This window comes from Camellia sinensis, chromosome 10 (assembly GCF_055761805.1).
Source record: "Camellia sinensis isolate YWXY chromosome 10, ASM5576180v1, whole genome shotgun sequence".
NCBI lineage: Eukaryota > Viridiplantae > Streptophyta > Magnoliopsida > Ericales > Theaceae > Camellia > Camellia sinensis.
In genome coordinates this window covers 71698974-71809414 of record NC_138970.1, presented here as the reverse complement: position 1 = coordinate 71809414, position 110441 = coordinate 71698974, and the positions used below count along the sequence as shown (strand labels likewise).

Here is a 110441-nt window from a genome sequence, read left to right as displayed (position 1 = left end):
CAAGATTTTGAAATCATTTGAGAATGTTTCCTTAATTCATGCATTAATAATAATTTAGATAATGTTGATCCTTTCCTTTTCGTCAATGAAATTCCCTAAATATGTTCCTTAGGTAGATTTTTCTTAGTTGATAACCTAGGACTTGGAACCTTGAACTATAGGGAATGAATGTTGGATAGTCTACTATAAGCACGATATGTAGTTTGCTTACTATGGATAGAAGAGGTCATGGAAGTCATGGTGGATGATTCTAGTGCTCAAGCAGAGAGGAAGATATGGAAGTCAAGGGGGATGGAAATAGGAATCGAAAGCAGAGATCGTCACAGTATTTGTGGATGATTTACCAGATCCAATGAATCCAAAGAAGCTATTCGATATGTTCAAGAAATTTGGTGTTGTTAAAGATATCATTATACCACAGAAGAGGAGAAAAGTAAGGAATACTAGATTTGTTTTTGTCAGGTATGATTGTATAGTGGCAGCTGAAGTAGCAGTGCTGAAGGCAAATGGATTATGGGTGGACGATAAGAAAATATAAATGAAGTATACAGATTATGGTAAGGAGAAGAGTGAAGGAAAATATTACCGTAAACCCATGACAAAAAGCCCACTTACTAATGGAAGATGAGTCAACAATGTTTGAAAACCAGTAACAGGTCAGAGATCTTATGCAGAGGCAGCCAAGACCATTACTGCCATGGGAGGAGGAACTATTTGCAGTTAAGGCAAAGAAAATAGGAAATGGGTGGGTGTATGAGAGTGTAGTGGTTCGTCTCAAGCCATCATATGCCAATATTAGCTTAAAATTAGAACTACAGGGGAGGGGTCTGAATGATGTATTTCTGAGGAGTGGAGGGGGAAGAGATGTAGTGTTATCATTTAATTCCAAGGAGGAAAGAAGTGCAAAGCTAGGGATTATAAAGGAGTGGATAAATGATTGGTGTGAAGAAATAATTGAGTGGGAACTTGGTTTATGGGTTCAGCAAGAACGTAGGGTATGGTTAAGCTGCTATGTGATACCATTGAATTTATGGAACATGAATACTCTAAATAGCATTGGTAATATCTGGGGGGAAGTTATTTGACTTGAGGGAGATATGTGCAATCCAGAGTCATTTGTCAGTGGAAAATTTCAAATAGTAACCATGTATATGGAGCCAATCAACAAGGTTATTAATCTGGAATGCAAAGGAATATCCTATCCATTCCGAGTCTATGAACACCAAATTGTCATAGCAAAAACCACTGTGAGCAAATGCAGCTGTAAGAAGAAGCATGAAGGGATTGAGGAAGGTAGTTCAAATACAGATGAATAGCAGGGAGGATGAGAGAATGTCAGAGAGGAGGAAAATGATGATGACAAGGATAAAGAATCAACTGATGAGCTGGAATAAATAGTGGAAGTGTCAAGGGAGGATTTTCTAGGTAGCAAAAGAATTAGAAATGAGAAGGATATGGAGATGCCTTGGAGAAGTGAAACGCTTATTGCAGAGTCTGCTAAGTCTGTGGGGAATGAGCCTGATGGTGGGGCAGAAGGATTAATGGTGGTAGTTGGGAGGCCAATTAACGGATATACTAGGGAGTGTCAGAAGAGTGATGATCATGCTACCTCGCCTAGGTTTGTAAGAAGTATAAGTGGTTCAAGTATACAAAAACCTGGGGTGGGCTTGGAGGTGGTTTTAGGCCCTAGCCCAAAATGGGAGCAAAGAGTTGCGCTTGAAAGTAAAAAGAGTGGATTGGAGGTAGTAAGCGCTGAATTACTTTGTGGGCATGAAAGGTTAGTTAGGCATGTTCTGATTAATTCAAATTTATCACAGACCCAGGAGGTTGAAGTGTGTTCAAAGTCAAAATTACAAAGAAAAAAAGGAAATGTGAAAGTGAAAGTGAGAAAACAAGTAAAAAAGATGAAGCAGAAATTTCCAAGCAAGGGGTATTTGGATCTGGCAATGAGGTATGGCCAAAAAGGAGCTTCATCAAGCAAACAAGGTTCGAAGGGGCAATTTGGAGAGCAGTAGCTGCAGCAATCTCTCTCTCAACATCTGTTGAGAATGGAAATGATAGAAGAAGGTATGTGCTTAATGAAGCTCAAGCAACTTACAAATGGGGAAAATCTTGGGGATAAATTGTAAGGGCAAAGAAGAGGAAGATGTGTTCAAAATTCTGGAGCTTGAAGCAAAGGATAAAGGAAGGTTAGGTGGGGAAAACAATGTTGCAGTCTAAGGTGCAGCATTTGGGGGTAGAGTACAGTGTATTATGGTCTTCAATGAAGCTATTATCATGGAATGTTAGAGGGTTGGGTAAAAAGGAGAAAAGAAACAAAATCATAAGTATTTTGAAAGATAGAGGCGTAGATATTGCATTGATTCAGGAAACAAAGAAAGCATCTATTTCAGAAGATGAGGTGAGGGCATTATGAAGTAGAGAAAGGATGGAGTTTATAACAGTAGATTCTGAAGGAGCAGCTGGTGGTCTGCTATGCATATGGGATCCAGGAGTTTTTCAGATTTCAGGTTGTTATAGCAGCAGAAGATATATTCTTTTGTCAGGTTCTTTTTTTTACTCTTTTGAATGAAAGCTTTGGGATAGTTTGGTAAAGCATAAGAAAGAGTTCCCTAACCCTTGGTTCCTAGGGGGGATTTTAATGAAGTTAGGACAATTGAAGAGAGAAGGGAATGCTCTAGAAGGGATAAGGCTATAAAGGAGCTAAATGACTTCATTGATAAAAGTGAGGTTAATGATTTACCTTTACAAGGCAAAAGATATACCTAGTGTAATTCCAAGGAAGTGGAAAAATGGAGCAGAATTGACAGGTTGTTAGTTGATCCAAAATGGTTGGAAATGTTCAATCTCAAGTTGTGGGGGTTACCTAGATCAATTTTTGACCATTTCCCTTTACTCATGATGGAAGATAGTAGAGATTGGGGCCCTAGGCCTTTTAGGTTCTTAAATGCATGGTCATTACATCCTAATTTTCTACCTTTTGTGGAGAAGTGGAAGGAGCATGAAGTAGAAGGTTGGGCAGGTTTTAAACTTTTTAGAAAAATGAAGGAGTTGAAGCTTGCACTAAAACAATGGAACAGTGAAGTGTTTGGGAATGTAAATACTAAAATGAAGAAAGTTGAGGAAGAGTTAAATGAGATTGATCTTGTTGCTGAGGTAAGGGATCTTGAAGATGACGAAAAAGTAAGAAGAAAAAAGGTTCAAGTTGAGGTGTGGAGGCTCAGTAGAATGGTGGAGTGGATGTGGCTTCAAAAATCAAGACTTAATTGGGATTTGAAGGGGGGACAGGAATACTAGATATTTCCATGTCATGGTGAAATGTAGACAAGGGAGGAATGAGATCAATTCAATAACTATTGGTGATGGGATTGTTGAAGAACCAGTCAGAGTTAAGCAAGAGGTACAAGCCTATTCTCAAAGACATTACTCAGACGATTGGAAGTCAAGACCTGCACTAGGAGGGGTTTTCAAGTCAATAAGTAGTTGTCCATTCTTTGATGGGCTTGAAGCTAAGTTTTTAGAGGCAGAGATAAAAGCTGCTGTATATGACTATGACTGGAACAAGGCACCAGGCCCAGATAGATTTAATGTGGAAAGTAATGGAGAGGGAGGTGATTAATTTCATGAGGGAGTTTCATAGAAATTGAAGGCTTGTTAAAAGGATTAATAGTTCTTTTATCACTTTGGTGCCTAAAAAGAAAAATCCAGTAGGCTTATCTGATTATAGCCCTATTAGCTTGGTGGGATCCTTGTATAAGATCTTATCTAAAGTGCTCTCCTCTAGGCTGAAGGCAGTGCTACCCCCACATTATCAGTGAAAACCAATCAGCATTCTTAGAAGGTAGGAATATTTTCGATGGTGTGTTGAGCAAATGAGGTGGTGGTTGGATGGAAGAAAGCTAGAAAAAAGGAATTGATCATAAAGTTGGACTTTGAGAAGGCATATGACTCAGTGAATTGGGAATTCTTGCTTTCCATGTTGTCAAATTTTGGTTTTGGTGATAAGTGGGTTGAATGGATCAAGGAATGTATTACTTCAGCTAGAATTTTTGTGCTTATCAATGGTTCTCTAAGTGGAGAATTTAGTCCACAAAGAGGTCTTAGACAAGGGGACTTGTAGCTCGAATTTTTCGCGCACCTTTTCGGGAGACGAATAAGCCTTACAGTATTGGACTCCCGCGGTTCTGAATCTGATTTCACAAGTGCAATGTGAAATAGATATTCACCAAAGAGTCCCAATCCGGCAATCTTTTTGGAAATTTGATTTTGAATCAGAAAATACCAAAAATGGACTGCTTTGCCAAATACAGAGTCACTACCTGAATATTTTTGGAAAATTTAGGAAACCCATGACTCGTGCCAAAGGCCACGTGTCCGTCATCACGAAGATTGTCTCAGCTCAGGAACTTAGATACGAGAGGGGAAGGTCATGAATTGAGCACCCACACTCGCCCGATCAAAGATTGACCTCTACTAATCATGATATGAATCTTATGTACATTATATACTCTTGTTCCGATTTATTAGGCTAGCATTACTATGTGATGCGCACACACACAAGTATAGACTAAATTTGCAAGAATTGGAACACTTGATTCATGTTTGCTTGCAAAGTTGTTTCGAATATGTACCACTTGAAAAAGTGATCGCATATGAGCATTACTTAATTATTCCAATTCAAGCAATTAGCCTTCATCCACAGGCATTCAAACAATTTATCAATTAAGCACTTAACCTCATGGCAAGCATACTAGACATAGCAACAATCACATACATGCGATATGATAAAACGAGTAAAGGCTCACCTAGTATTCTAAGCCAAAAAAGATGATAAAGTTAGAAAGATGCATGATCTTAACTAGGCAATATGACTAATTCAACACATGCGATATGCAATTACTAGGCTTGACTACTTAACATGATATGTGAATTGAGTTCATAGCATGCGATCTAAGCATGTATTCAAAGAGGCGTTAAACTAATAATGCGAGTTAGAATCATGAACCGAGTCTCGGTGCATGCAATACAAATAGATGCAAACATGAAGTATGCTAAACAAAACATGATGTCCCTAAACTAACCATCATAAGCAATAAATAAAAGGGAGAAAGACGTGAGATTGGAATACATACACGTTATTACTACAATGCGCTCTCACGAAGGAGAGTTCGAATAAACTAATTAGCTAACTAGCTAAGCTAAGCTAATTAATTACAACACAAATGAAATTAGCTAAACTACTTAATTAATTATTACAACAACAAATGAACTAATAAATTAACTAATCTAGCTAATTAAAATAATTATATCACTTTACAAAATTAACTAGCTACAACTAATTAATTACAACAAAATAGCTAAGCTAAGTATTTAAACTAAACAAGCTCGATACGCGAGGAATGCTCATGCACGTGCTCAGTTTCCACCCGAAAAGGCCACTGTTTTGCTTCCAGAAGGTCTCTGTTGCACAATAGATGTAACAACCCTCATACTGTTTACCGACTAATGACTGATTGATTACCGATAAACATTGATTACCGTTAAAACTGAATTGATTATGACTGATAATTGAACTGATTATAAGTACTGAACTGACTGACTGAAATTGAAAACCGAATTGACTGAGTACATGTTAGTTAATTGCATTTTATCTGTTGACAGTATGGTTACCTGTTCATGTTCATATGTTTAAACTGCTAATTAAAGGTCTTATCGGCGGCCGAATCCGAAACCGATTAGTGTTCTATGATCCTTAGAATTAATGTGATTTTATAGTATAATTATCTGAAAATTGATTAGGTATGATTAAATTAGATTAAATATCGATTAATCGCATAGTTTGAGTTAATTACCGTTCCGCCACTTAGTGGACCACTATCTCTTGAACCTTGTATACACTCCACGTATTGATCAAACAAACATTTTCTTCTCCTCTTCTTGCCTCAACCGACCCAAGTTAGAGAGTGAGAGAGAGTTGAGTTGTTCTTGAGAGATTTGCTTGATCTTGCTTGGAATTGAAGTGTTGATTGCTACTTTGAGCTCCTAGACCTTGAACACAAGACTAAGGTAGGACATTCATCTTCTTGTTGTTGTCTTAGAATCCATTCTTGCACAATTCATGCTTTAATTGTAGAGTTAAGCCATGTTTTGGTGCATACATGTTGAATTGAAGCTCATTTCATGTATGCATGTTTGAATTGATGAGTTTTGAGTTGAATTCATGGCAAAATGTTACATGCATGTTCACATTTATGTTTAAGTCCATGATTTCATCATGTTTTGGAAACAATTGGCTCCTTGGAGCATCAAATTGAAGCTTTGATTTGGTTTAAATCCATGCATGTTTGCATGTTCTTCATATTCTTGAAAATGGGTTTGAATATGGTTTTAATTGACTCACCTTTGGGGTTTGAGTTCATAAATTGAGCTTTGAAACTTGTTATACATTGAATTTAGTTATGTTTTCCAGAATTTGGGCCCAAGAGGTCGAGTTTGGAGTGGTAGAATGCTTGGTTTGAGCTTGGGAGGCAGATCTGGAAATTCCAGATTTGGCTTCCTCGCTCGAGCGAAGGATTACCCGCTCGAGCGAGCACCTTTGTCCAGGGCTCCGCTCGAGCGACCATCGAGCGACCATCGCGCGCAAAATCTCAGCATCCAATATTTTTACTGTTTTGTAGACCGCTCGAGCGAAGGATTCCTCGCTCGAGCGAAGCCTTTGATTTTGGACTTACGCTCGAGCGGAGAAAGTCCCGCTCGAGCGAGGCTCCTAGTTTCAGCAAACTTTGCGAAATGTTTTCTAAGTGTATTTTTGCATTCTCATCCCATCCTAGGCATTCTTAGGCCTAGTTTAAGACATTTAGATGAGGATATCGTTGTAGAACACACCAAGGAAAATTAGGGATTAAGTTATGATATTTCCCAACTGTGTAGCTTAGTGTGTGTTCAACCTGTGAACTGTGTAGGGTTGGCAACTGGGGAGGCACGCTCTAGCATACTGTAGCCTAAACTCTGTGAGTAACAATTGTGTAAAGATATGTTCAACTGATTATCTTTTGAATACTGAACTGAACTGTTTACTGAACTGGTATTATTTACTGAATGAATGTATGTCCTTTATTTCTGAACTGTACTGTGGCATCCTTAGTACCTACTGTTTACTGTTACTGTTACTGTTACAGAGATCTCTGTCGGTTCCTTCGTGGAGCCACTACTGTTTACTGACTGATGGCCATCATTACTGTTCGGTCTTTTAAGACCTACTGTTACTGTTATGCTAATGGATGTACCACATATGACTGTTTACTGTACTGAATAACTGAAATACTGATTGAATTGAACTGTTTTCATTACCGTAAGGACATTCATTCTAAACCTCTTTACGCATTATGTTATTCACTGGGCTTTAGCTCACTGTTTATATATATATGTAGGTGCTCAGCCACCAGATCGGAGCTAGGAGCGTGGGTTAGACTCCAGTTTTGTCAAGCCAGCCTTTGTGCCTCACTGCGAGGTTCCGAGTTGCCATGCTATGGCTTTGGGGTGTTTTGCTTGTTTCCCCCGTTTGTCTCCATACCGTTTGGAGTACTGTATAGACTGTCAGTTACTAACTGTACTGTTATACAGGGATTAGGTCCCTGTACTGTGTGACTGTAAATTTTGTATAGACCGTACTGTTTGTATACGTATGAATGCATGAAAAATCTTTTTGGGCATACAGACTGTCACAGCTCAATGGACACTATTTACTTACTGTTTTGGCTTCCGCCAGGCCCTGTACTCTGTTTTACTGTATTACTGTTCTGCAGGCCTTCGGTAATCCCGGATTACTGGCCGGTTACGGTGCTAAACCCATAGGGCCGGGTTTGGGTCGTGACAATAGAACACTTACACCTTTGTCTACCTCCAGAATAGCTCTGCTTGCTCAACAAACACACTGCTGGATTTTGCATTGGTGGCTGGCTGGCTGGCCAGGAGTGAGGGTCTGTCGGCCACCAGTGATGGCCTGCTGGACATGGAAAGTGGCTTGCCGACCACTGCTGCAGGGTTCATCTTGCTGCAACAGAACAAACAGAGCACACACAGGGTATTCTCAAAGGTTGTCTACACAATTCACCCCTCCTTATCATGAACAGATCAAAGGAGAAACAAAACTTGGTCCACAAACCATCAACTCAAGCAATTTCATTGCATGATGGCTTATGAACGAAAGTGTGCAAGTTCAATAAATGCAACAAAATAAGACTATAAATGCCTCAAGCTTCCATGTGTTCAATTAACGTCCGATTAAACACAAAACCAAATTCTTATCTTACACCATTTTAGTCTCATTTTAATTACCTCAGTTTAATTACCAACCATCCTTTAATTCATTGAGTCCAAAGATGAGTTTAAGGTCCTCTAATGGAAAGAGGGCTCAAACTAAGAGTTGTTTTAGGAATAAAAGAGACATCATACCGTTGGTAATGAACCCCCCAAGGGATTAAACCATTAAGCATAACATCTCAATCTCATGCTTAAACAAACAAGTAGTTTGAAACCATTCAAAGCAAAACAAAAGTCAAGAAATGAGGGAGGTTGCAATAATAATTTAGAGTGATCACAAGTATGAAAAGCCATAAATAAATGCAATCAACTCAAATAAGATGGTGTCTAAGGCCTAGAACACCAAACTCATGAGGACAATTACACTATAAGCATGCAAAACAAAGCTCAAATGCAACTATCAACCAAAAATAGTGCTAAATAATCTAAAAACAGTCCTAAAATATGCTGGAATTAAGATAACAATAGCTATATTAATATGCTAAAACATGGCACAAGCTAGGCTAGTAAGCGAGACACAAGGAATGGAGGCTAACCTCTCTAAATTTGGATTTCAAAACATGATTTTGGCCACTAAAATAGCTCTGAAAATCAGTGTTAAAAAGCACAAAAAAAGATAGTAAAATGATGGAAAACACAAGGGTAAAGGCCTTCAAAATAAGGTGCAAAGAATGGTGGATCACCTCTCAACCTTTATTGACCTTAAAACCCAAGTTTCAGCCCAAAAATACAAAGTTTTTACAGCCTAAAAACAGTTGAAAAATTGCAAGAAAAAGAGTAGTTAAAGCAAGTAAAGAGGCAAAGCCTTATACCTCTTGAAGAGAAGATTCAATTCCAAGAAATAAAACCAAGCAAACACACCCTCAAGAGCTCAAACAAGGCTCAAAGACACCTCAGCTCAAATATGGAGAGGTTTGGTTGAGAGTGTATAGCCAAAGGTTAAGAATATATAGGTAAAAGTGTAGAAATTTGGAAGAGAGAGAGAGAAAGAGAATTTTAACGAGAGAGGAAAAATTTTGGAAACCTTAAAACATGAGAGGGAGGCCCTCTATATATAGAAAACATGAATTTCCCTCAAGAACATCCACCCATACACGTGGGAGCAGATGCAAGCATCTATGCAAACAGCTGGCACAGTTGTCACAAAATATCTGCCAAAAACAATGGTGGCCAGTTGGCCATCATTGGTAGCCAACAGGCCACATTAGTGGCCAGCAACCAAGAGTGATGGCCGGTAGCCCAAAAAGGTGGCCGGCAGGCCACCAAGGGTTGCAGGCTTGAAGATCTTTGGGTTTGGTCCAAAAAAGAAGGCAACAGGTATGCAAGGTTTGAAAGGCTCAAAGTTGTAGCATTTCGCTGAGGATTTCGAGCACTTGACAAGCATATACACTCATCATTGGTTATGTAAGCGATGACGTCCAAGTCATAAGGGCCGTAAAAATAGGGTGTCTACAGGACCCGTTGTCTCATTTTCTGTTTAATATAGCAGCAGAGGGACTAAGTCTATTGTTGTCTAGAGCTCTTGAATTGGAAATAATAAAAAGAGTGACGATTGGTTCAGGTAGTGTAGGTCTTACTCACCTACAATTTGCAGATGATTCAATATTATTTTGTGAAGCTGATTTAGTTGAAGTAAGAAACCTGAAAGGATGTTGAGGTGTTTTGAAGTTATTTCAGGATTGAAGATTAATTATCATAAAAGTGTAGTATGTAGAGTGGGGGTGCAAGATGATTTAATGAATGAATATGCCTCAATGCTCAATTGCAAGATGAAAACCTTGCCATTTCAGTACCTTGGGTTATCTCTGGGGGCTAATCCGAGTAGGAAATCAACATGGAAACCCGTTTTGGATAAAGCTCGAAGTAAATTAGTAGGATGGAAAAGGAGATTGCTCTCATTTGCTGGAAGGCTTACCTTAATAAAATCTATAATGTCTTCTTTACCTTTGTATTATTTGTCTTTGTATAAGATGCCAAAAGGGGTAGCAAGAGAGTTTGAGAAAATTCAGGCAGCATTCCTTTGGGGTGGGTCTGAGTTGAGAAAGAAATTACATCTAGTTAATTGGAAAGATATATCAAAACCAGTGGAGAAAAGGGGTCTGGAGATTAGGAGAGTTTTGGAGGTTAATAATTGCCTTATTAAAATGGTGGTGGAGGTTTGGTACTGAGGTTAATGCATTGTGGAGAAGAGTTATCTGTAGTAAGTACAAGGTTGAAGAGGGTAATTGGATCTATAATTAACTTCAGTAGTTGCAGCTCAAAAATTTAGAAGGACATAGTAGATGGCAGTCATCAGAACAGTAGTTTGGTGAGGTTTTTTTTTGAAAAATTCCAAGATAAAAGTTGGTAATGGTCATAGAGTGAAGTTCTAGTGTGACAAATGGTGTGCAAACGTTAGTCTAAAGGAAGAATTTCCACTCCTTCATAGATTGGCTATTAATAAGGGAGAATCTTTAAATTCAATGATGATTAGGAAAGTGAATACAAGAGAATGGGTGATCCAGTTCAAAAAGGAGCTTTATGACTGGGAAAGGGAAGAGGTTACTAGATTGCTAACTTTGTTAGAGGTAGCCCATGTAACAAGGTCAGATGCAGAGGATGTCCTAGTATGGGCAGCCTCTAAAACAGGTAGCTTTTCAGTCTCATCTATGTAAAAAAATCTAGCAGTTGGTTTTGGTAATAAATGTCTAACCAGTAAGTTGGTGTGGGTGAAGTACATTCCCCCTAGAGTTCAATTCTTTGGATGGCTTGCTTGGAAGGGTAGATTGATGACTATAGATTTCCTTCTACGTATTGGTGTTCTTGCTATCAATGCTTCAATCCTATGCATTTTCTCCAAAGTAGAGGTAAAGTCACTTAACCATGTGTTATTGCATTGGCCAGTGGCATGGAGAGTTTGGACAAAAATTTTAAAATGGTGGGATGTGCAAGGTGTACTACCAGGCTCGGTGAGTCACTTCTAAACTAGCGGGATAAGGTACGACTCAACAAGAATGAGAGGTTGATATGTAAATCTTTACCTATTACTGTGTTGTGGTCATTGTGGAAACATAGAAATATTGCATTTTTAAGGATGTTGCTCCAAGTGAGGAAGGAGTTTGTAAGCTAATAAAAGTCAAGACTGCTCTTTGGTTTAAAGATGTGTTCAGGGATCATCAGTTCTATGTCAATGATTTCATTATCAACTTGAGGCAGATTAGATTTTGTTTGTATAATGGCAGTAGACAAGTGTATTAAGGCTGAATATGCAAAGTTGCCCCTGATCTCTCCAATCTTCGAACCATCTGCTAAATATGTCAAAGGCATTAACTTTGGATCTAGAGGTGCTGGCATCCTTTTTAAGACTAATTAGGGCTAGGTGATTGATCTGAAGGCACATTTGAAGAGTTTTGAAGAGGTGGGAAAAACATTAACAGAAAACTTAGGAGAAGAGGGAGTAAAGAAACTACTATTAGAAGTGGTATTTCATTAGCATTAAAAGCATTGATTATATGGGTGGTTATTTTGAAACTTAACACAAGTAATCCAAATAAAGGGTATGTTGCTTGGAAATATGTGTTGGGTGGAGTTAATTGCAGCAGGGGCTCTGGTGTGTTTATTGAATGATGGTGGAGAAGCTCAAAGTTATATTTGCTGCTATATTGGGCAAAGGTGCAGTTGCTGCTAGGGGTAGATCACTGGTTTGGTTTGGTGTTGGAGAAGAGGTGTTGGTTGCTGCTGTATTGTTCCTGCTGATGGGTTGGTTTGGTAGATCTTTGTTTGTTGTTTGCTGCTGTTTGGCTGCACTGGTGCCTGTTCTGCTGTTCTGTTTTTTGTTTTTTCTTTCTTTGTTTGCTTTGGTTTGGTTGATTGGTTTCTCACTAATCTTAGGTAAGTGTTCGTAGATGATTGTGCTTCCTTTGCAGTGCTAACCTAGTTAGGATTGTTGAGGTTTACTATGATGCTTTGTGCATTTCCCTGCTTTGTTGATATGAATTTTGCATGTATTGTGCTTTTTTCATCAGTAAAGTTTTGTTTTTGCTAATAAAAAAAAAAAAATTTTGATAAATCCTAGCTTTTTAAAATCACTTTATCTACCAAAATAGCACATAATAAAATTAAGACACAAGCACAACTCTAAGAAAATCCCCTACCTCAAGATTAGAAGAGAGAAGCCAAACTTCAAATTTCAACGTTGCCACATTTCGATCTCCACTGGCCAAAATGTTTCCTTCAGAATGCCCGTCGATTTGGCTTTAAGCACCACTATCAAAAACTCAAAGGATTTTTTCTGAATTAAGGAAAGTGTGATAGTTTTGGTATGTTTTTTAGAGAAAAATAGATAAAAGAGGGTTTAAAGAGAGAGATGGAAGAGAAATAATCAAGAAAGGAGGTGGGTAGGTGAGCAGATAAGGAGAAAGATCCCAAATTCAAGGCTAAGCTATCTTTGGCCGCTCATGCAACCTCCCCGACCACTCATGTGGCCTTCCCGATCGCTCGTGCAGAGCTTATATAGTAGACGACTCAAGGTTGGCCGCTCGTATAGAGCTCACCACTACTCAAGCGATGACTGCTCAAGCACCTGGCCAGTCCACTCGGACGGTGTCTCTTAGGCAGCTCACTATTAAACAATTGCTTGCGCGGCAAATTTCTGGGATTTTCAGTTTTTGAGCTAATTCTAAGTCCTATTTTCCATTCTCACGTCCGAAAGAATAACTGGTGCATGTTATACAATGTCCGACTAAACTAAACCAATGCAAACAATAGTCATTTACCAAAACAAGTGGCTACCAACCGGGTTTAACAACTAGGACATCACATTAGTAGCCCTACTAAAGGTTAAAGTTTTCGGTTGGTTGGCCCTCTTGGGAAACATTGCCAATCCAGACCTGTTGTTCCTCAAGATGCAGATAATTTTTGTGTTTTCTGCCATCACCATAATAAAACAACAAACCATTTGCTCCTCCTATGTCACTTCTCTTGATCCATATGGTCTAGTGGGGTATGGAATGGATCAGTCCAAACTCTATTGCGTCCATTTTCTTATGGTGGATCAGCTTTAAATTCAAGAATCTCAAAAAAATCATCTGTATTTTAGCAAACTTATGTGGTATTTTGTTAGTTATGGTTGTTTAAGAGATTAACATTTATTATTTTTATTATTAATGCACAAATTTGGGGTTTACTCAAGTTTTTAGAAAGTTTCTCAAATTGTTCATCAACAAACAACCCATGGCGCATGAATTTAAAGGTTTTGCTCTTAAAATGAGAAAATTCCAATTTTTTCAAAAATTTAGAAAATGTGGGAAGATCGAATGTGAATTGTGAATGGGAAATCATGGAAATTCTTGGAGATTATTGATCTATCTTGATACATTACAAGTTGTGGAATTATGCTCTAGATATTGCCACATTGGAATATTTTGTTAGATATAATTGTTTTGACAATCGGTAAAGGATTGCATTGATTGTTGTAGAATTGATATGAAAATAGGAGAATTGAAACTACTTGTAAAAACATGCATAGCATTAACATACTCATAATTTCATGATTTTACTTCTTACCGCATTTGAGAAATATGTTGACAACTTTTTGGAAAATGTTGAGAATTTGGGTAAATACCTTGGTAAATGCAGTTAGGGTGTGTAAATATGATTATAAGAATTAAGTTGACTTGAGATCCTCGGTAAAAGTTCGGAAAACAAGGCAGGATGGGTTCCAATTTCCTTCCGGTTTAAAGCCGGTAAAGTGGGGTTATTTGGTAGTACTTGATAGCCTACTAGTAGACACGTATCTAGGGATTTTCAATGTTGTATTTACTACCCAATTTTTTTTTATATATGATGAAAGTTATTGAATCAGTTATATTTTGGAAAATGGATGGTATGTTCTCTTGGAAAATAAAACATACAGTTTGAGCATGGCACAGCATCGTATCTCATGATAATGGTTATGTTAAAACTCATGCACTTTGTTAAGCTTATCTATGTTGGGCTATACGCTCATCCCTATGTAGAAAACCATTTTCAGGTATTGATGGCATGCCTCTGCCAAAATGACGACATGCCTTTGTCGAGGATTTTGGGAGCTAACGCTCATGTTTTGTTTATTTTGTAAAGCCTAATGCTTAACCTGTATTTGGGTTGAAACCCTTTTCTAATTGTAATAGGGCAAGGCCCCTTGGAAATGTGTAAGCCCTTAGGGCATTCACTTTGGATGTTGTTTAGCTTTATATTTTTGTATATTACATGCTATAAATTCAAATTCTAGGGTTATTAATTTATTAATGCATGTAATCACCTTTTGTAATCTCAAAGATCATTTGGAATAGAGTAAGCTTAATAAAAGAGATTTGTTTTACTTATGAATGTCAGTCCGTTTTGAGGATCATTATTAGCTTTTGCATGTATAATACTATTGGCTAATGGGAATTGTACGAGCACAGAAATAATCTTCTCATATAATCCTGTTGATCAAGTTTGCACTCCTCCAAACGTCGTCGCTTTGCCACCTGAAAACACAAACATGAGCTAGCCAGCGGGTGTGTGCCGGAAACCTCTCTGATGCCTAAGTCAACAAATAGACAATAGACACAAAAGCTCTGTGTATTCCAGAGTAAGAATTGGGAAACCTGTCCATAGGTCCTGCTATGAGCTTTTATAGATTCTGTCTGGCACAATCCTAGTAGGATTTCAACTCTCCTATAAGAGTCCTCCTAGAAATCACACACCCTATGAAGAGTGTCTATCCTGATAACACTCTACTCACTACCAACCAAGTGAGATGGTTTGCACAATATTAGTAGGACTCTACTCTCCTTAGCAGAGTCCTCATAAGAATTACATTCTCAAGGATAATGCATAATCTGATAACACCCTACTCACTGCCAATTAAGTGAGATGATTATCACCTTGCTTGGCTCGCTACGCCTAGCTGAGCTACCTGGCGCAAATACCCTGACCAGGCTACACGATCACCAATTGCTTTGAATCCTCTCGCCAGGCTACCTCTAGCTCGGCTTCCTATATGTGGCCGACATAGCACTTCGGCTCGCCCACTGACCGCAACTGGAGCTCATTGACCGGCCTATCAACCATTGTTCCCACACTGAGCTATCCTAAGCTCGTAACTTGGCCCACAACGCGACCCAATATTCAGAAACAATGCTTCCTAGCTCGGCCCAATTTGGCTATACAAATTACCCTCTTAAGAATGAACAATGAATATGGTTTAAATTTGATAAATTGGATTTTATGAAATTGAAGGCGTTACATATCGGTTGTTATGTATCGTATCAATCATTACATAACCAAGTTTTGGCCTTCCAACATCATTATTCATTGATATATCGACCAATACTGTCCAATTCTATTTGGAAATCAATTGATATATAATACTAATAATACATATCCCAATATCGTAATGCTCTCAATTTCATAATACTATCCATCAGAAATAAACCATATTCACTATCCATTTCCATTAATCAATTAAATTATACAGCGGAAGCGATTAATTTACTCAACATGGATCGATAGTCACTATAAATAAACCTCAATTACTTTGTATTTCATTCAAATGCTCCTTTTTTAGATTTTAAAAATATAATTACCTGTGGTTATATATTCACAACCTTAAACTTGAATCTATAGCATGTAATATATAAATACAAAAATGAACAATATCCAAATACATGCTCTAAAGGCTTAAAAATTTTCAAGGGTCTTACTCCATTACAACAAAAGACGGTTTCAACCCCAAATACATTTAAGCCATTAGCTTTACAAAAAGAAACTAAAAGGAGTTTCACGCTCCAAAATCATCCACGCCTTCATCTCGACAGAAACATACTGTCAATACCTAAAAATAGTTTTTCACATAGAGATGAGTATACAGCACAATAGTGATAATCTTAACAAAGTGTGTAGTTTTAACATTAACATTGTCATAATTATGAAATGCAATGATGTGTCATAGCACTAAGTAAAAAACTAGTAAAACTGTATCTTTTAATTCAATGCTTTGGATATACACATACATATAGTTGTTTTTGAGCTATCTTTGGCATCATAAAATCATCCAACCACTTAATTGTGCACCATCAAAATAATAATAATAATAATCATTAATTGTGTTCTGGTCAATTCAATAAGTCAAATTCCAACTCACATGTGCATGTTGAAGAAGCTTAGCTACCACACAGTATATTTTATGTCCTATCTACTTCTAAATCCCATAGCATTTAACTATTTCTCTTTGTGATCTTTCATCTCATTTTCATTGTAGAACAATTGAGCTCTGCAACTACAAGACGAACCTTAGATGCCTACAGGAGTAGCAAATGAGATTGCTAAAATCCAATCAACTTTTCTTTGGGGAGGCTCGAACCTTAGAAGGAAAATCCATTTGGTTAAATGGGGAGAGGTTACCCTTAGTAAAAGTCAAGGAGGGCTGGGAGTGAAAAGAACTGATCTGATGAATGTATGTCTACTATTAAAATGGTAGTGGAGGTTTGGGGCAGAAGAGAAATCCCTGTGGAAGGATGTGATTTGCAAAAAGTACTATGGATCTAAAATATGGGAAGACATTGTGGGAATTGTAGTTTCTAAACCTGAAGTGCTGGGCTTTTTTAATTTGAATACTACAATTGAACTTGGGGATGGCTTGAGGGCAAAGTTTTGGCTAGATAATTGGGCTGGTTCCGTTTGCTTGAAGGTTTTGTTCCCTAGACTCTTTTTATTGGCTCTGAACAAATCTGAATCTGTGTCTACAGTGCGAGCTAGAGTTGGTCAACATGATTGGTATTCATTGTTTCGAAGGAGTTTATTTGTATGGGAAATGGAGGAATTAGATAGATTGAAGGGGATGTTGCTTAATGCAGCTGAGTTAAGGGTGAATGTCACTGATAAACTGAAATGGATGGCGGACCCTTCAGGAGTGTTTTCTGTCTCATCAGCATACCATTGGTGCGAATCCTCCTTCGGTTCTACTTTCAGGATAACAGAGTTCATCTGGAAGAATGTGGCGCCCCCAAAAGTCCAATTCTTTGGCTGGCTTGCTTGGAAGAGAAGGATTAAGACTTCAAACTACCTTCAAAGGATGGGGATTCTGGAAAATTATACTAGGTTACAGTGTGTGTTCTGTAATGAGGAGGAGGAAACAGACAACCATGTACTCCTACATTGTCCTTTTGTTTGGATCAAAGTTCAAAAAATTAGAGAAGAAGATTTGGAGAATCATTCCGTTTGCGGTGCTCTGGTCAGTATGGAAGTTAAGGAATGATCGTATTTTCAACAATGCCCAACCCAACTTCGAAGAACTCTGTGAATTGATCAAAGTGAGAATTGCAATATGGCTCAAAGCTTCATGCTCAGGTTTGCCCCTTTCAGTAAATGATATTATGTTTAATCTACATCAGATCAGATTTTGCAATAGGTGATATCTGTTAATTTATAATTCTGGGTTGGTCTGGAGTGGACTGCTACTGGGGTCTGTTGATATCTGTTAAGTTGGGTCTCGGGTTATGCAGTCTATTATGTTTTCTGCTCTGTTTGCTGCTGATATCTGCTAAATTGGGTCTTGGGTGGTCTGCCTGCAGTGTGGTTTTGACACTGTTATGCTGTCTGTTATGTTGTTTCTTAAGGAATCTCAACCCAATTTTAATGATCTGTGTGGATTGGTTATTGGTTGGGGGAAGATCATTGCTGGCTACTGCTGTGCTTGCTACCCAGCTGCTTTTGTTGCTTCAAAAGGGTGTCTTCTGATGGGTGTTTTGTGTTGGTTTTTTCTTTGTATTGCTCTATATGTTGGTTACTCACCAACTTCAAGCTTGAGGTAGTGCTAGCAGATGATTTCGTGGGCTTCTTGGTGCCAACCTCGTTGGGATCATGAGGTTCCACTGTGATGCTTTTTGCACCTTCCTCTTTATTGATGTATCCTTCATACTTCGTATGTTTTCCATCAATAAAATTTTTTTGCTGATCAAAAAAAAAAAAAAAAAAACTACAAGACGAACCATGTCAACAAACGATGGCAAGCCAGTCGTACTTTTCAATTTGACCCAGTTCGCTCCTCAGACCTGTGAATATTTTGGTTTATCAGTGAGCTCTAAAGGTTTGTTTCACAATGATGATCCTTTCGATCATCCTCTTCCAATTCTTCTCTTGGAGCTCGGGAGTGCTATTCTCATGATGGCAATCCTCCGCCGCATTCTCAAGCCTCTCCATCAACCTAGATTCGTTGCAGAGATGTTGGTAATTAACCTCTCTCTCCCTCCATCTTTCCTTATTTAATTATTGCATGTCATGTGACAAAAAATTATTAATACTCCCACAATATTCATATGTCATTATGTCCGTGGTGTATTCCTAACAAAAGAGAAATCTTAATCTCAAAAAAAAAAAAAAAAGAAATCACAATAAGTAGGTCATCATTTTTCTCTCAACTAACTAATAAATGTGAGTCTATATTTCCTACCTATAAAATTTTTTACTACCTTATTAGTTTGGAACAACAATGATTCATCCCACTAAAAACATCACCACTAATAGCACTAATACATTAAAAAAGTAAAAAAAAAAAAAAAAAACACACAACTCCAAGACCAAAATATCACATCATTAATGACGGGACCCACTGCCACCTAATTAGTGGGAGCACTAATTAGTGCTCCCAAGCATTTTTCTAGTTTGGAATATCATATGAACAATGTCACATGATACTCTGAGACTGCTAAATAAAGTTTAAATATCGACATTTACGTAACGAAATTTTAATCTTCTACTATCGTTATTCATTAATTTATTAGCCGATACTATTCAATATCAACCAACATATGACAATAGCACCCGACATTGATACATATCTAGATAGTACAATTTAAAATCATTCTACTAAAAAACCAATACATACAAAAATAAAAAATAAACCAACTTTTTCCTGAAAATGTCAAAAAAAATCCATAAAATACCAAAACATACAAACCACAACAAAAAAAATAATAATAATAAATAAATAAATAAAACACTAATGCGTTACTTACTTATAATGGCAAATTTAACATTAAGTTATTTGTGCTAATTTTTTGTTCTGTTTCTTTCTGAAAAGCATGTTATTGCTATGATTAATTGGGACTTAGATATCATTATTCACTAATAAATCGGATGATACTATAAAATGTATACAGATAGTAATGTAACTATAACAGTTGATTTTAGTTTGCAATTTGGTATTGTGGGAAGATCGTTAAAAATTGATTTTTAGCTTGTAACCAAGTTTTTTGTTTTTTTCAGAAAGTGATTTGAGAAATTGGTAAAAAATTATTTTTGACTTTTTTAATTAATATGGCCAAAACATCAAATCATTCATGGTGAGCCTCACTGCCACGTCATTAGTAATAGCACTAATTAGTGCTCTCACTCATTTTCCTTATTTATGATGTTACATCACAATAAAATGATCAAAGCACTCCCACCCAATTTAGAAAATTTATATTTTCACCGATATATAACCCTAAAGAACATGAAAGGTATAATTATAATTTCATATGTAACTTTTTTAGATTATGTTAAAAAAAACTAATCTAGCTTTATTGGACAAGCTACAAAGCGCAGCTTTTAACCAGTTTTTAACCAAAGTTCCCAAATGGGCACAATGATGTTATTATGTTGTTTTCCCATATCATCAGACTGGAATACTCTTAGGCCCTTCAATTCTTCAACATTTCAATGGAGGACACTTCTACAAAAAGGTATTCACCTTCAGGCAATCACAACTGATGCACTTTATGGAATACCTAAGCTATGGAATATACGGATAGATAGTCGGAGTCCGTACAGATATGGGCATAATGAAGGCTTCCGGCAAGGTCCCATGGATGATCGGCTTCACTGTCGCCGCCCTTCCCACCGCATTAACTTACTCCGTCAACATCCTCCTCGAAAAATTTTATTCAATCAAATCACATTCAGTCAAATCACAGCACCTCACCGGGATCTGCCCACTCGTCTCCTCGCCTTCCTTCCACGTCACCTCCATTCTCCTCGACGACCTCAACCTCCTGAACTCCGAGATGGGTCGCCTCGCTCTCTCTTCCTCCCTCGTCTCCTCCCTCTGCAGTTTCATCTTCAGAATTATCTCCAATTACAAGTACTACGCTGAATGGCCCGGTCTCAACCTCTCGGTGATGGAATACGCCGGGAGGCAGTCAGGCAGAATCATCCTCACACTTTTCATAGTCTTCGCAGTCCGGCCAGTGATGTTCTGGATGATGAGTAAAGTCCCCGAAGGGAAGAACATAAAGGAATCGCACTTCTTCACCATGGTTGTGATGTTATTCGGATGGTGCAGAAACTTAGCCTGTTCACGTCGATGGTGTTGTCGCCGGCGTACATAGTGAATGCAGGTCATTTTGTGAATGTGTTTGATATAAATGTAGATAATTATACCATTGCAGCAGTGCCACTGATGATCACTATGAGTGCGTACTTGGGAAGCTTATGGCTGCTGTGTTAGATAATGTCTCAATGAGACCACATAATTAAATATGGTGTTATCATTTATAAGAAGCTTACAATTTAAGTGATTCAATTTAGTTAATAGGCTTAAGGGTATATGTGTTATGGACCTAATATGTAGATACTAGTTGTATAATTTCTATTTCTATGAGGGGCAGAAATAGAAATTAAAACATATTGGTTAAAGTTGATTTTCATTCTTTTTGAACTTCCACAACCTTTCAGTTTTGAAAACCAATAAATAGAAATTAAAATCAATAATGGTTAAAGTTGGCTTTCATTCCTTTTGAACTTCCACAACCTTTTAGTTTTGAAAACCAATTACAACCTTTAAAAGGTTATGGTCCCTATTCCTTCCCAGGTGGAAAATAAGAACACTGCCATTTTTTTCTAAATCCTCTCAAGGAGAAACATAAGGCACCAAAGGGGAAAGGATTAGAAGGCAATAACATAATCAATAACAAAGAGTTCATTGATAATCACGCTTCCGTTTAACCATTCATCAATGGATTCAGGTATGTCATTTTGTCTTGATTTCTTGATAATACACATGGTAAACGATCTAAAGTGTAAGGTTTATGTTCTGAAATTTATGTTTACAATTGGTATCAGAGCAAGGTTATCATGTGTCTTATCAGAATTGATATGCTTTATTCATTCTATTTAGTTTCCTAGAATCAGATTCTGAATTTTCTTATGGATGTAAATTCTGTTTTTTCCTGTTTTGTTCTGTGAAAATGACAATCTGTTTTCTGGAATTGTAAAATGATTCGGTGGGTAGTTTTTTTTTTTTTCTCAAATGGATGAACATCATGTATTTATATATATATATATATATATATATATATAGATATATCTTGCGATTTGATCGGTTTAATTTTGAACATTATAAAAAATAAAAAAAATAATAAAAACTATTTGTTTTTGGACCCGTCAATTCTATTTATATATGTATATATATAATTGAAATTGCTGCAGATTATATAACATATACGGGGTCACAAATTTAGAAATTTTTAAATTTAATGTAATTTCATACAACGTCTACAGAAATTTAATTTTCTAACATTCTCAATATAAGTCAATTCAAACAAGATATCACAAAAGTGATCTCTCTTGTCTAGATTGTTTTATATGGAATGTTTTGAAGTTCATGTCTGTGTATCTCATGCGGGTATTTATCGGTCCAAAGACATGATTAAGACTTGGCAGAATTACACACACATTTTGTGGTGATAAACATGTGCCAATTGTCAAGAAAACCTAATGTAAATAATAAATCCATCAAAAGATAGATTTGTTATTTGACATAACTTATTGTCAATGTTTGATCATTACAACAAGAATACCACTTACAGTTAATATCACTACCCAAAGGCTTGGTATTAATGTTGTGCTAGGTATCTTGAGATGTTGTCATTAAATTAATTTATTTAGAGATTATCTGTTTGGTATACTTTATTGGCTATGCCGAACGATCACGGGGTTACAAGTTTTATGATCCCACAAATAGGTCAATATTTGAGACGGGAATTGCAACATTTTTTGAGGATGTTGAGTTTGGGGGGAGAAATCCAGTTAGAGACATTGTCTTTGAGGAGGAAGCAGGAGTAACCCCACTTCCTACTACTACTTTTGACCAATCACAGGTTCCTATACCTGTCATTGCTTGAGAAGTAATTTCGGATCCTCAACCAGACAATGTTGTTCAAGATAATATAGTAATTGTTCCTGAGGAACAAACTCTACAACCTCAACCTCAAGAATCTGTGCCATTAAGGCGATCCACCAGAGAAAGGAGATTTGCATTTTCAGATGATTATATTGTATATCTCCAAGAACATGAGGTAGAAAATGGAATGTCGAAAGATGATCCAATCAACTTTCGTCAAGCCATGGAAAGTTCCAACTCTCATAAGTGGATAGAAGCCATAAATGAAGAATATAAGGCACTGCAAGACTACTTAAGTTATATTGTGACAATAAGTCTGCAGTTTTATATTCCAATAACAACAGGAACTCGACAAAATCAAAGCATATTGATATCAAGTTCCTAGTTGTAAAAGAAAGAGTGCAAAGTGAACAGATTTCCATAGAGCACATTGGGACAAACTCCATGATAGCGGATCCACTTACGAAGGGACTACCACCCAAGGTCTTTCATGAGCACACTGCTCAGATGGGTGTTGTTCTATTTGAGAACATTCTGGTTTAGTGGGAGTTTGTATTTATATTACTGCTTTATGTCAGCCTTGAGTTTTATCTATGTAATTAGATTAATTTCTGCAGAAATGAAATATTCAGTTTATTACACTCTGTTACGTATTGTGAAGTATTGATCTCAATAAAGTTAAGTAGGACCAGTTGGAAATAGGCATGTATGGATCACATCACATGTAATTTCCATGCTACGCATCCATGATTGATCTATGTCATTTAGCTGTATTAGTATACGTGACCATTGGTGGGTCGAGTTACGATTGATGTAACGAAGACCGCTTTGATCCTATATTAATATAGTTAATGGACAAGATTGTTTAGATACCCTCAAGTTATGATAACAAATTTCTGAGCTCACTAAAGTTAAGCACATTTTTTAGGATACATATGTGGTCCAGTGGGAGATTGTTAGATAATGTCTCAATGGGACCACATAATTAAATGTGGTGTTATCATTTATAAGAAGCCTACAATTTAAGTGATTCAATTTAGTTAATAGGCTTAAGGGTATATGTGTTATGGACCTAATGTGTAGATACTAGTTGTATAATTTCTATTTCTATGAGGGGCAGAAATAGAAATTAAAGCATATTGGTTAAAGTTGGTTTTCATTCCTTTTGAACTTCCACAACCTTTCAGTTTTGAAAACCAATAAATAGAAATTAAAACCAATAATGGTTAAAGTTGGTTTTCATTCCTTTTGAACTTTCACAACCTTTCAGTTTTGAAAACCAATTACAACCTTTAAAAGGTTATGGTCCCTATTCCTTCCCAGGTGGAAAATAAGAACACTGCCATTTTTTTCTAAATCCTCTCAAGGAGAAACATAAGGCACCAAAGGGGAAAGGATTAGAAGGCAATAACATAATCAATAATTCAGGTATGTTATTTTGTCTTTATTTCTTAATAATACACATGATAAACGATCTAAAGTGTAAGGTTTATGTTCTTAAATTTATGTTTAGATGCTGTAGTTCCAGTGAGGTTTTGGGGTGTGCCTTATAGGGATGCTTTCACGTTTGGACTCATCGTCAGCACCCAAGGCTTTTTTTGATCTTTTCTTTTTCAAACTTGCTCTGGGCTTCTAGGTATGCCAACTTCAACCCTTATCTTTATTTTTTATTAATTAAAATATTTATAATAAAAATAATAATTAATATGTTTTGTTTAAACTTTTTAAAAATTGAGTATTTTATTTTTCGTATTTTTTTGTTTTTAGGAAATATTTTTAGAATTTTATGCATTTTTTACTTTTTTAGATGCATCTTACTTAGATGTGTCCAAAAAGTAAAATATTTTAAAAAATTAATAAATACACAAAGTATTAAAATATACTAAATTTTCGTATTTTTTTTATATTTTTGGTATTTTATGAATTTTAAAAAAAAATTACAAAAATTATACTTTTTAAGTGTTTTTGTGTTAGGTATGTTTAAAAATTAAAAAAATTGCTTAAAATATTAAAAAAATTCAGTAAAAAAAAATCAGAAAACAAGAAAGTAGAATTTTCTGAAAAATATTTTTAAAAAACTCAAACCAAGCAAAGTGAATAATTTTATATTTTGACTAATTATTTTTTTCTCTACCTACTAACACTTTTTTTATTTTAATTTATAGATAAATTATAAATATATCCCCTGATATTTAATTAAAATACAAATTGTCTCCTGTGATTTTAAAAATTACATCCTGCCAATTGAAATTTTAAATTTTATAACAAATAGTTTCTTTTATTAATAAATTATCAAGTCAATTAACAATTTTTAATGATATCATGAGTTTATTTTAATTATTAATAATTCAGGTAATTTTATTATTATATAAGAAAACAGTTAAAAATTTTATTTTTTCAATTAATTCTGTTAAATAAAAAATTTTAATAAGAGGCTATTTGTAATTCTAATCTCATAGAACAATTCGTATTTTAAACAAATCTCATATAATATATTTATAATTTACCCTTTATCTATTTATATACACAAACTGTTTAAAGAGCCTCCCCAGACCCTTCAAATGCAACTAAAGTTGAAGAATTTTGTTAAGATGTAACTCATTTGAGTAACTAAAATATGATAATATTAGTTATAATAGCTAACAAATCTCATTTAAATAGTCTCTTGAAGATACTCTAACACCTCAAACCTAATTATCCAATGCAAAAGTTATATATAAATCAGACAAATTTATATTTATATACATATATATATATATATAAGGTTAATTACACATATAACTCATGTACTTTAATTTAAATTTTACTTTACTCTCTATACTTTAAAATTTATATACTTAATTCCTTCACTTTAAATCTAGTTTCAATTTGACATTTCCGTCCAAATTTTGATTAATTTTTCCTCCGTACACACTTTAAGAGACTAACAAGTGTTCCAAAATCATTAAACTTTAATCTCTAACTTGAATGGAAGGAAAAACCAAAACTAGATTTCACATGAACGGATTAAACTGTTCAATAAAAAATTAATTATAAGGATTAAAATAAAATTTGAATCAAATTATAAGGGTGAAAAGTATAATTAACTCTCACATATATATATATATATATATATTAGTGGTTGTAAACACAATGTGTGTGCTATGAAATCTACTGCAGTTTAGAGTTTTTTATTTATTTATTTTATTTGAAAAAATAACTTGGCATAACTGCTCTTATTTATCTACTAATATGTGAACATTTTCAGGAGTCAAATAGTGTTACAATGCTTTACAAACTTATTGAAAGCATTATATAATAGTACATATATATGAAAAATTATCTATGAATAGAAATTTTTTATAAAATCTATGAATGAAAGAAACAATGTCATTCTTGAATATAAGAATAGAATTCATTTTCATGAGCTTTTTTTTATTATTTTCAAATTAAAAAAAAACACACACACACACACACTAAAGCTGCCACACAATTATGATTTAAAATTCATTGAAAATTTTGTGTTTCATCTGAGCAAATGAGATATATAGTAATATAATTCACTCAAGCTGCATCCATAATAAAATTCTCCACCATGAAGTAGAACTCTGTCTCACCTTTATACTACATTATGTTTCTACTTCCAAATCTTGAATTCTGATCTTTCTTTCAACAATATATGCAGATAATCAATGAAAAATTCTACTCCCTTATCATCATAATGCAAGTGTTGATAGTAGCTATTTCCACTCCTATAATCAGACACATTTATGATCCTTCAAAAAAATACATCAACTACAAAAGGAGGACACTCTTACCACTCTAGGCATGAACATGAGCTTCGAATGCTTGTATGTCTTCACGAAGAAGACGATGTTTTCAGCATCATGAACATCCTGAAAGCCTCTTATCCCCACAAAAAGAGACCTGTCGAAGCTTTTGTTCTCGACCTGATGGAGCTCATTGGCCGAGAAAATCCACTCCTCATCAACCACCAGTTGCGTAAAGTTCGCTCGTCCATGCTCAACCGAACGAACCGCATCATCACTGCCTTCCATCAATTTGAACACCACAAGGGGATCAAACACCAACACTTCACTGTCATCGCACCTTACGCTTCGATGCACAATGACATATGTATGCTGGCACTTCAAAAAAGCGTGTCCCTATTGATCATCCCATTTCACAAATCAGAGAGCATCTCGATAAGGGGGATGAAGAAAAATGTCCTCTAAGGCTCCATGGTCAGTTGGGATAGTTGTCGACAAGAAGATAGTTATGTACTGGAGATCTGATTGTCACAACGAGATCAAATTCAATGTTTGTGTGATTTTCCTAGGAGGACCAGACTCTCGTGAGGCACTAGCCCTTGGTATGCGCATGGTTGAGAACCCTCCCATTAGGCTTACCGTCATTCGACTGATTGCAGAAGATGATTTCATCACCGATTTGTTGGAGACTAAGCTTGATGTAAGAGCAATCTTCAAGCTTGAGAATTTTTATAAAAATGACAACGGTATTCAGTATAGGGAAGTGATTGTGAAGGACGGAACTAACACAATGGAAGTGCTCCACTCTCTTGATGATCAATATGACCTCATATTAGTGGGAAGAAGACTTGACAGCGAATCCCCACTGGTGGCCGGACTCGCCGATTGGAGTTTTGTCCCAGAACTAGGAATCATCGGAGACATACTTGCATCCTCAGATATGGAGTGCAATGCATCAATGCTTGTACTACAGCAACAATCCACAGTCGAAGATTTGCTGCAAATTCAGAAAGAGTAAACACTACGTATAAGAGAAGTGTGTACAGTAATGTCTTAGATGAATTTCATTCATGCAATGTATCCACATTGAATGAGCTTTAACACTTCTAGTACAAATAAATTTTTCTATTCACAAACTTCAAAGGACTTCACACTACTAAACAGAAATCCAATTTCTTTCTTCCACGAATTTTTTCTTTATGAGGAATCTACACTTGTTGGGAAGTAGCAGAAAATAAAGACTCAAAAGATTTGTATCATCATTTCCATATGTATATCACCAAGATATATCAGTGAGTTTCACATATGAAATTTAAAACCCAGGGTTGCTGATTCAACAATTGCAACAAATGTCCCAACTACGGACCAATCTAGTGAGTTTCACATATGAAATTCAAAACCCAGGGTTGCTGATTCAACAATTGCAACAAATGTCCCAACTACGGACCAATCTAGGAAACGAACTTTTCTTTTAGATATGTAGGAATTGAACTTTGAAAGGGCGAAATCACATGTAACTCCTAATCCCCAATATATATATATATATATATTGAAAATATTCCAGTTTGGTAACGTTTATATTTATAAATTTCTATTTATAATTGTAAAAATTTTGAAAACTCTAAACAAAAACTCGTTTGGTGTTTTTTTTTTTTTTTTCATTTTCAAAAACTTGTGACCAATTTACAAAATTAGCTAAATCCCTGTAACCACAAAAAATTAGTTTTACTTGTTTAGGGGGGAAAAAAAATTCATTCTTTCCTCCTTCCAACCCCTCCGACCACCACCTACTGCTCACCACCACCCACTGCTCATCACCACATCCAACCACCCCACCTCAGTCACCATTGCTAGAGAGCTCCGGCAACCTTCGGTAACCAACTCCAACGACCATCTCCAACTGCCAACCACCTCCGGCCGCCAACAATCATCTATCGCCAGCCACCAACTCCGGTGACCAACAACCACCGACAACCACTATTTCCGACTGTTGGCAACCAATTCCAACCACCATCTCTAGCCATCGATAACCACCTTTAGCCACGCCCTCTCATTTATTTTAAAAACAAGTTTTTAAAATGTGTACTAAACATGTTTTTGTTTTTGTTTTTGTTTGTACTAAAACCAAAAATAAACATGTTTAATGTTTTTCTCCAACAAAAAATAATAAACAGTAAAAATTACCAAACGACACCTTAAATTACAATGTCAATTTCTACCTACCAACACAAGTAAAGAAAATTTACCATTAACTAGATGCTATTTGTCAATATAGTTCAGTACAAGTATATAACTTTTGCTACATTGGAGGTCTAGCCTGGGGAAGGGGAGCATTGCCTGTGGTCTATGAAGCATAGAAATGGACATGTTGACACGGAAAAGTCCAAAAAAGTAGGGATTGGATGTTAATAATGAAAGATAGAACATCTATTAGAAGGCCTTCTAGGGTGATCGGAAATGCTTTAGTTGCTTTTAACTTACCTTCTTTTATATTAGTTGTGGAGGGAAAAAATATGAGCTCAATCCCAAACCCAATCACACTAGCCCAAAATAAAGAGAAGTCAGTCTAATCACGTCCCTAACAGCCCGCAGAGGACAACTGTCAACAACTTGGCATCCAATCAAGGCACATGGAGAGACAAACAAATATAAAAGATAACCTTTTAGAAGGCAGATCTGTAAAATAAAGGAGAGACGTCAGATTAGAAATCATCCAACAATAACAAGTGTAGAACAGACAAGATAGAGGCATAACTTGGGCCTAGTATGAGGCACAGTCATCCGATCAAATTGATCCTACGAACGTAATGCTCGGCGAGTTGGCCACTAACATCTGACATCATCCAGGACGTTCATGCGGCAAAGATCCAACAATCAAAGATAGGGGCAACTTGGCAAGTTGCCCGACCAAAGCCAGGTATAGGCAGAACCCTTCGATCAAGACGAGATCCGACGGATGAAATTTGAACTACAATAGCTATAAATAGGTAAGCACGCAAAGCATAAAGGACAAGTGAGTGAATCCAATTCAATGCAATTATATTCAATCTTAATTAGCTTCCACTTCATAATTATTTCCCTTTTTAATAATCAGGGTACTAACTTAATCGTCGGAGTGTCCTCCCGATCTACCCTGGTAGGGAGTGATCGCTAACGTTTGGTTTCTCTTTACAGAGTACAAAGGATTGGGCGCATCATCTCGCTTTCCCCATTGAGTTAATTTCACCTTCCCCATGAGTAAAGGGCAACATGGATACGGCTCGGACACACCACAAATAATTATATGCTGATATAATAGTATCTAAGAATATACTATATTATATAGTTATATATGAGCATAATTTATACAAAATTAATTACTTTATACGAAGTAAATCTTGCATCGAATTCCCTTACTGGATTTAATAGCATTGAGTGAAAAACATTAAACGCATTTGACATTCCAATGTCCTGTTTGTGCTTACATTTGTTAATGCAATTTATTTTTTTCAAATCTATTCAGGATATCTATACGTATATAACTCTTTTCTTTTTAATTTCTTTTTCTACATGGACTACGCTTAGTGTATTGATAAAATTGCTGCTATCGGATACAGTTATGCTACTGACACAAATTTCATAGAAAATCACTTACAAAGCATGCAAACTAAGCACCTATGCAAGTTTCTGTGATTTCTTTTTTTTCCATGACCAAAAGAAGAGTTGATCAAAAGGCTTTGAGTATGTACTCTGATTCTATTTGCAGATTGATCTCCACAAGAAGGTATAAGTTCATCATCCATCAAACCTCCCTTATTGCCAGATTTTCATACTCCTCATCGGACATAGCTGATTCCTCATCAACTGAACCTTCCATCTGAAAGTATAATCAAAGTTAGTACAGAAAGTGTTCATCTGTTTTGGGGATAGGAGTACCTATATAGAACTTTATCACATTCACAACATGGACAAAAAGTCATATTCTATTGGCCTAGCAATTTTGATATGCTTTTGTATTTCCTTTCAATTTCCGCTTTTCTGGATAACAGTTTTTGAAAACGTTTGCCAAATAAGTTTTCATACCAGTTTTCAATTTCAAATAAGAAATCCTACTAGCAAGGCTCAAGCTCACTTTTGATTGCCATGGTAATTTTGCCACCAATTAAGTACCTCAAAGTACACAACTATGAAACACAAATACAGACAAGGGAGGCACACACAACACAGATACGACACGACATGACACAACACAACACAACACAACACAACGCAACACAGACACATCAACACAGCAAATTCCAAAAAGTAGGGCACGGACATGCTTTGGACACGCCACAAATAATTATATCTTGATATTATATTATCTAATAATATATTATATTATATAGTTACATGTGTATAATATATACAGAACTAAATAATTACTTCATACTAAGTGAATCTTGTATCTGATTCTCTTATATGAATTTCAAGACTACTGGACCATAATAGTTAAAAATCAGACAAACAATATTCAACATATATAATCACAACATCTCCCTTATCCTCCGTGTTAGTGTATGAATGTATATGTTTTCAACCATTAGACTTTCAACCATTACAGCTCCATTATGGCTCCTTTCAGTGATTGACATTTTGGGATGACTTTAGGTCCTAATCTAATAAATGCGGTCTGTAGACTGTCTATAATCTCTCCTATATATAGGAGGGGTTTGCACATTGATTCATATAACATATCACACATAATACATACATACATATATCTTTCATATTTCTCTCTCTCAACCATTATTATTGGTTTCAACATGGTATCAACCACTAGAAAACACAGGCCTTGTTTGGTTTGTGTTTCTCAAAAAATTTTGGGAAAAATTCTCCACAAATAAGTTTTCAAAAGTAATCAAACCAAACAAATTTTTCCAAAAAAAATTTCCAAAACTTGTTTAGTTTACAAGTTTTCCAAACAAATCTCTCTCATACACATCAAATCAATCACTTTTTCCAAAACTCTCTCTCAAAATAATTTTTCAAAACATCTTTTGAAAAAAAATCAAACCAAACAAATTTTCGTACTTTTTATCTCAAAACATGTTTCTCAAATACAAACCAAACAAGCCCACAATTGTTGTTCCACCAATTCCTATTTATCAGAAAACACCAAAACAGAGAGTTTTTCTGAAATTACTGTTAAAACCTATCACCTACTTCACCCACTTAAACCTACTCCACTAAACCTAACCCACTACACCACTACCACCTCACCTACTCCACTAAACCTAACCCACTACACCACTACCACCTCCACTTCACCTACTCCTCACCTACTACACTCACCCTCTCCTATATAATGAGCCACTCACCATTTGTAATATCAATAAACATACATCTATCAATAAACATCAATCAATAATACATAAATTTTTACATGGTATCAGAGCAAGGTTAAGACCTTAGTATTTCTCGCTTCACCGGCGGGCGGCAACCTCGCCTTGGCCGCCCGCCGGACCTCAACCTATTCCGCTTATTTTCTACACATACCTTGACTTCTTCAACATTTTCTTACACCCCTCCTCCGCTATGTCGGCGGCGGCACCCGCATCATCGTCTAGCCTCTATCGCCGTTCACCTCGCCTCTCACATATCCGTGGTTGTACTCTTACTCGTCGTCGTCGTTGGCGTTTCTGGCGCTGCTTTTCTGCTCGTCACTGCTGTTTTTTTCCCGATTTGCTCTCTCTCTCTTAGCCATGGATTTGGGTGTGGGGTGTAGAGCTGTGGCTCTGTTGTTGGTAGCCATGTTTGCTGGCTTGAAGGTTTCAATGGCAGCAGTGTATAAGGTTGGGGACTCCGCTGGTTGAACCATCATTGGGAATATTGATTACAAGGCCTGGGCTGCTTCCAAGACGTTTCATGTTGGAGATGTCATCATTTTCGAATACAATTTTCAATGTCACGTGTTGCAAGTGCCCCACAAAGAATACCAAGCCTGCAGAAGTGTAAGACAGTAACATGCATCTTCACATACAGCTTGGGTAATGTGTAACTGTCAAAAGCACAAGCTTCTTGGACATCCCTCTCTCTCTCTCTCCATGGACCCAACATCATCATCATGCACCCACTCTATCTCCCTCTCTCTCATCTTTTCCCACTTTCAAACCCACTTTAATCATATCTCTCCTTTCTCTTAATTTATTTCATCCACGTTCTTTCACCCTTTTCTTTTATTTTAATATATATATATATATATATATATATTTTATTATAATATATTTTCCCTATCCCTTGTTAGTAAGCATCACCCGTTTTCCATTCTCTTATTATTATTTATTTTATATTCCACCCAAAAAAAAAAAAAAAAAAAAAAAAAAAATCACACTGCTATTTTTCTTATCACCCATCCACAAATATTTTTCTCTATTTTCTTTATCCATTATTTTCTTTTATTTTATTTTTCTTATTAAACAAAACAACACCACAAAATAACACCAACAACATTCCACAACCTTGTCATTTTATTCATATCAGGGGATCAACCCCGATCACACTTTTACATAAAAAAAAAAAAAAAAAAAACCCACACAAACAAAAACAAAACTACCACACCCACAGTGGGATTTTTCTTCTCTACTCAGCCGCCGGTCTTTTCTTCTTGCCTCCGTCCTGGGTGGTCCTTGCCGGTGTTGCCTCCGTGCTTCCTAGACCACCAAGCAAGTTGCCTCCTCCCTGCTCCTCCACTACAGCATACGGTGGACCTCCAAATCGGAACATCACGGTGGCCTTCCGCTTCAGCTCCTTATTTTCCGCCTTTAGCACACTTAACTCTGCTCGCGCATCCTTATACATGCGTTGGAGCAGAGCCAGTTGGGCGTTTAACTGCTGCACCTCATTTGTCCTACTCTGCAGCCGGTTCGACAAATTTGTAACCGCAGTCATGGTTTCCACACATGACTTCAATGTATACTGATTGGCCTCCACATCCGACTGCACTGCCATTCTTTGCTCCACCGACCGCATCGGAAAGTTCAACGGAGCAAAACCAGAGGTGTTTGGTTGAGGTTCACGGGCCTCCGCACCAGTTATCTCTCTTGTTGACTCGTTGAGGTCGGGAAAGAGAGTGAGTAGACCACGGGATGAAGAGGCCATATTCTGGGTAGCTGAACGGGAAGAAGAGGCCATGTTTTTTGGGTTGCTGAGTGTTTCAGCGAAATAGCAATTTCAGACTGATAATGTTCGGAAGGGGAGTGTTTCAAGATTTGCAGCTCTTAGAGGCAATCTCTCAGAAAAACGAATACCTCTCTCAGAAAATGAAGAGTTTTTCAGAAGTTTTTTCCCAGGTTTTTTTGTCTTCGCTTCTGCCTCAAGCACAGCCTCCGCATTGGTTTATATCGACACTGACGACGCGGCCGACACGCCACTCTGTCGCTCACGTGCCTCGCCGCGTCTCCGGCTCACCTTTTGATGGCTCGACGCTTTCTGTCGGGCACGACTTTTGATGAAGTGGGCGCGCCTTTTGAGGGCGCAACTTTTGATGGCACGCCTTTTTATGGATTGGGCACGCATTGTGATGGCACGTCTTTTGAAAGATTGGGCACACCTTTTGAGGGTGCGACTTTTTAAGGGTCCGACAAGACTCTGTAAACTGTCCCGGCATAGATTCCGGTTAGTTTCTACAAGGGTCCGACAAGACTCTGTAAACTGTCCCGACATTAATTCCGGTTAGTTTCTACAAGGGTCCGACAAGACTCTGTAAACTGTCCCGACATTGATTCCGGTTAGCTCCTTCATGGGTCCGACAAGACTTTGTAAACTGTCCCGACATTGATTCCGGTTAGTTTCTACAAGGGTCCGACAAGACTTTGTAAATTGTCCCGACATTGATTCCGGTTAGTTTCTACAAGGGTCCGACAAGACTCTGTAAACTGTCCCGACATTGATTCCGGTTAGTTTCTACAAGGGTCCAGCAAGACTCCGTAAACTATCACAACAACTGTCACAACATTGTCTGCTACAACGGTCCGACATGACCCCATAAACTGTCTTCTACATCGGTCTGACACCGCCATCCAGTGTCCTTTACACCGTTATGACATCACCATACAGTGTCCTCTACAACGTTATGACACCCCCATACAGTGTCCTCTACAACGTTATGACACCCCCATACAGTGTCCTCTACAACGTTATGACACCACCATACAGTGTCCTCTACAACGTTATGACACCACCATCCAGTGTCTTCACCAATGGTCTGACACGACCATACAGTGTCTCATATCCTCTTTTATTTTTATGTATTTTCTTGTTTTGTAACTCTCTCCAAACTCAAGTTGGTTAGTTCCTATCCCCCTTGAGTTTGCGGGGGGCTGTTAAAACCTATCACCTACTTCACCCACTTAAACCTACTCCACTAAACCTAACCCACTACACCACTACCACCTCCACTTCACCTACTCCTCACCTACTACACTCACCCTCTCCTATATAATGAGCCACTCACCATTTGTAATATCAATAAACATACATCTATCAATAAACATCAATCAATAATACATAAATTTTTACAATTACCCAGAAATCAAACTTGTCTAAATCAACTTTTGATCATACCATTGTGTAAGTCTCCTCCAGACGATCCTCCAAGAAAAAATTGCATCAAAAATCAAGCCCGGAGCATCCCTCACGCACTAGCACGCGCCCTATGACGCCGCCGCCACGCACAGGTACTCTCCTCAAGCGCCTCACTCATCGTCCTCTTCGTACCGTCACTGACGTCACTCGCCACCGGCAGCCAAACCGAGCTGCCAAGCCAAGCCGACAAGCCAAGACATCCGCTAACATCATGCTGACGTCAGCATCCGAAGAAGTTATCTGGTCCTTCGCGGCCTAAACTTGCACCAACAAATCTGAATCGTCCATTTTCATTATGTTGTATCTCAGTCATCAGGAGTCCGATTACAACAAGCCAATAGTCTTTTTCAACTATTTGGATCGTTCTGAACACATCCGTATGGTCAGAATTTTCAAATTCCATTATGGAAAAAACGCATCTACTACTCTCCTTCCTCAAACATTATTATTATGGATCGTCATGATGCTTCCCAACCCATCTCCGTTATTCTTGACGGCTCCAATTACGTGTTGTGGGCCCAAGCCATGTCCAACTTTTTTAAAGGGAAGAAACTCTGGTGAATTATCACTGGGGATATCATTAAACCAACAAAAGAGACTGATGAAACAGCAACCAAATATGAAGACAATCTAGAAGATTGGGACAATAAAAACCATCAGATCATTACTTGGCTTTGGAATACATCTTTCACCTCTATTAGTCTACAGTTTGGTCAGTTTCAACTTGACTCTGTTACCACTCCTGCTAAAGATGTCTGGAATTTCTTGAAAGACCGGTACCAGACTACCGGTCTTGCTCATCAGTATCAACTTCAGAATCAGCTTCATTGCATGCGTCAAAAGCCTGGCCAGTCCATTAATGATTTTCTTTCTCAGATATATCCTGTTTGGGACCAGTTTGCTCTTTCTGAACCTGAATGGTCTCACATTGAAGATACCGCTTTATTCACTGAATATCGCAATCAATAGCGATTGGTTCAGTTTCTCATGGCTCTCACTTCTCAATTTGAGCCGGTGCATGCATCTCTCCTTCATTGCACTCCTCTACCTACTCTTGAGCAAGCCATCTTAGAGCCCTTATCTGAAGAGACTCGCCTTGGTACTCTCTACACTCATCATGTGGACTCTGTTCTTGCCACTCCTCAGTCACGAAGTCCTTTACCGATTACCCAGCGGTCCACTATTGGTCAATTGCCCAGTCAGATCCTGCCAGTACTGCAATAAGGTTGGTCCTGGTCATAGAGAGTTCGATTGCTTTCGCAATCCAACCCGTTCATCTCCTACTGGTCACTCATTTCGTGGTGGCTCTTCATGAGGTCGTTCATATCGTCCCGCGAATCAGTCCAGATCTCAGCCTTCTCATTGTACTACTGCCGCTACGGATTCTTCTGAGCCTTTAGATCTGGCCACTCTTGTCTTCTCTCAAACTAATGTTGAGGCCATGCTCAAACAATTTCTCACCACTTCTAGTACCCCTTATTCTACAGCTTTGTCTATGACTTAAGGTATATCTTCCTGATATTTTGACTCAGCATGTTGTAATCATATGACTTCCAGTTCTATTATATTTTCTTCTGTCTTTTCTGCTTCTCATATTCCCTCCATTCATACTGGTGATGGTTCTTTTCTGTCTGTAAGTCATGCTGATTTTGTTTCCACATCTCATCTGTCCCTATCCAATGTTTATCTTATTCATGCCCTTACTTTAAATCTTATTTCTATTAGTCAATTATGTGAGCTTGGTCTAACTATCACATTTTCTGCTAATGGTTGTTTAGTACAAGACCCTCAAACAGGACAGACTCTTGGGATCGGCCGTAAGCATTGATGTCTATGAGCTCATTATTTTCACGCTCCGGAATCCCCCCTGTTAGTCACTCCAATATTTGTTTCCGTCGTGTCCCCTTTTCATCTTTGGCATTGTCGTTTAGGACATATTTCTGTTAGTCGATTAAAGTCTTTAATGTCTACTGGTCAGTTAGGTCATGTCATTCCAGATCATTTGGATTGCTTGCCTTGTCAACTTGCAAAACAACCTGCCTTATCATTTAATAAAAGTACTTATGTGTCTTCTACACTATTTGATCTTATACATTCTGATATTTGAGGGCCATCACCCACTGTTACCATAGGGGGATCACGTTATTTTGTTATTTTTGTTGATGATTTTTCACGGTTTACATGGTTGTTCCTTATGAAAAATCGGTTTGAACTCAAAACAACTTTATTACAATTTTGCAAAACTGGTTCAGACCCAATTCTCTAAAACTATTAAAATTTTCCGATCTGATAATGCTATTGAATATAGGGATCTTGATTTTCTTTCCTTCAGAATCAGGGTACTTAGCCTCATCATTCTTGTGCTGGCACATCTCAACAAAATGGATGTGCTAAACGAAAGCATAGGCACATTCTTGAAACTACACAAGCTCTTCTTCTCTCCTTATGTCCTGAAAGTTTTTGGGAGAAGCAGCACTTACTACTATTTACACTATCAACTGTGTCTCTACTCCTGTCATTAACTATCAAATTCCTTATGAACGTTTGCATAGCACTCGTCCTCCATACACCCATCTTCACGTTTTGGGTATGCATGTTTTGTCCTCCTCCAACCTGATGAACACACCAACTTGAACCTCGTTCTCATCCTTGTTGCTTTCCCAGGTATGAGATTGAACATAAAGGCTATCGATGTTAGGATCCTATTGCTAAACGTCTTTGTATCTCTCGTCATGTGGTTTTCTAGAAGCATATAATGTTTTCATCCTTATTCTCATTCCACTTATCATCATCTTCTACTTCCATTCTATTTAATCATCTCTGGATCTCTTCTCTAATAGTTTTGATGTAGGTTCCTTCCCTTCAGAGATGCCTTTGCCAACACCTGATCCCGTCTCACCTGCTCCCTCTGATGGTTCTGCTTTGTCTTTACACGATCCCATCTCGACTACTCCCCTCACCAGATGACTCTCCAATTGAGCCTCCTATCTCTCTTTATGCTCTCTCCCACAAGTCGTCCAACCTAGGTAACTCAACAATTTGCTTATCTTCGTGATTATATTGTTGGTTCCACTGCTTTTTCTACTCATAAACCTACCTCCTATCACGAGGCTTGTACTAATCCTCTATTGCAGCAAGCTATGACTGATAAACTTCAAGCTCTCAACAAAAATCAAACTTGGACCATTGTTGATCTTCCTCCTGGAAAAACTGTAATTGGCTGCAAATAGGTGTACAAAATCAGGACTCACTCTGATAGTTCTATTGAGCAGTACAACGCTCGCCTTGTTGCAAAAGGTTTCACTCAGGAATATGGCATTGACTATGAGGGGACCTTTGTTCCTATTGCTAGGCTTACCTCAATTCGCAGCCCCATTGTTGTTGCTGTTACTCGACACTGGGATCTTTCCCAAATGGATGTCGAAAATGCTTTCTTAATGCTGATCTTCTAGAGGAGGTCTACATGCAACCTCCCCCTGGGTCTACCTATCCGGCTAATAAGGTTTGCAAACTTCAGCATACTCTCTATGGTCTCAAACAAGCCTCCCGTGCTTGGTTTGCTAAGTTCAGTTCCACCATTAATGATCTTGGCTTCACTTCTAGCTCATATGACTCTGCTCTGTGTGTTCGGACAACTGCTCATGGCGTCATTCTTCTTTTTCTCTATGTCGATGATATGATTATCACCGGTGATGATGTGGCCAGTACTCTTAGCCTTAAACAATCTCTCAGCCGACACTTTGAGATGAAAGACATTGGTTCTCTCAATAATTTCTCAGGTCTTGAAATCTCTCATGATTCTACTAGTGTTATTATTTATCCCAAGCCAAATATACATCTTATCTTTTGGCTCGTGCTGCTCTTACTGATTACAAGGCTGCCACTACTCCGGTTGATACTCAGACTCGTCTCACTCCTCTTGATAGAGATCTTATCTCAGATGCTATTCTTTATCACCAGCTTGTAAGCAGTCTTGTTTATCTCACCGTGACTCGTCCTGACATAGCTTATATTGTTCATCTTGTTAGTCAGTACATGTCGGGTCCTTGCAACCCTCATTACACTATTCTACTTGGCATACTCCGCTACTTTAAAGGAACCCTGTTCTATGGACTTTATTATTCTGCCCACTCATCATTTGAGTTTCGTGCCTCTTCTGATGCTGATTGGCTGGGGATCCTACTAATCACCGCTCCACTAAGAGTTTCTGTTTCTTCTTAGGGGAATCACTTCTTGCCTAGCGTAGCAAGAAACAATCTCTCACTGCTCGTTCTAGTACAGAAGTTGAATATTGTGCCCTTACTAACACTACTCAGAAACTTATGTGGCTTCGTTGGCTTCTTACTGACATAGGTGTTTCCTTCTCTGGTGCTATCTCTCTACTGTGACAATCAAAGTGCCATTCGGATTGCTCGTAATGATGCTTCCATGATCGCACCAAACATATTGAGATTGACTACCATTTCATTCGTCAGCATGTTACTCGTGGCACTATCCACCTCCTTCCTATTGCTTCTGCTGATCAGCCTGCCAATATTTTCACGAAGGCTCATCCTCCTAGTCGTTTCAATGATTTGGTTTCCAAACTCAAGTTAGTTGATGCTTATCCTCCTTGAGTTTGAGGGAGGATGTTTGTATGAACGTATATGCTTTCAACCATTAGACTTTCAACCATTACGGCTCCTTTCAATGATTGACATTTTGGGATGACTTTAGGTCCTAATCTGATAAATGCTGTCTATAGATTGTCTATAATCTCTTCTATATATAGGAGAGGTTTATACATTGATTCATATAATATATCACACATAATACATACATACATACATACATACATATTTCTTTCATATTTCTCTCTCTCAACCATTATTATTGGTTTCAACACTCCTAAACCATCTGCTAATACATTAAATATATTTTCATCTAAGTTTAAGTTTATGTTAAGCTTCTATAGGGTTATTTTTAATGTTAGAATCGGTAATTATGATATGAATAGGCTGTGAAAATTTGACAGCTCAGTAGATGGGGAAAATGTGTATTATAGCTATGTATATGTCTGTGTATATGTCCTATAATTAGAAAGTTAATATCCCTGATTTATGAGGATTAGGTCATAGAGAGTTTCCTTTTATACCTTAGTTTTGTCCTATATATTTCTGTACATTCTTTGGTTGAATATTAACAAGAGATTTCTCATATTCTGTCATGGTATCAAAACCAAATTAGGCTTCTTGTTTTTTCAATTTTTCAACTTTCATCATTGCTGATTTTTTTTTTCCAATCTATGCAGAAACCTTTTTTGCATTTTCCAGGCCTTCATTGCCTGAAACTCTAGCCAAAGGCCTTAATTGTCGTTCAGTCATAACCTAATATTCCCACTAGGGCTGTTCATAAACCCGTTATACCCAACTCAACCAACCGAACCAACTCGAACCATCGAGCCATGGTCAATTTCGAATGCTACACAGTCGGACCATGGTTAAAAAATGAAAAAAAAATTCAGTTCACCGGTCAGTGCTCAGATTTCCAAAAAAATTATTGACTACACCCGAACCATCTGATCATACACATGGCTTTCTAGTATTGGAAGTGTTCTAAGCCCAATCTCGTCTCTTCCATATACACTTGGTATTATATGATTGGGTGTTAAAAAATTACACCTTACTTTTTACCACACCTTCTCTTTTCAACTCCTTTTTGTTCTCTCTAGTCACAATCAATATTCTGACTTCTCTGTTCCCTCTTTTTTCTCACCTTCCTTGCTGCAGAGATTTTTCTTTACTCTCTAGCTCTCTCTCTCTCCCCCTCATAATCACGAAGTCTTTTTATCTTCCCAATCTCTTTTCTCTCTCTATCTGTCACAATTAATATTATGACTTTTCTGTTTCATTTTTTTTAACCTCACTACAGAGTTTTATCTCTACTGTGTATTCTCTTTCTCAATCAAGTAGTAGAGTTTTGTTGCTGTCCGAATCTCTCTCTTGGATTGATGAGGCCATTAGCTTCGTCTCTTTCATCTCTCACACCGGAGATGGCTCTGATGCTCAACCTTGATGAAGTCCCTCTCTCACATCCTTCTCTGTGTAATTTTGTTTCTCAGATCTATCTCTCTCTCTCTCTCCCTTTCAAATATGCTCCCATGTGAAACCCCCTCCCTCATATTGTCCCCCCAAACTCTTCTTTCCTTCATCTCTCTCAAATCTATTCATGGTCTGAAGATCTGTTACAGTTTCGACCGAAACTTGACCACCAAAACCCTTACCCGAAGTGGTCAATTTTGAACAGTTGCTTGGTCAAAATCGGATGACAGATTCTCCAAGCCAATGTGATCGGTTCAAGTGACGGGTGTACAGCAAACCAGGTCCGATCCGACCCGTGAACAGCCTTAATTCCCACATGAACCCAAAAATCTTTTCTCCCTTTGATTTCAACTATGTATGACGTTTCAGAATCCAATAAATTTGCAGTCTCTTCAATGGCTGCAAACAACACTACTTCAACTAGTTCTGTTGGAGAATTGCAGAATATTCAACCTAGTTTATGTCTCAATAGCCAAAACTATTTGAAGTGGTCTCAGTTTGTTCGAACCCTTCTGAAAGAGAAAGGCAAACTGAGTCATCTTCTTGGGACGGGACCAAAACCAGAAGATCCGAAGTTCACTACATGGGATGAAGAAGACTCGATGGTGATGTCCTGGTTATGGAATTCGATGATGCCAGAAGTTAGCGATACTTGCATGTTTTTGACAACATCAAGGGAGATTTGGGAGGCCTGTAGGCAGACCTATTCTAAAGTCCGAGATGCTGAATAAATCTATGAGATTAAGACAAAAATCTCATCTACCAAACAAGATAACCGCTCGGTCACTGAATATGCCCAGATTTTACAAAATTTATGGCAGGAGTTGAACCATTATCAGTGTATTGAGATGAAGTGTATCAATGATGCAGCCCTTCTTAAACATTTTATGAAAAAAGAGAGGATTTACACCTTTCTTGCCAGATTAAATGTTGAGTTCGATCCTGTCCGAGTGCAAGTATTGGGAAAGGAAGAAATTCCTTCACTCAATGAACAATTGCCATAATTCGTGGAGAAGGACGAAGAGGAGTTATGATGGAGCCTCAACCAGCAGATGGCTCAGCCTTAGTTACAAAAGCTTCAAATCCAGTAGCTGTGAAATCAGACCGGCAGCAGTCAAATGCCTATTCCAGCGGAGTAGGAGGGAATAATGGGCTGCCAGAAGGATCAAGAGCAGGTAATAAAGACTCTTTATGGTGTACCTACTGTAAGAAGCCGAGACATAGCAGGGAGAGGTGCTGGAAACCCCATGGTAAGCCCTCAAATACTAAAAATAATCCTTGGACTGCAAAAAGTAATCAAGGAGGAGGGCCAGGACAAGCACATTTGACCTCGACACAATCAGGAGGAGAAGGAGAATTCTCTCAGGAGCAATCCGAGTTCAATAGAGAAGAGATTGAGAAGTTGAGATACTTTTTGGGAACATTAAAGATGTTAACAGATGACAAAACTTGTGTCTATTGATTAATCAAAAGAAGTACAAATATATAAGCAATAGGATGAAACCCTAATAACCTAAAGTACTAAACTATCCTTAATGAATAATATAAACTACATAATTCACACCCCCCCTCAAACTGAGGATGCGAGCGCAAAAAGTATCGAAAGTTTGCCAAGAAGAAAATGAAAACGAGCAACAGTATGAGTCTTCGTAAAAAAATCGGCCAACTGAAGAGATGAGGGAACAAAAGGGAGAGTAATAGTGCCAGCCTGAAGATGCTGTCTGACAAAGTGACAATCTATTTCAACATGCTTGGTCCGCTCATGAAAGACGGAATTATGGACAATCTGGACAGCACTCTGATTATCACAATACAACGGAGTCGAATCAGAAAGAGAGACACCCATATCAGAAAGAAGCCAGCGAAGCCAAACGATCTCGGAAGTAGCATGAGCCATGGCACGATACTCAGCCTCAGCAGTGGAACGAGCAGCGACAGACTGTTTCTTACTTTTCCAGGATATGAGGGAATCGCCCAGGAAAACACAAAGACCAGAAGTGGATTTGCGATCAGAGATGTCACCTGCCCAATCAGCGTCAGCATAGGCACGAAGAGTCAAGTCCGAAGAGGCAGATAACAGTAAACATTGCAACAAAGTGCCACGAAGGTAGCGCAAAGTACGAAGTAAGGCAGCCCAGTGTGTGGAACGAGGAGCAAAAACAAACTGACTGAGAATGTGCACAGCATAGGAGATATCCGGACGAGTAACAGTGAGATAAACAAGGCACCCAACCAACTCGCGATATAAAGTGGGATCCTCAAGAGGAATGCCATCAGAAGCAGAGAACTTAGCATGCAACTCAAGAGGAGTGTCAACAATTTTCTCATCAGTGAGATTGGCACGAGAAAGAATATCACGAGCATATTTAGTCTGAGAGAGAAGATATCCGGTAGAAGAAGTAGCAACCTCAATACCAAGAAAATACCGAAGAAACCCCAAATCTTTCATCTCGAACTCCTGAAACAACTGATGCTTAACCTCCTCAATAGTACTATAATCAAAGCCAGTGATGATCATATCATCCACATATAAGAGAAGGAGAACAAGCCCAACAGAAGTGCGCCGAACAAAGAGAGCACAATTATGATGACTAGGGCGAAAACCAAGCTGAAGGGCAACAGAGTGAAATCGCTCATACCAAGCACGAGGAGACTGCTTGAGACCATATAAAGCACGGCGAAGACGACAAACAACACCAGGAGGGTGAGAGAGACCCGGTGGAGGGCGCATATACACTTCTTCAGCAAGATGCCCATTCAGAAAAGCATTTTTGACATCTAGTTGAAACAGGGGCCAATGATGGGCAGCGGCAATAGAGATAAGAGTACGAACAGTAGTCATCTTGGCAACGGGGGCAAAAGTCTCATCGTAATCAATCCCAAACTCCTGAGAAAAGCCTTGGGCAACTAGACGAGCTTTGTACCGCTCCAAAGACCCATCAGAAAGGGTTTTGACCTTATAGACCCATTTACAGCCTACAACATTCTTATCAGCAGGTAATGGAACCAAATCCCAAGTCTGAGTGTTAGCCAAAGCAGTTAACTCATCATTCATGGCGGCAATCCAATTGGGATCATGACAAGCTTCCTTGTAAGACCTGGGATCAAAACATGTATGAAGACAAGAAAGAAAAGACTGATAGGAAAGGGAAAAACATGTATTACCAAAACCATACCAGTTCAGAGGATGACGATCTCGCTTTGGGAAGTGATGTGCAGGAGGAGCGGGATCCAAAGAAACAGCTAGAGAGGTATTAGAAGTGCTAGTAAGAGGCAAAGTAGAGACCTCAAGGCCATAAACAAACTCATCAGGAGAAACATTAGGAGGAAATGGGTCAACATGAACCAATTCATCCTTAGTAATAGGAACAGGGGTGGAAGGTATAGTGTAGTAGGGTAGTTTTTCTAAAAAAGTGACATGCCTAGACACATATAGCTTTTTGGTGACAGGATCATAGCACCGATAACCTTTCTGATTAATGCCATACCCTAAAAAGACACATAGGACACAACGAGAACTAAGCTTAGAGCGCGCCCGTTTAGGCAGGAGCACAAAGCATGCAGAACTAAAAATACGAAGAGAATAATTGGGAGTAACCCCAAAAAGATGCTCCTACGGAGATGAGCCTGAGAGAAGAGTAGGCATCCGATTGAGAAGATATGCAGCAGTGAGCACAGCTTCTCCCCAGAAAACAGAAGGGACAAAAGATGAGCGCAACAAAGAGCGAGTTGTATCAAGGAGATGACGATGTTTGCGCTCAGCCCTACCATTTTGTGCAGGAGTGTCAGAACACGAAGACTGATAAATAGTTCCATGAATAGCTAAATACTCCTCAAATTCAGACAAGTAATACTCACCCCCCAAATCAGAACGAAGAATTTTAATGGTGGTAACTGAGTGCGAATCATGGAGTGAAAATTAGAATATATTTTGTAAAAATCAGATTTTCGAGTCATTAAATAAACCCAAGTAAACCGACTGTAATCATCCACAAAAGCTACATAATATTGCGAACCACCCTTGGTAACTATAGGGAAAGGACCCCAAACATCAGTATGGACCAATTGAAAAGGAGAAGATGAGATAGAACTACTTTTATTAAAAGGAAGAGCAGACATTTTAGCCAGTTTACAACCACGACACTCAGAAATATCACTAATGGGAAAATTGCCTAAATGTCCAGACCTAACTAACATCCTCAACTGATCACTCGACAGATGACCTAACCTAGAATGCCAAATATAAAACAAAGAGGACTTATTGTTTAAACAAAAAGAAGACAATGCAGTAAAAGACACTTCTAGAGGAACATGTAAGCTGTCCAAGATATATAGTTCTCCAACTCTACGCCCGATCCCAATCTGCCTCTTGGATACCCGGTCCTGTACAACACAATGAGAAGAAAAGAAAACAACATCAAAACCGAAATCAGATAATTGACTAATAGAAATAAGACTGAGGGAGAGGTTAGGCACATAAAATATAGGAGAAAGAGACAAATGGGAACAAGAAATAGAACCAACAGAGTGTACAGGCATAGAAGAACCATTAGCAGTAGCAATAGTGATAGAAGAAGAAGGAGAGACACAATTACTGAGGAGAGATGTAAACGGGGTCATGTGATGTGAACAACCAGAATCAAAGATCCACGAAGTATAGATATTACCTGAAGAGGATGAACCAGACAAACCGAACTGAGTGGTAGTCATAGCGGAGGCTTGGGACGAAAGATTTGGATTGGCCACCATGAAAGACTTGAACTGCTCAAACATAGACTGCATATTGGAAGATGGATCATTCTCAGAAACTGGTGCAGAAAAGGCGGCAGATGAGCGAGATCCTGAAAATGTCGGCTTAGCGAATGGTGAACCAGATGAACGACCCTTGGGCTGTAAAAGTTTAGGACATGCATGTTTCCAATGGCCTTTCTGATGACAGAAGCTGCACTCATCCATGGAAACCCGAGGCTTGGGCTTACCAGTAACTTGAAATAAATGAGAAGATGGGGTGGGCAAGAGCGGAGGAGTGGCAAAAACTGACTGGGAAGCAGGAGTACCATGAGCCACTTTAAACCGAGTTTCTTCCGCAATAAGCTCACGGACAGCACCATCCATAGAAGGCAAGGGAGACCGATGAAGAATAGCTCCCCGAAGTGGCTCAAATTGATCACGAAGGGCCATGAGAAATTGAACAAGATGTTGTTTCTCCCGATACTTGATATAACTGTTAAGTAACTGTAAATCGGACAGTTCCATCAAAGCAAGCTGATCCCAATAAGTAGTCATCTCATTGTAGAACTCCTGAATGGACTTATCTTTCTGACTAGCACTGCGAATAGACATCTCAAGTTCATACTGTTTTGCAGAGTTAGACTCAAGGTACATAGTCTTCAAATAGTCCCAAACTTGTTTAGAAGTAGAATACTTGGAAAAATTCATACCAATGGTAGTTTGAACTGAATTATGAAACCAAGTAAGAATTTGTGCATTTTCCTTATCCCATTTAGCAACATCGGCCACAGTTTCTTGAGATTCCACAGGTCTAATAGTTATACCAATAACATAATTCCACATGCCTTTACCGATTATAAAATTTTTCATCACATGAGACCAATAAGAATAATTGGTACCATCTAATTTAGTAGTAATAGCTTGCAATTTATCATCAGCCATATTGTATACCCAAACTACAGTGCATTCAAAACAGAGTAAAAGGCAGCAGAGAAGAGAGAGAGAGATGCTCGACCTGTGAAGAGTAGCGATGTTTGGTCCTCGTCCTCAACTGAACCAAACAAAGATCGAGACCAGCGATGAAGGCAATGGACCAGCGATGAAGACAAAGATAGAGACCAGCGATGAAGGACCACAGACCAGAGCGATGAAGGACTACAGATCAGTGAGATACCCAACCTAGGTCTTCGAATGGACCAGAGACCAGTGACGAAGGACCACAGACCAGCGATGACGGCTTCCTAGGGTTTCGATTGAACCAGAACCAACTGCTTCGGTGATGACCTACGAATGCGACAAATCATCGAAGCCTTGCAACGAAGCCTTGCGAAGAGGAAGAAACAGCTGTGACAACAACCCTGTGAAGAACGACTGCGACAGGTATGCTAATGTTTGAAACTTAGCTCTGATACCATGTTAACAGATGACAAAACTTGTGTCTATTGATTAATCAAAAGAAGTACAAATATATAAGCAATAGGATGAAACCCTAATAACCTAAAGTACTAAACTATCCTTAATGAATAATATAAACTACATAATTCACAAAAGAAACCTACGGGTTGTGCAGGTACTTGTTCCTTGGCTCTTTCAGGTAATTCTCAACCATATGCACTTAATGTGTCAACCTTAAAAGGAACTTAGGTAGTGTATTCTGGGGCCACGGATCATATGACCCAATCTTGTCATGGGTTTGTCTCTTACAATCCTTGTCCTAGTAATAAGAGCTAATGGAACACTGGTTACAATTGTTGGCCAAGGAGATGTAGTTATAAATCAGAACTTTGTTTCAAAAAATGTTCTGCATGTGCCAAAATTGTCTACCAATCTAGTTTCAATTCACAAGCTTACAAAGGATTTGAACTGTATGATGACATTTTCTTCTGCACTTTGTAAATTTCACGACCAGAGCAAGTGGATGATGATTGGACTTGCTAGGGAGAGGAATGGGCTCTACTTTCTTGAAGATTCTGATGGGCAAAATAGAACGAAGGATCCTATTCTACTGCCTCTGCTTTCTGAGTATTCTCTTTCCAATAAACATTCGTCTTGGTCATCCTCCTTTCAATATTCTTAAAGTAATATTTCCTGGTTTGTTTAAAGGAGTTGATCTAGGTATATTTCATTGTGATGTTTGTGAACTTACAAAACATAAGCGTGTTTCCTTTCAAAGAAGTAATACGAGAGCTTCCATACCTTTTACTCTAATTAACAGTGATATTTGGGGACCTTCAACAGTTCATAATATTTCTGAGGCTCATTAGTTTGTCTAATTTATTGACGATTGTACTTGTGTATCATGGGTTTTTCTCTTAAAACAAAAATCAGATGTCAGTTTAACCTTTCAAAAAAAAATTCACACAGTGAAAAACCAATTTGGGGTTGAGATAAAAAGAGTTCGGTTTGATAATGCTAGGGATTATTTTAACAATGGTCATACAGACCACTAAATTAGCAGCACTACTGCCAGCTCACAGGGAAAGAGAAGAGAAAAAAAAAAAAAAAAAACCAAGGTAAAACATCACATCAGGAGTGGGCCCTACTAATTAGAGCTCTCCTAGAGCTCCTAAATTAGTGGTCTTAAACATTTTTCTTATTTTAATCAAGTGTTGTCGCCGTTCTTTGAAGAAAAGGGAGTCATTCATGAGTCTTCGTGTGTCAACACACCACAACAAAATGGTGTGACAGAACGGAAAAATGGCCAGCTGTTACTCGAGCCTTTCTTTTCCCAAAAAAATGTTCCAAAAGATTATTGGGGAGAAGCTGTCTTAACAGCTACACATGTGATTAATCGATTACCCACTCGAATTCTTGATTATAACAGCCCCATGGAACTATTTTCGAAATTTTTCCCTGACTTCAAAACAACAAATCACTTAGTATTAGGTTCTTTGGGTGTATGTCCTTTGTTCATATTCATTCAAATAACCGTGGGAAACTTGATCCAAGGGCTCTTAAGTGTGTTTTTATTGGATATTCTTCTACACAGAAAGGTTACAAGTGTTATCATCCTCCAACAAAACGATTCTTTGTCTCTACAGATGTAACATTCGTTGAAATCGAGAATTACTTTCTGAATCCTTATCTTCAGGGAGAGACATCATTCATGGATAAGGACAAAGATTTGCTTTTACTTTATCTTTCATCCTTCTCCTCACAACATCAAAATCCACCGTAATCTATCTCTATTCCTTTACCGAATGAGTCAGACCCAAGTATTCTGAGCCCAGCGAAAAAAGATAAACAGATTCAAAGTGCTATTTGCCCATTGCAAGTATATTCAAGGAGGAAAGAAGCACTTGCTCAACCAATGCAGGTTCTTGATTCAGAACCAAACTTTGGTACTGATAATGTTGAGGTAACTCCTAATTCTAAAGATTATGCAAGTAATATGCCAGTTGTTGATGTTGATCTCCCTATTGCGATTAGAAAATGTGTTAGGAAGTGTACTCAACAGCCTGTATACCTTCGTCTCACTCTCTACCCTATGAAAAGCTGTCTAATGGACATAAAAGTTTCTTATCCACCTCAACGCTATTACTATCCCAAAAACTGTCTTTGAAGCATTGGGAAGTAAAGAGTGGAAAGAAGCAATGAAGGTTGAAATGGATGCACTTGAGAAGAACAAAACATGGGACTTGGTGGAATTGCCTCAAGGAAAGAAGCTAGTGGGATGTAAATGGGTCTTCACTGTGAAATACAAGGCAGACGGATCACTTGAACGATATAAGGCAAGGTTAGTAGCCAAGGGGTATACTCAAACCTATGGTATAGATTATCTTGAAACATTTACTCCTATTGCAAAAATGAGTACTATAAGAATCATATTATCTTTAGCAACTAATCGTGGTTGGAGTTTGTAGCAATTTGACGTAAAGAATGCTTTTTACATGATGATCTTGATGAAGAAATCTATATGTAGGTTCCTCCAGGATGGGTCAGAAAAACATAAGGTGTGTAAGTTAAAAAAGGCACTTTATGGCTTAAAATAGTCTCCCATGGCTTGGTTTGGCAGATTTGCTAGAGTAATGAAAGCTTGGGTTACAAACAAAGTCAGGGTGATCACACATTATTTGTCAAACATTCTGTTTCAGGGGGAGTTATAGCTCTATTAGTCTATGTGGATGATATAATAGTAACAGGAGATGATTTGCAAGGAATGGAGGCGTTGAAAAAGTGTTTATTGCAAGAGTTTGAGGTCAAAGAACTCGGTAGGTTAAAATACTTCCTCAGCATTGAAGTGGCTCACTCTCGACATGGGATCTTTATGTCCCAATAGAAGTATGTACTAGATTTATTAAATGAGACTTGGAAACTAGGGTGTAAACCAGTGGAGACACCCATTGAATAGAATCACAAGCTCTGTGAAGCTCTAGAAAATGCGGTGGCGGATAGAAAATCCTATCAGAGATTAGTTGGAAAACAAATCTATCTTTCTCATACCAGACCAGACATAGCCTTTGTTGTAGGAGTAGTGAGTCGATTTATGCACAACCCAAAAGAAGTACATCTTCAAGCAGCACATCGAATTCTATAGTACTTAAAAGGTACTCCAGGAAAGGGAGTATTATTTAGAAGAGGCAATGCATTAACATTGGAAGCATACACAGATGCAAATTATGTTGGATCAATTGATGACAGAAAATCGACTTCAGGCTATTATACACTCCTTGGAGGCAACCTTGTAACGTGGAGAAGCAAGAAACAAAATGTAGTTGCAAGGTCAAGCACAAGCGCTGAGTTCAGAGCTATGGCGTTGGGAGTTTGTGAGCTTCTATGGCTGAAAATAATTTTGGAAGACTTGAAGATTGCATGGAAAGGACCAATGAAGCTATACAGTGATAACAAGTCAGCAATTAATATTGCACATAACCCTGTGCAACATGAACGCACCAAGCGTGTGGAAGTTAGGCATTTTATAAGGGAGAAGTTGGAAAGCAGACTGATCTGTACCCTATTTGTGTCAACTAAGGGTCAACTTGCAAATATGTTAACTAAAGGATTGAATGGTTCGGCATTTCAGTCCATCGATAGCAAGCTAGGAATGGAGAATATCCACTCACTAGCTTGAGGGGGAGTGTTAGAATCGGTAATTATGGTATGAATAGGCCGTGAAGATTTGACAGCACAGTAGATGGGGAAAATGTGTATTACAATCATGTATATGTCTGTGTATATGTCCTGTAATTGGAATGTTGATATCCCTGATTTATAGGGATTAGGTCTTAGGAGAGTTTCCTTTTATACCTTAGTTTTTTCCTATATATTTCTGAACATTCTTTGGTTGAATATTAACAAGAGATTTCTCATATTTTGTCATTTAATAATTAATCATTTTTTAAGAGTATAAGATATTTATGTCAAATTCTCAAACTTTAAAAATCATGTATTAGGAAATGTCCAAGAAGTTTTGGTCTCATGTTTATTTTTTAGCGATAGACATGGTCAAGAAGTGATGGACACATGTTCGAAATTATGATTTTTAGTTTTAATTGTGGACACAGAAAAATTAAATTAAATTATAAGTAACGGACATGCGTCCAAGGAGTGTCGATGTCCAACACGTCTCTAACATGGTCACATCACCTTCTAAGACATATCCATCATCTTAGGTCCACAAATCTCACGTTTCAAAATCCAATTAACAGTAACTGATTTACTAGTATAACAAGAACACTATCCTATAGCTCAAATCTACCTAGGCAATGGCCCAAAAACTTACAAGGCCAACTGGCCAAGGTTAAACAATCTCTAAACATATATATACATATATATATATATTATTAAGCATGAAATAATATCCCGGTATCTCGGGTGAGTAAATAATGGATCTACCGCTGATACCACATGACAGTATCACCATCCAATGAGCATTCTTGATTTGCGATAGGGACCACAACATTGTTGAGTTTGTGGGAGACAAAAGTTTTCCACTTAATGTATTTGCGGCTTTTTATTAGCCGGTGACATCATGTGAGATGATATCACTGTTACACTCCAAAAATTTTCGTCTCAGGTCTAGAGGTAACAAAGGAGCTATTGTGGAGCAGATTCTAAGGTTTGAATCACACCAACTACTAAAAAAAACAAAATAATATGTCAACATGTTATGCCACAAGATGGCAAACAAATAATGAGACATTTAGAAATGAATCCTTGAAAGAAAATAAGGGAGAAGCTTCATGTGAAACATGATAAAGTCAAGAAACGGCCAATGACAAAACAAACAATTGGGGTACAACTGAGGGACTAGGATAGCACTGAGGAACCAAAACATTCACGGAGGGACTCTAGCACTACAAAAAAAAAAAAAATTCAATAACATAATAAGGAATAGCAAAGTGGTACATGTATAACCAACCAAGAAAGGGTTACGACTTCAACGATGATGATGAAGAACAATCCAAACAGAGGCAGACCTAGTAATTTACCTTAGGGAAGTCGATGTAGATTTAACAAGTGAGATGTTTGCCCAATAGTTCAATTTCTGTACAAGGTTGTTTCATTTTATTTTCCTTTATTCCCATGGGGTTCATTATATATGTTATACTTATTTGGCAAGTTCGTCAAAAATCATTCTTTTTAAATGTTATTATCATTGAAGATATTAATTGGGTTAAGTTGTATTATCTGAAGAACGATGCATCCTAATAACAAAAAAAAAAAAGTGTTGAACTTTGTTGCACGTGACTAATTTCATATAGCCTACGAAAAAGCCATTCATGTCAAAGGCATTTAAATTTTGAAAAAAATAAAATATTAATAATAGAAAGATACGAAAAGATATTACTTCAATAACTTTACTATTATTACTTATCAAAAAAAATACTATTATTTACTTTTTTCTATTGCACTTTCATATAATATGTGACCTATGAAGCACGGGTATGGGTACGAGTACTAGTACTAGTACGATATGGGTATGTCGATACGGTAAAATTAAAAAAAAATAGGGTACAAGTACAGCTTGGTATGCTTGTAAAAAAAATATTTATTTTTAATTTAGAGTAATACAAAAATTAATTAAATGGTTTAATTTATTAAGGTTCAACTTACAATTAACATTTAATGTCAAAAGTAAAGGTATAAATCAAAATTAAATGTCAATATATTAAATAACTTACAAACCATAGTTTAATTTTAAAATCATGCTAAGTATAAAACAAAAAATAAAAAAGAAGTCTAATCAAAGGAGTTTTATCTCTGTAGTAGAAGAAAATATTATTTCAACTAAGGTACGGTAAGGATTGGATATATACTAGGTACATCTAGGTACACCAAAAATTAAGAAGAAAAAACTTGAATATGTGTTTCATGTACCTGGTAAGTATGCAGAAGTACCATACGATATACCATACACCAATAAGTACCTGGTACGGGTACGGTATGTTTTTCGAAGTACCCATGCTTCATAGTATGTGATATATGTAAAAGTTGAGTGCGGGCGTTACATAATTTCTTCAAGAAATGCATAAGGATTACTGAATCGAAGGAAAGCCATTACACCATCTAGAAGAAAAGTTTAATCTCATTAAGATGTCAAAAATCAGTTAACTTTGAGATGATTGTCAAAAGTGCAGCAATTTAAATGCATGAAATCCACTTTCAATAATGATGTAACCAAAAAAGACATTGACAATTGTAGGTATTTGAATACCTTTGACTGGTCATACAACCACTAACAAGTGGACCCCCCCCGGTCCTCAGGGCATAAAGCTTGCCTCGATAGGTGGTCACCCAAATACTTCACATTGACTCATGAGCCTCCCCTCGTCCTACGTACCATAGATTACCCACTCCATGTGCACATCTCTTGCTCTTCCACAAGAAGATACTTCACTCCACGAGCAACCCTTGCTTATCATGGTCTTTCATACTCACTCCCGCTCAACTGCAACATAGCCTGGCTCTTGGCTCACCTATGTCTCTTCTATGCACTCACTCCCCATGTTAGGATCACTCTGCTCACTACTATCACAGCCATCACTTGGCATCCTACACTGGGAGCAAGGCCTAGGCATCCACTGCTCAAGATCATTGAATGATTGTGAATTGGAGGCTAGGATCACGGGTTTGTCAAAGTTGTCTGGCTGTCTCCATGAAGATAGCTCCTTCTTGACCAAACTTAGAGAGAGTGGACATTGACCTTACACTCACGCCCAAGGTTTTAAAAAGCGGCCGCAACCGTTACGTAACGCCGTTACACAACAGTTGTGGTGGTTACCGCCACTCGTTACGACCGCTTTTGCGGTGTGATTGAGATTCACAGGTGTGTCAGCTGTAGCGACTGCCATAGCTGCTGTAATGGTGCCGTAACGGCCTGTTACGCACTATTACGTAACGGTTCCGAACTGCTTCTTTTGAAAAAAAACAAAAAACAAAAAAAAAAAAGCTGAAAATGGGAGAAGAGGGATAGACAGAGAAGAAGGAAGATGAAAAACATGTTATTGATTTGTTGAAACTGTAAGATTTATGTTATTCTATTCAGTTGCTATCACTCAACCATTTTGTTTGAGTATGTCTATCTATTTATTGTTTGAAAATAATAATAATAATAATAATAATAATAATAATAATAATAATAAGTTTTGTCATTATCTATTTGGCTTGATTAAAATAAATATATATATATATATATATAGGTTCTTATTTATTCTCTTACTTTTATCATTGTTTATCTTATATATAATAATTAGTGATTGATTTTTTTGTAAAATATCTAGAAAACATAACACCTATAATTATATATTAATACATATTTTATACATGTCAATTTTTTTTTTTTTGATTAGTTTATTTTATTTTTATTTACAGGTTATCCAAAAAGAGAATGAATATTCAAGTGATTCAAACCAAAAAAAAAAAAAAAAAAAAAAAAATCTTTATAATTTATTTTTTAATTTTTATATGATTATATTAACATGTATAATTTATTTTTAAAACTATTCAAGTTAAAATTTGCATATGCTTCCACAAATATAATAATTAAAAAAATAATTTTATACATCAAAGTCCAATAAATTTTTTTTTGCCACAAGCGTAATATGGATTTATGACATATAAAATCATTAATTATTAAAATAAAATGTAAAAAACTCAGTTTATAGTGATTTAAAAATATGAAATATATTGGATCATACTTAAAAATTTACAAAAATTGATCAATATTTAGGCCTCGTTTGGGAACAGGCTAATTTAGTAACTTTTTGGCTATTTGGCTAAAAAGGTAGGTAAAAAAAACTTGTATGTTTGGGATGACTTTTTGGCTAATTACGAAAAGATGTGCAAAAAGTAGAGAGAAAAGAGAATCTTTGACTTTTTTGTATGAGTTGTTGGCTTTTTGGCTAATTTAGTAACTTTTTGGCTAATTGGCTAAAATAGCCTCTTGCCAAACGAGGCCTTATTTTAAAACCCAATAAATATTATTATGGGGAAAAAAAAATATGCGTATCGGTAAGTTTTGTAAGTTTTTTCAAATTGTACCAAAAATAAAAAATTCACAGTTCTGGTTCGACAACAATTACGTTACGACCTTTACACCCTGCAACCGCAACCGCAACCACAACCGTGCCACCGCCACCGTTACGGCGACCGCAACCGTTTTTCAAAACCTTGCTCACGCCTATGGCATGCCATGGCACACCTCCCAAGATATCATACACACCTATCCCCGCAACTCCTATGATGCAGCCTTCCCAAGGTCTGACGCATAGGATGCAGCAGCAGGGCTAATATCACCAGCCTATCTAGTTAAAAAGAACTCAACACCTGTCCACAGATAGCTTGGGGTCTAATACCCCTGGAATCTATAAAAGGGACATCATGCATGCAACCATACAGCAGAAGAACACTTACATAGCTTGGGCATGGCAACCCCATAACTAAGTGTTTAGGGTCTTTCACTGCCACCCTCTCTATCTCTAAGGCTGCCTTGGTCTTCTCCTCCACCGCATCCGGCTATCCTTGGCCATCTTAGTGTCTACCATGATGATTCCCGAAGGTCCACGACTAACCACCTCTAATACCCAATACCCACAACCATCTCTTTGTGTGTTGAGATCTTGCCTTGAATTGGCTTGATTTTGTCATAAAATCTATATGGAACTTGGAACCTGTTACTGATATTGAAGTGAGAGTTTTTCAAATAAGAAGCACAATGTTAGCCAGTAGTGCAGTTATTTGGTTGAATCAGCTTTGGTGTAATACCTTAAAAAAAATTTATATGATCATCCTATGAATGGCATGGTCAATCTGTCAGTTAGCCTCATGACAGCATGCTAGTTGTACATATATTATTAAGACCATTGCTATTGAATCAACTCATTGTTACCTCTTCGACTTCCTCATGGACTTGTTGGTCACCCACATCACTGAGATTCCAATCGCTGACCATGATTGTCGCATTTTCAGCCTCTTCATCACTACCTGATACTGTTAGTTGCCCCCCAACCTGGTAGGAAACAGTCAAAACCCCACATGAGAGAGGAGGAAGGGTGACTGAAATAACAAGAAAACAATTGCCAGAAACATTAAAAATGATAAATTGGATGGGGAGCTTGTGAAATTGAAGTGAATCCAGCTCTGATGCATTCACTGTTCGGTCAGTAGCTCTAAAACTGGCTGAACTGTTCTTGGTAAATGGCTCACTATAATTGGCAGCATACAAAGTGAAAGCTAGAAAGAATAATATTTCTTATTCTCATATATTAGACAATGTACACAGCACCTCCATTTATAAGAGATACAAGGCATAAAATTAGGGACTGATTAGCTACTGATTCTGAGGACTAATTAGCTACTAATTCTGATTCTAAATATAAACTTTCCTATTCGATAATATTGCGTAAATCTAAATATTTACAGCTGTGATATCCCAAAGAATTCAGCCATATCCTGGCAGAATTATTTTCTTCCCATTTCCAACACTACTCAAGCCTGCTTGAATGTCTTCCATGGCCAGCTTGCTGATTAGGTGGTCGAACTGCCTCTTGTGTAGTCCCTTTGTAAGAACATCTGCAATCTGCTCTGCAGTGGGTATATAAGACATGCAGATCAATCCCTTCTCAATATTTTCTTTGATAAAGTGCTTGTCGACTTCCACATGCTTAGTTCTATCGTGAAGAACAGGATTATGAGCAATTGAAATTGCTGCCTTGTTGTCACAATACACTTCCATTAGTGATGTTCTTGGAATTTTCAAATCTTCCAGTAATCTCTTGATCCACAAAGCTTCGCAAATTCCATGAGCCACTGATCTAAATTCAGCTTCAGCACTACTTCTAGCCACTACATTCTGTTTTTTACTCCGCCAAGTAACCAAATTTCCTCCAACGAAGTTACAGTAGCCTGAGGTAGATTTCCGGTCAGTGAAGCTTCCAGCCCAATCCGCATCTGTATATACTTCCACTTGAAGATGTCCTGGTTTTTTAAATATCAAACCTTTACCAAGAGTTCCTTTTAGATACCTTAGGATCCTGTATGCTACTTCAAAGTGCTCCTGTCCAAGTGAATGGATGAATTGGCTTACTCTGCTTACTGCGAATGCTATGTCAGGACGTGTATGAGATGAGTAGATCAGTCTTCCAACAAGTCTTTGAAACTGGTCTACATTCACCACGTCTTCAATTCTAACATGTTGTAGCTTCAAGTTGGGCTCGGTTGGTGTTTCAGCAGCTTCACATCCGAGCAAGCCTGTTTCTTTGAGCAAGTCAAGTGTGTACTTGCTCTGAGTGACAAAAATGCCCTCCTTAGATCTAGCGAACTCCATTCCAAGAAAGTATTTTAGTGCTTCCAAGCCCTTTATCTCGAAATCTTTAGCAAGTCCCTTCTTTAATTTTTCCAATTTGACATTATCATTACCTATTAGAATTATGTCATCTACATAAACAATCAAGATAGCTACTTTACCTTCTTTTGAGTGTTTATAGAACATAATATGGTCTGCTTGGCTTTGACTGTATCCAAGGTTTTTTACAACCTTCCCAAAGCGTTCAAACCACACCCTTAGGGATTGTTTGAGGCCATATAGAGACTTGCTTAATTTGCAGACTTTATCTACACCAAACTTCCTCTCAAAACCTGGAGGTAGGGTCATATAGACTTTTCTTCTAGATTTCCATTTAAGAAGGCATTTTTTACATCTAATTGATGTAGGGGCCAGCTGTAATTAACGGCTAGTGACAGTAAAACCCAAATTGAGTTCATCTTGGCTTTCATCTTGGCAACTAGAGCAAAGGTTTATTGGTAGTCAATCCCGAGGGTTTGTGTAAACCCTTTTGCCACGAGTCTCACCTTATATCTTTCCATGCAACCATTAGCTTTGCACTTCACTGTAAATACCCATTTGCACCCTTCTGTCTTTTTGTCCTTAGGCAGATTCACCAACTTCCAAGTACCGTTCTTTTCTAAAGCATTCATCTCTTCCATAACTGCTGATTTCCAATAGGATCATCCAAGGCTTCCTTAATAGTTCTAGGAACAAACAAGTTAGATATTTTTGAAGTAAATGCTCGATGACTATTGGAAAGTTTATCATAAGATAAATATTTCGCAATGGAATGTCGGATACATTTTCGAACTCCTTTCCTCATGGCTATAGGAAGATCACAATCTGTGGGTATAACATTAGGTAAAACCGCAGAAGGAAATGGCGATGAAGTAGAGACAGATGAAGGAGGAACCAAATTAGGATTACCTGAACTACTCGAGGGACCTTTTTCAAAAGATTTTGATTGGCTTTGTGGCAGAGTGGTTGGCTAGTCTTTACTTTTTTCTTTGAGTATTTTTCTAAGCATAAACAAAAAACTCAGGTTCGGGAACAGTTTGTTCCAATTGTAGTATTTCTCCCATTGCTTGTGAGCCTTCTATGTTTGGAGAAGTTGGACTGGTATTTTCTTCGCTCTCCATATCTCGAACACCATGTTTCTGTGCTTGATTTTCAAAAACAAGGGATGGAGATGAGAGAATAGGATTTGGTAAGGGATCCGAAGTTGTCTGCCAAAAATTTTCTTCCTTTCTCTCTTTCTCCCCATAAAGAGAATTTTTGGGAAAATATGATTGAGTTTCAAGAAAGGAGACATCCATACCCGAAATTTTTTTTGTTTGAGGATTATAGCACTTGTAGCCTCTTTTGTATGGATCATACCCGATGAAAACACATTTTTCTGCTATAGGATCAAGTTTGGATCGAAATTGGCTGGGCATGTGAACGAAAACAGTACAGCCAAAATTTTTTAAAGGCAAATCTAAATTAATTCTGCAATCAGGAAAGGTTTTTTTGAAATATTCTAAGGGTGTGACATATTGCAAAACCCGAGTAGGCATTCTGTTAATTAAATAAGAGGCTATCAAAATGGCATCTCCCTATAGATATTTGGAAACATACATAGAGAACATTATGGCTCGGGCTACTTCTAGGAAATGCTTATTTTTTCTTTCGGCAATACTATTTTGTTGAAGAGTATCACAACATGTAGATTGACGAAAAATACTTTTTTCCCTTAAAAAATTCCCTAGATATTCATTGAAGTACTTTTTTCCATTATCAGATCGAAAAATACTAATTTTTAATTGTCAACTATTTTGTAAAAATCTTGAAACACGTTTTTTACTTCAGATTTGTCTTTCATCAAATAAACCCAACAAAGTCGAGTGTGATCGTCTATAAAAGTTACAAACCACTTTACACTAGTCATGGTGGTAACCATGGAGGGACCCCCACACATCACTGTGAATTAAGTAGAATGGTTTAGAGGTACGGTAGGGTTTTGTAAGATAAATAGTTTGATGGATTTTAGATAAAGAACAACTTTCACATTGAAAAGACGAACAATTCAAATTTTTAAACAAATTAGGAAACAAATGTTTAAGATATGGAAAACTGGGATGTCCTAGTCTAAAATGCCAAAGTATTATTTGCTCACGAGCCAAAATTGAACTAATACTACAACCATAGCCTTGAATTGTTTTATTGCTAGATAAGTCATCATCAAAGTAGTAAAGACCATTGACCATTCTAGCACTGCCAATCACCCTCCCCGAGTTCCGGTCCTGAAATTCACAATGAGAGTTAAAGAAAACAACACGATAGCGTACTGACAGACAACAAATTGCAGGCCAGTTTAGGAACATGAAGGACAAAGTGAGGAGTAATATTTTCTGAAATTTTTATTTAAACTTTTTTTACAATGGGTGAGAAACTGCCATCAGCAATCCTAACTCTTTTACTTTCAAAACAAGATAAATAAGTATTGAATAAAGAAGAGAAAGAAGTCATGTGATCAGATGCCCCCAAATCAATGATCCAAGGGACAGAATTTTGACTACAAGATAAAGCATAAGGATTGCTACCTGTTTGTGCAACAAAACCACTAGGAGTGCTGGATAAAGAATTGGATTTTAGCATTTTAAGAAGATAATCCATCTGCTCCTTACTGAACAGACTTGCTTCAACCTTGTTGGCATAGAAGGATATGTTAGAATAATATGTGATTATTTGGGTTATTATTTTGTAATTATTTTATGCCTTAGGGTTTCCTTATAATTATTAATCTTCATTAATATAAATAGGAGATGATATCCTAATCATTCCCTAATCTTGGTATTTTCTAATCTATCATGGTATCAGAGCCAAACCCCAAACCCTAAACCCATCTTCCCCGAACAGTTCTGTTACTCACCGGAGCTAGCCAGAGACAACCCACTTCATTCAACTGGGTGTTGATGGTCCCCTAGGGTGCGAAACATACCTGGGTCTCTCGCAGCTTCCTCACCAACTGTCCTCTCTGTGATCGACTTCGACTTCTCCTCCATCACAGCATCGCCGATAGCCCTCCTGGCCTAGTCGACTGCCACCGACGGCCCTCCTGGCCTAGTTGACTGCCACCGACAGCCCGTTGGCTTCTTGCGACACCTCTGGTGGCCTTTTTCCCTCGTCTCTCTCTCTCTCTGGTTTCGTTTGTTTTGTTTGTTTTGTATCTATCAATGTTTGACTTGGTCCAGTGTTGAACAGTGCTTCTCTGACCAAAAATATATATATATGAATTGTTAATTCTTTAGAGGTCATTGTGTTTGTTTTTCCCTTCCACCACCACCTTCCGGGTTTGTAATAGGCACTAATTTTGTTGAGGGTTCGATAATATAATATCTATGGCAGATTCCACTAGTGTGTCGACACCTAAGAGTAAGAGTTCCATTATACCTACTACTATGACTGATAACCCCAACCCTAGTATTAAAATCACCACCTCTCAATTCAATGGTCAGAACTATCTAGTGTGGTCGCAGAGTTTGACTAAGTTTTTGAAGAGCAGAGGGAAGATGGGATATGTTGATGGCAGGATACAGGCGCCCAACACCACTGACCCAAGTTATGACCAATGGGAGATTACCAACTCCTCGATTATGGGTTGGCTTATTCATTCAATGGGAGCAGACATTGGTGAGGGCTACTTGTCTATGGAGACTACCCAGGATGTTTGAGATGTCGTGACTGCTACCTATTCCCGCAAAGGGAATTTCTCCCATGCATTTGAGTTACGCCGCTCTATTGAGAGCTCTGTTCAGGGGGAGCAGACGGTTCTTCAGTACTTTACCTTCCTCACCAACGGCTGGAAACGTCTTGATCACCTGCAGGATTATAAGCCTGTTTGCACTGTTGATTCCGTTGGGTACAGGAAGTTCATTGCACAGGAAAGGGTCTTCAAGTTTCTAACCGGTCTCAATGTGGAGCATGATCCGGTTCGGAGTCGGATTCTGAGTATGGACACTCTTCCTTCACTTCAGGATGCATTTGCCTATGTACAAAATGAGAAGAGTCGCCGATCTGCTATAATGTCCCCTGTCTCTACTGACCATTCAGCATTACTATCTACCTCTCGAGATGGCCTCAACCTGACTTCTATCCCTCCGTCTGCCGCCAAGGAGTCTGTATTTTGTGATTACTGTAAGAAGTCGCGGCATACTCGTGAGACGTGTTGGAAGCTTCATGGGACTCTATCCGGGGGTCGAGGTGATCGGTCTGGTTCTAGAGGAGGTCAGTCAGGCCAGTCTAGAGGACGTGGCTCCTATCCCCGGGCTCATCAGTCTAGTGCCGTTGATACACTTGATTCTAATTCTGCTTCCATTGGCAAGGCTTCTGATTATCTCTCTGGCATGACTACTCATGAGCTTGAGGATGTTCTGCGTCAATTGCTGGACCGCCGATCTTCTACGGCTCTCAGTACATCTTCCTCGTCATTTGCCCGCTCAGGTAACTTAGCCTCTTCTTCTTGTGTTTTCCTGTCTCATAAGTCTTTGCCTTGGATTATTAATTTTGGTGCCTTAGATCATATGTCTGGCTCCTCTAATCTTTTCTCTGCCTATAAGCCCTCTTCAGGTCAGGACAAAGTTAGGATTGCAGATAGTACTGTTTTTTCTATTTCTGGAAAAAGTTTAGTCCATGTCACTCCTGCTTTACCTCTCTCTTCTGTTCTCCATGTTCCCAATTTTTCTGTTAACCTGTTATCCTTGAGTCGTATTACAAAGGATTTGAATTGTAGTGTGACATTTTTTCCTGATCATTGTCTTTTTCAGGACCTTGTCACGAGGAGGACGATTGGCAGTGGTAGTACAGAAAATGCTCTCTACTTCCTGGATCAACCAGACAAGCTTGCTCAATTTTTCCACCATGCGTCCTACTACTACCGATGATACCATGCGTCCTGCTACCACCGATGATATATGGCTGTGGCATCGGCGTCTTAGGCATCCTTTCTTTTATTTACTTAAACATTTATTTCCATCTATTTTTTCCAACAATAATGTGTCTGAATTTCTTTGTGAGTCTTGCCAGCTTTACAAACAACACAGAACTTCTTTTACTCCCAGTTTTAATAAAAGTTTAATTCCTTTCTCATTAATACATTCTGATGTTTGGGATCCATCTCGTGTTGTGTCTATAAAAGGTCATCGTTGGTTTGTTACATTTATTGATGATTTTTCTCATACTACTTGGGTGTATCTCATGAAAGACAAAAGTGAGGTTTTCTCTGTATTCTGCAATTTTCATAAGATGATTTGTACTCAGTTTGGGGTCACTATCAAAATATTCCATTCTAATAATGGGGGTGAATACATAGATTATGGGTCAAGGCAATATTTTTCTACTCATGGCATTATCCATCAAACCTCTTGCACCAATACCCCTCAACAAAATGGGTTGGCGGAACGCAAGAATCACCACCTTCTTGACAGTGCATGTATTTTTCTATGAGTGTGCATCGGTCCAACTGGGGCGACGTTGTTCTCACCGATGCCCATCTTATTAATCGTCTTCCTACTCAGGTCTTGCAAAAACAAGCTCCTCTTCAAGTCCTCCTAGGTTCCCCGTCCTTGTTTTCTATTCGTCCTAAAATATTTAGCTGTGTGAACTGAGAGGAGGAACTCAGTTTATTCAATTGCTATCAAAACCAAAGTCGAGTACACATATAATCGCATAGACTAAACCCTAATAACCTAGAAAACTAAATTACCCTTAATATAAATACAATACAATTCACACCCCCCCTCAAACTGAGGATGCGAGCGCAAAAAGTATTGAAAGTTTGCCAAGGAGAAAACAAAAACGAGCAACAGTGTGAGTCTTCGTAAAAAAATCGGCCAACTGAAGAGAGAAGAGAACAAAAAGAAGAGTAAGAGTGCCAGCCTGAAGATGCTGTCTGACAAAGTGACAATCTATTTCAACATGCTTAGTCCGCTCATGGAAGACTGAATTATAGGCAATCTGGACAGCGCTCTGATTATCACAATACAATGGAGTCGGATCAGAAAGAAAGGCACCCATATCAGAAAGAAGCCATCGAAGCCAAACGATCTCGGAAGTAGCATGAGCCATGGCACAATATTTAGCCTTAGTAGTGGAACGAGCAACAACAGACTGCTTCTTACTCTTCCAAAGATATGAGAGAATCTCTGAGAAAAACACAAAGACCAAAAGGGGATTTGCAATCAGAGACGTCACCGGCCCAATCAGCAACAGCATAGGCACAGAGAGTCAAATCCGAAGAGGCAAATAACAGCAGACAATGCAACAAAGTGCCACGAAGGTGGCGCAAAGTACGAAGCAAGGCAGCCTAGTGTGTGAAACGAGGAGCAAAAACAAACTGATTGAGAATGTGCACAGCATATGAGATATCGAGACGAGTAACGGTGAGATAAACAAGACACCCAACCAACTCGCGATACAAAGTGGGATTCTCAAGAGAAACGCCATCAGAAGCAGAAAACTTAGCATGCAACTCAATAGGAGTGGTGACAATTTTGTCATCAGAGAGATTGACACGAAAGGATATCATGGACATATTTAGGGTTGGTTTGGGATATCCTAAAAAAGTGCACTTTTTGACTTATTGGTGGGTTTGGGTTGGGTTGGGTTTGATGTTATGTGTTAGAGAGGTGATGTGATTTAAATAAGATGATGTGACTTAAATAAGATAGTGACTTTTTGACTTTTTGGCTTATTTAGTATATGCCAAACTAGCCCTTAGTCTAAGAGAGAAGACACCCAGTAAGAGAAGTAGCAACCTCAATACAAAGAAAATATCGAAGAGACCCCAAATCCTTCATCTCGAACTCCTGAAACAACTGATGCTTAACTTCCTCAATAGTACTAGAATCAAAGCCAATGATGATCATATCATCCACATACAAGAGAAAAAGAACAAGGCCAACAAAGATGCGCCGAACAAATAAAGCACAATCATGATGACTAGGGAAAAAACCAAGCCGAAGTGCAACAGAGTGAAATCGCTCATACCAAGCACGAGGAGACTGCTTGAGACCATATAGAGCACGGCGAAGACGACAAACAACACCAGGAGGGTGAGAAAGATCCGGTGGAGGACGCATATACACTTCTTCAGCAAGATGCCCATTCAGAAAGGCGTTTTTGACATCAAGTTGAAACAAAGGCCATTAGTTGGCAGCGGCAACAGAAATAAGAGTGCGAAAAGTAGTCATCTTGGCAACGGGGGCAAATGTCTCATCGTAATCAATCCCATACTCCTGAGAAAAGCCCTGGGCAACCAAACGAGCTTTGTACCGTTCCAAAGAACCATCAGAAAGAGTTTTGACCTTATGCACCCATTTACAGCCTACAACATTCTTGCCAGCAGGAAATAGAACCAAATCCCAAGTCTGAGTGTTAGCCAAAGCAGTTAACTCGTCATTCATGGCAGCAATCCAATTGGGATCATGGCAAGCTTCCTTGTAGGACCTAGGCTCAAAATAAGTATGAAGGGAAGAAAGAAAAGACTGATAGGAAAGGGAAAAACATGTATTACCAAAACCATACCAGTTCAGAGGATGACGATCTCGCTTTAGAAAGCGATGTGCAGGAGGAGCGGGATCCAAAGAAACAGTTGGAGGGACAGTAGAGCTAGAGACAGGCGAGCTCAGAAGTGCTTTGCGGCGCTGATAAACAAGAAGATGAGCATGGGAAGCGAGAGTTGGAGAGGGAGTTGGCGAGATATCAGAAGTGCTAGTAAGAGGCAAGGTAGAGACCTCAAGATCAGAAACAAACTCATCGGGAGAAACATCTTGAGGAAATGGGTCAACATGAACCAATTCATCCTTGGTAAGAGGAACAGGGGTGGAAGGTATAGTGTAGTAGGGTAGTTTTTCTTAAAAGATGACATGCCTGGACACATATAGCTTTTTGGTGGCAGGAGCATAGCATCGATAACCTTTCTGATTAATGCCATACCCTAAAAAGACACATAGGACACAACGAGAACTAAGCTTAGAGCGCGCCCGTTTAGGAAGGAGCACAAAGCATGCAGAACCAAAAATACGCAAAAGAAAATAATTGGGAGTAACACTAAAAAGACGCTTATACGGGGATGAGCCGGAAAGAAGAGGAGTAGTCATCCGATTGAGAAGATATGCAGCAGCGAGCACAGCTTCTCTCCAAAAGACAAAAGGGACAAAAGATGAGAGCAACAAAGAGCGAGCTATATCAAGGAGATGGCGATGGCGATGGCGATGTTTGCGCTCAGCTCGACCATTTTGGGCAGGAGTGTCAGAACATGAAGATTGATGAATAGTGCCATGAGTAGCTAAAAACTCCTCAAACTCGGACAAGTAATACTCACCCCCCAAATCAGAACCGGAGAACTTTAATGGTGGTAGAAAACTGAGTGCGAATCATGGAATGAAAATTAGAATATATTTTGTAAAAATCAGATTTTCGAGTCATTAAATACACCCAGGTAAACTGACTGTAATCATCCACAAAAGACACATAATATTGCGAACCACCCTTGATAATTATAGGGGAAAGACCCCAAACATCAGTATGAACCAATTGAAAAGGAGAAGAAGAAATAGAACTACTTTTATTAAAAGGAAGAGCATATATTTTAGCCATTTTACAACCACGACACTCAGAAATATCATCAATGGGAAAATTGCCTAAATGTCCAGATCGAACTAACATCCTCAAATGGTCACAGATAACCTAACCTAGAATGCCAAATATAAAATAAAGAAGACTTATTGTTTAAACAAAAAGAAGACAATGCAGTAGAAGACACTTGTAGAGGAACATGCAAGCTATCCAAGATATATAGTTCTCCAACTCTACGCCCGATCCCAATCTGTCTCTTGGACACCTGATCCTGCACAACACAATGAGAAAAAGAGAAAACAACATCAAAACCGAAATCAGATAATTGACTAATAGAAATAAGACTGAGTGAGAGGTGAGGCACATGAAATACAGGAGAAAGAGACAAATGGGAAGAGGAAATAGAACCAATAGAGTGAACAGGCATAGAAGAACCATTAGTTGTATCAATAGTGATAGAAGAAGAAGAAGGGACACAATTACTAAGGAAAGATGCAACAGGGGTTATATGATGTAAACAACCAAAATCAAAAATCCACAAAGTGTGTATATTACCTGAAGGGGATGAACCGGACAAACCTAACTGAGTGGTAGTCATAGCGGAGGCTTGGGACGAAAAATTTGGATTGGCCACCATGAAAGACTTGAACTGCACAAGCATGGACTGCATATTGGAAGACGGATCATTCTCAGAAACTGGTGCCGAGAAGGCGGCAGATGAGCGAGATCCTGAAGATGTCGGCTTAGAGGATGGTGGACCGAACGACCCTTGGGCTGCAAAAGTTTAGGACAAGCATGTTTCCAATGACCTTTCTGATGACAGAAACTGCACTCATCCATGGAAACCCGAGGCTTGGGCTTACCAGTAACTTGAAATAAATGAGATGGTGGGGTAGGCAAGAGTGGAGGAGTGGCAAAAACTGACTGGGAGGCAAGGGCACCATGAGCCACCTTGAATCGAGTTTCTTCTGCAATAAGCTCACGGATAGCACCATCAACAGAAGGCAAAGGGACCGATGAAGAATAGCTCCCCGAAGTGCCTCAAATTGACCACAAAGGGCTATAAGAAACTGAACAAGATGTTGCTTCTCCCGATACTTGGTATAACTATCAAGTAACTGCAAATCTGATGGTTCCATTAAAGCAAGTTGATCCCAATAAGTTGTCACTCATTGTAGAATTCCTGAATGGACTTATCTTTCTGACTAGCACTGCGAATAGACATCTCAAGTTCATACTGTTTTGCAAAGTTAGACTCAAGGCACATAGTTTTCAAATAATCCCAAACTTGTTTGGAAGTAGAATACTTGGAAAAATTCATACCAATGGCAGTTTGAACTGAATTATGAAACTAAGTAAAAATTTGTGCATTTTCCTTATCCCATTTAGCAACATCATCTTCAGTTTTTTTGGATTCCGTAGGTCTAATTGTTATACCAATAACATAGTTCCACATACCTTTACCCATTATAAAATTCTTCATTACATGAGACCAATAAGAATAATTGGTACCATCCAGCTTAGTAGTGATAGCTTGCAATTTATCATCAGTCATATTGTATACCCAAACTACAGTGAATTCAAAACAGGGTGAGAAGCAGCAGAGAAGAGAGAGAGATGAACAACCTATCAAGAGTAGCAATTTTTGGTCCTTGTCGTTCTCTTCCTCCTCAGCTGAACCAGACAGAGATAGAGCTAGGTCAGAACAGAGAGAAGATCAGTGAGATACCCAACCTAGGTCTCCGAATGAACCAGAGACCAGCGATGGAAGCTTCCTAGGGTTTCGATTGAACCAGAACCAAAACCAGCAAGTGAAGCCTTGCAACGACCTTGCAAAGAGAGAGAAATAGCTGCGATGGCCTTGCGATTGGAAGAGAGACGAGCTGCGACAACGACCTTGCGAAGAGAGAGACAGAGCTACGATGGCCTTGCAATTGAAAGAGAGACGAACTGTGATGGCCTTGCGATGAAGGAGAGACAGCTGCAATGGTCAATGATGACCTACGACAGGTATACTAATGTTTGCAACCTTGCTCTGATACCATGTGAACTGAGAGGAGGAACTCAGTTTATTCAATTGCTATCAAAACCAAAGTCGAGTACACATATATAATCGCATAGACTAAACCCTAATAACCTAGAAGACTAATTTACCCTTAATATAAATACAATACAATTCACAGTCTATTTTGTCCATAATCACTCTTCTACTCGTGGTAAGTTGGACCCTCGCTCCCTCAAATGTGTTTTCCTCGGGTACTCTCCTACTCAAAAAGGATATAAGTGTTACCACCCTCCTTCTAGTAAGTGGTTTGTGTCCATAAATGTCACATTCTTTGAGTCCCAATCCTATTTCTTGTCCTCTCCGGTGTTAGAGTCCTCCCGTCAGGGGGAAGCCTTAGTGTGAAGTGATTCCTGTAATTCTTGTGGTGGAACCAGTTGTTCTTGCACCACCATCTCATACTGGGACTGCAGAACCCAATGTCACCAAGGATAGGGAAGGGCAAGTTTATGTCAAGGACAAAGACAGATAGAAAGTTAACTGGATACAAGAGACCACTTCTACTCTTCCACTGTCATCTCCTGCTTCTGATGAGAGTCCAGGTAACTTTGAATCTCTTGAGTCCATTGATCTTGATGTTCCGATTGCCAAGAGAAAGGGTGTGAGGTCTTGTACTCAACATCCTATCACACATGTTGTGTCCTACTCTCATTTGTCGTCCTCAAATAGGGCGTTTGTGTCCAATATTTCCTCTGTTAGCATTCCTAACCATTTTCAGGATGCTCTTGCTACCTCTGAGTGGAAACTTGCCATGATTGAGGAAATGAAAGCACTTAAGAAGAATGGTACTTGGGAATTGACTGAGTTACCTAAGGACAAACGACCTGTGAGATGCAAATGGGTGTATACTGTGAAACACAAAGCAAATGGTTCTATTGAGCGTTACAAGGCTAGACTTATGGCAAAAGGGTTCACTCAGACGTATGGCGTTGACTATAAAGAGACCTTTGCACCCGTGGCTAAGATGAATTCAGTCAGAGTGCTTCTCTCTTTAGCAGGTAATCTAAATTGGCCACTTCATCAGTTTGATGTAAAGAATGTCTTTTTCCATGGTGACCTCGAAGAAGAGGTATATATGGACATTCCTCTTGGTTTTGAGGATCATCAGACAGAAGGCAAAGTATGTAAGCTTCGGAAGTCATTATATGGTCTCAAGCCGTCTCCGAGAGCTTGGTTTGAGAGATTCACTCAGGCTATGCTTAAACATGACTTCAAACAGAATCAGGCAGATCACACCTTGTTTGTGAAACATTCCTCACTTGGTAAGACTACAGCACTCATTTTTTATGTAGATGACATAGTTCTTACGGGTGATAATAGTGAAGAAATTCCTCTGTTGAATAAATATTTAGCCAGTGAGTTTGAAATCAAAGACTTGGGGAGCTTGAAGTATTTTCTGGGAATTGAAGTTGCTCGCTCCAAGGATGGGATATTTATCTCACAGAGGAAGTATGTGCTTGATCTGTTGAAGGAAACTAAGATGCTTAACTGCAAGGCCTGTGACACTTCACTAGAACTCATTCAGAAACTAGGGGATGATGAAAGGGAAGCAGCTATTAACAGGGGGACCTATCAGCGATTAGTGGGTAAACTTATTTACCTATCTCACTCTCATCCTGATATTGCAGTTGCTGTCAGTGTGGTTAGCCAGTTTATGCATGCTCCTCATCAGATTCACTTCGAGGCTGTCATGAGAATTTTGAGGTACTTGAAGTCTGCTCCTGGTAAGGATCTTTATTTTTCAAGATATGATCATCTTCATGTGGAAGCCTATACAAATGTTGACTGGGCTAGATCAATGACTGATAGGAGATCGACTTCAGGTATTGCACCTTTGTTAGAGGCAACCTAATTACTTGGAGGAGTAAGAAACAGAATGTGGTTGCCAGGTCAAGTGCAGAAGCTGAGTTTAGAGTTATGGCACAAGGAGTGTGTGAGCTCTTATGGATCAAGTTATTGTTGAGTGATCTAGGTATTGATCAGACGGACTCCATGCGGTTATACTGTGATAATAAGGCCGCTATCAACATCGCTCACAATCCGGTTCAACATGACAGGACAAAGCATGTTGAGATTGATCGCCACTTCATTAAAGAGAAACTCACTAGTGGCACAATATGTACTCCCTTTGTGCAGTCTAGTAAACAACTTGCTGACATCCCCACCAAGGGAGTTGGGAGTAAGCCATTTCATGACATCTTAGACAAGCTGGGCATGAGAGATATCTTCGTACCAGCTTGAGAGGGCGTGTTAGAATAATATATGATTATTTAGGTTATTATTTTGTAATTATTTTATGTCTTAAGACTTCCTTGTAATTATTAATCTTCATTAATATAAATAGGGAATGATATCCTAATCATTCCCTAATCTTGGTATTTTCTAAATCTATCAGGATGCATGAATTGGTCTGTCACTTGATTTGCTGCTCTTCCAGGTTACAGGCTTCCCAGGGATCTTCCAACAATTTTCCCGGGCAATGGCGTGGTTTATTGCAATAATCACACCATACTCGAGATTTTTCATTCTGCCGTTGTTTAAAAACATTTTTTGCACTTGCGTCCGATGCAATCATGGCTAAGTTTTCCACAGGTGCAGCAACTCCCTTATTCCCAAGCATCACATTCCTGCGGCTTTCTTCTCTCCTAACTTCAGCAAAGACATCACCAATAGGAGGCAGAGTTTGGCAGCCAATTATTCTCCCTCTGACTTCATCAAATTCGATGTTTAAGCCGGCAAGGAATTTGTAGATATGGTGATCCTCCACCATCTTTCTATTGTGATTGCAGTCCTCAGTTGACTTCCACTCATAATCATTAAACATGTCCAAATCTTGCCACAGCCTTTTCAAAGAATTGAAGTACTTAGTGACATTGTCCTCTCCTCGACAAATTTCACCAAGTTTAATTGTCAACTCATATATTTGGGACTAATTTCCCAAATCTGAATACATCTGGGTGATATTATCCCAGAGTTCTTTGGTTGTTGGATAACACATATAGTTGGAGCTGATGTCTTCTTCCATGGAATTCACTAACCATGTCATGACCATGGAGTTTTCAGCATCCCAGGTAGCATACGCCAAGTCCTCTTTTGCTGGTGCTTTCTTCTCTCCTGCCAAGTATCTAATCTTTCCTCGACCCCGAATGTACATCCCGACTGACTGAGACCAACGCAGGAAATTATCACCATTGAGTTTAATGCTAGCGATTTGCACCGAGTGAGAATCAGTGTTGGAGGCATGTTTCTCAATGTTTTTCGGTGAAGCAGTAACAGTGGATTCAGATGTGGTTTCTAACATGGTGAAGGACGGCTACCAGGTTCTAGGATTAGATCATAAGGGTCAGAGAATAAGTCCCTAGCTCTGATACCATGAAAGCTAGAAATAACAATATTTCTTAGTCTCATATATTAAACAATGTACACAGCACCTCTACTTATAGGAGATACAAGGCATAAAATTAGAGACTGATTATTAGCTACTAATTAGCTATTGATTCTGATTCTAAATATAAACTTTCCTATTCTATAATATTGACTAAATCTAAATATTAACAGCTGTGATATCCCAAAGAATTCAGCCATATCCTGGCAGAATTCTTTTCTTCCCATTTCCAACACAGAGTTATTAATCAAATCCTACAAAAGCCTATCATAAACAAGAGCTCAAAAGAATGACAATTGCAAGTGTGGGAAGTACCTCGCCAATGGGTTCATTATACCTGCTACCACTCTCGGCCCCATCAGTGCTCAAGTCATCAGCACTTAGAATTTGACTTGAACCACCAATATCACTGGACCAAGCACTGAGCCCATAGTGCCCAAACTAGAGATTTATAGTCTCTGCCTTGCTAATCAGCCAACGACCATACATTGAAATTCCATTACCATGATCTGTATTCAGAGGCCAAGCCTTTTCAACAGAACCATCGGTATTGATAAGAGCCATCAAATGACGAGAAGACCCTTTTCTCTTAATTAGTTGGAACATCCTCTTTGAGTTCAGGGAGTTGGCGGCACACCGGTTTCTGTATTCTTCATCTATCAATGGAACTGTGTCCGTAGTTGGATTGTAAAGATACTCCCCTGACTTGCATCTTCATAGACAGCTTAAAACTGTTGCTTGAATTATTGTCACACTCCTGTCAGCATTGGTATTGTTTATCTTGGGAACCCAATGCTTGTCAGCCCGCTTGCAAAGGTACTCTTGGATTGTTCTGATATTCCAGATGTACTTTACATATTTGTTTTTGATCGGGTCTAGTGCCATGTATTTTGCACAAACAGCAAACCGTTCCAAGTGTTTGTCTTCATTTGCTATGTATATCAGGAATGGTATGACTGAAGGATGTTTCTTCATAAGCTCCATCTAACAACACAAAAAATGAGAATCTCTGGTCCCAATAAAAAGATTTCCAAGATAGTATGCAAAAAGATAGTACAGATGACAAGGAAAATGTCATAATATCTAAAGAAATTTCATTACACTCGAGGAAAACTGATGAAAAGTCTATCGACTCTATGTTTCATTCTTTGGCTCCAGTTACAATTTGGTTAATTCAATGTTTAAGAATGCTTGAAGGTAAGTGAAAATATAACGAGACTAGTCAACAGAGATGTATATTATACAATTAGAGAGTCACAAGAAGGATAACCCCAGGGTGCATGACAGGCAACTAAATCTTAAAAACCATGGCAGTAATCTCCTTCATTTTGACATTCTGACTATACAAAATTATGCAAACATGGGGCCTCTACGGTTTGGTGATCATGCAAATATTTTATTGATACTATGTCCTATTTGAACCATTAATTAGTTTAATCTTGCAGGTAACTTACAAGTAATGCAAAAGAAATTTCTATACATTATTGTAACTAAGGGTCAAATAATTTACGAAGCTACTTTTTTTTTCTTAGAAAAATGACTTGGATCCTAAAAAAAAAAAACAAGTTCAAATACCTCATTCGTACAGCCATAGTCACTTTTCCTTCTCAAAACATTTAAAATGGTAAGCGTAAATTACAATAACCTCCCCTGATGTTTGAAGAAAATACAAGCAGCCCCACAATTTTGGCATAATTACATCAACCTCCATTTTAGTAAGGTCAAAGAGACAAGAACTAATGCAGATGGTGTAATACACAAGGATAAACAAGGTAACACACATATTTTAGTGTATAAGAGATGACAACATCATTTTTCCATCCATATGACTAATGAATTATTGATGAAAGGGGGCTCAATTATGTGAATTAAAACTTTAAGGGAGTGCAATGTAATTATGGCAATCTCGTGGGGGTTACTATATTTTCTCCATATCTCAAGGGAGGTCGGTGTAATTTACCCAAATGGTAAAGTGATAAAAAAATAAACTTAGGCATTGATGGAAAATCTTCATGACCCATGTGGTGAGATAATGAAAAAATAATAAACCACAAGAAAAGCAATGAAGCATACACACCACAAAATTGAGGCTGAAGTGCACACCCTCAACAACTACAGACTCCTTTCGCTCTTCCCATGCCGCAATTAGCCGATCGAGACTGCTAATGACCATCTTGCTTTGTGCCTTAAATCCTTCGATGACCATCTGTTTTGCACTGATCAACTCACTAGTGCTCAAACTCAGGCCACCAGACTTCTCAAAAGCAGCTTCGTCAGATACTTCATTGTCCGTAATGGGGTTAAAGACGTGTGCTACATTTTTCATTTTCTTTTTGGCTTTTGCTTCTGCAACTGCCATTGGATCCAAATATTCCCCAGCTTGATAGGTCGATGCCCAAAGCAGGGGGTTTTGCTCCTCATCCAAAAAGCTCCGCATCATGTGACGTATAGAATCTGTTGAAATTACAGTTGTGATGCCTAACCTACTACCCTGCAGCAAACGTAAAAACATGTTAATAAAATGGAAAAAAGTATTTTTGAAAATTCAGAGCATCATGATAGCAGGGTATTTAGTGATAATAAGCATATCATCTTCTATTTAAACCTCCTGCAGATGGAAAGGCCAAAAATGCACAAGTTATAGCCCCCTTCAACTGGACTGAAGAAGCCAAAAACAAGGGCTTACTCTAGCATTAGCACGACGAGGTAAGTCCAACATTATCAAATAGATTGAAAACAACATTAGCGGTCCATGAAGATTCTCCTATACTTTAAAATTGGTTTTGATATCTTAGTTAAAAGCTAGCTCTTTCACATAAATCCCAAAATATGAAAAATTCTGATTCAGCGTCGCAGTTTTCTTGCAAAAAAGAAGAGATATCACCAAGTGGGACTAGTTTGGCACTTCCACTCCTTCCAAGTCACTTCTCTCTTCTTTTTTTCTTTTTTGTACGTGATCTAGATATTATTGTTTCATTTTCATGTCCTGCTGCAGAAGATATCTCTCCCCCCTGTATCTCCATTCCATAATAAAACTTAGTTTCAGCTCTTAGTAAAACAGATATGAAAATAAAATCCTCCTTTTTTTTATTGTCCCTTTTTATTTGAATGCACCATCAGGTCAAAGTTTAAACTACGACAGTCCATTTGGATACATGGGTTTCAAATCAAGGAATTTGAAGTTGAATTTTATAAAAATATTGGAGAGTTAGCTATTATAAATGGATAGAAAAACTACAGTAGAAGATAAGTCAAGATAAAAGATATGTATTTCAGTAGCATCTTTGTAGCTACAATGAGAATCCTTAGCAAAATCTTAAATAACTACTTTTATATAGTTCTTTCAAATCCATCATGATAATTCAATCTTAAAACCCATAGGTAAACTATGAAATCTATATTTGAGCTATTTTCTTTGAATGAGTAATGCTAAATCTATGCATTTCAGATCCATAATACAAACAGAACCTGAAACACATCCTATTCCTGTACACATGCCAGGTCAAAAAATACTAGTGTAAAAGTGAGCACAAAATTTGGTAACCTAACAGCTACTAGACTGTTACTAAAGTGTTGCTCCATCTCCATGACAGCCTGAAAAACAAAAATCAATAGTCTAGTTGACAAGATTCAAAAGCTTAATCAATCCTAGGGGTGCAGATCCATGATAGCAATATAGAAATTATTGTATGTCAAATCATTTCAAAAACTCTAGATCCGTAAGAAATCATCTTTTCCAATATGTTTTCAGATAACAGCCAAGTCACAAAGGCTTCAAAAATGAACCAACAGAAATTTTTGACTAAAAAAATGTGGTGAGTTGAGAAGCAAAGGGTGAATTTCAGATTTCACCACCAGAACAGAAGAAGACAACAAAAATACTCTAGAGCTAATCATTATACATCGTATATGTGTACGGACAGAATAAAGGAGAGCTTTTTCAGACTCAACTTATCAGTCTACAAACTTACAAATAATTTCTAGTTAGAGTAAAAGTGACTGTTAAGAAGGAGAAGATCATGAGCAAACCCCCAAAATTTAAAGAGAATCAGCTCTTCAGTTGCATGATGTAAGTACCAGCAAGGAAGACAAAGAAGACTTGCCACAACCACTTGCACCACATAATAACACAGTCACTGATTCCTTCCTTTCTCGGATCCTAGAGAAAGAAAATAAGTTAATTAAGAAAAATAACCAACTCAGCTCTACTTAATAACTGAAAGAAAGCACAGGTAGGGATTATTATTTGACATGTCAGAAACTTGTACATGCAAGTAGAAGTAACAATTGATAAGAAAGAACCATTACTTGTCTAAAGCCGGGAGTGTTGTTACGTGATATGATCACAATTATTGATATCTTGATTGGGAAAGAAAAGATGGGTGAAAAACAAGCTTTGCCCAAAGCACATGGTGTAAGTGGCTTATGAGTTGTATTGAAAGGGAGGGGAGTAGATTTTCAGTTGTGGAAGAGAACTTCTACTAGGGTGCTTGTCTAAGTAAGAACCATTACTTCACCAAAGGCAAAATTTCACCCCCTCCCACAACTCAATTAGCATTAACTCCATGGGTCTTTGCCAATTAGCAAGAATGCAAATTTCTTCACGTCTCCATTTCCCTTATATATCTATTCTATTATATAAAGCGTTCAACGCTATCACGCTTTTTCTTTATTTCCAAAAAAGTCCTTTGTCATATCTAATAAATTGTTAAAACTTATCATCTTACCATCACCTACCACCACCTACTCCTCACCTACTACACTCACCCTCTCCTATATAATGAGCCACTCACCATTTGTAATATACACAACACAAGATATCAATCAATAATACATCATTTTTAACATGGTATCAGAGCAAGGTTAACAACTTAATCATTCTGCTTCACCGGCGGGCGGCAGTCTCGCTTTGGCCGCCCGCCGGACCTCTACACATACCTTCCAGCGGACCTCTTTCTCTCTACAGAGGCTAACCCAGGTTGCTTTCTTCTCCACCGAAGCTTAACGACGCTTCGTAGTAGTTTGCTTGTAGCCCACTGCCGCAACTTCAGGCGCCGGCATCGTCGGCGTCACCGAAGACCGATGCCTCGTTGCTCACCGTCGGCGGCCACAGCTTCGGCTAATGTTGGTGTCGCGACAGCCTCGGCTATCACCGGTTCACGCCTGCCCCTACTGCAACTCCAGGCACTGGCGCCATCGTCGTCACCGCTGGCCTCTACTATAGCTGCATCATCTCTTATTTTCCTTTCTTCTATTTGGGATTTGTGTTCATGGTCCCTCTGGATAGCTGTCAAGTGTTATCAAGTACTTCTTGTTTTGCTCAAAACCGCCGGCTCTCTCTCTGCTAGTTTGCTTCCGACCTCAACGGAGACGTAAAGCTGTCGTTTCTGTGACCCATCACGAGCTCTACGGCCATGGCTTCACAACCATCAGAGACAGAGGCACAGCTTTCAATCAATAAAGTTATTATTATTATTATTATCTCAAATAATCAATACACCACACTTTTTTTACTTTTCTGCTTTTATTTCTTTATTTTTTCTTTACATCACTTTACACCCACTCTCTCTCCTCACTTTGCATCCACCGCCCACACTTTTTTTTTTATTATAAAGCTTATTGGTGCACTCCTTGTTCCCCACTTTCGTTATTTTATATATATATATACATATATATATATATATATCTCTTTTTATTATATTATATATAAAAAAATAAAATAAAAAAAAATCATCATCTCTCCTCCGTTTGCTTTCAAACTCCATTATTTTTTTATTTATTTTCTCCACACCACTTTCCTTATTTTCCCCATCTTTCATTTTTTATTTCAATTATATTTTTATTATTTCTTTCTTTATTTTTCTTTCACATTATTTTTCATCTTTTTCCAATTCCATTCATACCATATAGCTTTACACACCAAACCATATTTTATTCATCTCAGGGATCAACCCCGATCACAATTTTACACACACACACAAAAAAAAAAAAAAAAAAAAAAAAAAAAAAAAACCCCACACCCGCAGTGGGATTTTTCTTCTCTACTCTGGTGCAGGTCTCTTCTTCTTGCCTCCGTCTTGGACAGTCCTTGACAGTGCTGCCTCTGTGTTTTCCACGCCGCCGAGCACGTTCACTCCTCCATACTCCTCCACTGCAGCATATGGCGGCCCTCCAAATCTGAACATCACGGTGGCCTTCCGCTTCAGCTCCTTATTTTCTGCCTTCAACACACTTATCTCTGCTCGCGCATCCTTATACATGCGTTGGAGCAGAGCCAGCTGGGAGTTTAACTGCTGCACCTCATTTGTCCTACTCTGCAGCCGGTGCGACAAGTTTGTGACCGCCGTCATGGTCTCCACACATGACTTCAGAGTATACTGATTGGCCTCAATATCAGTTTGCACCGCCATTTTTTGCTCCACAGACCGCATCGGAAAGTTCAACGGAGCAAAACCAGAGGTGTTTGGTTGAGGTTCACTGGCCACCGCACCAGTTATCTCTCTTGTTGACTCGTTCAGTTCTGGAAAGAGCGTGAGCAGACCACGGGAAGAGGAGGCCATGTTCTGGATAGCTGGACGGGAAGAAGAGGCCATGTTGCTAAGTGTTTCAGAGACGGGTCGGTTACAGAGTGTTTCAAGATTTGCAGCTCTTAGAGACAAGCTCTCAGAGTGTTCAGAGGTTTCAGACTGGTTTGCACAGCCTCTGCCTCAACCTTGGTTTAAATAGCCAGGGCCGATCCGCGCATCGCGCGCCACTTGCCGACAGACGACAAAACGGGCGCGCAAGCCAAGGCGCTCACGTGCCTCGCCATCATGTCCGGCACACCTTTTGATGAATTGGGCACGCCTTTTGATGGCACGCCTTTTGACAGATTGGGCACACCTTTTGAGGGTGCAACTTTTTCAACGGTCCGACATGACCCCATAAACTGTCCCGACATTTGATTCCGATTAGCATCTCCAACGGTCCGACATGACCCCATAAACTGTCCCGACATTTGATTCCGGTTAGCATCTCCAACGGTCCGACATGACCCCATAAACTGTCCCGACATTGATTCCGGTTAGCATACAGTGTCCTCTACACCGTTATGACACCACCATCCAGTGTCCTCTACCACGTTATGACACCACCTTTCAGTGTCTTCACCAACAGTCTGACACGACCATACAGTGTCTCATATCCTTTGTTATTTTTATGTATTTTCTTGTTTTGTTCCTCTCTCCAAACTCAAGTTGGTTAGTTTCTATCCTCCTTGAGTTTGCGGGGGGCTGTTAAAACTTATCATCTTACCATCACCTACCACCACCTACTCCTCACCTACTCCTCACCTACTACACTCACCCTCTCCTATATAATGAGCCACTCACCATTTGTAATATACACAACACAAGATATCAATCAATAATACATCATTTTTAACATAAATGTTGAACAATTATCTCATTCATCAAATTGCTCGTGATTGCTAAATGGTTTTCCTCAATCATCAAATCATCCAAAAACTTAAATATAAAATTAAAAACCCACCACTAGTATATTATATACATATTGATTTGTCCAAAAATTCTTGAAGCTTTGTTGGCCAAGTTTTCCCACTAACCCACTCCACACCTTGTCCAAGTTGTTATCCATTATTAAAGTCTCAATGGAGGAGATGATGGGTTGTGGCAGGGAAAGTGGCTGGGAGTGGCAGCGAGGTGAGGGAGGAGGGAGGGGTGGTAGTGGAGGTGGCTGGGGTGGTGGGAGGTGTTGACTGTGTAATTAACCCAATTGATAACCATAAGAATTAATTCATTCTATAAAGTGTAGCTCATTTTAAAAGTTAAAACTTCAGAACATTAAAATAATACACATACAAAAAACATGGAACTGGGAGAATAAGATACTATACCTGCATGCCAAAATGAAATCAGCCCTTTGAGTAGGACCAACATACTTGTATTCAGCAAGAACGCCACAAACAACATCCAAGAAGGTTTCTCTTTCAACAGCAACGGACATACACCTTTTGCAAAATTCAAATGGTTTAGTGCTACATTTATCATCTTTCTCTAACACTAAATCACTGTCAGCCTCCTCATCACCAAACCAACTCCCAGTGGAACACCCATTTTCTTTATCGTTATGTCCACACACATCATCCAAACTTGAAACTTCCATTCCAATGTCAGGCCAAGCATTACCAGGAATGTCCCTCATCATCACTTCAAATACCCTTCTGGTAATCTGACCAGAGCAGAAAGAATACTTCCAGTATAAGGCTTTCATTTTTTTGCAGAAGGATAGAATAAGTTTCAATCCACATAACAAAATACATCAAGAAGATAAAAACTTACTCTATGTGGAACTTTGCAAGTTATATCTTCAATTAAATCTCAGACCCAGAAAGTTTTATCCAGAATTTGATATAAACTAGCAATCAATTCAGTAGTTTGTAAGTTTCATAAATTATTAATGGATTTTTTTCATTTTTGATTGGCACTGGTGTCTGGATCAAAACCTGACTAATCCCAGGGTGCACAGGGCCCTCGGCACGGTTAAGTCCAGGTTTTCCCTCAGTCCGATGGCTCCAAGGAATTGTTAGCACCTAAGAGGTTTCAATCGAACGCTGAACCTTGGAGGGAGCACACCCCGAGACCCAAGGCCTTGACACTAGGCCGCCAACCCTTGGGGTTAAAATTATTAATGGATTTAGCAATACACAAGCCCGCATTTTACATACAATCTTTTTGGAGATCCTTGTGATGAAAAAAACAAAAACACATCTCCTGCAATTGTGCACACAATTTACAAATGATCTTTTTTGGTTTTGTTTATCTATATGAACAAAACAACATGATTCATCTAGAAACTGAAATCAACAAAGTAATTAAACATAAAATGCACAATAAAGCAATTTGAAACCAAGAATACATATCAGACAAACATGGTTGTAGAATGGAGGAGAAAAATGAAAAGGGTTAGAACCCAAAGAAGAGAATTGAATGAAATGTTTGTGTATATATTACCTTAAATGCGTGGCGGGCTTTGCAACCCATGAGCTGCAAGGTGGTCTGAAAGATGGGAGGTGTGTATCTGAAGTAGTGGGTAGTTGGTGTTCTCTCACTCTTCTTCTTATTATTATTCTCTCCATTGTCGAATACAACTATATGTACACCAATCTATGGTCCATGGCCCTTCTGCTCTCTGCAACTCCTTTTCAGAAATTATTTTTTGTTTTCGTTTGTCTTTATTGAATTTTTTTTTTTTTTTTTTTGATTTTATAAGGTTAGATGCAATTAAAAAGTTTAAAATATATATATATATATATATCTAAAATATGAAGAAAAAAATTAACTAAAAATAAATTAAAATGTACAAAAATTTTTGTTTGTTTTAATTAATTTATTTTATTTTTTGGATGTATTTTGATTAAATTTATCTAAAAATAATTTTAAAAAATTATTAAGTAAAATATCAAAAATAGTTATTAAAAATAAACCAAGCTTATTTAAAAAATCAATTTAAATTAATTTCGGCCACTGAAATTGGCAATTTTTTATTATTATTATTGTAGCACTATCTTTTTGGTTGGAACATTCCGCCTAGATTTTTTTTTTGTTTTTAGATGGGATTATAAATGTGTTCAAAGTGGGGACCTTGGAGGAGACACCGTGTTTGATCGGTTTGAGGGCCATTTGGAATCCTGTCCAAAAAAAAAAAAAATCGAAAGTTAATTTTTAATTTATTTTAACTAACATTATTTTTACATAAAAAGGTTTAAAAGTCAAAAAAAAAATTAAAAAAATCAACTTTTAGCCATCTTTTTAAAACAACTCTAAATACCGTATAAGGAGTAGTAATTTTTTGTAAATTATAAATATGCTTCTTGAAATTTGATTAAAATACGAATTGTCCTTTATAGTTTTGAAAATTATATTCCACCACTTGAGATTTCTAATTTCATAACAAATTGCCGCTTTTATTAATAAATTATCAAGTTAATTAATAATTTTAATGATATTAGAAATATATTTTAATCAATAATTTAAGTAATTTTATTATTATATAGGAGAACAGTTATGAATTTTATTTTTTTAATTAATTTTGTTAAATAAAAAAATTCTGACAATATGACATTTGTAATTTTTCAAATCAAATGGGGCAATCTATACTTTAAGTAAACCTCAAGTAGTGTATTTATAATTTATCTTCTTTTCTTTCTTTTTTTTTTTTTTTTTTTGATAAACTCCTAATAGTTAAACTTTCCATCATTGAAAATAAATTCTAATAAAATTGTTGTTAAAAATACTTTTTGTGATATTTTTTACATGACGCTAAAAATTGACAATTGATTACTTTTTTTGTCAACGATTTTTATAGATTGTCGCTAAAACTTATAATTAGTGACATTTTTTTTGACAAATTTTTCAAACTATCACTGAAAATTGAAAATTAATAACTTTTTTGTAACGATTTTTTTAAACTGTCACTAAAACTTATAATTTGTAACAATTTTAAAATTATCACTAAAAATTAATAATTAGTGGCATTTTTTAATAGTGTTTGATGAAAATGTCATTAGTTATCATAGAATATATTGGACAATAAATTCATCTATTAGGACCTACACGTAAGCGTTTTTTTTTTTTTTAGATGGAAATGTCACGGATATTCAAGTGGCGGACTACTTAGATTTTGTTTGGTATATACTAAATAAGTGCATTTATTTAAATCAAATCACCTTTTTATTTTTTTTATACATCATTTCGTAAAAAGTTAAAAAAATACATGTATTTAGATCATTCCAAACAACCCCTTAGATTGTGTGTTGGTAAAAAAAAAAAAAATGGCAAATTACATATACACCCCTCGAGGTTTGGCTAAATTACAGATACCCCCTGAGGTTTGAGAAATTACGAATTCCCCCCTGAATGCTATATTTGCATAAGAAATTAGGGGGTAATTTGTTATGAAATATAAACCTCAGGGGGTAAATTGTTATGAAAATACAAACCTCAGGGGGCGGGATGTAATTTCCGAAACCTCAGGGGGGTATCTGTAATTTAACCAAACCTCGAGGGGTGTATATGTAATTTGCCCTAAAAAAATGGTTTGGGATTAGTATCCTTAGGAACTGTTTGTTTAGAGAGAATGAAGTTTGGGATTAGATTTTATATCATATTAATTAGTATGTTGTTTGGTTGAAAATTATAGGTAAAACTAATAATTCGACCAGACTATTAATCCCTCACAAGTGGAGTGGGATTATTTTACCATGATGTAAGGGTGGGATAGAAAATGGTTGGACAAACTTTACACTGGATTAGTTGGTAAAAGAACGATTTTACACTCCAAGTATTTAGGCCATGTTTAGTTTGTTTTTTAGAAATGTTTTTGAAAAAATAAAAATTAATTTGATAAAAATAAATATTAAAAATATATTTTTAAATTTAAAAAAATTATTTCTGACATTTAAAAAAATAAAATTATATAAAAATTATAAGTGTTTTTGATTTTTTTTAATTTATTTCTTTCACTAAATTAACTTTTAATTTTTAGAAACAATTTCTGATATAAGTTTCATTTTATTATGTTTTCCTTATAATATGGTCCACTTGAACTTGTATTATTTTTTGCTTTTTATTTTTGTTGGCTTATTTTTTCTACGAAGGAAAATATCATAAATGCGTGCATGCTAGTAAGGATTGAAAAATCCTTACAGATTAAATTCAAGCCAATTATCAAGCGATTGCGTTGACGGTTCTTTTGCCTCAACAAAAAGGACTTTAAAATTGCCAAAGTGTAGAGAAAAGAAAAATTAAAAGAAGAATGAGGGACGGAAAAGGACGATTGAGTGAACAATCAAAGTAATAATTACATACCTCTACTCCTATGCTTCGAAAAGGAAGTGCATAAAATGCATCGAAGTGAAAATGCTGAAAATAAATGCTTCGAAATATAAATCTATGTTAAACTACTCCTAAGATAAAGAAAATGACAAGAAATATTGAAATCAAGTGTCTTTAATTTAAGTTCTGCCCTTTACAATGTAGCCATTAATGGCTATTTATAGAAGAAAAAATACAGCAATAACTACTTAATAACTACTCATTTCTTCCATCTTCATTCTTGTCTCCTTCCACTCATCCACTTTGTCCTCCCACTCATCCACTTTGTCCTTCATATTCTCCATTATCTCTATAACTTCTTTTAACTTCCAAATAAATAAGAGAATGCCACGTGTCCTGCAATTATATAAATAATAAATAATAATAAAAATTGCAGATTTATGGTGCTAACAGTTTCATATTCAGTTCAAATGTTAACACTTGTAATTTTTATTAATATTCCTTTTAATATTATGTATTGCACTTACTAAAATAAAATAAAATTTAAAAGTCTCAACCAAAAAATTTATTTAATTTTTATTGATGTTTTATTAATTTAATTTTTAAAAAATTCTAGTCAAAAAATAAAATAAAATTTATAAGTCAAGTTTAGTATTGTTATTACTAGACAATTGGTAAAATGGTCTTTTAAGCAATTATCATTCTTTATAATATTCCAATCAAACATAAAATTTAATAAGATAGTCATTTCCTGACATCTAATCCTACAACTGAATAACACATCTGTTTGATTTTGTTATAACAACATAGGTTTGAACTGCTAATCTTATCAAATTTATATTCTTGTGTATGGATCACACAAATTCTTAATCCTAAAAAATTGTAATATATTTAATACTAAAAGAGGGTAGCTATTATACACATAATTATTCCATGACATCGTTAATCCCATCACTAATACTCTAACTAATCAAATAGGGCCTTATAGGACTGAGAATTATGTCTAATGGCAGGATTGGCATTCTCATAAGAGTTGTACGGGGAGGAAATAATTCTCCTCGTATAATCCTGTTGACCAAGTCCACGCTCCTCCGTACGACGTCGCTTTGTCACCTGAAAACACAAACGTGAGCTAGCCGGCGGGTGTGTGCCGGAAACCTCTCCGATGCCTAAGTCAGAAAACTTGACAAATAGACAAAGCTCAAAGTTCTCAGAAAGATTTTGTTCAATTACCTCCTCCAAGGTGTTGCTTGTGAGCTTTTATAAGTTTCATATGGCACAATCCTAGTAGGACTCGTATTTCTCCATGCAGAGTCCTCCTAGGATTCAATCTCCTAAGGATAATGCTTATCCTTTTACACCCTCCCCCACTGCTTAAACCAAGTGGGATGGTTTCCTCCACGGCCGAACTTCCATGTAACCGAAGTAAATTGGCTATACCGAGCCACAGAGGGCCGAACCCTCCATAGCTCGGTCTTCTCCTCTAATTCCTTACTTCGGCTGTCCCTGTTCAACCTTGGCGAGCTCAAACTTCCAAGTAGCAAGGTCTGACCGACCTAACCATAGTAAGTCACGACCGGACTAATTCCAAAACCGGCCTTCCCAGAACATACTGTGGCCGGACTAACTCTGAGACCGGCCTAATTCCGAGTTGCCTACGGACCGGAGTAGCTTTACTTCTCCTTGGACCAAAGCATCTATCTCTTCATGAGCCGGAGTAACCTCACCTCCTTGGGCCGAAGTAACTTTGTCTCCTCAAGACCGGAGTAACCTTGTCCCCTAGGCCGAAGTATCCATTACGGCCTTTTTACTTAATCCTTCGTGTTTTGGGCCTTAAAGCCCAACTCGAAGCTCGGCCCAATTTTTCCCAAAAATTACCCTCTCAATTGCCCCTTAATTCCATCTGCGCAACATGATCGGGATTACCAGTCTACTGGCCGAGCTAGAGTTTATTAAGCTTTTTCAGCCGAGCTAAAAACCCTTTAGCCTCTCCAGCCGAGCTAACTTTACCTCGGGCTTCTCTTCGTCCGGTCAAAAACGTCTCTTCAATCACGACTGTAACGCTTCCCTTTCCATAGACACGTGGCAGGATCTGATAAGCCGTGGCCAACTGTTACGCCGCCCTGCAGAAATTTCGTACTGTTCCCGCCTCTTTTTGCCGCCTTTTTCTCTCCCTTCTTTCACAAAACAACCCTTCATCTCGTATCATTCACTCACACCTTGCTGTTCATCTTCTCTCTGTGTTCTTGAACCTTCGAGTTTTCAAAATTTTGAGCTTGCTGCGTCCGTGTCACTATTTGCTGCTACTGCCTCCATCTTTAGCTCCTCTTTCAATCTGGTAAGTGAATCCATTTTCTTCCTCTCTTTTTGCTTATGTTGCTTTTACCCTCGTTTTGTGCAACTGTATATCTTGTTTTCGTATGCTTTTTGCAAATATTTTCTCCATGTATCTGCTCTGCTTTTGTACTTTCTATGAAGAAACCAGTAGAACTTGTATGTGTATGAACTATTTTGTAGGAAGATAGTCTTAGATCCAAAATCACCTAGCAACCGGACTAGAAAACTGTTTGTGTTATGTATGTAGACAGATTCAGAACATAACCGAACTAGAACTTGTAGAAACATCAGTAGTTTCTTCTGACCCACTCTAGCCAATGATAAGTTTGCCGTTACCGAACTAGGTACTTCGGTCTCCAACCGAGCTAAGACCTTGGGGCCAAGCCGGCTTTCTTAGTTCTGAAACCGAACTCAGAAAGCTGCCCCTAGGCGTTAGACCGGTCTAAAACTGCTCAAAACCGAGCTAAGAAACCTTCTGATTTGTAGACGGGGTAGAACCAGCCCTTTAAGCCGAAGTAGGATTTGTATATCTTGCTTATAATTTGTAGCGCGGTCCAACGATCTGTGCTTAACCCCCTTGCTTTCTACTTTGCAGACTTAGGTTGCCCAGGCACTCCTACGTGTGCTCAACCGAGCTACTGAGCCAAATTTTTGTACCGAAATAATTTATTCGTAATTTATACAACAAATGGGTAAGTATAGATATTTAGTCGAAACCCCTGGTGGCATGGCCGAATTCAGGCAGGACTACCAGATTCCTGATGATGTCCAACTGGAGTTGGCCAAGAAAGATGCTACTCCCTGGGACAATGAAGGCTCCGTCCCCTTTACCCTTCAGTCAATAATTGAAACCGGACTACGGTTTCCTGTCCAACCGCTCATCTGCGAATTTCTTAGACAGACTAGGTTATGTCCTACCCAACTGTCCACCAATACATACCGTATTATAATGGGAATAGACGCATTAAACCACCAAACCGGACTAGATCTCGGTCTAGCCGAAATATTCCATCAGTATTCCATCGGCTCAAAGAATGCTGGGTGGGTCTACTACCTCAGAATTCGCCGCCGCCGAGAGAAGATAATTAAGCACACTCCGGACAAAGATCTTAACGATGATGATTTCCTTTGGGTCTCTGGGAATTTTGAGGATTTTCAAGCTCAAATTCCTGGCCGACCTATAAATTGGAAAATGGGAGAACCTGGTAATTTTGCTTCGGTCTTCTGTCTTGTTTGTTATCTCGGTTGTTTAGTTTATTAGCCGGACTAACACTTCCCTTTACTGCAGATTTCGCCCATCTCCGTTCCCTGTACAGTTATCCCAACCTTGGGGTTCTGCGAGCCGCACTACGGGTTAAAGAAAGAAGTTGGTCAAAACTTCTAAATTTTCAGCCGACCTACCGGTATAGCGGTCGCCGCAAAGCAAAGGTAACTGATTTTCTTCTCGAGGAAGCACCGGAGCCGGACCCAACTCTGCCCGAGATAAGACTTGTCCCTCTAACAGCAGAAGAAGAGATGGCGAAAAGGAGCAGAGTTAGGGCCCTTCTTACCGAAACGGCTAGGCCCGAAGTAACGCCTCCCAATCAATCGCAGCCTGCCGTTGTCGCCCTCCCTTCCCAACAGCCATCCTCTTCCCGCCGGACCAAACGTCCCCGGACTGCCGAACCCGAACGAGTTTTGGTTGATGAAGACCCTGTCATTCAGCCGAGCTTACCACCAAGCCCTCGACCGGAGTCTTCCGACCGGACCATCAGTTGCTGGGCACCGAAGCTATCTTTCAACGACCGAGACATTCTGGAAACAGACTCGGTTGTTGCTGAGAAGGACCACCTGTTGGCCATCAATTTGGCCAAGAGTGTGTGTCTGCCTAAAGATATGGAACATCACCACAAACAGTTAACCACCGAGCTGAAGTCCATCCGGTCAGCCACGAAATCAATGATTCTGGTAAGTAACTTCGGTCGTATTTCTGTTTTTCTACTTTTCTTTTTCTTCGGCTAAATTGAAGTTGTTGCTTTGTCAGGCTATCCAGAAAAATCAAATCACCCATAGGAAGGTGCTGGAGCTGAGGAAAGTGACAAGGCAAGCTGCGGCAGAGGCAGAGGCGAAATCGGCCGAACTAGAGGAGGCCAGAAAGGAAATGGCCGAACTCCGAGGTGAGGTCGGTCGTCTGACCGGAATGGTTAGTTCGGCCGAGGCCGAAAAGCAAAAGACTGCCATTGTGCTGAAGGACAAGTACTTGCGCGAGTTGCTAAAACTTGAAAGAAAGAAGGATGCCGAAATAAAAGAGAAGGTGAAGGAAGCCGACAAACAAGGCTTCAAGAGGGCAGAGGATGCTTATGCCCAACAATGCAATGCGGCCAAGGATCTGTTCTTTAAGTGCGGCTGGAGGGGAGCCGTTGAGAAGCTCGGTCATGATCCTCAGACCGAGGTTTTCAACCCTCCAGCCTACTTTATACCGAACTCCCTGATGGATTATGCCACGGCCATGCAACAGCAGTTCCTTGAGGGCTCAGATGATGAAGATTCTGATGAAGACTCTGCCCCTGAGGATACTTCGGTTGTGAATGCAGATCAGGTAGTTCGGTCGGAGCCCGTGGTGGAAGATCTAACTCTTGATCAACCAATTGAAGCCGTGGCTCCAGCCGAACCCGTTCTTCCTTCTGAAAGTGTTGTAGCGCCCGAAACCGGTCTTCGGGTTGACGCCGATGCTGCCTTTGACGCCGAAATAGATGAACTCTTCTCTTAATTTTGTAATCTTTTCTTTGTAACCGAACTAAGCAGCCTTGTAATGACTTCTTTTTTGAATGAAAATTTGACTTCTCTTATTCCGGTTATTGTGTGTATGCTTGCATTTGTAATGTCTTCTGTTACTCCATGTGTTATTTCGGTTTTTGGTTGGTTAAACTATACTTACCAGCCGACCACTCCTTAGCCGACATAATTACTTCGGCTGAGGAGTACTAAGTGTTGGTTTAATCCAGCCAACCATTCTTCAGCCTTATACTTACTTCGGCTGAAGAGTAACAAGAGTTGGTTTATTCCAGCCAACCACTCTTCAGCCTAACACTTACTTCGGCTGAAGAGTAACAAGTGTTGGTTTATTCCAGCCAACCACTCTTCAGCCTTGCACTTACTTCGGCTGAAGAGTTACAGGTGTTGGTTTATTCCAGCCAACCACTCTTCGGCCTTGCACTTACTTCGGCTGAAGAGTTACAGGTGTTGGTTTATTCCAGCCAACCACTCTTCAGCCTTGCACTTACTTCGGCTGAAGAGTAACAAGAGTTGGTTTATTCCAGCCAACCACTCTTCAGCCTTGCACTTACTTCGGCTGAAGAGTAACAAGAGTTGGTTTATTCCAGCCAACCACTCTTCAGCCTAACACTTACTTCGGCTGAAGAGTAACAAGTGTTGGTTTATTCCAGCCAACCTTTAAGTTAGTTTTTCCGGCCAACTTATAGTATTTGGTTATTCCGACCAAATGTCCTGCAGCCTGGATCCTTATCCTGGGCTTAGGAAGGGTGTTGGTTTAATCCAGCCAACCTCTAAGTTAGTTTTTCCAGCTAACTTAGAATAACATGTTTGTAATATACTTAAGTCTTGAAAGCTAATTTTTACAAAGAGTAATTTGTGCCAAAAAGAATTTCTCATTTTATTGAAGGAAGAGAAAATTACATGTTTGGAAAGGAAAAACTAAAAGTAAAATAACTTGAGATTGGCCGTATTCCATGGCCTAGGGATTGCCTTGCCATCCTTGTCTTCTAGGTGGTATGCCCCTTTGCCGGCTAACCCAACCACCTTATAGGGACCTTCCCAATTTGGGCCTAACTTGCCGTCTCCTGGGACCAAGGTGTTTCCCATTACTTTGCGCAGTACCCAATCGCCAATTTTGAATTGTCTTGGATGAACCTTTTTGCTGTATTTTTTGATTAACTCTCGTTGGTATGCGGCGATGTGGACCAACGCTCTTTCTCTTCTTTCTTCTGCAAGGTTGAGTTCTAAGGCTATGGCTTCTCCATTTAAGTCTGGGTCAAAATTTTCGCTTCGAATTGTGGGAAGGCCAACTTCTAGTGGGATCACTGCTTCCATGCCATAAGCTAAGGAAAATGGTGTTTCTCCAGTTGATCGCCGAGGTGTGGTGCGGTAAGCCCATAAAACATGAGGAAGTTCATCCGCCCACTTGCCTTTTGCTTTCTCTAGCCTTTTCTTTAGTCCATCCAAGACGACTTTATTTGAAGCTTCAGCTTGCCCATTTGCTTGAGGATATGCCGGTGTGGAGTTGTAGAACTCTATCTTGTATTCTTCACAAAAGCTTCTGAAGATTCTGCCGTCGAACTGAGTGCCATTGTCTGAGATCAGGGCTTTTGGAATGCCAAACCGAGTGATAATATTCTGCCAAACAAACTTCTTCACATCTTTTTCTTTGATTGACGCCAATGCTTCTGCTTCCACCCATTTTGTGAAGTAGTCTGTTGCTGCGAGAAAGAATTTTCTGCCCCCGGGTGCTGTTGGAAGCGGTCCTACTATGTCCAAGCCCCACATTGCGAAAGGCCATGGGCTAGTTAAGGGCAGGAGTTCTCTTGCTGGTTGATGTATTTGGTGCGCGAATTTCTGGCATTTTTCACACTTCTTAACATATTTCTCTGAGTCTGCTTGCATATATGGCCACCAATATCCTTGCGAAATAGCCCTGTAAGCGAGCGACCTTCCCCCTTGATGACTTCCACATATCCCTTCGTGTATTTCGAACAGGAATGCTTCTACCTTGCTGGGATGAACGCACTTGAGGTAAGGCCCAGAGAATGACTTCTTGTACAATGCCAAAGATGGAGATAGCCAAAATCGCTGCGACTTTGCCCTTATTTTGTTGGCTTCTTTTTTCTCTTCTGGTAGGATGCCGTTTTTTAGGAACAGGATGATGGGATCCATCCAAGAGGGCCCTAATTCTGCGCAATACACTTCTTCTGCTTCGGGGTCTTCTATGCTTGGTTTTGGTAAGAAGTCGACGAGTAATGGATGAGGGATTGATGTATCTGCCATTGAGGCAAGGCCTGCTAGCTCGTCCGCTCGGCTGTTTTCCTCCCTGCCAATTTGTTCTATCCTTACCACATCAAACTTCTTGATCTCCGTTCTGACTAGCTCTTGGTACTTGGCCATTCTGTCATCCTTTGCTTCGTATTCGCCAGAAATTTGGTTTACCACCAGCAGTGAGTCACTGTACACCATTAGTTCGGTTGCTTTCATGAAGTGTGCCGACTTGAGTCCTGCGAGAAGCGCCTCATACTCTGCTTCGTTGTTGGATGCTGGGAAGCCAAGGTTGATTGCTTGCTCTATAACCAGGCCGTCTGGAGAGATGAGGACTATGCCAAGCCCTGCACCATGTCGGTTGGATGCTCCATCCACAAAGAGCTTCCACATCTCCCCAACGAATAGTTTCCAGCAGGTGGAAGGGTCAGACGATGCCGTGGGGTCAAGGATGGTGATTTCTTCAAAGTCCATATTGGCTGTCTGCCCTTCGTCCTCTGTTTGAACTGCTGGTGAGCCTTTGTTTGGCTCCTCCTTGTTGTCCTTAATGTGGTCTGCCTTTGTGCTTGATGGACTACCTTCCACTAGGGGTTGCGCTATTCCGGCGTCAACTTCTGTCCCTAGTTCGGTTGATGGACTACCTTCCACTAGGGGTTGCGCTATTCCGGCGTCAATTTCCGTCTCTAGTTCGGTTGAGTCAGTCAGGTCGACTGGGCAGATATGATGACTTCCAGGAGTAAACTCTGCGACGAAGTCTGCCAAAGATTGAGCTTTTATTGCGGTCTTGGGTTGGAACTTGATGTCGAATTGTCCCAACTCTACTGCCCATTTCAAAATTCGCCCACTGAAGTTCGCCCTTTCAAACAGAGCTTTTAGTGGAAAGGCTGTGAGGACGACTATGGTGTGGGCGTGAAAGTAGTGCGCTAATTTTCTGGATGCCATCATTAATGCTAATGCTAGTTTCTCTAATGGCAAGTACCTTGTTTCGGCTCCCAATAATGTCTTGCTGACATAAAAGATGGGCAAGTGTTGTATTCCTTCTGCACGAACCAACACCGCGCTGACTGCGTGCTGAGAGACCGCCAGGTACAAAAAGAGTTCTTCACCAGGAACTGGAGTTACAAGAAGTGGTGGGGAAGACATGTACTCCTTCAAGCTTTCCAGAGCTCGGTCGCATTCTTCATCCCACTCAAACTTGGCTTTTAAAGCTTGGAAGAATGGTCGTAGTCTGTCTGACGACCTGCTTATGAACCGGTTTAGCGCAGCCGCCATACCAGTGAGATGCTGCACTTCTTTGACTGAGTTTGGTCTCTCCAACTCCTGGATTGCTTTGATCTGAGAGGGGTCTGCTTCTATACCTCGGTTGGTTACCAGGAAGCCCAAGAATTTGCCAGATCCAACTCCGAATGCGCATTTGGATGCGTTGAGGCGCAACTTGTGTTTCTTCAGGATCTGGAACATCTCGCCCAAATCTTTCAGATGGTCATTCTTATCCTTGCTTTTGACCACCATGTCGTCGATGTAAGCCTCCATTGTTCTGCCTAACAATGGTTCAAACATCTTGGTGACCATCCTTTGGAATGTCGCCCCTGCGTTCTTTAGGCCAAAGGGCATGACCTTGTAGCAATATAACCCCCTTGGTGTTGTGAAGGATGTGACCTCCTGGTCTGGTTCATGCATGGCGATCTGGTGGTAGCCTCTGTATGCATCCAGGAAGCTGAGACGGTTATGCCCTGCCGTTAGGTCCACCAGTTGATCTATCCTTGGTAGAGGGAAGCTATCTTTCGGGCACGCCTTGTTGACTGTTTTGTAGTCGACGCAGACGCGCCATTTACCATTCTTTTTTGGCACTACGACGGTGTTGGAGATCCATTTTGGGTAGTGCACTTCCCTTATTGCTCCTGCCTCCAGCAGGTTGCCCACCTCTTCTGCCACTATTTCGGCGTGGTGGAGTGCCGATCTGCGTGTACGTTGAATGACTGGTCTGGCGGATGGGTGGACATTGAGTTGGTGACTGATGAAGTTTGGATCAATGCCTGGCATGTCGTACGGTGTCCAGGCAAACACTTCGATATTAGAGGTCAAGAATTCCATGACCTCTAATCTCTCAGCGCTGGACAATGATGAGCCAAGCAAGAAGAACTTATCCGGGTTCTTCTCATCTATTTTTACCTCCACCAAGTCTTCCACTGCTTTCTGATCAGCTTCTTTGCCGACGTCAGCGAATAGTTCATTACTCTCTGGTTCTTCCACCGAATGAACGTATCATTTGGCAGCTCGGCTTCCATTTGCTGTGGCGAAGCACTGTTTTGACATGATCTGATCGCCATAGACTTCTTCAATTATACCGGCGTCATTGGGGAACCGCATTACCTGATGGTATGATGACGCCACCGAACGCATGGCATGCAGCCATGTTCTGCCCAGGATGATGTTGTAGGTGGAGGGGACCTTCAATACCCAGAACTCCACCTGTTTTGATACACTTCCAGCTCTGACTGAAAGGATTATTTTGCCGACAGGCCATTCTGGCATGGAGTTGAATCCAATCAGGGGAGAAACTGCAGGTGCCAAGTCTTTGTCTTGCAGCTTTAATTGTTTGAATGTGTCGTAATACATGATCTCACATGAACTACCCTGGTCAATCAGAATCCGCTTGACGTCAAAATCCTTGACTCGGAGAGTGACAACCAGGGCATCATTATGGGGGCAGTAAATTCGTTCCAAGTCCTTATCCGAAAAGGACATGACGTTTGTTGCCTCTGTCCTCCCCTTCTTGATGGCGGGTTGGGAACTTAATACTTCCCTAAAGTGTTCAGCCTTCTTGATTGAACCTCTAAGCTCGCATACGCGCTCAGGTTCAAAAACTCCATGAATTACATTGATAATGCCTTGCGGTGGTGCGTCGTTTGGCATTCTGTTGGGTTGGTCATGATCTTGGGGGGCCGGTTGCGCTCCTTCTTCAATGTATTCGTCCAAGTGGCCTGCTGCCACCAATTCTTCTAAATGCTGTCTTAGGGACGTGCAATTCTCAGTTCGGTGCCCCTTTTCTTTGTGGAAGGTGCACCGTGATCTGTCGTCGTAATTCTTCTGAGCTTCCCCAAGCTTGGCTGGCCACTTGACAAAAGGCTCATCCTTGATTTCGCTCAGAATCCGATATATTGGTTTTTTGAACACCGTGGTTATGGCAGTGCGAATTCTTAGCCATCTTTTGTCTGGGTCTTCTCCGTTATCTCGTCTGCCACGTCCATTTTTGTTACTTCGGTCCACCGTATTAACCTTTGCTGAGGTTTTCTTTTCTGGTACCGTGGCCGCACTTGTTTTGGCTTTGGAACGTGCGCCATCTTCTTCTACCCTGATGTGCTGATGCACTCTCTCCATCAGGGCTTCCATGGTGAGGGGTGGCGTCATGGTAATTGAATCCCTTAGTCGGTTCCCTACTGGTAGGCCTCTTTTATATTGCGCAATGGCTAGATTGGTGGGGCAGTCTCCAATCTGGTTGAATGTCTCCCAGTAGCGACTGTTGTAAGATCTGAGGGTTTCTTTCTCACCCATGTCGATGGAGAGTAGCTGGTCTATCTCCACCGGTGTTTTAGTATTTGTCCGAAACCTTGTTACGAATGCTTCTGCCAATTGGGCCCAGGAGGCTATGCTGCCCTCTGGGAGCTTTTCGAACCAAGTCAAGCCTAAGTCGCCCAGGCTTGATGGGAAGAGTATGCACATTAGGGCCTCGTTTCGCCTGTACACAGCCATGACTTGGCGAAAGTGGCTCAGGTGAGAATACGGATCCGTCTTCCCTTCATATGTATTGAACTTCGGCTGAAGGAAGCCTGATGGTAGGGGTGCGTTTTCGATCGCTGGGACAAACGGCGAAGTCTGTAGTCTTGCCAATGCTTTGTCCGCTGGTTCGTAGGCCGGTCGCGGTATTGGCATTCCAACCTCGACGCTTCCATGCGTTCGAGGAGCCAACCGTTGTAGGGCCGAAATTCGGTGTGGATCCCTTGCCCTGGCATCCTCCTTGCATCGTGCTTTTTCTTCTAGCACGGTTCGTAAGTCGGATGACCTGGGTAGCTCGGTTTGTCTGGATCTGGTTTGGTGTGAATGTGAAGGCCAATACGTACTTCCTTCAGTATATGATCTTTCGGATCTCGTCCTCTCAGACCTAGAGTGACGAGTTCTTGAAGATAAGGAGTGAGTGTCGCCTGTCCTGAGGCTTCTGCTCTCTCCTTGGGAGGGCGTAGTATTCCTACTACGATTCTCTGAGTGGCGAGGGGGCGTTTTATGCTTGCGCCCCTCTCCTGTCGCCACATCTTTGGTCTTTATCTGGCGTTTTAAAGTCTCCATGTCCGCTGCCATCCTTCGAATTAGTTCATCCTGTTCCTTTACGCGATCTTCCAGGGCTTGAGGATCAATCCTCCTCCTTTGTCTGTCAGGACTCTGAGAGTGACGAGGGCTGCTATTCCGCCTTCCCCTGCCACTCCTCCTGGAGTTATGTTGTTGGGGTTCCAACTCTGCCATGGGGGGGACGGAAGGTAATCCTTCTCGCCTTGCGCCCCCCTCTGGAGTTAGTCCATCGACGGCGGACTGTGGTAGTTCTTCAATGTGTGCCATTGACTTGAGAAAAAGGAGAAGCTTAGTCAAGAGGTTTTGTTCTTGTCTGTTCTTCCCACAGACGGCGCCAATTGTACGGGGAGGAAATAATTCTCCTCGTATAATCCTGTTGACCAAGTCCACGCTCCTCCGTACGACGTCGCTTTGTCACCTGAAAACACAAACGTGAGCTAGCCGGCGGGTGTGTGCCGGAAACCTCTCCGATGCCTAAGTCAGAAAACTTGACAAATAGACAAAGCTCAAAGTTCTCAGAAAGATTTTGTTCAATTACCTCCTCCAAGGTGTTGCTTGTGAGCTTTTATAAGTTTCATATGGCACAATCCTAGTAGGACTCGTATTTCTCCATGCAGAGTCCTCCTAGGATTCAATCTCCTAAGGATAATGCTTATCCTTTTACACCCTCCCCCACTGCTTAAACCAAGTGGGATGGTTTCCTCCACGGCCGAACTTCCATGTAACCGAAGTAAATTGGCTATACCGAGCCACAGAGGGCCGAACCCTCCATAGCTCGGTCTTCTCCTCTAATTCCTTACTTCGGCTGTCCCTGTTCAACCTTGGCGAGCTCAAACTTCCAAGTAGCAAGGTCTGACCGACCTAACCATAGTAAGTCACGACCGGACTAATTCCAAAACCGGCCTTCCCAGAACATACTGTGGCCGGACTAACTCTGAGACCGGCCTAATTCCGAGTTGCCTACGGACCGGAGTAGCTTTACTTCTCCTTGGACCAAAGCATCTATCTCTTCATGAGCCGGAGTAACCTCACCTCCTTGGGCCGAAGTAACTTTGTCTCCTCAAGACCGGAGTAACCTTGTCCCCTAGGCCGAAGTATCCATTACGGCCTTTTTACTTAATCCTTCGTGTTTTGGGCCTTAAAGCCCAACTCGAAGCTCGGCCCAATTTTTCCCAAAAATTACCCTCTCAAGAGTTATGATTGCTAATCTCATCTCATGGATTGGTGGTTAAAAGATAATTTTTCTCACTTTACAGAAATAACAAAAGTACCTTAGGTTTTTACGTAATTTTATATATGTGATTTCAACCAATTAATATCACAACACTAGTGCACAAATAAATGCATTTTATCTTATATCTCTAACTTAATACTACTACATTGATAATCATATCACTCAATCTCACTTTACTCATAATCTCATCGAACGTAATTCGACAAATAAACACGTAAATAAGGTCATTCTTTTGAAGTTGAAAGCAAGGTCGACTATTGAGTTGTCCATCCCAACCCTTAAAAAGCCTCAACTAATGCCTTATAAGGAAGTTATGCCCAAAGCCAAAGAGATCGCCCCCAAGGTTTCCTAGCAGCGAGGTGCCTCCACCTTCATGGTAACTTCTCTTTCAATCTCCATTTCTCTTGTTACAATATCTATAAAGTGTTACGGCATAACTTTCTATTGTCATTGCCAAGAAAAAGTTGATTCAGTGTAATGGGAGCTAGTATTCTCTTGCTAAAGCCCTGACCCCTTTATCTCTAGGTTAAGGTTCTATCTTAAGCAATGCCGAATCAACTATGGTAATGATGAACCAATTCTTGCCTGTGAAAGATTTAAAGGACTTGGGTCACATTTACATACCCTACCTTACAAAAAAGCTTATACACAACCTTGCAAAGGGAATCAATCCATTATCCATAGCATATTATGCTTCGTAACCATCTAGTAACACCATTTTTCTTTGTGTGCCTAGTTCTATGCCAAGGCGATTCATAATCTATCCATTATCCATAGCGTGTTATGCTTCTTAACCATCTAGTAATACCCTTTTTCCTTTGTGTACCTAGTTGTATGCCAAGGTGATTCATTTGGGCTATAGATGCATCAATAAAGAGGCCCAAATGAAGAAAGAATGAGCCAAGTTGGCCCATCTTCAAAAGGGCCTACAAGATGCTTGTGAGAGCCAAATTGAATTGTATCTCATACAACATCGAGTAGCCCAGCCCATCCAATATGGGCCGAATAAGGCCTAAGCCTACTGGGCCAGGTAATCATCGAACACCAAGTGAGCATAGTGGGCAAGAACATTGAAGATATTTTTGATATACAGTGAAGTTCGCATAATACAGATCAGCAAGGACCCACTCAGTGGGATGAAGATTTCTATTGAAGAGTATAGTATGAAAATAGGCCCTAAAGGGTAATAATGAGAGGCTAGGTTACATGGAACGAAGGTCAAGAAGGATGACACTATAAAAGGTGAAGAAGAGCTCAACTAAAAAAGAAAAGAAAAAAAAAAAAAAAAAGAAGCTAACTTAAGCCTTTGAGAAATAATTATGCGAGTCTTTTCGAGGAGCTAACTTGCTGGTCGGAGTGCTAATTTTAGCACCACCGACCAGAGCGTTCGTATATGTTTCTGATGACTTCACAAGGATCTCGAGAGTTTGACTAGATTGAAGAAGTATCTCCAAATCCACTTCACCACAATGCTAAACAAAACAAAAAAAAAATACAAAAATGCAAAAATTGAGTTGAAAAAGTGGCTCCACACAACCATGGTTGAGTTAGAGGTTGCTAAGGAGGTTTTGAGCAACACTCAAGAGAAGACAAATAAGGCTTGAATTAAAGTTGAAAGTTGTTGAGAATTTTGTTGAGCATTTACTTGATTGATTAAGCTAGAGAGCTAGATTGGTCAGAAGAGGGCAACCCCCATAACGAGTTCTACATTAGTAAATTCGACGAGGTTCAAATTTAACTATAAAGTCAAAAGCTTGAAAATAATTCAAATTCAAACAAGTTCACAAATCAGATATAAAAATCATGTTTTCACAAGCATGACTTCACCTTATCCATTTGGTGGAGGATTGTTTTGTCCATAAGTCTCTACGCTTGTTCCAAGACTACTTTCTATCGCACAATCAAGTTAAAGAAGCCTTCAAATAGTGAATACATACTCCTTCATTCATCTTCTAAAAAAAAATTAATGAATATGGTTCTTAATATTTAATAAAGCTACCATTTTTTGGTCAATCATGTTTCATGTTTGGAAGATAGTGAAATATTATTAACGCACCTGAGAAAAGAAGTTAATGTTCTAACAAAATTAGAGTTTCATTTAAAATTGATGTGTTATTTTACTTAAATTTATAAAACTATTGACATCTTTTGAGTCTTTAATGTTTTTCCCTTTTGTTTTTATCGGGAAGAAAATCTTATTGCAAAACCGATAAAAAAATAAGATTAATCTGGTACAACATTATCACAAAATCTCAAAAAAAGATAAATAACCTCCATAAAATAAAAGATCCATGCCTCCATAGAGGAGGAGAAAAGGCCTACACAAAGGGAAATAAACCTCCACATATAAAAGATTATTACATCAACAAACTAAAATTTAAAAAATCAAAAAAAAAAAAAAAACACAACAGATCCAAGTCACCACCGAACTTATTCAAAACTCCACTGCTCTGCAACCTTCAACTTGGAATCTGAAAACCCTACCTCCGTTGGTCAAGATATAACTTAAAGTTGAAATGGTCGCCTAGCATGAAATAAACACGTTATCCAGCATCAACCTTTAGACTGTGAAAAAATCTAAAGCCAAATTTTAAAGTTTTGGGCTCAAGGGTGGAGAAGGTAAAGTTGTGATGGCCAGAGTGAGGAGGCAAACATCATAAAAAGATTGGAGGAAGAAGAAAGGAAAGGAGAGAGAAAGAGATCGGAGAGATGTGGGAACCACCTCTATCCCCCTCTCCCCTAACAATAATTTATAGAGAGAAAAATAATGTTTTTTCTTAAAAATGAAGAAAGTGAAATAGACTAAATATCTTATTTAAAATAAGTTACATAAAATCAAGCATTAAAAAAAGAAAATATATATTTATGGTATCATGTGTTACTTTTTGAAACAAATATATAGGTGTGTGTGTAAATATTTTGCACATCAATTACCAATCCTCAAAGTAGCTTGTCCTAATATAACTTGTACATCTTACAAATATTTTGGTACAATTGATATATGCCAAGTCTATTTTTCATTTCAATAAGTTTAAGTGCACAGTGGTCAACTACATAATAAAATACAAATGTTTTACAAAAAGTGGGGTTCATATGATATGGAACCTACATGTGAGCTACACCCCTTATGAGACATTTGTGTCTTATTCTGTATTTGATTTTTGTGTTCCTTTTTGGGAAGTTGGTAAAAAGCTAGCTTTTGACTTTTTACCAAGCTTTTTGGCTTTTTTGGAAGTGATTTGGGAAGTTGGTAAAAAACTGACTTTTTTGCTTTTTGGTTTAATACTTTTTAAAAGTGTCACATCACTCTAAAATGACCAAAATATCCTTACTTTTTGCATCTCAACAATTTTTGAATTAATTAATTATAATGTTCTAGAGGGTAGTTTGGTAAATTTGTAAGTGGCTTTTTTGGGTCTTTCCAAGTGGGATCAGTGGTGCAACGGTTGGCGTTTTTGGGAAGTTGCTCAAAACGCAGCTTTTTGCTGCGTTGCCAAAACGGCACTGTTAGAGATTTTGTACAGTTTACTCTCCAAACCTCCAATCATTTCGCTTCCCTAGGTGTTTCATTAATTTAGAGTTTAGTATGTTCTCACCCATCATTAATGAGTAAATATGAAAGGTACTCATGGCTTCAAATATTATAGAAGGATAAATTAGGAAATTGCAAAAGACTTTTATGCTTACTTCCGCAACTTTCATCTATGTTGTTAACAAAAGAATAACATTGGGGGAATCTGAAATGAGAAATCAAAGTAGAGGAGAGGTTAGTGTAATTTTTGAAACTTATAGTATATGTGTTTGTGGAGAAGTGGTTTGGAAATACTCTTCTGATCCTGGAGGACGCTCGTGATCCGCTGATAATCACTTGAAAATGAATAAACACTCTGGTCGGGGGTGCCAGAATTAGCACTCCGACGGACAAGTCAGTCTACCCACTCAAGAATGCTTGTATTCTAAGTTAAGCACAACAATTCTCACCTGCCTCTTTCTGGATGATGCCCTTCTATTTATATATTTTCTTCCATGGGCCTCGGGATTAGGTCCATTTCCAACTCCATATTTGGCACATTTTGTAGTAGACCGCTCTGTACTCAGCCCCTTGCTTAATCGGCTATTTGGCCGAGTAAAGTTGGATTTGAGCTTGCGAGCCGATGCCGAGTGCCACGAATTTCGACTCTCCCAGGTCCGACTATCCGGAATCTCTACGACTCCCAATACTCAGCCCCCACAATTGCCCCCCAAGCACTCCACTAACGACAGTTGGCTTGAGTGTTTGGCTTCGAACTCGAAAAGTCAGAGTCGAAATTCGGCAGCTGACCTTATTCTAACGCAAATGTCTGAACACGCGCTTCTCGGTTATCATTTCAACTTCCCGCCTCTTCGTACACTTCTATATATTGTGATTTAAAATTTTGACGTCTTTTCAAATGCATACACGCTTTTAGACGCTCGTCGCTGAACTGCCTTCTGAATTACCTCTGCAACTTCCTTCTCTTCTCTATCTTCTTCGCCTCTTATAAGTTCTCTCATTCTCTGCTTTGAATCTCTTTCCTTGCTTTGTTTTTAAGCATAGCATATTCCTATTGGCTGGGGCAAATGACGAAACATTTAAAAGATCTCCTCTCATCGAATCGAATTTCTGGCTTCCGACGCCATTTCTCCATTCCTGATGATGTCCGTCTGTCACTTGTGACAAACGGCACCCTCGATATGGAGAGGGTTGATGAAACCACGATTGTCTTCTCTCTCTTATCAATCGCAGAGGGTGGAGTTTGTTTCCCCCTTCACCCACTCCTTAGGGTCGTGCTTTGCCATTGGGGCTTAATCCCTTCCCAACCCAATGTCAACTTCTTTAGGATCGTGGTGGGGATTATTGCACTAAACCATCGCCGCGGTCTTAGCCTTGGCATTCCCGCTATTCGGCATTGCTACGCCTTGGCCAAGTCTTCTGGTCGGCACGGGCGTTATTTCCTTAGGGCGAAAGACACCGACCATCAACTAGTGACCATGCTTTCCAGCTCTGGGAAGCGAGTCGACGATGTTATGGTCGTCGTCCAAGGAAACTAGGAATTCGGCGAAGGCGAGGACCGCCGTGATCGTAGTCCTAGGCGAAAGGGCGAACCAGGTGGCCAAGTATCTTCTTTTAATTATTTACTTTTTGTTATAATCTATGAAGCTTCATTTTCGGAACCTCATGGTTTTGCTTTTACAGGAAACGATTTGAAGAAAGTCTTGACCTCAACCGACGATGCCGTCCTTTCAGAAATCCAGGCTGCGCTCAAGTATTTCGGCCGGCCGAGTCTTCAGAAATAGGGAAGGGTGGCCCACATTCTGCTCCACTACGAGCTGACTTATACAACCTTTTCGGCGGTCGAAAACATCCTATTCCGAAGGGTGAGGAGTTTCTTACCACCCTTATCTTGACTGATTTCAAAAATTTAAGGCAAGTCGATGTTGGGGGGATCAGATTCGGAGCGACCAGAAGTAGCTGAGGTCGCTAAGTTAAACCAATCTGAAGCCGAGGTCGACGAGGCTTTGAAGTTAGCATTTGAAGAAGCCGGCCTTAATTCGATTGATCCTCCGTCCACTTCGAGTCGAGAGGACCTTCTACTTAACGATATTTTTCACGATCTGGAGGATCTTCCCGGCGCGTACACAGAAGATATGGCTGGGTTGAGCCTCACTAAACTTGCTAAGAAGACAAACGCGGAAAGGATTGCCGCGCGGAGAAGAGCGGAGGCCATTCGGGCTGCCGAATCTCAGCCGCCACTTATTGGCGAGTCTCAATCCTCCTTGCCTATTATTGAGGAGGGAACGACAAAAAATGGGAGTGTCGAGGCGGAACCTTTTGTGCAGGCAAGTGTAAAGGTTGAGCAAAGGGTGGAGAAGCGCACTGCCGAGGTCGAGGCCGGCTCAAAAGAAGACCGCACCGACAAACGACCTCGTTTGCAAGAATCGAATGTGATTGCACCTTTTGTTATTCAGCCGAAGATAAAGAATACGCTGATCTCCTCCGATGCTTCGGTAATCAAAGATCCAGTGGTCGCACTCGGCATGGCCACGTCCGTTTCACTGCCTACTGACAAGGTGGCTTTTCGGGCGGAGCCGGATCTGGTTGCAATTGCGTTGGCCGAACAATCGACTCTTTTCGTATATATCTTGACTGTCTTTTCACTTAACGCGAATATTGTTTTGGTCTAAACTTCCTGTTTTGTAGGCCGTCAGAAGGATAGCCGATATGGGCCGTCATCATCACGATGTCGTCGAGCATATTGGCCGTTTACAAGCGGAGGTTGATGGCCAGAGGAGTAGGGCCGAGTTTGAGGTGGAGAGAGCCCGCAATGCTGAAGAATTGAGATCGGTCGCCGAGAAGAGGGCGGATGCGAGCGATGACGCGCTTAAATTGGCCCAGGAGGCGATCTCTAAATTGGAGGCTGAGTTGGAAAAAATAAAGGTGGCGAAGGAAACAGCCGATCTGAAGGCTCCTAGCGCATTCGATGCTTGGAAAAAATCTGCTTTTGATGAATACGTAGACGAAGTCCCAAAATTTGAAAATCAAGGATTCAAACACGGCTGGCTCAAAGCCCTTGCTGCTGCCGATGTAACATTGGCTACGCCAATTCCATATGAGCAAGTGGATGTTGAGCCGCTGGAGTCTGACTCCGGGGACTAATTTGGGCGGCTCTTGTTTTTGTTTTAGGATTTGCGTGTATGTTTTCAGCTTTTTATTTATTAATTTTCAGCATTTTACAGCTTTTTGTTTAGTAATTTTCATATGTAAAATGGCTACAATTTGTTCCTAATTTACTTAATGAAAATTCATTTTGTTCTTTGCTGTATTTAATGAATGGTATTGTTTTGTTGTTGTTTTAGATCAAACGTTCTATATATGCGCCGACTATATGATTAGGCCATTTAAAAAGCCAAAAGTTAGTGCATGAAGTGGCTGTGGCACATATCAATCAGCATGGGGTCAAGATGCTCGGCCGGTTAGATTAATAAATCTGCCATTGCCCCAGTTCATGGACTTCAAGGCATTCTCCTATAATTGTCGATTAGATAATTAGGCCGTTTTAACAAGCCAAAAATTAGTGCATGAAGTGGCTGTGGCACATATCAATCGACATGGGGCCAAGATGCTCGGCCGATTAGATTAATAAATCTGCCCTTGCCCCAACCACTGCATGGACTTCAAGGCATTCACCTATAATTGTCGATTAGATAATTAATCCGTTTTAACAAGCCAAAAATTAGTGTATGAAGTGGCTGTGGCACATATCAATCGGCATGGGGCCAAGATGCTCGGCCGGTTAGATTAATAAATCTGCCCTTGCCCCAGCCAGTGCAAGGACTTCAAGGCATTCGCCTATAATTGCCGTTTAGATAATTAGGTCGTTTTAACAAGCCAAAAATTAATGCATGAAGTGGCTGTGGCATATATCAATCGGCATGGGGCTAAGATGCTCGGTCGGTTAGATTAATAAATCTGCCCTTGCCCCACCCAGATTAATAAATCTGCCTTTGTCCGTTGTTTAGAGACTGCCAAAAGCGTTAATGAAATTGCCTTGGGGTCCTTGCATACCTACGAATAAATGGGGTGAGTTCGCGCCAGTGGGTCCACTTATTCTTATTCAGACTCGATTTGGACTAGCTTTGGGCGAGGGCGAATATCAAACAGACTGTTCTTCAACAGCAGAAGAGAGGGACGAACGCTGGCTGAACTAAATACTGCGATGAATCGTAGCAGTGAGCCTGCACGTACAGGAGGAAGGACGTCCAAGGAAAACGAAAAACGTAAACCTTCAAGGCATCGAAGCAAATCGCCCCGAAGAGAGAAGCATCAATGGGGAAGCTCCCCGCGACCACGACCGAGGAATGAGTCAGACGCGACGCCACGACCATTGAGTTTTGCGGTGTTCGTGGGGAATAAACCAATGACCGAGGCAGATTCCATCGTTAATGTTCCGGGTGTAGCGATCGAGTTCGCTCGACAGACCTTTCCATCGGAAGTCCAACAATCGATGGTTGGACGACAAGATTTCGAAGTGTGTCGAGAAGGTATTCATGGGGCACTGAATGGGCTATACACCGCCTACGAAGTTGACATGCGTTTGCGCGCCGCGCGATGGGAGATGGAGAAAATGAACGAACAGGTCCGCAGTTCGGAGGTTAGTGCGGAGAAAGCCGAGGGCAAGCTTAGGAAGGTTAAAGTCATTGATCCGCATGCGGCAGGTCAATCTAACCCTATTATGGACGAGAGGGTGACCCAACGGCTATTGAGTCATGCCATCGCCGACCGAGATACGGCAGGCATGTTTGCCGTAGAAAATGCGAGGACCAAGGGTTACGAGCAGGGCTTCCATACTGGCCGGAAGGTTGGGATCGACAAAACGAAAGTGACACTTGCTGAGGAGGTCTACCGATACGAGAATCGGGCCTTTAAGCATGTTTGGATCGCGGCTCTTCAGGCTGCAGAGGCTCTCCGTGCGAAGGGTGTCGATTCCAACTTATGTGGCCTAGATCATCGTGATCATTTGCCCTTTTCCGCCTTTGAAGTTGAAAAGAGCGATGATGAGGGAGACGCTAAATAAAAATATTCGTTGTAAATATTCAAACGCGGAATGCGTCTAAAATTATGTGATTATTGGTTGGTCGAATAAAAAGCATTTTATTTTTAATGGTTTGTTATAAGTTTTGTTCGGCACACACGTGCTTGCATGTGTTTTATTATATAAATGTTTGAATAAACATATTTCAGCCGATTGAATGGACATTGTTCGGCCTGATTTAATCGACATCATTGTGTTACGCATGACCCGAAGGGTTAATCGGCCCAAAGACCTCATGCGCCAATGGGGCTTCAAATCCAGAGACTTTATTTGGCCAATCGTGATATCTATGAAGGGCGCTCCGAATCTAAAGGCTTAATTGGCCCAAAGACGTCATTCGCCGATGGCTCCTAATCCAGAGACTTGATTTGGCCAATCGTGATATCCTCGAAGGGCGCTCCGAATCCGGAGGCTTAATCAGCCCAAAAACGTCATTTGCCGATGGCTCTGAATCTGGAGACTTGATTTGGCCAATCGTGATATCCATGAAGGGCGCTCCGAATCTGGAGGCTTAATCGGCCCAAAGACGTCATTCGCCGATGGCGCTCCCAATCTGGAAACTTTATTTGGCCAATCGTGATATCCACGAAAGGCGCTCCGAATCCGGAGGCTTAATCGGCCCAAAGACGTCATTCGCCGATGGGGCTCCGAATCTGGAGACTTTATTTGGCCAATCGTGATATCCACGAAAGGCGCTCCGAATCCGGAGGCTTAATCGCCCCAAAGACGTCATACGCCGATGGCTCCGAATCCGGAGACTTTATTTGGCCAATCGTGATATCCACGAAGGACGCTCCGAATCCGGAGGCTTAATTGGCCCAAAAACGTCATTCGCCAATGGGGCTCCGAATCCGGAGGCTTAAGCGGTCCAAAGACGTCATTCGCCGATGGCTCCAAATCCAGAGACTTGATTTGGCCAATCGTGATATCCTCGAAGGGCGCTCCGAATCCAGAGGCTTAATCGGCCCAAAGACGTCAATCGCCGATGGCTCCGAATTCGGAGACTTGATTTGGCCAATCATGATATCTACGAATGGCGCTCCGAATCTGGAGGCTTAATCGGCCCAAAGACGTCATTCGCCGATGGGGCTCCGAATCTGGAGACTTGATTTGGCTAATCGTGATATCCACGAAGGGCGCTCCGCATTCGGAGGCTTAATCGGCCCAAAGACGTCATTCGCCGATGGAGCTCCGAATCCAGAGACTTGATTTGGCCAATCATGATATCTACGAAGGGCGCTCCGAATCCAGAGGCTTAATCGGTCCAAAGATGTCATTCGCTGATAGGGCTTCGAATCTGGAGACTTTATTTGGCCAATCATGATATCCACGAAGGGCGCTCCGAATCTGGAGGCTTAATCGGCCCAAAGACGTCATTCGCCGATGGGGCTCTGAATACGGAGACCTGATTTGGCCAATCATGATATCCACGAAGGGCGCTCCGAATCTAGAGGCTTAATCGACCCAAAGACGTTATTCGCCGATGGGGCTCCGAATCCAGAGACTTGATTTGGCTAATCGTGATATCCACGAAGGGCGCTCCGAATCCGGAGGCTTTTTCGGCCCAAAGACGTCATGCGCCAATGGGGCTCCGAATCCGGAGTCTTTTGGCCAATCGTGATATCCACGAAGGGCGCTTCGAATTCGGAGGCTTTTTCAGCCCAAAGACGTCATGCGCCGATGGGGCTCCGAATCCGAAGTCTTTTTGGTCGATCGTGATATCCACGAAGGGCGCTCCGAATCTAGAGGCTTTTTCGTCGAAGCGCTATTTTAAATAAGAATCTAACTTCTAAACAAGAATCCTTCCATTACAAAGGTAGAATTTGTATATGGCGAATCATTTAGAACTAGGATCATTCCCCATAAGTCGGGTTTGATGACAGAATTTTCGTGAGTACTTCAGGAGCAATGCCGCGTACCTAATTTTTCATTAACTAGTCTCCTATCATCCGGAAATACCTTCAGGAGCAACTTTCCCGGTGTGTAGCGGCGCGGCTGAACATGTTGATCATACGTCCTGGCAAGTTGCCGCTGGTATCGCCTAGAGCTTTCATGGCTTTTCGCTAGGGAGCTGTCCGACATCGCTGAGGCTGTTTCGATTCGGCACTTCAGTGGAGTTGACCTGCGATTCTGTTGGTGTTTTTCCAGAAAGGAGATAACATGCTTGTATAGATTGCCGGGAACCACGGATCTGCTCAATGCCGTGTTTGGTCAGGAAACGTAGTAGCTGATGATAGGTGCTTGGTACGGCCTGAATATGATGTGACCAAGTTCGCCCCATGATGAGATTATACGGCGAAGGGAGCTTGACGACCAAGAATTCCACATCCACTGTTTGGGAGCCCGCTCGAACGGGAAGTGTGATTTTCCCCAACGGGTACTCTGGATTTGCGTTGAAGTCGAATAATGGATGAGGAGCCGGAGACATGTCTGATTTGTTGAAGCCGAGTTTGATGAAGGTCTCGTAATACATAACCTCTGAAGTGCTCCCTTGGTCTATGAGGATGCGTTCAACGGTAAATCGATTTACGTGTAGTTCAATGACCAATGGATCAATAGGGGGGAGTGTTATGCCGATAAGATCAGAATCGTCGAAGATAATACTCGGAGCTTCATGGGGTTGTTTCGTTGGTGTGCGTTGCTTCTGGGGGGCTAACTGAATTGCGTGTACGGTACGTGGCGTTAGAAGGCTGTATATCATATGAATAACGCTGAGCGGAGGTGAGTCCTACCAAAGGGCAACTGTTTTGATTGCGCTCTTTCGAACATGTTGCTGGAGCCGACCATCTTGGATCAATTCCTCAATGTGGTCTTTCAAAGCATGGCAACTGTCCGTATCATGACCGTGATCTTTATGATATTCACACCGCCTGTCCCGTCTTCTCGTGTCAGGGGGTCCAACCATTTTGGACGCCCATTTGAAGAACGGAAGATGTTGGATTTTGGACATAACCGAGCTGATTGGCTCTAACAGCTCCGTATATTTCTTGTTGGCGCGCTTTGTGCGCCTGCTATCGACCTGCAGTTGCTCATTTGCTCGATGTGAGCATTGATCGCTTGATCGACAAGAATCCCGTTTCTTGTCTCGTTTAGCTTGTTGTCGTGGTTCAGGACTCTGAAGTGGTACGAAACTTATTAGCTGAGCAATTTTAGGAGGGGCCGTTTTGTTGGCCATTTGTCCAGCTTTAACCCGCAAGGCGTCGTCTTCCACTTTGCAGTATTCCTCAATTTTCTTCATCAATGCCTAGACTTTTTTGGGGGCCTTCTTGTCAGGGAACTGCGGAGGGCACTGTCTGGGTATAATCCCATTTTGAAGGCAGTGATGGCCATTGAGTCATTGCAGACGTCATCAACAAGATTAAAGCACTCCCAATATCGTGCCGAATACGCCCTTAGTATTTCTCCTGGCTGGATCTGCATTGCCCAGAAAGAGTCGGCTTGTTTCGGCTGGACCTCGTTAGTGATAAATCTGGCCCTGAAGGATTTCTGTAATTGGTGAAAAATTTTGATCGAAGCAGGCTCCAGTTTATAACACCACCTGACAGCCAATGGTCCCAAACTGCTGGGGAATATTCGGCACATGAGGGCCTCATCGTCTGCATGCAATGTCATGGCTTGCTTGTAATGGCGGATATGGTTGGTGGGGTCTGATTTACTGTCGTACAAGATGAATAACGGCGCTTTGAATTTCTTGGGTAGTACCGCCTTTGCGATCCGTCGTATAAAGGGATCGTATTGATCTTCGTCCGAACTGTTCCTTCTTCGCTTATGCCTTATACGGGGACTTTCTTCAAAAGAACTAGTAGTTTCAGGTTGCCCCTTCTTCCTGGGCTCCGGGGATAACGAGTCGGAGCCGCTATCAGTGTCGTCTTGTCAGGCTCAAGGTCGTCGACCACCTGCCTTCGGAGATCGTTCCGGATTTAGGCGTACAACTTGTTTGGACTTCGCCACTTCCAAGGCCAAATCTTCACGAAGACATTCGTTCTCCGCGATCATGTTCTCCAACCTTTGTTCGTTTTGCTTTGCTTGTTCCATGATCGCTTGCATTGCTTCATGCTCTGGAGTCGAGGGTGAGGCGAAGTTCAAAGCGCGTCTTACAAGGATGGTGTCCGGTCCAAGCATGTTTGATGGAGTGAGGTCGTCTCTTTGTGTCGTTTTATCAGTGGCTATCGGAGGGTCTTCCGTTGCGCCCGCTATAGATGTGTTTGAGTATACCCACAGACGGCGCCAATTGTGGAGAAGTTGTTTGAAAATACTCTTCTGATCTTGGGGGACGCTCGTGATCCGCTAATAATCACCTGAAACGGAATAAACACTCCGAATCGGGGGCGCCGGAATTAGCACTCCGACGGATAAGTCAGTCTACCCACTCAAGAATGCTTGTATTCTAAGTTAAGCACAACAATTCTCACCTGCCTCTTTCTGGCTGATGTTCTTCTATTTATATCTTTTCTTCCATGGGCCTCGGGATTAGGTCCATTTCCAACTCCATATTCGGCACATTTTGTAGTAGACCGCTCTTTACTCGGCCCCTTGCTTAATCGGCTATTTGGCCAAGTAAAGTTGGATTCGAGCTTGCGAGCCGATGCCGAGTGCCATGAATTTCGACTCTCCCAAGTCTGACTATCCAGAATCTCTACGACTCCCAATACTCAGCCCCCACAGTGTTTAAGGATCAAGTTGAGTCGGGTTTGATTGAAACCCGCCACTCAACCAAAGCTTTTCAATTTGGAAATATATTCAATCAATTCTAACCGAATGTTAGTTCAAAATTGTCCATTCATCTTCTTTAGGTTTATGGTTGAATTCAAACGATTTTGAAATTATGAAAGCCAAACATCAAAAAAATTCATAAAGGCAATTGTAGATTTACGGGGTTCAATATATTAAATGAATTAGAAGAACCAAAAAAACACTTCTGTATAAACAAGATTTTGATAAACCACAAAATTAAACTAAACTTGAAATAAATAAAAAAAAAAAAAAAAAAAAAAGACGCTAAACTTAAGAATCAATTGATCTAGAGCCAAAACTAAAAAATCAAACTTAGATCAATTGAGGGCACTACCACAACCAACAATATGTATTTTCACCATCAACATTCTTGAAGCTTAAAGATCAATCAATTGTTGCACATCGCCAATGTCATTGCCATCAACTTTCACCACTAATGAAGCTTGAGGGTCATTGACTTTGTTGAAAAGAAGAAAAAAAAAAAAAAAAAAAAGGGTTGTTCCTTTGGATGTTCAGACCGTGAGACAATAAGGCTTTTAAACTAGATTTTAGAATTACGATTGAGTCTATGATAGAATAGTGAAAAAATGAGAGAACAATAAAGGGATATGTGGAAAAAAGAAAAAAGTGGTTGAAAGTAAAAAAGATAATGAGAAAATGATACAGATGCCTGAAAAAAAAAAAAAAAAAAAAAAAAAAAAAAAAAAAAAAAAAAAAAAAAAAAGTATTTGACGTTCAAAAGAAAGGGAAACGTTTTTGAGAGTTTTGAGATATCATAGCACGCATGGGATGTAGATAATGCGCAATCCTAGGACCAATAAAAACATGAGATGTAGAT

The 110441-nt window shown here is 39.5% G+C and overlaps 3 protein-coding genes and 1 pseudogene across 4 annotated transcripts; 3 read left to right on the top strand and 1 right to left on the bottom strand.

Moving 5' to 3' along the window:
• Nucleotides 1–18318: 18318 nt before the first annotated feature.
• LOC145800478 (cation/H(+) antiporter 26-like) lies at nt 18319–25787 on the top strand. The gene is made up of 4 exons (XM_082890161.1): nt 18319–18555; nt 20121–20644; nt 20757–20820; nt 25737–25787. The coding sequence occupies exons 1-4, from the start codon at nt 18319–18321 to the stop codon at nt 25785–25787; spliced, it is 876 nt and encodes a 291-aa protein (XP_082746287.1).
• Nucleotides 25788–26692: 905 nt separating this feature from the next.
• On the top strand, nt 26693–27256 carry LOC145800477 (cation/H(+) antiporter 23, chloroplastic-like). Its single transcript, XM_082890159.1, has one exon. It carries the CDS (start codon nt 26693–26695, stop codon nt 27254–27256), a length of 564 nt encoding a protein of 187 aa, XP_082746285.1.
• A 1964-nt stretch (nt 27257–29220) lies between these two features.
• On the bottom strand, nt 29221–80703 carry LOC114269224 (P-loop NTPase domain-containing protein LPA1 homolog 2-like; annotated as a pseudogene). The gene is made up of 8 exons (XR_014342182.1): nt 80495–80703; nt 79378–79712; nt 75561–75642; nt 73561–73974; nt 71799–72467; nt 66224–66307; nt 55984–56103; nt 29221–30094 (listed from the first exon to the last, which is right to left on the bottom strand). The product of XR_014342182.1 is annotated as a P-loop NTPase domain-containing protein LPA1 homolog 2-like (transcript).
• Nucleotides 80704–86846: 6143 nt separating this feature from the next.
• On the top strand, nt 86847–88482 carry LOC145800476 (uncharacterized). Its single transcript, XM_082890158.1, has 3 exons — nt 86847–86859; nt 86943–87601; nt 87678–88482. Exons 1-3 carry the CDS (start codon nt 86847–86849, stop codon nt 88401–88403), a joined length of 1398 nt encoding a protein of 465 aa, XP_082746284.1. The 3' UTR covers nt 88404–88482.
• The last annotated feature ends 21959 nt before the right edge of the window (nt 88483–110441 follow it).

What these genes read in the sequence shown, in the direction of transcription:
- LOC145800478 (XM_082890161.1), top strand. Translation starts at nt 18,319, where the DNA reads ATGTCAACAAACGATGGCAAGCCAGTCGTACTTTTCAATTTGACCCAG. An exon ending in GATTCGTTGCAGAGATGTTG is followed by an intron (nt 18,556 to 20,120) that starts GTAATTAACCTC and finishes ATATACGGATAG; the next exon opens with ATAGTCGGAGTCCGTACAGA. An exon ending in GTTGTGATGTTATTCGGATG is followed by an intron (nt 20,645 to 20,756) that starts GTGCAGAAACTT and finishes ATACCATTGCAG; the next exon opens with CAGTGCCACTGATGATCACT.
- LOC145800477 (XM_082890159.1), top strand. Translation starts at nt 26,693, where the DNA reads ATGTCCTCTAAGGCTCCATGGTCAGTTGGGATAGTTGTCGACAAGAAG.
- LOC145800476 (XM_082890158.1), top strand. An exon ending in CCACGAAATCAATGATTCTG is followed by an intron (nt 87,602 to 87,677) that starts GTAAGTAACTTC and finishes TTGCTTTGTCAG; the next exon opens with GCTATCCAGAAAAATCAAAT.